Source organism: Acartia tonsa, chromosome 14 (genome assembly GCF_053477335.1).
Source record: "Acartia tonsa isolate MP-2025a chromosome 14, ASM5347733v1, whole genome shotgun sequence".
Lineage (NCBI taxonomy): Eukaryota > Metazoa > Arthropoda > Copepoda > Calanoida > Acartiidae > Acartia > Acartia tonsa.
The window spans coordinates 6,468,167-6,612,345 of NC_137273.1; the positions used below are offsets into that span (position 1 = coordinate 6,468,167).

The window sequence follows — 144,179 nt, forward strand, 5'->3', positions numbered from 1 at the left end:
TAGAATTAGAATAGCCTTGATCCACCCTAGGACCTATCTGAAGGTTCCCTAAAATTGATTTAGTCGTTACCGCTAAATCTTAAGCTACAGACAAAAAAAATGTCACTACTTTGTACGATAGGATAATTGTTTATCATTATACATATCAATTTTAATTTTGTTAATATTCAATGATGCTTCGGCTTTCCTTTTTCATCCCGAAATAAAATTTTACTATTTTTAAAATCATTTTAAACTTTGAAACATAAAGTTTTTTTAGAAAAAAAAAGCATTTTAGAAAAGTAACAGGATGTCTGTCTGTTTGTGTGTTTGTACCAAAGAATCTCGCTAACTGCTAAACCGATCGGGTTCTCCTTAACAGGGTAGCTTCTCATAGGTCCTTGGAAGGTTTATAACTATTTTGGGGGAAGGTACCACCACCCTCCCAATAGAAATCGCCCCTAGAAGAAAATTACCCCTCCCCCCCAAATTTTTATTTTTAAAATTTTTTTTTTACAAAAAATAAAAATAAAAAAAAGATTCCCTCCCCCCTAAATTTTTTTTTACTTTTTCTTTTAAATTTTAGAATAATAAATTATGTTATCAAATTCGACTTTCCTCTCTTTAAGTGCCCCTAGAGGCCTCTAGAGGGCGTAGCCGCTAGTATCTCATAAAGAGATAGAGAGAGGAAGAAAAAAAAGGTGAAACTAAGAGAAAAATAGACATTTAAGGAGAGAGGGGAAAAAAAGAAAGTTATAGAAAAGAAAAAGAAAAAAACTGAATAAAAAAAAAACATAAAAGGGTTGTTATGTTAATAAAACAGTTTAATTATTATGTTTATAATTATTGTCAAAACTAGTTCTAACGTTATATAATTATAACTGTGTAATAGTATGATTGCTACTTGACCTTGCCTGCAACTCTGATGTCATTATATTCAGAATATAAGGCTAGAGGACCATGCCTACCCTGTTGAATTGAACATAATGTTGACCTACAAATATAATTGGTTTTTGTCAACTCAATGACATCCAGGGGCGTCCAAGCTTTTTATTTTTGGGGAGGTAAAATTTTTTTAAGGGGGGGGGGTAATTCGGTTTTTTTTTTGGGGGGGGGGGTAAAATGGCGCGCGAAGCGCGCCGCAAATTTTTTTTACCCTCCCTGAAATCTGTTGGCAGGGGTAAAATTTATTTACCCCCCCCAAAATTTACCAAATTTTTTTTGTTAGAGATTTTCTATTTGTTTGTGGGGGGTAAATACCCCCTCCTAAATGGTTGGGGGTGCCTATGGCACCCCCAGGGTAGGGGTAAATTTTAAATGGGGGGGGGGGGGTTAAAATGAAAAAAATTTTGGAGGCACCCCCAAATTCGTTTGGGGGGGGGGGGGTAATCGCCCCATTACCCCCCCCCCCCCCTTGGACATCCTATTATAAAAAGTAGTAAGCTTTTTTTTGTTTGTAGGGAAGGATCTCGCTAATCGCTGAACTGATGTGGTCGTCCTTTATATGGAAGCTTCTTATAGGTCCCTAGATAGTTTTAGGCTATTACATTTTTATAGAGTCCGGGTTTTAGGCTAGTTTTATGCCCTCTAAATTCCTTCCAATATATAAAAAGGATAAAATGCAATCCATGTTAAAATGATTCTGTCATTCAATTATTTCATGTCGACTCTATATGACATTGTTAAAATTGGCCACAGCTGACATATGTATGATCAGATGACATCATTAACAATATTTACCTATGTCGACTACAAGACAATTAGTAAAGTTAGTAATGGCTGACATATTTAATAGAAACCAGTAAAATGAAAGCTATTCAAAAATGCCTCTAGGGGGCACTTGAGTTGTGGGCTAGGATGGGGGGGGGGGGGGGGAGGGGATTAACGCTCACTATTTCAAATTTTAGTTTTTAAAAGAAATATTTAAAATAAGTTACTGGTAGGTTATTTTTTCTAGGGGATACTTTTCTTGGGAGGGAGCCCTCTCAAGAAATAGTTGTAGATATTCCCAGGACCTCTTGAAACATTGTAAAGGAGAACTATATCAGTTCAGCGGTTACCAAAATCCTTCAGTACACACACACAGACAGACAGACTCACAGATACTTTTAGACATCCTCTTAATTTTATATGAGGATAATCTGTAATATATAATAGCAGCACAAAGTTTAGCAGGTTGAAGTGTATCATTTGTCAATCATTCTGCTTTACAAGGAGGAGTTGGCTTTTATTGGCTTAAGCACAATATTGTTGAGCATATAACAAGGACTAAACGTTCTATAAAAGCGAACCTTTCAAATGATAGGCTAACCTCATTGTAAGAGAGAGAGATAGAAAGAGAGCGATTGTGTGTCAAAGAGAAAGAGAGAAAGAGAGAAAGAGAAAGAGTGAAAGAGAAAGAGAGAGAGAGAGAGAGAGAGAGAGAGAGAGAGAGAGAGAGAGAGAGAGAGAGAGAGAGAGAGAAAGAGAGATTGAGAGAGAGAAAGAGAGAAAGGGAGACAGAGAGAGATAGTTCATCAAATATAGGTTTAAAAATTTTAACAGACATAATTATTTATTAAGTCCAAGGCATTTACGCCGCTGCCTTCATAAATTTGTCACATGACTGACATTGCAGCAGTAGTTACCAGTATAAACTTCTCTAGTATGATTGATAATCCCCCTACACCTCCCTAATCATAGCACAGATCATATACGCTTATGCCATGGGTTTTCCCAAAGCTTAAGCACAACCACTGATAACAGTAACCTTTCACTAGCTTCGATTTCCGCTCATGTTTTTATATGAACCACAGGGATCTAAAGGGATAAGACGATGGCCGATAAATTGATTACAACAGCGGGTTGTAAAAAGAAAATTAAGAAGAAAATTTTTGGTATTACATTGCAGAGCAGATACAATGATTGTTTAAAATTTCAATAGACAAGGGAGATAGGTTATTACCCTTACTTACTTAGAGTAGAGAGTAGGAATGTGACGTATAGACAAATTTTACTTATAGAGTAGTTGCTACAATAAGATTATGGAAATCTGTAATAGTTATTTATCGCATCGTATTGTAGACAGCTTTTCACGGATATTGAAATGAAAAAAAATAAGATTTAAACAGGTGCGTTAGCCCCAACGAGCCTTTTACTATGTATTTTTATTTTACTATTCTTGCTATTTTGTCTACAACACGATATTTATTTATTTCTCGCATCGTATTATAAACGGCTTTCCGCGGATATAGAAAGTACAATTAGCCGGCGCCTTCGGCACCTCGGGGCTAAAAAAACTAGTTTTAATCTTATGATTGTACATTTCTATATTCGTAGAAAGCTGGATATAATACGATGCTAGACATAGTTTTTTCGTATGGATGAGAACCGGTTCCTATCCACCGGATTCGAATGAATACGCGAATAGTTATTTCTCGTATCGTATTATAAACGGCTTTCCGCGGATATAGAATGTACAATTATAAGATTAAAACTAGTTTTTTTAGCCCCGAGGTGCTGGATATAATACGATGCTAGACATAGTTTTTTCGTATTGCTGAGAACCGGTTCCTGTCCACCGGATTCGAATGAATACGAGAAAATAAATTACTAAGTAAAACCACGAAACCTATCCGATACATTTTCGTATACTTTAAATTACATCTTGAAATATTTTATCTTATTTTTAAGATATTTACTTCACGTAGTATTTTATTTGACAATATACTTTTTCGCCTTTTTAAAATTTTAAATTAAACGTAATTTGAGATTATTTAATACTTAAAATTTAAAGTTAGGTAAATTTTAGATAATTCAACAAAGTAGGAAAGTTTAAAGAAATATGATTTAAGAACTTATGACATTAGTTATTTATCGCACCGTATTATGGACAGATTTCCACGTATATTAAAATAAGAAAAGATTAGGATTAAAACCAGTTTTGTTGTTTCTGAGGGACTGAAGGCCCAGGTTAACAAATCTGTTATTAATTCCATGATTTTAATTTATAATAATTGTGGATTATTATCTGTAATACGATGCCATACATGATTTCTAAGTATGGCTGAGAACTGGTTCTAATTCAGCGGATATAAAAAGGTAACGAAGCTATATTTTACCATGTAGTTTTTAATTATGCCAACTTTGAATTGTTCTGTTTATATAGATATCTAAAAATAGCTAAATAATAGATGTCTTATTTTACTACATTGTACTGATTATTTTATTCAATGTATCTTTTATTCAGGGTTCGGAAGCCGCGCATAAGCCTCAGTTTTAAACCTGGTTGTGAGCAGAAAAAAAATTTCAGAAAGAAGGATTGTCTGCTAAAGAGCAGTTTTATACATCCAGCTGAATTTTATAAAAATGAAGATTTCACTGAGGATTACACGCGGCTTACGCGCGGCTTCCGAACCCTGCTTTTATTCATTATTTTGTGGGCCAAAATTAATAATTTCACAAAAGCGAAGTTTAAAATAAAAAGTAAAATAGAGAGTGTTTTTCCTTCAAGTTCCTTGCGAGCATAAAACCTTCACCTTTGTTTTTAAACTAAATCTAAAATATGAATAGTATTGGTTGAAAGGTTTAGGCAATGTAGGTTTCCAAACGTTCAACATTTAATTAAAGTGTTTACGCTAACGATTGAGAATACTTGTTTAGAAACGTTGGGTCCCAATAAAACCTCCAACAAATAACCACTTTTCAAAGTTTAAAAACGACTAGACAATTCTTTCTTGCCTAAAAATGCTACAGACCTAGCTATCTCTCCTGTACTGACTCGTTTTGACGTACAGACTTACTGACGTACAGACCTCAATTGTAGAAAAAAATTTCGCTTCTTTAATAACTCCAGAGAAAAATGTACTAACAATTATAGAAATTTTCAATTACACTTATATAAACTTAAATATTTGATATTTTAATGATACTTAATAGTCAAATTTTTCTAATTCTTATTTCATTAAAATTGATAGATATCTTATGTATGGTTTTATTAAAACTAGCGGCTACGCCCTACGCCCCTAGAGGGTCTTGAGAATTATAGCGGTTGAAATATCATCAAGTAGGAGCAATAAAATCCTGAAAATGCTTGAAAAGTTTGAAACCCTCTACTGTACAATACATAAATGTTGCTAAATGACCCAAACAGTTATGAAAAGAATTTTTAGAATTAGTAACTCAACAACAGTTTCAACTTAAATCTTTTTTTCTACCTCATATGACCGATAGATGGACCTTAAAATGTAGTACTTTTTTATTTTAGAGGGAGTTTGACTTACAAACAGATTCTCTCTTTCAGGGAAGCTTTATATTGATTTGTTTCCACTCAACCCTCCAAAAAGATATTACAAACAACCCACCCTCCAACTAACAATAATTTCCCTTCTTGTCGAATGAAAAAGACACTTACAATTTACTGTATTAGAGTGTACTGTTCTTTACCACATTGCTGATGCTTCTGATGTACAAAATTGTTCTGGTTACTTAGTTTAATACTTAACATGCCTAAATGTCTGCACTTGGGAATTCAATATTTATTAAATAGTTACAAGGATGAAATGGATAGGTTAAAGGAACATAAATTCCATTTCCCCAAGATTCAAAGATACAAATTTTTCACTTGGGTGCTTTTAAGAATTTGATATTGATGATTTTGCCTTTATGTATCAACTTAAAAACTTAAAATATCGAAAAAGAGTAAAAAGACACATTTATAATAATAACTGAAATTCGCGCCTTTAGCTTATTTGTAAATTTACTTGCTTGTCGAAATAAGAACAGTTCTACCTCCTAATTTTATAAACTAAAAAAAATTTTTCCATGAGATATTTATTCCTTTTAGAATTTCATCTATCTATAATACAAAGTAGAACGATGTCTGTCTTCGTAGCATGATTGACAGACAAACGAACAAGTATTTTTTTATGTTTGAATAACCGTCTATCTTGAATTGTAGCCGAGAAATTCACCTTTCCATTAGCCGTTTCTAACGAACGAACAGACAAATGGACAGACAGAAATTATTGTAGAGTAGCTTCAATTCTAAAAAAAGACGGCACAGGCAAACGAAAAAAGAATGTATCTCATTCGATGTTGAACCGTGTAGCAATAAAATTGTCAATTTAATGTTTTGCCTTTTTTCTCTACATGCTTACTACTTTGAAATATGTACACAGCAGTATGGATAAATATTCTGAAAACAAGGACGATAATGTCTATTAATAGCGGAGCTGTTGAAACTTAAATTTTGTTTATATTGAGATGGAGAGTGAGTGAGTGAGTGAGTGAGTGAGAGAGAGAGAGAGAGAGAGAGAGAGAGAGAGAGAGAGAGAGAGAGAGAGAGAGAGAGAGAGAGAGAGAGAGAGAGAGAGAGAGAGAGAGAGAGAGAGAGAGAAGGATAGGAGGAAAGTAAGAGAGAGTGATATAAAGAGAGAGAGAGAGAAAAAAAGAGAACAAAATAAAAAGCAGCATTACAGCACAGGGGCGTCCAAGCTTTTTTATTTGGGAGGGGTAAAATTTTTTTAAGAGGGGGGTAATTTGTGTTTGGGGGGGGGGGGGGGGTAAAATGGAGCGCGAAGCCCAAAATTTTTACCCCTGGTGTAAAATTTGCTCGGGGGGCGGGGGGGTAATTACCCCTCCTGAAATCGGTTGGCTGGGGTAATTTTTTTTACCACCCCCTCAATTTTTAGGGAGGGGGGTAATTTGATAATTAAAAAGGTACCTACCTAATAATGAAATACTATTAAATACATTGTAGTAAAAAATGCGCGCAAAGCGCGCAAAATTTTTTTTGTGATAGGGACTTTTTATTTTGGTAGGGGTATTTACCCCCCCCCCCCCCCCCAATTAACCCCTTCTAAATGGTTGGGGGTGCCTCCAAGGTAAGGGTAAATTTTACATGGGGGGGTAATCACCCCTTCCCCCTCCCTTGGACGTCCTTGTTACAGCATGACAGACAGACATAATCAAACTCTATACAGTAGCTTTGCCGACAAGGACTAAGGGGACTAAATTCTAAAGGTCCCCAAAGTTTCATAAACAAGTACTCTCACTTGTTAGGTCAAAACATTGGGAACTTTTAAAAATAGCGATTAGCATTGTTCATACTTATCCACCAATAATCATCATCTACAAACTTTATCGTCAATTTTCTTATCCCTAAAGATTCCTGATGTTTTCTTGAATACATATTCCTGTGTCAATACTTTTAAATATATTACATTTTAGCTTCTGTTTGCTACTTCAGTTTTAAGAGCTCAGCTGCTCAAAAACCTCTGAGTATTTTTTTTCTTGGCTGCTATTAAAGATAATGGGTTAGAAGTTTTGGATCCTGGAAAGAAAACGAAGTAGCTGGTTTCATCGCACTTTCACAGTAGCTTTTTTACTATTTCTAGCTCCTGCGGGGGGCTCTAACCCTGCGGGGCAGTAATTATTATTTTTCTAACCTAGCCTAGAAGAAAATAATCTAAAAGCAGCTTTCAAAATACGAAGAAACCGGCTACTTCGTTTTCTTTCCATGGTCCGAAGTTTTTATAAGAATTCCTTTTACCACTTACCATCAAGACTGACCATCAGTACGTATGCGATGCTTTTAAAGATAATAACCTTTATGCATGTTACTCGGCTGCTAAAGAAGATAATTTTTGTGACTTTTTTGCCTGTTGAGAATCTATACGTTTTGTCCGTCTGTCCATTAATTTGTTAATGAGGAGACTTATTTTTTGTGCCTGGCTAATTCATTACTATCTTTGTTCAGTAGATTAGCAATGTTATAAGTTTGGCTTGGCATAATGTCTAATTTGTCTATCTCTCTTTCTATCTTTCTATTTCTTTCAAATTTACTTATAAAATGGTATTGCAGTACTTGATAGCAAATTTTTGCAAAGAAAATCATACATAGAACACTATAGATAAAAAGATATGTAGCTTATTCTATTCAGACTTCTAGGTAGCTCATACCAAAAATTAGCAAGAGATAAACATATAACATTGTTTAACACTTGTATTGTTTTTTTTGTTTAACATTGTACAAAATTAGTTAAAATCTAAAGGGATAAGTCATTAGCCGATAAATTTATTTGCATCCACAATGTTAATACACAAATTTACCTCTTCTGTAGATTACAATTAGTGGTTAATACGTTTCGACACTCAACTTGATAAACCAACCAATCAAAATCCATTAAAAGTCCTCAAAGTTGGAAAGCCAACGAATAAGAAAACTTTATTATAAAACTAATAAATAGCCCATTGTCCCCTCTCTCTCTTTGTATATTAATACATTTTTTTCTGAAATATTTATTTTCTTTTAACCTTCGTATTCGTATTCTATCGTATTCTTTGACAAATTTTGATGATTTGATAATTTACTTTTGCTGGATAGAAATAAAAATGGCATTGTACATTTTTTTCTTCTCTATATAAATCCGCAAATAAGAATGATGATAAATGTTGGGTGTAAAATGTTTGTACAATTTTTGGTTGTAATATTTAAGACATTTATCTGCTGATTATATGATGATTCTTAGCTTTTTTCTTGCGGTATGGGACATCCTCTCTCGAAAAGACACTCCATCCCAAAAAGTACATAAGAAAAATCAATGTACTGACCATATTTTGACATTATTTGATGGAATGTACAAATCCTTAAAGACTAGCATTGGACATTACTTCTGCTTTGATCAAATTAAGAATACAGACTGGTATTGTTCAATGTTCATTTCTTCATAGAAAGTATAATGTTATTATATAATCAAAATGTTCAAAACTTTAAAGCTAAGTATGAGTCACATTAAAATATGTTATTCTAAATCTTAAATGTACAAATATAAAAATACTATTGTTGATCATGCTGAAAATTGAGATTTAGGCTTTTTAAAGCTTCCTTTTTAAAATGATGTTTAAAACTTTAAAGCTAAGTATGAGTCACATTAAAATATGTTATTCTGAATCTAAAATGTACAAATATAAAAATACTATTGTTGATCATGCTAAAAATAAAAAGGATTATAACATTATCCAATCACAAAGTTAAGTCTAAGTCAAATTATACTTTGTTTTAAATATAAAATGTACAAAAGTACAAACACAAGAGTTGGTCATGCTAAAATAGAAAGGATTATGTCATTATCCAATCAAAAGCAATTTTTATATCACAATATCACTCGATATGCAAAAAAAGACCAGGGAGGGAGGGGACATTGGGCTGTTTATTACACTAGTCTCCAAAGTATTATGATAACGTTTCTTGTTTGTTGGATTGACAACTTTAGGGACTTTTGTTGAATTTCGATTGGTTCATTAAGTTCAGTGTCCAAATGTTTCAATCCCTAATTATAGTCTACAGAAGGAGAAATTTTGTATATCATCATTTGGTATGTATATCAATTTATCGGCCTTTGTCTTATCCCTTTAGATCCCTGAAAAAAGACCCTGCTAAACCCAAAAATATTGCTTCGACATACAATTATAATGTCGACCATATTGTTTCTATGTTCAAAAAAGACATTGGTAGACCTCTGGAAACTTTAGGTCGACTTATAGAAGCTTTAGGTTGAGCAATTCTATGCATTAATAAGGTGTTGTTGTTTGTCCATTACTATCTAGCTAACCACTGGATCGGTTAAGCTCTCCAATTAAAGGAAGCTTGACCTTAAAAAGTCCTGGGATGTTTTTATGCTATTATATTATAAAATGTCGGCTTTATGATGGTTTTTGGTGCCTCTTTCCTATCCCCTCAAATCCAGAGCCCCCCTAGATACTATGGACGCCGCCGCTAGTTTTTTTTGTTGAGTAAACATTTTTCTATTCCTTGAAGTCTGTCCCGACATTTTCCAATTATAATTGTATATTGCTAAACTCTTGTATTGAAAACAGAGGCGTCCACAGGAGTGGTGCTAGGGGTGCATAAGATGATTGTAGGATTGCAAAGGATCAGCTGTAACTAACAACTGAATTAATTTGAAAAAACATTTGTAAAGATTTTGTGATTTTGTGGTGCAACACATCGTAGAAAAGACGAACTTTTGTTCATTATTCCGCTCTACCGCTATACCTTTTTTTTGGATGGGTACAAATCCGTTTTAGTCGTCACCAACATTTTAAAAATTATATATGCGTGTTTTATTCTTAAAATTTCATACCCATAACTCCATAGGTTTAAAATTAAAGGTCGAATAGCTAATTAATTATTACATTTTTATAGCTTACTCATTAGGTACAATTTACAAATTTAACATAGTTTGCAAATTTTCTAGCGTGATTCGCACAGTCCCTTGCAAATGTAAACTTACGCCCCTGATTGAAAATCCAATTTCTTACGAAACTGTGTCTCTATATGAATGCAAATTTTTTAAATTTAAATATTCATTACTACTGCAATGATGTGAGGATACCTAGTCTATCAAATAGATCAAGGCTCTATAATAAGTTTTAACAAAAATTATCATGCGATGTCATTCAAGCAATCTCTTGTTTAGTAAGTCCGGAGTTCTTTCTATTGTATATTTTAGGAGCGTAGCTTCTATATGATTCACTAACGGCTACGCCCCCTAGAGGCCTCTAGGGGCACTTGAGGAGGAGAGAGTCGAATTTAATAACCCAATTTCTTATTTTAGATTTTAAAAGAAAAAGTAAAAAAAATTTTTTGGGGGGCGAAAATTTTTTTTTTTTTTGAGGGGGTTGCCCCATTTTAAATTTTAGTCCCACCCCCCAAGAAAATAGTTATAAACCTTCCCGGGACCTATGAGAAGCTACCCTGTTAAGGAGAACCTGATCGGTTCAGCGGATAGCGAGATCCTTCGGTACAGACACACAGACACACATATACACAGATACACACACAGACAAACAAACATCCTGTTACTTTAGTATAAGGATTATAGGACAATATTTACTTCTGAGTATTGCTTTAATATATGAATATCCTTATGTTTTTAATGTACTGGTTACAAAATAAAATTGTACAGCAAATCATCAAAGATCTTTTTATACCAAACTCAAGGATCTTAAGGGATAAGACTTTGGATGACAAATTTATGTACAATGTTCCAATGATGATAAACAAAACAAACCCTTCTGAAGATTTAGATTATTGGTTTAAAAGTTAAAAGGCTACTAGTTTGAACCAACCAATCAAGATGTACCCAAAGTTTTCCGTCATTGACATGTTTATAAATTTTGGGTACCAGTATGTACATTGTACTGACAAAATTTTTTAGACTTCAGCTACAAAGCTTTGAAGATGTTGGTTCTTGTGCATTTGTATTTAGGTTTGTATTTTTATACAGAAAAAATATAAATTAGACTGGAAATTGCAAATCAAAGTTAAAAGTGTTTATTGCCTCTCATTTTCCTTTCCTCAGTGCACACAAACACCAGGGAGGGAGGGGACATTGGCCTGTTTATTACACTAGTCCCCAAAGTTTTAGGATAACGTTTTGTTTTTCTTTGGCTTAATCACTTTGGGAACTTTTATTGAATTATAATTGGTTGGTTCATTAAGTTGAGAGTCCAAACGTTTCAACCACTAATTGTAATCTAGAGAAGGGGTTATTTTGTGTATCATCATTGCGGATGTACATCAACTTACGGGCCATTGTCTTCTCCCTTTAGATCCCTGATTGCACACACTATGTTAATCTGTTTTTGCAATGTTGCAATAATTTTGCACATTGATCTTGTAAGCAAAGGTAGAAGCAAATTTTTGCTCTAAAACTGTATAAACAATTTGAAGTGCAATTGATGTATAATTTAGACTTGATTGAAGTAAGAAAGAGTCCAATAGAAAAGATCATAATTGTCAAATAAGTGTGTTGTAATTGTGTCAACATAAGTATATAGTTTAATATTATTAGACTGTAGATCAGTTGAAATCATGTCAGTCATGACAACTTTTTGGAAAGTTGCAGAGCTTTAGATCATATATGTATTTTTTCTACCTTAAAGTTTAATTTAAGACCAAAGAAGTATGAGAAATTGATACTTTGATCCGGTTCTTGGCCAAACTGAAAAATAATGTATCATATCATATTATAGACAGTTTTCCACAAATAATAAAATTAAAATCATACGTTTTGCCCTCTAGGGCTAACAAAACTGGAAATGAATAAAATATTGTTGTTTGAAAGCAACACTTCAACACAAAGCCTTCCTTTTTTATTTGCTTGTTCGTTTTTACTTTTACTTAAGAATGCAAATTTGCTTAATTAATTCCAATCACTTGGTTTCATTAGGAAACAAAAAGGTACTGATTTTAGTTTTCAAGTATGGATTCGAAACTGACTCTCAGCCCCATTGAAAAATCATGTAAAGTATCGTACTACAAACATTTTTTATGAACATTACAAAAAAAATCATAAAATTTAAACCAGTTTTGTTATTCCGGGCCTTTGATCTAATAATTTTTCATTTTAATATACACGGAAAGCTGTCAATAATACGATTAAATGCGAAATGACTATTATACAAGACAGGAATAAGTCAATGGACAGTAAATTGATGTAGACCCTAAATGATAATAAACAAAATTAACCCTCTGTATCAGTGTATATAAAAATCATTTGTTGTTAACGTTTGATGATGCTAAATTCGACCAACTAATTATGATTTAATTAAAGTACTCAAGCCATTTTTAAGCCATTATTGAAAAAAAATATGTTTATAAAACTTTGGGTACCAGCATAATTTACAGTACCTTCCCTCCCTTTTAAATGCTGACTATAAAAATTCTTTAATTTCATAAATGATAAATTAATTGATAAATGAAGAAATGACATTTTCCTGACAATTAGGGAAATCAAAAATCAAAAGAATTGAAAGGAAATAAGAAAAGAGTGGCGTTATGTTGCAGGGACCTAAAGGGATAAGACATTGGCCTATAAATTGATGTATATCCCCAAGATAATGCACAAAATTACCCCTTCTATAGATTACCATTATTGGTTGAAACGTTAGGACTCTTAACAAAATGAACCAATTAATCATCGAAATTCAATAAAAGTCCCCAAGGTTATTAAGACAAAAAATAACGTTATTATAAGACTTTTGGATTTATTGTGATAAAAAGTCCAATGTCCCCTACCTCCCTGGGTATGGTGTGTGGTTGGTTTCCATGAAAAAGGGGTCCAAACTCACCCAACTGAGAAAAAATTCTTGACGACACTTTGAAAATAATTGAAGCTCAACATCTTCAATATGATTTTGATTAAAGGCAAAGCCACAGAGCGGAGCTATCTAGCTGTGCATCAAAAACACTACAGATGCCATAGAGTAACTTGAATAAGATAAATTTTTAAGAATATTGAACATTTATTAAAGGAATATTTTTCATCAATATTTCAAAATGTTATTATTGTTTCGAATTTTCTGTTTTACGGTTTCTTTGTAAGATTTAATTTTGAAGATTTAATTTCAATAAATATTTAATTTAGTGGTGTGCCCTGACATTTGCAGGGGGTCAAATCTTGGTCAAAACTAGGAAAGGTAAACCTTCCGAGTTTATCTTTATTCGAGGATGGTTTCAAGGAATATTTTGACTTTATAATATTAACACAAATATTCTTAATTTACATAAGGTTTATTTAAAAAATAAAATAACCATAAGGAATCAAAGGATGAAATAATTTCTACTCTTTTAAAATTCCTCAATGGAAAAATATAAGAGAAGATTCTCAACTTAACTATAGATGATGTCGCATAATCATTGCACACAAATAAAAACTACATCTTGTCCACAACAATGCAAGGATTGGTGGACAATGGTCGATTTCCTTTTTGAAAGTTTTCATCCCAAAGTTAAGATAATAGAAAGATGTTCTATTTTGATAAAACTTGGATTTTGGTTTACTTAAATCATAAACTATTATCAAGAATCATTATGATAAATAAAAACCAAATAATTTCATTCATTAATAGCAAGCCGCAGAAATTGTAGGTATCTTAAGGGATAAGAAAATTACAGCCATTCAAAATTTAAAATAGCAGAGATTTTGTTGTAAAATATTAAAGATTATGTTGCCGGATATCCGGCCACACCGGATATCCGACCCAACCTTAGTATGGGCCATATTATTTTTCAAAAAACAATTACAGCACTTTACTAAAAGAATTTAGCTTGTATAATTGATTACTATAACCCATGAAAATGAAAACAAACTGCCTTTTCGCCCCAAAATGTGTACATTTCTCAATTCTAGTCGTTTTGTTCTTACACCACATAACTATTGGTCCTAATAAAGGATTGTTCATCTAACCCTTTTATATCTATTGACTTATTATTTAATAATTTGAATTTTTCATAATCTATGAAAAAGCTAAAATGCTAATTAAACTAAAATTCGGCTAAGCCACCCAAATGTTATTCGACTGATTATGAATCTATACCAACAAAAAAGGCAACCGTTGAAGTTGTTTTAAACAAGGATAATTAGGTAACGAGTAGCGAAGAAATATTTTAAAAAGAATATTTAATTGTTATACAATAATAAGATTTTTACTGGTGTAAAATGGTTCATACTAAGGGCGTGTGGAAGGGGTGTGTATATGAATGTTGAGTTTACACATAAAGGGCTTGTAGCCTCTCCCCAACTATCAAATTCTCAGAGGGGTATATGTAGACAGCACCAACTTAATGTTTTTTTTACGTAGTCGAGCCTAGCGAAGAGATTGTGTCTGGCAATGATTGACATACGAACAAGCAGACATTAATTATAGAGTATTTCCACTACTAAAAAGGTATAACAACCATCCTCCTAGGAGTTAGTAATGTGAAGGGGAGGAAAAGAAGGAATTTTAAAATTAAAATTGTTTCAAATTTATCGATTAAAATCATATTTCCGCCGGAAAATAAAAATTGTGAATTTTAACTACACATTTTCGCTTGGATTAAGACTTGTATAATGAAAAAAAAATATCTTATTCTATTAAGTTTTTTGTTTGTTTGTCCATTGAGATCTCGTTAACCAGTTGTGTTTATTAATGTAGAAAAGCTTTACATGGTCCCTGAAGGTTTTAGGCTGCTTTATTTTCCAGTAAGACTGTAAAGCATTGTTCCTTAATATCGAAAGTTTATACTTAGAATAAATTTAGAAAATCTAAACAAATTTTTTGTTGTTGTTAGTTTGTTTTGAATTTTTTAAACTAGTGGCCACGTCGCTTGCATCTAGAGGCTCTGTACTTTGAGTAGGATAGAGGGAGCAGAGAAATAGCCTAAGACCATCCCAAGACTCGAATTTTGATTTAAAATAATAGCCTTAAACCACCCCAGAAGCTAAGTGAAGCTTCCCTAAAATTGAGAACTAAATTGATTCATTGGTTAGAGTAGCATTAATCTTTAATATTATTCCGTGTTGAATATTAATTGTTTATTAGAATCTTTGACTTTATTCTTAGTTATGGTTTTGGAGGAAGGGAGAGAGAGAGAGGGAGATGTAAAAAATGATAAGGAAGGAAAGAGGAAAAAGGTGAAAAGCAGTAAATTAAAAGTTTGTTTTAGACCCAATTAAAAAGAGTTACCCCCACAGCCCTTCATATATAAACAAGGATGACAACATCCATAAAAGCGAAGCGCTGAAACGGTAGGACAAACGGACATGAACACTTATATAGTGTCAGAACTGAATAATCAGAATATATAAGTATAAGAGTCGAAGCATAATTGTAAGTGAATTTGTTGAAAAACTGCTTTATACAGGATAATGTTTATGGACATACTTACATTTTTAGGACTTGATTATAGAGTTGCTTTGCTTATAACATTATACTTTGTTGTCCCAGGAATCAGTATACCAAAAATCAGATCAATCGGATTATTAGATCACATAAAATTTGTTGTTAAAAAAGTAAAAAAACAACATGTTTAAAATGGACCTACGGACATTTTGGTAATGATTATAGAGTTGCTACGCTTTCTAAATCGTACCTAACTACTAAAGGAATTACCATGCAAAATTTGAAATCGATAGGACAATTCTAACATGCCTAAATTAACGAAAAGAGCTATCCGTTACGGACGGACGTACGGACCGACCCTAATTATAGAAAAGCTTCGCTTTTAAAAAAAACAAGGGCCATTTTGTCTATAACTAGCGCACTTAAACAAACAAATTGCCAAATCTTTTCATTATAGTGTCTGTATGTCTGTCTGTAACGCAAATTTTTCTCGCTGTTTCAATTACATTCTTTCTTTTCTTCACTCTCTCTCTCTCTCTCTCTCTCTCTCTCTCTCTCTCTCTCTCTGTCTCTCTCTGTCTCTCTGTCTCTCTCTGTCTCTCTTTCTCTTTCTCTCTCTCACCCACTTTCTCTAGATGCCCTAATTGTTAACCTATCATTTAATAAACTCTCCTTCTATTGAATGTATTCGTTCTTGTTTTATTTCAATTTGTCATAAATGTCTTCAATAGTACTATCTAATTCAATTCTTATAAGTGCGTTTTTAAATAACATTATCTTAAAAAATAAGCAAATTGGCCTCAAGGGGAAACAAATAGATTTTTCTACGTTGTCTTGCGCATGAAATTTATCTACCAAACTTCTTGATAAATTACTATATTAAGATTTTTAAAAATATTTTTTCTTATAACAGAAGGACAGACAGACAGATATAAAGACGGACAGATGTACAGACAGACAGATATAAAGACGGACAGATTTACAGACAGACAGATGTACAGTCAGACAGATAAACAGAAAAATTAAAGAAACAACTGGACAGAAGACGAACATACTGATTAACTGAAAGGCAAACAGGCTGACGAACAGACAGGCAAACAGGCTGACGAACTGACAGAGAGACAGGCAGAAATTCAGACAGAGAACTTGAAGAGAACCACGGGACGAAAGGACAGAATGACAAACAGCCAAACGGACATACAGACAAAAAGACAAACAAAGTAAAATTTTGAGAGCTCGACGGGCCATCCTAACGTTTAATAAAAATATTGCCAATACAATTAATTTCCCATTTATCATTTTTAATTGTTATTGCATGAAAGAATTGTCCTATTTAGTTGAAAATCTAATGATAATAAATCATTTGGATTCGATTATTACCATTCAAGTATATCACCCTAATTTTGTTAGAGGCGAAGCTACTCTATCAAATGTTTGAACTGTTTGTTTGTTGGTTACTGTGTTCTAAGGCAAAAGACTTAAATACCAATATTACAAGCATAGCTACCTTTAAGTAATAGTCTGATCATCCAAAATATTATTTCTCAATGTTTATTGATCTGCATTTTTAGAGATGTTATTATCCTTGTTGAAAAAAATTTAACATCTTTCAAAAAACATGGTTTTTGTAGGTAGCATCCAGGAATGCAGAGATAAGACAATGACAAAAAAAATTCAATTTAGGTAATCAGTAAAAAAAAATTTATTCTTGCGTTTGGTTAAACAAAAGATTTTAAATGCTTGTCCCACTTTTAAGAAATATGGTTTTCTATACCAAAAAGAGTTATTAAATATTTGAAGTCTGTAGTCAATACACAGTTTGAGACCATAATTTTTACTTGTTTTACAATTCCCTGTGTCAATAGTAGCGTGTCTGAAGTCAATACACAGTTTGACACCTTTTTTTACTTGTTTTACCACTCCCTGTGTCCCTGGTTGCGTGTCTGACGTCAATACACAGTTTGACACCTTTTTTTACTTGTTTTACCACTCCCTGTGTCCCTGGTAGCGTGTCTGAAGTCAATAAACAGTTTGACACCTTTTTTACTTGTTTTACCACTCCCTGTGTCCCTGGTAGCGTGTCTGAAGTCAATACTTAGTTTGACACCTTTTTTTTTACTGTTTTACCCCTTCCTGTGTCCATGGTAGCGTGTCTGAAGTCAATACTCAGTTTGACATATTTTTTTGTTTGTTTTACCACTCCCTAGGTCCATGGTAGCATTTGTGAAGTCAATACATAGTTTGACACCTTTTTTTACTTGTTTTACCACTCCCTGTGTCCCTGGTAGCATGTCTGAAGTCAACACACAGTTTGACACCTTTTTTACTTGTTTTACCACTCCCTGTGTCCCTGGTAGCGTGTCTGAAGTCAATACACAGTTTGACACCTTTTTTTACTTGTTTTACCACTCACTGTGTCCCTGGTAGCATGTCTGAAGTCAATACACAGTTTGACACCTTTTTTTACTTGTTATACCCCTCCCTGTGTCCCTGGTATCATGTCTGAAGTCAATACACAGTTTGACACCTTTTTTTTACTTGTTTTACAGCCCTGCTAGACAAACCACAAGTATTTGGCATACAAGACCGTTGGCTTTAAAAAATAAACGGGGATAATAACACCCATAAAAGCGTAGATTAATCTTCAAACAGTCAAAAAACCCAACCATTGAAATAACTTTTAATAATGATAAGGGCTTTATGCTATTTAAAAAGAGTAAGTTTATCATAATTGTGCATTTATTTATCATTATTCAAAATAAAACGACAAAGACAACGCTCTTCATTGTTCTGATTCAAAATTTTCAAAACTTAATTTTAGAGCTGCTTCACTTATAACATAGTGCCTAAAAATTTGTGTTAAATAGCATGTAATTTGTAAAGCTGCATGTTCTAGAAAAGAAAATAGATTTTCTTGAAGTGCAATATCACTTTGTCATTAAAGTAACAAAAAATAGAGGGGGCACGAGCTTTTTGGGGACCCTATGCCGACTTTAAATTTTGTCTTTAAATATATGAGCCAATAACGTCGAAATTATCACCACAGCCAAGTCGTTACAAAAGAAAAGAATGCAATTTGATTGCAAACAAAAAATGTCCCCACGACTTGGGCCATGTAGTTGTCTTTGTTATACATACATCTATACTTATACATTTATTACTTTGTCTGATATGTTTGATATTTTGAAATATATCAAAAATATATTTTCTAAATTTCTAAGAAGATATGTTCCAAGTATAAAATTTTGTAGTTTTAGAAGCGTAGCTCTTCTATAGATAGTGTCGGTCCGTACGCCATTACGATGGAGGAAGTTAAGGAAATTGACTAAATATTTGTCGTTTATTGGTAGCTTTGTAAAAGTTCACTAGCGGATAAGTCCCTAGATAGCTCGACCCCCCATCCAAAAAATTATAAATTTTTATTTTAAAAGAAAAAGTGAAAATAGAAAAAGAATTAGAATGGAGGTTGTTTTTTGTTTTTTTTTTCGTGGGAGTTTGGTGGAACACTCTCCCAAAATGGCTATAAACCTTCACAATACCTTTGAGAAGATATATTGTAAAGGAAAACCATATCGGTTTAGCTAGATCTCTATGATAGAGAGAGAGAGACATACACACAGGCGTCACCGACACCCTGTTACTTTTATATATGGATTATTGTCTTTTCTTTCATATATATATAGATCAATCTCAACTTTTTAAAGCTGCGCTAATTTTAGACATACTTGTCCTTGTTTCGTATAAAATGGAAATGTCAACAAAATTGAGACTTGAAAAAATGACATGTAAACGCAATCTTCCCTAATCACGGAATTCACAATTTCTCATACAAATGTTTTACCCCCTCCTACAACATATCTACAATACAAAATAGAATGAATTCTGTCCGTCCGTCTGTCTGTCTGTCTTTCCGTTTGTCCCTTAAGATCTCGGTAATCACTGAACCGATCGGATTCTACTTTTTAGGGAATATACCTACTGGTCTTTCGGTGGGACTCCCCCAACCCCCCAAAAAACAGAAATCCCCCAAAAAAATTTTACGAATTTTTACGAATTTTACGATTTTTAACCAATTTTTACAACCTTACATGATGATTCCTGTAACAATTAGGTATTATTTGAAGAAACCAATTTAAACTATTCTTTGATTTTGAAATTGAATACATGAATCCTAGGACGATTAGAAATATTGTTTAAAGCGTAACATCTCTATAATTTCATAACATAGTATATCTATATTTTAAGCTATTGACGACAGACTAACATCCAATTTGGCCTGAAAACTTTGGTTACTTAAATAGTTAGTTCATTCTAGCAATGTTCAAATCTTTCAACCGATATTTTTGATCTATAGAAGGAATCATTTTATTTATCATAATTAGTATTATTCTGCATTGTCTTATCCCTTAAGATCCATTATTTACAGTGATTTTTTAAAGAGGAGGAGGAGGGGGGGGGGGTGAGAATGAATAGGCCCAAACTAAACTAAAAGGGAAACTACGCTGTAATTTCATATTTTGTTTCTAGTTATTATTATTTATCATTATTGACAATTTCAAATATTATTTTAATGACATTTAAAATGCTAATGGTTGTCAGAAAAAAAGTAACACGCACGAATTGTGCGTATTTTTATCAAGTGGTTGGTTTAATCCAGGAAGGAAGGGGACATTAGGCTGTTTATTACACTAGTTCCCAACGTTTTATGATAACGTTTTATTATTTTGTGGCTAAACAAGTTAGGGGAATTAGCTTTAGTACGTCTCCATGTAGGTCTTTTCCATTTTTGGATATGAAATGAAAATATTGTATATTCATTATCAAATTTATATTTGAGGGGTGAGGAAGGGCGCAGATAAATTGCTTAAACTAAGTACATACCAAGTCTTATACATTTAAAAGAAATAGCCTATAACCGTACTGGGACCTATGTAAAGCTTCCCTCAACTAAAGACTTAAACTAAATTGTTATTTATATTTCTGTATCTTACTAGATTGTTAAGAAATAAAGAAGTAAAATATTTTTTCATTGCTTGGTTCACTAGAGTTCGTAGAATTAGATTTTAATTTTGCTATTATTATCATGCTATTTTGATAATAATATAGATAGATAGATAGATAGATTAGATAGATAGATAGATAGATAGATATATAAATAGATAGATAGATATATAGATAGATAGATAAATAGATAGATAGATAGATAGATAGATAGATAGATAGATAGATAGATAGATAGATAGATAGATAGATAGATAGATAGATAGATAGATAGATAGATAGATAGATAGATAGATAGATAGATAGATAGATAGATAGATAGATAGATAGATAGATAGATAGATAGATAGATAGATAGATAGATAGATAGATAGATAGATATAAAGATAGATATGTAAGTGATCCTTTTAATTCTAAGCACTCTAAGAAGGAACATACAAAGTTTTCAAAAAGTTAGTTACAACAAAAATTCACCAAACCTCTCTATAATATAAATTGATAAATATAAATTAATCATGAAAATGTATTACTAAAAGATTAAATAAATATATCATTATTTGTTTATAATTTTATAAATTTGTATTTGTATTTTTTATTTTTTATCATTCAAAAAGTAATAATATTTTAATTGTTTAATTAAATTATATAAAATTTTTGTCAACAACTGAAAAAGTCAATTTGATATTTTCTATGGTTTAATATTGGAATGAATATCTGAAAAATTTAAAAATCATATTCATGTTAATTTTTAAAAAATGATTTTTTAGCAAATATGAAAGATAGGCATCTGATTTTTGTGTTTAATTTCCCGTAACAATAGCGAATATTTAAGCATTTCTAAGTTTTCTTTGGCTGCTTTTTAGCAGCTTTTGTTTTTGACGTTTAAAACTATGCCTTCATTAATAATTACCAAGCATATTTTACCATAAATGATGTATCTTAATAAGCAAACCTAATTTCTAAAATGAAATACTGTTGACACTAAAGCTACAGAAAAATTGACAATATTGATGCTACTTATAACCAGCAACAATGTTCGAAAAAGAGAAAGAATTTTTAATTTAGTTTATGATTTTTAACACAAAAGAGAAAAATAGATAGAGAATGAGAGAATAGATTGATGAAAAAAGTTTGATTGAGATAGAAAGTTATTGTTTTTCTGTCTTTCCAGATATCTATAGAAATGTAGGTACATTTCAGCATCTTATAACATCAATAGGCAATAGAACAAGATTAAGATCCAACATATAAAGATTGGGGGGAAGAATTAACAATATTGGGGGGAGGAATGCTGCAATGTTTATTTATATTTATATTTGTATATGTATTTATTTGTGTGTGAAGAAACAGAGAGAATAAAATTGATGGCGGCCCTTACACACACACACACACACACACACACACACACAGACTGAGAAATACAACAACCACACAATGTTTCCCGTTATCAAGATGGCACTATTCTTCCCCCCTAATCTCCTCTCCTTATCATTTCACCCCCCATCAAAATATACCTTCCACTTAAGAGTTTGATTGAAGAGGCTGGGGTGATATCTTTGGGGGGTAGGTAGAAAATTGAGTGGGTTAGAATATGTATTTTCCGAAGTAAGGAAGGACTTTTTTTATTTAGTAGTGTATATATATATGGAATAGGTTCTCAGTACAGTATAGTAGTGGCGAAAAAAAAGAACGAGAGAGACGATTTTGGAGGGGAATTTGTACACGTCTCCCAATTTCGGGGGGGAGGAAATGATTGGAGCGGTGTATTGTAAACTAAAATCATCATATATACACAGAAACTCTTCTATATGAGAAAATCTTTACTTAGTAAGTATAGTCAAGAACTAACCGAGAGACATTGGGCCGCGTAAACCACCTCTGCACCGTGAAACATTTAGAAAAATAGACCTTAGTCTATGGTGGCTGTTTTGTTAACCATATTTTGAGCCCAAGTTTAATCTGTCATTGGGTTGTTAGTTAATACAGGCCCTAGTGATTTTATATAATTTGGACTTGGAATTCAATGCTATATATCTGCAAAAGTGATAAATAGATTGCAGAAGAAGAAAAAACATTGAAGAAAAATCTGCAAAGATTTGGGAGTGCAAAAAAATGTGCCAAATTTGTGAGTGACAGATTTTAATCAATTTTTTTTCTGTCTTTTGTCATTGATAGAGACAGATTTTCATTGGACATACATTGTAGAACATGACTGAATAAGATTTAAATACAGAATCATGTAGAATTAGCATTTTTTAATCAAAAAATTGAAAAGTAATGACAAAAAGCTTGGAATCTTTTTTTTCTATGTTCTTCAATTTCATTTTCAAAAACTTGTCCCTTAACATATTACTGCAAATTAAAAAATGAAAACATATTCAATATTAATTAATTTAACTATCAAAAGTTATTAATTTTAAAATTGGCTAATAAATAAGAAACCTAATATCATTTAAAAAGAATATTGGCTTTGAAGTAAAATTCTTAATGTTTTTTGGGCAAATTTAAGGGATAAAATATTATGCAGTATTAGATTAAAAGATTAATTAGGACCCAAAGACCAATGACTAATTAGAAAGTAATAAATAACCCCCATGATTAAAACCTGTAATTAATTAGATCCTGGTGCCAATTTTGAATGAGAAGAAACCTGTTTGTGAGATAGTTAAATGTTTATAATAAAAAATCTGTACATGCACATGTATATGTTTTGTGTTTGATGTATGACCGCGTAGACTCTAACCCAAGTCATACACACACACACTCACACACACACACTCCCACACACACATATCAAAGCTCTTTAGTAAGAAATAAAGACATACATATATACAAACCAAGCATATTTAATTAAATAATACCTAGTGATAAAGTTATTGCAATCAAAGTGAATTAAAAACAATTTTAGTAAATAAACTTTAAAGTTATAAAATTGTTTTATGATGTTTAAAATATACTGAAGATTGTCAAAAAAATAAAGGTAATTTTTTAAATTTTTATTAATTGAATATTATTTCATATTAACAATGTTAATTATCAAATATTTGATAATTCTAAGTGTTCATATTTTTTATTGTTAGTTTTTTGAAAGATTATTTGATTTTATAATAATTTTAATTAGCGTAGCAACTCTGCAACAAAAGTATGTCCGTGCGTTCCATGTGCACGATAAAGTAACTGTGTCTTTTTTGTTTATTTGCGGATTTTAAACATTAAGAAGCCTTGATTATACCCAATCAAAGTGTTATGGAAGGAAAATGCAATATTTAATGATTGATCATTTTTATAATCTTTCATTTTATTTTTTTTTTAAATTTTTAATTAATCCTTTAATAATTTAAAGTGATAAGCTTTTTTAAATTGCTGGTCCCAATGGGTTTTTCTGTTTAAGTAACCTTTTAAAATGTTTTGGTGGTGGTTTTAAGCTTTTCCATGACTCCTTCCGCGTTCAATACAGTCAAAGAGTGAACCATTTTTTTGCTATTCAACTTTTTAACCAACAAGCAAAATAATTACAATATTTAATTTTTAAATTTATTTCGCTTGTTGGTTATACCTTAATACTGGTTGCTTTTATATTGCAGATTCTCTTTCTATAATAGGAAAATCACTACTCCTCGAAAATTTATTTTAGGCACCTCTAAAATTACTCCCTCCCGAGTCCTCAACCTACACCCCCTAACAATTGTTTCATTTTTTTCTTTTGCTTCTATTGCAAAAATATTGGCTACATTTGCATAAAATTGATTCGTACAGGGTGGTAAAAAGTGCACTGGTTCCAAAAGTCAGTATGGGTATTTTTTTTATTATTAAAGCAAATAATATTTTATGCTAAAGCTAAAAGGGTATTTTGGTATGAAAAAATGATTTAAACACCCATTTCATTGAAAAAACAAACAAATTAGAACTTAAATAAAAGGATTAATATAGCAATTTGAATGATATTTCTTAACAAATACTATTATAATATTACTAGTTGATTCGCCCTAGTCTATAGGCGATGCGAGGGTTGGGGAGGTTGGAAAAATAGTCTACAACCAACCCAAGATATTTTGAAAGCTCAACTGAAAAGTATAACCAATTCAGACCAAAAGTTTCCGAGATCTTTAGCTTCAGACAAAACACCTGATTTTAAATTATTTATTCTAGACACCCTGTAAAATATAGAAAGATACCTAAAATAGCCACTAGGAGATAGAAAGATAGAAACTCTTGCATAAAATTGTTGAGCTACATGCAAATTCGTTCAGACACGTCGTAATTTTCAATTCAAACTTTTGCAGCCACGGTTACCAGGAATAGGTCATCATCTCATAATAATATATGCATCCTAATATATAAAGTTATAAGGTTTTTTTTTATCTGTAGCTTAAGATTTTCATAACTTCTGAACTTAAGTTTTCCATTTTACCTCCCTATACCATCAAACACAGAGTCCCTAAATGTTATTGGATATTAGTCATTTAGCTTCATATCTTTATTTTTTTTGTAACAGATTTTAAAAAATCGGATCTACTGCAGTTCACGGTAAAATATTGCTGGTAACGAATATTGCTAAAAATTTATAAATTTTAAAGGCTGCTAGCTGCCAAACGGCTGAACGTACAGATCATATCCGCACACCATTTTAAGCGGCATAAGAAGGCCTACAAATAATCTGGAATAGCCAAGATCCAATGATGCACAGGGAAAGCTTCACTGAAGAAAAACCGCGTAAAATAGGTCTTTTTCGCGCATTTCTCTGCACTGCGAGATAATTATGCATTATTGATTTATGGCTATTACAGATTATTGGTAGGCCTTCTTATGCCGCTTAAAACAGTGTGCAAGCATGATCTGTAAGTTCAGCCGTTTGGCAGCTAGCAGCCTTTAAAATTCATAAATTGTTAGCAATATTCGTTACCAGCAATATTTTACCGTGAACTGCAGTAGATCCAAAAAATCAAAAGAAATATATCTTGTATCGTAAAAAATATGCCTTTTGGGAACTTTTTTAGCCCTTTCTGAATCTAATTGTTTAAAATTGCAATTGATTTTTTTTCGATGGTTCTATAGTGATAGATTTATATAAATATTACAGTACTATAACAAAACTATAAGGCTGAAATTATAATGCAATAACTGGTTTTAAGTTTTATTAGGAATCTTTTTATACTTCTGTTCTTATTGAATTTGAATAGTGTAGATTTTGGCGCTTTTTAAAGAAAACTTTTGTTGTATTTTTTTCTAGATTTTTTTCCACTTTCAAATACAATATCAGTTGATAAAATACAAAGGTCAGGAAGTTATTAGTAGACCTTGAGGGAGTGGACAATCGAGATAAATTTAGCTTCTCCCAAGCATTGATTCCGTAGTTATTTAAATTGTGCCTAGTTGTCACTTAAATCACCATCTCAAAACCATATTAATAGGTTGATCCTAGCATGCCACAATTTCATTATAACCGAGTTACCATTCAACGGATTGCCATATAATCTTTGAATTCAATAGATCAATTCTAACATACCTAAATCTTCAATCACTGCTATATATTAAGCCCTACCAAAGATCGAACGTTTGTACTTATCCTAAATGTAAAAGAGATTCGCTATTAGAAATATTCTTGGGAAGCTTTTTTGTTCATTTTCTTTCTTTGTGGTTTTTATTTACACTTAGCGGGGAGATTCATTCTAGAAAAAATTGTGGAAGATCCTACTGCTACTATGTTAGACGCTTGATATGAATATAATGTGTTTAAGGAATGTCTTGACCCATAAACAGACGAAAACATGTATGTTTTGCTGTTTTTTTTACAATTATTGTTCATATAAAAAAAAAAGTTGTTATAACTGACTTAATAACGACATAATGACGTTAAATTTATAATTATATCGACATTATGACCAACATCAGACATTAATACTTAAACCTTATATCTACCATAATATGTTAATCTAATAAAGATATTTTGACTACAGTCATATGTTGATCAGTGTTGAAAATACAGCCTTGAAACTGTTAAGTGACGACAAAATCATATTTACTGTATAATATTTTACTGTTTATACTTTATATATCAATAGTTGGACGATTGTATGGCTGCCCAACGTTAAAGCACACTTATCATTTGTATCTTGAGTATACCTATCCGTGTTTCTGGTATTTAAACTAATTGTAATTGGATATCTGTGGTATGTCTTCGATTGGATAGACAGAAAGATAGATAATAAAAAGGGTTTTACTTAGATTGATAGATAGATAGAAAAAGGGTTCATTTGGTTTTAAAATGTGGTCTAGAAATAGTCTATATAAAATAGGATTCTCTTAGGAAGGGAGGGGACATTGGAATATGATAAACCAAAATTTGCAATAACACAATCTCTCATTATTTGTTGGAGTCTTTTGGAACTTTTAATAAACTTTGCACAAACCTCTAGTGTCCAATCTTTTCCACCAATGATTCTAATTTACAGAAGGGGTGATTTTGTTTATGATTGTCTGTGAATTAGCTAATCTTTGCTAAATATGAAAAAAATCAACATTTGATAATGAAGATTCCCTTTACTTTATTTTGGTCAAAATTTAGACAAAAATAGATAAAGTCCCCAGAGGAAGGGATAAAGGGACAAGAAAAGACATATTACAACCAAACTTAATATTCTAAAAAAATATTTTTAGTTTTTCAAATTTTACGGTCAATATTTCAATGAATCTGTTTTATTCTACCTTATAGTTTTGAAAAAGTATAATCGACATTTAATAAATTAGATAAATCATATCTTTTATCTTAAGTGATATGTCAATGAATTATAAATTAATCTATCTACACCCTCAATTATGATGACAAAATTACCCCTTTAATAGATTAAAATTATTTGTTGTAAAGTTTGAACACTTCTAGTTTGTTAAACTCAATTAAAATTTTACCAAAGTTTAAAGCCAACGAATGGGGAATCGTGTTAATAAATTTCATAATTTCATATTCTTTGATTCCTGGAATTGACTAGTATCTTTATAGATGTCCATTGCAACAAAATAAACCCTTTTGATCTTATAATAAATTCATATACATTTTCTTTTTAACCCTTTACAGAAGACTCGAATTAAAAGGCATCATTTTAGACCAAGCAAGGACGTTCAAGCTTTATTTTGAGGGGGGTCAACACCCATTTATCCCCCCCCCTTCCTTCCCCCTCCAGACGTCTATGGATAACAAGAACAATCATATCCTTAAGTAGTGTATAAATGTAAAAAAAAGAACAATAAAGTAAAGTTATACACTAGAGTAAATATGAATACATTTTCTGCCATAGTTTATAGTGCTAACTTTTAATTTTAGCACTCAAATTTAAAAATATCTATTCTAAGATTTTTGGAATACTGAAAAATATTTAAACAGTAGTAGTGATACTATAAAATGGTCGTCTAAAAAGGGCTAAAACCCTTTTTCTTCTTTCCTTGATTGAGTGTGTGTGTGTGTGGACTGAAAACGGATTAAATGGGATTTTAGATATTTTTTTTGCAGACTTTAATCAAAGATCCGATAAATTGAGTTTTTTTACATCAAAAAGTGTCCAAATTTTAGGGATTATTGGAGAGAAAGAGTTAATCATATGGGGGATAAAAGAGAGAGAGAGAGGGGGGGAGAGAGAGAGAGGGCGAAAGAGAGGAAGAGAAAGATAATTTTGTAAAAAGATAATCTTTACCAAATAATTTATATTTTAAAAGGATAAAATAAATTTTCTTTAAATTGATCAAATAAATAAAAATCGATTATCTTATAAAAAAAGTAAACTTTTTTGACACATGTAAAGTTGTATTTTTTTGTCTATCTCACCACTAAACCCATCCATAATACCTCCTAGGATTATTAATAAATTATATTGAAATTAGAATCTTTTAATTGTTTTAAGCTATTTTTCTGACCCTCATTTAAAATATATATTCCTTAGAGTTTAGGGGTGAGCCAATGGTTTAACTAAAAAGATCAGTTTATTCTGTTATATTATGAAAAACAAATAGAATCATCAATAAAAACATTAAATATTGAATTGGATGAGTTAAAATGAAATACAATACATTATAATTTGAAACAACTCTATTAATATTACAAAGGTGTCCGATCAAATACGCATATACATTAAAGTAGAGCGCCCCTTGCATCTAGGAGCTCTGTATTCGAGAGAGTGTGGGTGTACCCTATAGAAACATTAAGATAAAATAGCCTTAAACCATCATGGGACCTATATGAAGCTTTTCTAACATGGAAAGGTCATGTTGATAGTGAGATTTAAAACTTACTACTTCATATAAAAACCTTACTACTTTTATAATAAGATAGAAGGTGTATTGTAAAGATACATAGCAGCAAATTGGAAGGAGTGTGTTTAATCATAAAAGTAAGGTTAGTGCCGTTGTAAAACTATTTTGTTCTGCAGATAATTTGATACATGTGCAGAAGAGAATGTACACCCTCTATTACTTCTCATATAATAATCATTGATGTATAGATAATACAAATAGTTATGGATTAGATTCTTTTTATACAGCCAACTGTAAATTACACTGGTACCCAAAGTTTTAGTAAATGATCTTTCAATGGTTTAAAAACTTTAAGAACTTTTATTAAAACTTGATTAGATATTAAAACCTATATTGGCCAAACTTTTCCAGCAATTATTTTGGAGATAATATCTTGCCAAAGGTATAATTTACATACAAATAAGATTATATTAAAACATTGTTCGGTTGTATGAAAAGGACTTTGTAGCCTAAAGTTTTTCTGAAATCAATCTATTTGATCCGATTTATCTATAACATATGTTTTTAAAATATACAGGGAAAGTTAAAACAAGGATGATAACATCCATAAAAGCAAAGCTCAACAAATCTAAATATGTGTAGCAACGGATTAATAGAAGTCCTAAAAAACCTCATTAATCTATCTTAAAATTGGAAAATTACATTCGAGGAATCAATATTCCACAGGAAAATTATATCATGTATAAAATTGTTTTTGAAAAAGTAAATTTATCATCATGTTACTTTCTAGTAATGATAATAGAGTTGCTACGCTTTCCAAAATGCACTTTACTCTTACAGGAATCAGCTAAGTTTCAAATCGATAGAGCAATTAAAGCACCTCACATAAAATTTAAAGAGGAGGGGGGATGGATCATTTAGTAAATTGTTTTATAAAACATGAAAGCAAACATGTTTTATTTGTTTTAGTTAATAATAGATAATAATTTACAATTCCTTAATCTATATTTAAAAATCAATTAAACAAATAAGTAGATGGATTAAGAAGCGAGGCTACTATTCATTATTAAGGTATGTACGTCCGTCCGTCATTAAAAAGGACTGTAATAAAGCTGTAATTAATAAAAACAAAAATAAGTCAAAATTGTATAAATTATTCTCCTGGATTATGGGTTTTAGTGATTTATTTACAATATATATGAAAAGCACATTTGTTGTGAATTTTTACTCATGTTTGAATTAAAATTGTTAAAAATAATGTAAAAGTTAAAAATCGCTAAACCTTTGTGCAAAAAAAATATTTTTTAAAGCTAGAAGTCATAAATCTAAAATGAAATTTTTTGCTTAAAGATCTATAAACAGCTAATTTAATTGTAACATAAATTTGTTTTTACACTAATAGTTTTCAAATGTTAGGGCTGTTTAAAAATTGCTTATGATCACTATAATTTTATAAAATAATTGGATGATTTTTTTCTCCAAAAAATATTGGAGCTTTTTGAAACACAAGAATAAGTTGAAAGTTTAAAACTATTTTCATCCAATTTTGACATTGGACTCTAATTTATACTGGTACCCAAAGTTTTATAAACGTGTTCTCTCTATCGTTGAAATAAAACACTTTGGAAACTTTTATTAAATCTTGTTTTGGTATTATAGTCCTTCAAATTTCCACCAATAACTATAAGGTACTATTGGTTATCATAATTTAAGGAGTCAGTTTATCGTCCATTGTCTTATCCCTTAAATTAATTTTTTTATCCATCTATCTTTAGGTCATTCATAAATCAGTTTAATTTTAAGAAAACAAGGATGACAACATCATTAAAAGCTATCCCTAAAATCAGATGCTAGGACAAATTAACATGAACACTTGTAGAGTGCCATAACTTAATAAGTAGATATTAAACTAGAAGTATAAACAAAATTGTATATAATTATAATGTGAAAATGCTAAAATACAGGATGTTGGTTAAGATTTTCTGGTAACGATCATAGAGTTTCTACGCTTTTAAATCGTACATAAATAGAATCGTCATGAAATCAAAAGGACAATTCAAACATGCCCAAATTTTCTTTAAGAGCCATCCTTTACGGACGTAAGGACGACCGACCCTAATTATAGAACAGATTCGCATTTAAAAACCGCACATGTTAACTTGTAAGTTATAACCCCTTTAAGATAAAAAGGGCAAAAAACAACAAGATGAATATAAAATAAATAATTGAAATCATCATGTCTCAAAGGAAAGCGACATAAGCATAAAGTGTGGCTCAGAAATAACAGCAATATTCAAAAATCAACAAAATTTTATATTTAACAAAACAAAAGCAATTTTGTCTGATATATACATCGAAAATTTATCCAATAAAATAAGACATAAAGACTAGTAACCTATATTTTATATTATTATAGTAGTTTTCTTAGATGTATAATAATAACATCAGTAATTTTAAAATTGTTTTAATGTTAGTGGATTTTGTTTAAAATTTTGGAAGATTTTAAAATATTTTAGTTTTCGTTTGTCCCTTAGAAGGTTTGTCGGCATACAATAACATCGAAGTTATTACAGATTTTGTACTTAGGATAACTGTTTTTATTTTTAGTCTTGCTATTTTCAAGCCACATATTAAAGTTTTTGCCTTGTTTTTGGCCTAGCAATTATTGCAAAGACATATTTTTCTTATTTTCTACTTCAGTTGGGCAAATCAATTTATTTTTCCTTTCTTAAAATGGTGTTTTATATAAATTGGAAGAGTTTACGTGAGCCCCGCGGTCTTTGTGCATTATACTGTGACTATGCTAGTAGAATAACTACTAAGGGCCTAAGGGGGAATGAGGGTTTAGAAAAATAGCATAAAACTATCCTAAGATTTAAATTAGGAAATAATATAGCCTTAACCCATTATTCGACCTAATGAAGCTTTTCTAATTGGAGAATTCAATTGGACAGACACAAAAAAACTTTACTATTTCATATTAGTGTATTCTATTTTTCTTCATGTTCGAACTTGGCCTCTTCGGCCACCAGTCGTTTGACCGTCAGGGGCCGAGAAAGTATCTTTCTTATTATTCCGAATAAATGCCTCTTTCCATTCGGACTTTTAAAAGAAAGATGAATGAAAAGGATTCGATCTACTTTTTATCTTTTTATTTACAAAGATTTATTTTTCAGAAAATCTAAAAAATCCTCCCTTTCTAAACATATGTTATTTTATGTTTCTTTTATTGTTTAAAATTAAATTTTTACTATTTGTTGTGATTCTAAATTATTTTGATGAACAACTTTAAATATTTAAAATATATATTTTGCATTTTGCACTTTATGAAGTCATAGAGATGCTGTGCTCTAAATATTTTTTAGTTTAGGCAAGCTTCACATAGAACCCAGGATGGTTTAAGACTATTTTCTGCCAAAAAAGCCCCTATATAAGCTTAGGGTGCAGCCCATAGTAGTAATTAAAAACACCTTATTCTCGAAATACAAGGGGAGGTGGGATCTAAGGCAAATGTAGTAATCAGGGAGGGAAGGGACACTGGACTGTGAATTACACTGGTACCCAAAGTTTTATATTCATGTTTGCACACTTCTACTATTAAGAGAATCTAATTACTTAGTTTAAATAATACCAATCTATAGAATATGTTTATCATCATTAAACATATCCCACATTGTCTCATCCCCTAAAATCCCTGCGTTGTAATTAAGATTCAGTGATCCAAAAAGTAAAAGTCAATATTAATTTTGATATTTTTTCCCTAATTCGTCGCACGACACATTACGCCATTTAATTACTGTCCAAAGACATGTTATTCTAGTAGTGTACCTAGAAAAAAAATATTTAGAAAAGTTGAAAAACATGACTGAAAAACTTAAGTGATAAGATAATGGACGATAAATTGATTTACAATACAACCTCAAAAGATGATAAACAAAATTAACCCTTCTGTGCAATAAAATCATTGTTTAAATTTTGTACTTTGTAGTTTTAACCAACAATTCAAGAAAGGTATCCAAAGTTTCATGTATGGCGATTTTTTTATTTTTGACCGTTTTTTCTGCTTTAGCGTGACCACACTATAGTTCCAATAAATCGGTCATGGACCAATTAGCTTGAAGGTGGATTGACAGATTCTTTAATTGATGGTTCTCTATGTTTAATTAGTCGTTGCATCACCAGAGCTGAAGGGATAGGTCAATTGAGAAGAAGCAGGAAAATATCTAATATTCTAGGAGACATAGGTGGGATATCGTACGATATTCCCTATTCTCCAAATCATGAAAAACTAAATTTCCACTTTTGAGCACTAATACCCTGTATAACCTAATCATAATTTGATAAAAGCCCAAACGATTTTTTTTGTTTAATAGCAAGCTGTAAGTCACAGGAGGGTAAAAAGTTTTATAACAATAACAAGTTTTCAATTAAGAAGGGACCCATTACACAATTTTCTTTTTTAATAATCATCTAATTCTACCCTTTAACTAGATCCTTTTTCTTTCTATGATCAAATATTCCTTAGTCCTTGATTGCAAGCACTTTATAGTAGTTTGTAATACAAGGCGTTAATAAATAATTGTCAAATTAGAAATCTTTACTAAAAAGCAACAGCTATAGATAGATAGATAAAATGGAGAAATGGAAAAAATAGAGAATGCGAGAGAGAAGGAAAAGGGAAAAAATGAAATATAGCTTGAAGCAATCATTTACCAGTCCATAAAACGACTGACAGACAAACAAACATCCTAGTACTTTGCAGTCTGTATTGATATGTTTTCCAAAACAAATTAATGTTATTTTGATTTAAATATGATGACTAGAAGGAAAATCTTCAAAGAAAAGCTGCGCGCTTTGGAGTCTTCTGGGTTTCAGCCAGGGTTTCGGATCCGCATTGATTTTATGCGGATCCGGATCCGGATCCGGATCCTCAAAATTTGGTCAGTGCGGATCCGGATCCGGATCCGGATGCGGATCCGGATCCTACTGGATCCGGATCCGGATCTTTGACAATAAAAATAAAATCACCAAATTTTTCAAAAAAATTTTATTCTTTAATTCGAAGTCAAAAATACTTTTAATTTTCAAGTCTGAACCTAAACCTTAAAGATTGGCTCTCATCAAGAGAATGTCTGAGATTTTATATAAATTTAGGTAGATTTTTCCATTTTTTCCGCATTTTTTGGAGTCTAAGGATCCGGATCCGGATCCGCATTTTTTTGCGGATCCGGATCCGGATCCTTGGACTCAAAAATATGCGGATCCTTGCGGATCCGGATCCGGATCCAGATCCGGATCCAAAACCCTGGTTTCAGCGTAAAATTTTTTTCTTTCTATGATATAAACTACGATTATGTCCTTAGGTAGCGCAGTAACAATAAATTGACACAATCTTAAAGCCTACCGTTAAAAAAATTAAGATGAATAAGAACAGTAGACTTTAATACAGGATTCTTCTGACAAATTAGATTTTTTTGTTGTAAATGTACCGGTTTATACGCGAGTGCATGCTGTAATTATCATGAATATTGAAAACAATACATCATTTTAGAATTACTACTTTTGACTGGTTGAAAAGTTAGGATCTTTCATTATCTGTAGCTCCAAATTGACTAGCTCTATGAAAATGAAATTATCCAAATCAAAGAATATTTCGCATTAGTGTTGAATTTAGTCTTTAGTAAATAGCATAAATCTTAGTCTAAAGATAACATTTGGTTTCCATAGATTAATTATAAATAGTTTTTTTAATTTTGTATCCCATAATATAAAGTAGTAAGGTTTTTTTGGTCAGTAACTTAGGATTTCGATAACCACTGAACCGATTGAGTTAAAGGATTGCTGCTGCCATGTCATATAAAGCGTCATACTAGAGATTCCTTTTGTTGCAATGTCTGACAGGTGATATCAATAGTTAGAGCATGGGGGAATGTCTTGACTTATAAACAGAAAAAGGCTTAATTAGAACCTTCTTGCAAACCTCAGAAAATTGAAAAGTAAGCCAATATTGACATAAAAACAACCCTTTACTTTTACATATTCTAAACCTATTCAAATTTTTAGTCTTTGAAAGCAGAAAGATGGAGAGATAAATTTTGATTTTGCATAATCACAAATCATACTGACTCTCTCTCTCTCTCCCTCTCTCTCTCTCTCCCTCTCTCTCTCCCTCCCTCCCTCCCTCCCTTTGACTCTTTCTAGCCCTTTCCTTCTCCCTCCCTCCAAACTTGAAATACTTTTCTGTAAATTATATTTAATCAAATGTTTTATCAATTTCCAACGTCCCCTGAGGGTTAATATGCAAAGGAGAGGGGTGTTCCTTCACTTTCGCATATTTATAACATTTGCATTGTGTTTCATATTCGCAAAAGGACACATAAAAGTCAACTAATGATGAGTAAAAACAATTGGGAAATGTGCATTTTGTGCTGTTATAATAATTAGCAATTTTAAAAATATAATAATGTGAAACATTTGCGGAAGTGAATGCACAACGCCCAGAAGGGCGTCTGAGAGAACGAAAAAAGAAATATGAAATGGAGAAAAATGGGGAAAGTCAGGGTAACAGAGATAGGTAAATAGAAACTAAAATTTGAGCAGATAATTAAGGGATAAGACAATGGGAAACAAATTTTTTTACACCTCCAATTATGGCAAACAAAACAATCCCTTCTATTATTTAAATTATTGGCCAAACAGTTTTGACACAATGAATACTTTACCGACTGGGTTACCTATTTTAGGTAAGTTTTACATTGGTCAGGTGATGGTTTTAGGCTATTTCATTTTCAAATTTAAGTCTTAGTACAGAGAGTAAGGAAGTAGCCACTAGTCCCTAATTTTTGAAAACCAAAGTGTGAATAAATTTTTAATATTTATCCTTATATTTCTGATAAATGGGGGTGACTATTAAAAATTGCCATTAGATGTAAATAAAAGATCCTTTGATTTTACAAATTTTTAATCTAATTTTTGAGGGAAATCAACGGGGTGTGTATTCACTCTCGCAAACGTATCACATTATAAAATCTTCAAAACCGAAAATTATTCTATTTTTTTCTTCCATTTTTCTTAATTCTCAACATTAAAAATCCTCTCTTGATAAGTGGATGAGTGAATATTATGAAAGAAAAATTGTCGTCAATTTAGCTTGCTATTTTCCCTTTTATTAAATGGTCAGTTCGCTTAATACAGTAGGAGGAGAGGGTATGGTGTATAGGGGTGGAAGGGGTAAATCGTCATTTTAGCCTGCTTCGTGGTTTACTTTATTAGATAACGTGAAAATCAGGTGTAAGATCCAAGTATTAATATATTTATTCCAGCTATTGTGTCTTTTACGATACACTTTGCACATGTGATACTGAGCGGAAGTGGATGAACACCAAATCAAAGAGATTGAATAAAATGTCTTTGAATTAACCATATATCAAAATTAATGAGTTTGCTAATAAAATAGTAGGTTGACTATAAGTGTGTCTGTAAAAAACAGGTTTTAGGACTAACTGAATTTTGCTTTAAAAGAAATTTTAGAAAATTTGATGGATAAAAAAGTATAAAAAAAAGTAGAGAGACAGGAAAGACTTCAAGATGTTTTAAAACACACAATAAAGAAAAAATATCGTTTTAAGTTAAAGACTGAAACTAAATTGTGGTTTAAAACTAACTAATACTGAAAGTTGGAACTCGATTTCTCGCCCCATCCCCTTTTCTCTCGAGTGGCCCTAGAGGCATCTAGGGGCGTAGCCCTATAGTAGTATATAAAAGAGTAGTAAGGACAGAATAGTAGTAGTGTGCAATAAATTTCGCAAATTATTACATAGTAATTTGGATTAAGACACTCCATCAAATATAATATTTAGAGTTGTTTAACCATGAAAGTGTAGAAAACTAAAAATTGCTGTTTATGTCGGATTGTTGTAAACTTTCGGTTCTGGTGATATGTAAATTTGAATACATATGTATGCGAAAGTGAACCCACACCATTTGTTACGAATATGAAAAGGTTTAATTTCCTCACAAGATAAGCTTTTCAAATACACTGGATGGGAGAGAGAATAAGTTTCTGAAAAATTGCTAGGAAGAAATTATATATTTAATGCACGTTCCTACGACCGTACGTCCGTCCTTTACGCGTTACATGTTGGACTTTTATTTTTGCATATTATCTTCACAATGTGTTTCATATTTCAAAAAATAGATAATTAATTTTTGATATTTGATTGGCTTTTTCACTTTTTTTAAAGTATACAAATCCTATTCTCTATAAAATTTGATATTATTGTAAAGAAAATATAAATAAATCTTTTTTTAAAAAGTAGATTTTTTCAGCTACATTGTATTTTATTTAAAAATACTTTTTTTCAGTGATAATTTTGTCCTTAAGTTTTCATATGTTTGTTTCTTACGTTTTTGATACAGTTTGAGTAGCTGCACTATCTAAAAAATATGATATTATTGATTAAAATTGCTGTTCTAGATTTGCATGTTTTATTAAAAACAGATACACGATATTAATCATTTAAAATTGAAAACATTAGTAAATTCTCAATTTGAGATATTCCATATATTAATTTCCATTAGAGTAGAATAGGATTTTGTATATTGTTAAAGGGCCAGGTAGCTAATCTTATATAAATTTGAAACTTCAATGAAACACAAACGGGTGTTTGATCCCTTGATATGCATAATGTATCCAAAATAAAATTATCAAAGGGAAAAAATGATGTCAGAAAAAATGCACTAAAACCTTAATAAAAAGGCCCCTCCCTTTACATATATGTATATGTTAATCTATATAGTAATACTGGTGTTTTCCTTTATAGTGCCTTGCGAGCATAGACCCCCTCTTCCAATTGTCGTTAAAACACAATTTGAAATCTACAAAATAGGTTATGTAATTGGGAATATATATCAATTTATCCTCCATTTGTCTTATCCCTTAAGATCCCTGAGACTATCCCTTTAATACTCATAGAAATTTGATTAAATAAAAGTGAACGAGGGCTCTAAAAATCAATATTTGCCTTTAACACTATTAAAAATACACCTAAAAACACATTATTGAAAACACACCCAATCTCGGTAACTCCCAAAAGTTATACATTAAAAGTTTAAATAAAGGAATCGATATTTGTTTAAAAATTTTGTGCAATAGAAAGCAAAAATAGACTGCGTAGTTACTTTCATATGTCCTCTTTGAATTCAGAAATCTTAAGTGATAGGACAATGAATAAAAATTAATGAACACCCCTAATTATGATAAATCAATTTACCCCTTCTGTAGATTAAAATCATTGGTGGAATCGTTAGCACACTGCTACTTTGTATCAATCAATCAATATTTAACAAAATTTAAATTGTTCAATATTTATGTAATAACAGTACAAGAATTTTACTTCTTTAACTTTCTTTAAATTCGTGAAGTTTTTCGAACGAATTTGTCTTAATGTTTTTTGTTTGATTATTGTAAAAAGGTGTTAGATTATTGATCCATCATTATTCATTAGAAAATAAATATAAATTACTTTTAATTTTTATTAAAAGTGAAGCTTTTCTATATTTAGGCTATGTACTTTAAGTCCGTTTAAGTAGTTCTGACCTTAAATTTAGACATTTTAAAACATTGCATGAGTATTCATTTAGTAATTAGGTATAATCTTAATATATTATCACCTCTGCAGTAACTGAGATGATTACTTGAGTTCTTTGTACCTCTTTAAGATTTGATTTTAAAAGGATGACTCTAATTACGATTATAAAAAAACGGCTGTTCAATGACCAATGTATTACTATTCATCTCTAACTTCACCTGTTTGAAAAAAGCAGCCGTAGGTATATTATGTAATATTTGAAATTTTTAAATTAGTTTTATCAATAAACTTTATAAAGTATTTATATTAATCATTTAGTACTTATTATAACAATAGAAAAATAATGTATACTAACAATAAAATAAATAATGAAAAGTTATTAAAGCAATACATACATAATTCTTGCTGTAATAAATCATTTTTAGTACTTTGATAGAGTAACTACTCTTCTTCCCCACTTCTTCCATTTTTCAACCTTAGTCCTACACCAGCTTGTAACAAATGCTTTATAGTTTAACTAGCGAATTCGCCCCTAGCCTCTAGGTGCTTTGGCCCATAAGGTAGTTTTAAAAAAAATAAAAAATAAAAAAAATTCTGGTGCTCCGAACCATACTCTCCCCCCCAAAAATTTTTTTGGAGAGGGGGGGGAATTTCATTTTTGGGGGGTTGGGGGTGTCCCACACTCCAAGAAAATAGCTTAAAACCACCACAGGACCAATAGGTATATACCCTGAAGAGTAGATTCCGATCGATTCAGTGGTTACCGAGATCTTAAGGGACAAACGGACGGACAGACATCAAGCTACTTTGTATTATAGATAAACACATTCTCTCATTCGTTGACTGAAAAACTTTTGGTATTTTATTAAATATCAATTCAAACTTTTATTGTCCATATCTACAGAAAGGGGTAACTAAGTTTGTCATAATTAGGGGTGTACTGTACAGTAAATATAACTATAGTATATTGTTCCTTAAGATTTCTTGTGTTTCAGAAATTTATGAAAAATCTAGAAATATGAAAGTATAGTTATATATAAAATATTTATATTATATATATAGATTTCTAATAATGACAATTAATTAATTCTAAATGACAGGCTTACCATGTAATAGGAGAGTGATAGGTAATCTTAAGAAAAAATAGTCCACTGGACTCTATGTCTTTTTTTATTCCAAGCTTCAATTATTAAGCCATTGGTTTTAAGATATATGTTCCAGTAATAAAAAAATCATAATATCATGCCTTGAAAATGACTGCATTGTTGCATATATTGAATGTAATTACAATGTAGTTTTTTAACATAATTGTCTCTTTACCATTCTTGTGACTATCTTGCATAAAGAAAGGTGCTTTTTCAAGGTGTACTTAAAATTCGCGCTCAATTTTGGCGCTTCTTTAGTAAGCTATTTATCAGTCCTTTTAATATACCCTTCAACCCTTTTGAAGTGCAAGCAAGCCCTATGGTACGCCCTAAAGTTAAGTTAACCTGACCTGAAAATAGCAATAAAAACAAAAATTTTCAAACTTGAATAATTATGCACGCTATTTTTGCGGGTAGCCATTTTTAAGTGTTGCTCCACTCTTTAATATACATTGGACATTCTTCAATAGTTTTGTCGATAATTATCATTAATTATTATGAAATAATTATAATTAATAGTTATAGCCAACACTCTCTCTCTCTCTTTCTCTCTCTTTACACCTTTCTCTTTACCTTCTTATTAATTAGAGTGTTTCAAAAATGATTATTTTTTTTCTTACAAAAGTAACAGGATGTCATTGTCTATCTGTATGTGTGTTTGTACCAAAATATCTCGCTAAATGCTTGACCGATGTGGTTCTCTTTTACAGTGAAGTTGTATTGATGAGTTTTATCTGTTTATGCAGGATTTTAATGGACAAGACAATGAACTCTAAATAGATAAACACCCACAATTATGATAAACAAAATAAACCTCACTGTAGTTAAAAATTAAATTCTCGAAATTTTCCAAATTGGACAAAGGACACCTCTCTAATCTCTTAACCAAATTTCATGACCTAACCCAAGGTTCAAAATTGAAGATTTCTGAAACCCCCTAACCCCACTCCAAAATGACACCTACCTATCAATCAATTAAATATGAAAAAAGGGAACAAAACTGGCTGATAATAATAATAACTCTTCCTTTTATATTGAGTGTGTGTGTATGTGGGGTGTGTGTGAGTGTGTGTATGTGTGTGTGTGTGTATGTGTGTGTTTGTGTATGTGTGTGTGTGTCGCCTTTTCATGCCGATATTGGTTATGTCAAAATAATGGCAGGCTTTATTATTCATGGGACAGTCATTTATGAAGTTATAGACTAAACTATGCCCCTATATAGGTCTCTAGGGGCAATTGAGTGGTAAGAGGGTGTGTAATGGGGATGGGAGTTGACCCTACGTTTTCCATTTTGGTTTAAAAAAAACAGTAAAATTATAGTTGCAGAGTAAAAACTTTTCAACCATAATTTTAATCTAAAGAAGGGGCAATTTTCTTTATCATCATTTGGGATGTACAACAATTTATCCATAATTTTTAACAACTACATTTTTTACTAAAACGAGTGTCTTTTTAAAGTAACATTATTAGAATAGATTCCAATATAGCATAATTGTTAGCAAGATAATTAATTATTACTACATTATGTTAAAGTTAATAATAGCGTAGTTACTCTGTATTTAATAACAAGGGTCGGTTCGTTCGTCAATTCGTTAAAGTAAGTTACCTAAACAAATCTCGTGAATTATTAATAGGAATGATTGATAAAAATTTTAATTTTTCTTTGGGAGGGGGAAGGGTGACATTGAACTTAAAAAATTATCATAAATAAATTTTTAAAAATTTTTATTCTATGGCTTTTAAATTTTTAATCAATCTCAATGTTCAAACTTTTAAAGCAATAATTTTAATGTGTACATCATGTAACATTTAGTTAATCATCATGAATAAGGATTTGTTTTTGATAATGTTTTTCTATTTTTCAGGTATGTTAGAATTGAAGTTTTCGGATTGGATTGTTTCCATATTTTAAGCTTTTTAAGTTTTTTGTGCGCAAGCAAGAGCAAAGTTTAAAAGTTTTAGTACGCCGTTTATTTGACCAGCAGACATGTTACCTAAAATACATATCCCTACAAAAAATAATTGGATGTGTGTGTTTGTATTGAAAGATCTCATTAACTGCTAAACCCATAAGGCTTTTCTTTCCAGTGTAGCGTCTTATAGGTCCTGAGAATGTTTAATACTTCGGGAGTATAACATTTACACCCTCTCTCCCCCCCCCCAAAAAAAAAGGATGCTTGTAAATTAAAGATATGGCAGAGAACACATGAATTATGACAAAGATTTCTTTGATAACTCACAATGCATTGATTGAGATAAGCCCTTTGCAGGGGCGTTCTAAAGAAGCTATGCCATGGGGGGGTTATTCCCCCATCCCCATTCTTATTTTTGAATATACTAATTAGACAGACTATATTGAAAATTATATTTTCTTTAATTTTTACATTATTATCCTATTGGCTTGATTTAAAAATGGCGATTCCTGGGAATATAAGGCACCATTTAATAAACAAAGAATCTCTACAACCAACTATAAAACTTATTGATTTATGTAGCATTGCTTTTATGGATGTTGTCATCCTTGTTTGTCCACTAGGATTTAACCCCACGAAAAATCATCCAAATATGCCCTTAAAACCATGATATGTATGTGTATGAATGTTGCAATGACTTATAGCCCCTAATCTATGCTGAACAAAGACCTAAATTATAATACATTTCTCTTATTCATATTCTTTTTTTTTCTCTATTTCTTTTTCATATATCCTTTTTAGTTTTATTGATATATATTTTTATCTTACCTATTTCATCTTTCTCTCTGTCTTACTCTCTCTCTCTCTCTCTCTCTCTCTCTCTCTCTCTCTCTCTCTCTCTCTCTCTCTCTCTCTCTCTCTCTTTTTCTCTCTCTCTGTCTCTCTAACTCTCTCTCTATCTTTATTTATATCTCTCTCTTTCTCTCAATCTAATATAAATCTTTTTATTTTTGTATGTCTATTTTATCTATCTTTTTTATACCTTTTCTTTCTCTATCTCTCTTTCTCTCTCTCTACTCCATATCGTTTCCCCCTTTGAAATCTATTTGAAACTTCCTGTTTACTTATGCCGTGCAATTTAGAATGTAATCATCCTTGTTTAATTCAAATACCCACTCTGCAAAGGATCACGAATCCCATTTAAAAATTGGCTCTTTATCATTGATATATGATGCGGGTTCTAGCACCGTTTTATGACGATTTTATAACGTCACAGTAGAAGTTTAGACATAAACTGCGCTTTTTTATCAAAGTGTTACACTGTTTTAGAACTCCAATCTGATGTTTTGGGCTATACAAGGAAGGGCTTATACAAAAATGGAAAACTGTTACAAAATATTTTGGATCGAAGTTTTCGTCATCAATGTGTTTCTTTTGATATTGTAGATCAATTTCTCTTTTATAACAAAAAGTGACTAATGGACAGACAGCCATAAGAATATAGGGTAGCTTTGCACCTAAAAAGCGATGGAGAGAAAAAAGGATTGAGAAAGGCAATTTTAGGGATTTTAATGAAGATTACGGCAAAGTGTTTTACAAAAACAGCCAATAAAACATGACAGCAAAAAAGGTTTCAGTATTAATGCTTAGAATTAGACTTAAAGTCTGTATATATGTCCCATTTCAACGCACTGTCGACATAGAATGCATGTTAACCTAAAGCCATCTTATTTTATATGAAAATATGTTGTTTTGTTTGAACACCTCAAGGGATGTCACGTATATTTGCAATAATTCACGCTAATCGGCACACATACACACACACACACACACACACACACACATACATACACACTCACTCACGTACACACACACCCTATTACTTAAAATCGGGACCTACTTGTTCTTAAAGGAATTGTAAATGAAATTTCAATTTTAATACAATAGAAATGTCCTGTTAACTTTTGACAATTTAGTAGTGATTTCTTGGAAAATAATTCACAATGATTTAAGCGTCACAAATGTATAAATCTAATTTTTGCTTTGATTTATCTGTTTTAAAAATTGGAAGCGTAGTAGCTTTTTATAAGCTAAAGTTTGTTTGTCGCTTGTCTGATTTGTTTAGCTTCAAATGCCAGAAATGGTTCTGTTAATTTTGTGAAAGTTTCCTTATTGTTAAATGTGTGTAAAACAAGATTTTAATTAAGTTATAGGTAATTTGTTACGCTTTGTTAACTTTTTTTTTCATTGCAGTAGAATTATTTTCAGGTGTAAAAATATAAGTAAGTAATGTAAATCTCGTTTGTTTGCTTAAAAACTTTGGGTACTTTTTAAAAATCTTTAATTGTTTATACAAACTAGGAGTGTCCAAACTTTTCCACTGATAATTTTAAACTACATAGGGGGGTAATTTTGTTTATCATTATTTTGGGAAATGCATATACCTTTTTATACTTTTCTACTTATCCCTGGATTAAACACTCATTATAGATTATAGATTTTATTCAATATTATAGCCCATTTCTGAACGTATATTAATACAGTAATATTACATAAAATTACTAGGTTTAAATTACTGTAATCTACTGTGTTATTGTGGCTTTTAGTAAATTTAGAACCCCCTTTTTATTTTATTTTAACATCCAGATAGGAACGGAAGTTACGCCCTTAATTCCAAAATAAATAGGTCGCTACTTGTTAAACGAGGCCTTTTCAAATACCATTTTAATAGAAGCAAAGCTAGTTTACCATTTGGGCTTGTCCGTTCTTTTGTTACTTCGTCCGATTTAACTATGTAACTATCATTTTAGGATCGAATTGTTAGTTAGGGGGTAGAAAAATAGTCTAAAACTACCCCCAAGACAAAGATTTAAAAATTAGATACCCTAAAAACATCACAGGACCTATAAGAAGATTCATTAAAATAGAGAACTGAATCGGTTCAGTAGTTAGCGAGTTCTTAACGAACAAATAACAAATCTTACTACTTTATATACTTGTTGAATTGTTAGCTTATATAAAGCTATTTTACTAGGGACCTATTATTAAAAGTAGATAAAAATTTGTGAACGTTTTTAGGGAGTTTCTATTTTTCCATACATAAGTTGATTTGTTAATACTAAATAATTACCAATTATTTATATATTAAGAAAATTTATTTTAGTATAGGAAAACTTTCTAAAAACAATTTAAACCTTTTTTGCTATTATTTTGTTTAGTGATCCAAATTTTCAATTTAAAAAAAACATTCGGGCATAAAAAATCTTTAAACTAATTGTATCAAAAATTGTCTTTTGTGTAATTTTCCGGATCATCTAGGCCTTTTCATTAGAGCAATAAGGCAACAAGGATGACAACATCCAACAAAAAGTAGAAAAATCAACATGTTTAAAATGGACGTACGGACATTCTGGTAATGATTATAGAGTTGCTACGCTTTCTAAATCGTACCCAACTACTACAGGAATCATCATGCAAAGTTTGAAATCGATAGGACAATTCTAACATGCCTAAATTAACGAATAAAAGCTATCTATCTCGGACGGACGGACGTACGGACGGACGGACGGACCAACCCTAATTATAGAAAAGCTTCGCTTTTAAAAATGAACAGGCCGACATATAAGAGTTATAGAGTAGCTGCACTACTTAAAATAAATACAGTAGCCGATAAGTGTAATAAGGACAACGCCTGTTATTATTATATTCTAATACACCTTCATATACATATATTATTTATAGGATATTTTTATACAATATTTATTTATAGATTATTTAATTTTTATTAGAAAAAGTTATTTTAGAGAGAGAGAAAGGAAGTTAGATAGATAGATAGGTAGGTAGGTACATGGATGGATAGACAGATAAACAGAGAGACAGCTAGTTTAATGTATTTATAAAAAAAAATTTAAGATGGATAAAAAAAGTGGATAGATGGATAGATGAATGACTACTAAATGGATAGATGGATGGATGAATAAATACATAGATTAATGGTTGATTAGATAGATCAATGTATGGATGGATGGATAGACAGATAAATAGATAGATTTATTTTTAAAAATGTAGATACATAGATAGTAGAAAAAATATAAATTGCTGAGAAAAATGTAGTTAGAAGTGGGAAAATTATTAGTCTTCCCTAATGGGATGTGCTTAAAATTGACACCCTCAGCCCAATTCACTTTAAAACAAGGATGATAACAGCCATGAGTAGCGCAGTAATAACATTTTACTAAATCTATATTCAACATGATACTCTAGTTGATAAACTAATATACATTACTGAACAGAAAATCTTACATCTTAATTGCATGGTTTAGAATTAGATTATATTTTAAAATGTCTTGAAATGTATTTCAAAGTACTCTGACATCGGACACAGCCTAATTATAGAGTAGCTTCGTTACTTAAAAAGCCTTTTGATTGAAAATATTTGATGGCAAATCATTTTTCAAGCTGAAGACTACAATTTTAAACCTATTGAGGCTTTTTTTAGCCACAAATCTTTTTTTGTAATTTTTCTTCTTTTGTGAATTGATTTTTTAAATAGACAGGTATCAATATTTTAATATTAGAGTTATTAAATATTTCTTTTTATCTACCTTTTAAAACTTTTTGTTTTTTTTGGGGAGATTAATTTTTAAAATAGCCTTAAACCTGCATTAGACCAATACTGATATTCCCTAAAATTGTAAAACATTCAGTACATCCTTATTGGTTGAAAAGTTTAACACTGCTTTGCCAGTTAGAAACCAATCAATTAAAATTCAATTAAAGTGCCCAAAGTTCTTAAGCCAACAAATAAGATAATGTGTTTCTAAAACTTTCAAATCTATTATTGTAGTTTATTGTTCTATTTTCTCCCTCCCACGAGATCCTATAAAGATTTTAAACAACGAACAAATAATTGAAAAATATTAATAATATATTAATTGAAATAAAAAAACCACTATTTTTTCCCAAAGAAATGAAAAAATGATATAGAATTTTAAAATTTAATTGAACAGTAGAAATTTAAAATATTTCAATACGATAATTACCTTCTAACCCCCCCTCCCCCCCTCAAATAATAAAGCAAGGATATCTATTTCATAAGAAGCACAGCTATTTCAAGTAAACAATATTTTGGGTTATTTTCTGTGAAACACAAGTAAAGTCAAATCTTTTAAAACAAATAATGGACATGAAATGTGCGTGTGCTGGTTTGCACTGCATTTGTTTGCTCTTGTGTATTGATAGATGTACATGATAAAATTAAAAAGTAAGGTATAGGTATTTTGGGCTGTTAGTGTTTGTCCGTAGTTTAAGAGTAGCTTCGCTACTAATAAAACATGTAATTTAGAAATCATTTTGAAACACTAAAGACTTGGAATAATGATAGGGATAAATTTTCATTTTCTAGTTTTTTTAATGCTTAATATCACGACTTGGCTGTTAGACTATACAGCTTCTATTTTATCAAAAATAATGTGAATATCATTATGAGAATAGCGTTAAAAATAGATTAGGACGTTGATTACATGTTACTTAATAACCAACCATATCTTCTTGTAAAAAAAGTCTAAAGAAAGAGGTAAAACATAAATGTGCGATTCTGCCTTTGCTATCTACAGTTTTATGTATATGTATTAATCTAATAATCTGTATAAAAGTGGCTGAGAAAACAATACAGGATAAAAATTCTCTTCATTTTGATATTTTTGGGCTTAATTTTCCAATCCAACCAACTTATCTCATGGAGGTAGGGGACATTGGACTGTAAATTTTAATACTTGGACCCAAACTTTTATAAGCATTTTTTCTTAACCGTAGCTTTAAAAACGTTGGGTACAATTATACATTTATTAATTGGTCAAAATTTTAAATAATTTACAGAGGGGTAATTTTGTTTATCATCATTTTCTTCCCTTTCTCCTGCTATAGAAAGATAATAAATAGGATCGTAATGAAAAATTACTTTGGTATCAACTAATCTATATCAAAATATAATATAGTCCGTGTTAGACTTAGATACCGGTATTATATTGATATGCATTAAACAGGTTTCCTATAGTTATCAGAGAGGAAATTGACATTAGACCGTAAATTATACTGGTACCCAAAGTTAAGAAACATGGTCTCTCATTCGTTGCCAAAACATTGTGGACTGTTATTTGTGTGGTTGTAACTAGCAATGTTCTAACCTTTCAACCAATAATTTTAATATATTGAATTGGTGTACACTCGTTTATCCTCCATTGTCTTATCCCTTAAGATCCCTGAGCTAATTGTTGTCAACACTAGCCTAAAGCTTAGCAGGGTATGTATATAAATATAATCATAGCATATGGTCGATATTTTTTAACAGAAAAACTTTCGGTCATCTATTTCCTAACTTGGCATTTTTTGATAGCGTAGCTAATCTATTAAGTGTTAGTCCATACGTCTTTTATTCCCATTAAGTAAAAGTTATTACTGCGATAATTATGGACATAATTAATCTTAAATCATTTATTAAAAATCGACCATTGAAAACAATTTATTTAATTTTTTACTCGATCGAATTTAAAAGACTAGGTAGATTAGTGTATAAAAAGACTGTTTGGACATTAATCTTAACTTGGTGTTGTTTGTGTGTGTGTGTGTTTTAGTATGTGTGTGCGTTCTCCCATTCATAGGCTTAAAACTTATTTTATTTTCATTAAATTTTAATTAGTTTGTTTAAACCAACATTGCTCAAACTTTTCAATTTAACGTTTCAATCTACAGAAGGGGTATTTTGTTTATCATCATTGGAAATGTACTTAAATTTATCGTCTATTGTCTTATCCATTTGAAGATATGTCAGTTAAATTTGAAACGAATATCTAATTCTTTCTTTCTGTCTTAGCTTTTCATTTATTTCTTATTACATAGAGGTAAAGTGGTTCTTAGTTCAAATTTTACTAATATCACAATTCATTCATAGGCCCTTTTATGTCAGATCTTTGGTGTTATTATGCTGTTTTTAAGTATTTTAGGTCCGACCTTTAAAGAAAGCACAAAAAGTTTGAAGCCTTTTCGACATTCTTGGATTATTTTTGCCTGTTTTTCGGCTTTATTTAGAAATATATACTTGGATCAGGTTCGTTTAATCATGATAAAAAAGAATAATTATGTTCAAAGTATTTATTTTTTTAGTTATTGTCAGTAAATCACTGTATATGTTATTTGAAATTTTTCAAAAGGATTGGCTTTTCAGCTGTCATTATTATTCTTATATGAGATAAAATATTGCAAAAAAATTATGAAATACCAAACGGAATTTGAAAGTGCCCAAAGGCATGTTTGAAAAATTTTTGGGGGGTTTTCTGTTATATTACGTTGCGTCTGACTGCCTACACTTGGGACAAAGGATATGCAATCAAAAGGAAAACTTTGCAAAAAAATTATGTCATAGAAATAGCGCTACGTCGGTAGTATGTCAGCTATGACCACTTTTAATTGAGGGATAAGACAAAGGACGATAAAATGACGTATATACCCAATTAGGATAATCAAAATTTTACCTTCTGTACATTTGAACAAACCAATCAAGATTGAATAAAAGGGCCCTAAGTTTAAAAGGCATCGAATGAGATAAAGAGTTTGTTAAATTTTGGGTAACAGTAAAATTTACATTCCCAATAGCCCATCTCTCCTCCCGCCCTTTGTCCGTTTTGCTTTACAGAAAGCCTGTCCCCGTCTTAATTTCCAACTATCTACAGGGGGGCGGAAACTAAATGGTTTTTGCGGCCCCCAAAAATTTGATCCCATTGATTGACACCCTTCAAACATTTTGCCAAGGGGTCGCTGAACCTTTACACAGACTTACACACTTAAAAATCTACACAAATTTACACAGACTACACAGAAATTTACACACACAAACAAGATTTACACACACTTACACAGACTTTAACAAACAATTATACACGGATTTGAAAATGAAAATACTACACACAAAATTTAACAAAGACTCAGATTTACAAAGAATTTACATTTTTTGGACAAATTTATTGTTTTCTTATTGGTGTAAAAGTTTGGACACTACTGGTTTATACAACACAATCAAGATTTAAAAATATCCCCGCAAAGATTGAGAGACTTTGGGTACTATTATAGTTTATAGTCCAATGTAAATTTCCTTTCTTGTTAAAATAATTTTCTAAGCATTACGGACTATTCATTTGAGACTTGTATAGAATCTTCGCACCCGTAAAAATAATGTATATATTTGTTTCATAATTAACCTATGTACATTGCACGTATGAATAAGGAACCTTAGGATTGGATCTTTATTGATTATAGAAACCTGAACATAATATAATGGAACAACATCATTTCTATTAAAAATTTAAAGTTTCAAAGATACGTATTTTTAGTGGTTAGATTTTAAGATTATGATTCTGCCATAAGTATTGTGCCTCTCAAAATGAACTGCAGCTTTTTAAGATCAGTTTTTTTTTACTCCAACATGACCCAGTCTTGTGGATCTCTATTATGTACATATGTAAATATGTGTGAAAAAGACCAAAAAAAAATTTATTACATGTGCATGCTTGTTTACCTATTAAATGCATTTTTAGAGATATAGGGATAGAAAGTATAAAAAATTGTTAGCCCAGCTACTTGATAATTGAAACATATCCATATGTCCAAAAATTTGATACAAAGTAGCAAAGCATCTAAGATTTACTTAAACCTTATTAACACTTCTAACTTTTCATAGTTTTGAGAAATGCTTGTTTTAAAGCCAATACATTTACTTTACTCTTAGTCATACGACCGATATAGCAGCGAAGAAATTCTTGTGAACCAAAAAATGCATATTTTTCTATATCTATATGTCTGAATTAAATTACCAAAAAATGCATTTTGGGGAAACCCCCCTTAAAATTACCACCACCCTTTTTTCTCACACTCAACCACCGCCCCCCCCCCCCCATCAACACCCTCTACCTCCATTTGATGTACGTGTCGTATGTTGTTAGCGAAAAATATATGCATCACTACGAGCGTGGTATTCTCAAAATATATTTAGCTGATTTTCTATTCATTAAATTGATACTATTAATTTCAAACTCTCTGCAGGAATTCCTGAAATGATTAGGTATAAAATGTAAAGTCCTTACGTCATTCATATCAAATATTTTTCCTTATAAACCTATAGTTTTTCTATTATTGAAGTGAAAAAGAGCTATCAATTAGAATTTTTTATGTTCTTTTATTAATTGATATTTGCTTTTATGGATGTTGTCATCCTTGTTTACATATGACTGGTTTTTCGATTATTGAATTGATCAATTAGAATTTTTTATTTTCTTTTATTAGACTTTTATGGATGTTTTCATCCTTGTTTTCATTTGAACATTTTTTGTAGCCACTTTTGCGCATATATGTTATATACAAATGACATTAAGAGGGTTTGGAATATTCAAAAGCAGCGCGAAAATAGGAGGGGGGGGGGGGTAAAACCTATGTATGTTAAAACTTAAAAAGGCTTAATATATGAAACATGGATTCATATTAAGAGAAAAGATATAAATATTTTAATACTCAAAATATGGCCTGAAACCTGCCGTGGACAAATTGAATTAATGCTTAACCGTTTACGGGATCTTACTGGACTTGATATATATAAATTATAAACCATACATACATTCCGTTACTTAATTTTATTTGATGATAGTTCGTGTAGCTGCACTTTTTGATATGTTTAAAAGGGTTGAAAAAAGGCTTTCCAGGGATTTTTGTAATAATCAACTCAACATTTTTTAAAACTTAATCTAACTTAACTTAATAATATACTAATTTTCTCTCTGTGACAAAAAGGATTAAATGAAGTCATGGAGGGAAAGGCCAAAGGCAGATTTTTTTAATCCACATTCCACATATTTTTTATCAATTATAAGCTAAAATTTCACACTTTAGAGTTTGAGAAAAAATTAATTTCTCATTCGTTGGCTTAACCCTCATTCCTGCAGGGCTGGGAACTAAAGGTTTTTGCTTCTAACCTAACAACACATTTTTCAAAAGGGTTTCATCAAATCATAGATACAGAGATAGATAAATGGATGATAAATTAATTTTCTCACAATCCTGCCATTGAAAACTGGTAAATATATATTGTGTAATTGAAGTTAAGAAGAAAAAAATTATCTTACATTAATCTATCACGGCATTTTTTCTGAACTGAATATATCGTTATACCTTATGATTAGCAAAAATTGTCTTTGTTCATAAGAAGGCATAAGACAATTGACTGTTAATTGATGTACATATACCCCAAATTATTGTAAACAAGTGGAATTAGTTGAAAAATTACCAACCATTAAATTAACACTTTTCACTCTGTAAATTGTTTTATTAGTCTGTTCGTCCGTAAGTCCATGGAGTTAGAAGCTTTCCTTAATGTTAGTTTACTTTTCTATATTACACAAAATATATTTAGTTTGTTATTGCTGTGCCACTGATGAATACAATTATCCCTGTTATAAATATTATTTCACCCCTGTTTTTGAAAAACTGATTAATTTGTGTTGTCAAAACAGTTTTCACCGCTCTATCTGTTCAACTCTCTTAATTAAAATCTTCACATATCTTAAACTGTATACACAGGGATATTAAGGGATAAGACAATGGATGATAAATTGATACGCTTCCCTGCTTATGATAAACAAATTATTATAAATAACCCCTGTTATAAACTAAAATTAGTGGTTGAAAAGTTGGGTTATTTTTGTTTTCATTAAAGTACCCAAAGTTTTTTTTATCTAATGAATAAGATAAAGAGGTTATAAAACTTTAGGTACCAGTGTAATTAACAGTCCAATGTCCCCCCCCCCCTCCCTGACTCTATTTAACAAGGATAAATATGTTCACAAGTAGCGTAGCATAAAATACTGATAATCAGTCTAGAGATAGAAATACAACTATTTATAAAAAGAAAGTTAACTTATAGTTATAGCTTATTTATTTTGATTTTATAAACATACAAAAGATGTAGATTATTATTTTTTTACTAATTAAATATGTTTTTTTTCTAGGTATGTTTTAAAAGATAAAAGATATCGAGAAACAAAATAAGAATTGTAGTCGATATGTTGAATCAATGATTTAGTACTTAAAAATCATATCAGGCCAACTTTAAACATTAACAAATATAAAAAAATTCTCATTTGAAATACTTGTAAATAAGTTAACCCAAAAACTATATTTTGTATGAAAGGAATCAGCGGTGTTTACAGGGTTTTGACATGAGGGGTAATAGAAAGGTAAAAAACAGGCTTTCCTAATTTGAAGCCCCCATACACCCCTTTTCGAACCTTAAATGAAAAAAGTTCAATTTATTTTCAGTTGTCCTTTCCTTGCAGTCTTAGTAAATAATGCAAAGTTTTGTATAGCATCCGTATGGCCCATTAAATTCTATGAATTTTCATTTTATCTTTCTTTCCTTTGTCCCAAGGTTCTAAGGGCTAGGGAATCTAGAAGAAAAACAAAATTTAGTAACAAACCTTTTCTACAAATAAAAATTGTCTGTTTGTCTTTTCTGCAACGATCACATATCAATTCTACCCGTTTCTTCCCTCCCTTTATTAATAACTAGCGGTTGGGCCCTTGGCATCTAGGGGCTCTGTCCTTAAAGAGAAAGAAGCAACCAGAAAAATGGACTAAAGCCATCCCAAGACTTTAGTTCCCAAATCAAACAGAATAAAAACATTCTGAGACATATGTGAAGCTTCCTAAAAAAGAAGTCAATCGGTCTTAAGAGATCTTAATGTACAGACAAAAATGACCTTACTACTTTATGCATAAGGTTTTAGAATAGATAAAAGACATTTTTGAAAAAATATTTTTTTTTCATCTAATGCCTTATCCCTTTTGCTATATATATAAAACATAAAAAGGTACATTTATTACAAATCATTTTAAACATTTTTTCTTTCATTTTTATAGCCTAAAAAAAGAAAAATATATTTTGTAAGTTGTTTAATCATAGAAAAGCTTCGATCCTGCGATGGGTAGATGACATTACATTACATGATTTCATAAATTAAGGGGGGAATATAAATTCAACTCCCCCACACGCCCTTCCCCCCTGTTATGTTGAGGGAGGGTTTGAGTATGCGAGATTTTATGATATCTATCAAAATTGTAGATGTTTAAACAGATAGAAAAATACTAAATTAAATTCTTTTTCTGAATATCTAGAAGCAGCAAATGTGATAAACAAAATTACCCTTGCTGTAGATTAAATTTATTGGTGGAAAAGTTAAAACACTGCTAGTTGTTACTTCCCAATCAGTATTTGATAAAAATAGAAGTTATTATGCCAATGGATTAAAAAGTATTTATAATAACTTGAGTTTGGAGATCAATATTATTTTTAAGTCAAATTACCTCTAAATTCCCAATAGATGTACATTGTACATTGATTTAGAAAAATAACATACAGTATTTTTCTATACCTTTAAAACATCTATTTTTATGGGGAGTGAGGTAGGGGGAAAAAGACAAAATTGGTTCCTAAGTCTCCTAAATTGCTAAGTATAACGGAAATACTTAGGTTTAGCTTTTAAAGATTGTACTGTTATTGTGTGGTGTTTTAGTAGTTTTAGAAACAGCTTATATGATGAACTTAGATCATAAAAATGTCATTATAGCTTTTATTTACCCTTATATACATTATACATGAGATATCACATAGAGTGTTCGTTCAATTCCTTGCAACATTAAATAATATCATATCATCAGAACCGCATATTGTTACAACAGCACAAACTGCAAACTCCCTTTTGCTTAATTTTCATAATTTTATCCCTTGTTTATCTTTGCTAATATGTATTTGCGAGAAAATAAAACATTATGCGGATGTTAAAAAAATGCGGGAGTGATGGCACACTATTACAAACACAGAATGTCTATTCATTTGAATAACAAGGATGTAAACATTCATGAAAGCGAAGCTTAACAAACCATAAATAGTTGCTGGCTAACGACTATTGAAGAAAACTTGTATTTTAGAACAAAATAGGCTTCGTTTACTACATTGAGCCTAATCATTTTAGTAATCATCATTTAAAAAATCAAATTAAAAAAATAGAAAGCAATAAAAAATATCTTAAACAGACAAACTTTTTAGAAGTTATTATAGAATTGTTTTATTTGAGTATTAAATGCTTTGCCAAAGTTTAAATAACACATTATCTATTACTTTAATAGAGTTTAAAAAAACTGTATTTAATATTTTGGTAAACAATTTTTTTGCTATTTTTATTATTGGTATTTTTTAAGATTGACTATAATTCTTAGTAACCACTGAACCAGTTAAGTTCTCCCTTTTAGAATAGATTCTAAATGATTAAGGTTATTTTAGTTCCTTCTAGGTGGAGTATTGTTTGAACTACTTTTTGAATTCTATGTATCTATCCTTAAATCCCTGTTTATTTTTCTGCATAGTAAAATTATTGATTTTGCATAAAAGTGGTAGTTTGCGTTTTTCTTATGTATATTAAGTTTTTTCTTTCTAGGATAGCGAAGCTACTCTAAATGCTTTTGTTAGTTCGTCGTCTTTTGGTACTTACGTCAGTTGTGTATTTTACAGTATAATGCTGTCTGAATTAAATTACTCAAAATTTAATGTAGAGTAAATTCGCTTCTAAAAGAGCTGTTAATAAATGAATGGTACAAACTAGAAGTGTCCAAACTTTTCCACCAATAAATTTAATCTACAGAATGGATAATGTAAAAAGAGGTATTTCAATTTATTGCCCTTCGCCTTATCCCTTAAAATACCTGGGTTTATTAAGTGTAAAATAAGATATTTAAAAAGTGTCAGACGCAAAAATGTTAAATAGAAATAGGAAAACAACTTAACTACATTTTTTTTCAAAAAGCTTCGCAACAAGTAAATAATATTACTTGTTTATATTATGTATGTATATTAAATTTCATTTTGTACTTATTTATGAACTCTATCTTAAACTATAAGGGAATATAGTTTTCTTTAAAGCAAAGCTTTTCTACGATTAGGGTCCTCTTTACGAACGTAACGGATAACTCTAGTCGTTAGTTTTGTTATGTTAGAATTTATCCGTTGATTTCAACATTGCATGATGCTTTCTGTAACAATGAGGTAAACCATTTCCATAATGATAAGGCACTATTGCAAAGCGTAGAATCTCTATAAATAATTTTGAAAATTTGCAACATTGAAATTTTAAAGGGGGTTGTCGAAACCCTCTTCGTACGCTTATGTTTTTAACAAAACAAATATAATAATAAAAATCTTCTAAAGTTTTACAGAATTTTTATATAACACACATACCATGTTTTACAAAAAATGTTAATTAAAACATAATAACCATAAAAAACTCAATGCATACGTGTTAAAAAATAAGCATTCTACACTAAGAAATATTTTCCGGAATTTTAATTTAGGGAGTAGATTTGAAATCTGCATCAAATTTTAAGGATTTTTTATAAAATTCGTTTTTTGTAAAATTCTTTATCTAAAAGCGGAAATACATTTTAAGTTAATTAATTTTGACCAATAGGATAGGTGGATTTTAAACTACCTGCGCTCTAATTGGTTGAATGATGTACGACATCCAATCAGAGCGCAGATTTTTTAAATCCACCAATCACAGATGCCAAAATTAATTAACTTAATTTGTATTTCCGCTTTTAGATAAAGAATTATACAAAAAACGAATTTAATAAAAAATCCTTAAAATTTGATGCAGATTTCAAATCTACTTCTACATTACAATTCCGGAAAACTTATATCTCTTATTTTACACAGGGGTCTTAGGGATAAGACAATTGGCGATAAATAGATAATTACACCTTTGTAGTTTGAAATTGGTTGAAAGGTTTAGGTATTGCTAGTTTGTTTCAACCAATCAAGATTCATCTAAAGGTTTTAAGAAGAGGTTTGTAAAATTTTGGCTGCCAGTTTTATTTGCAGTCCAATTTCCCCGCCCTCTCTGACTTTACCCTGTTAGAACTGACAGAACTATGATGTAATATTGCAAGTTATATCGACAAAAGTGTTGGCAGCGGTACCACTACCTTTTTCTATTCAAAACATTATAATGCCGTTTTGACTCCATTATTATGTTGATATAACAATAACTGTAAAGTTTAACACGTGTGCAAGGTGGAAATTAAAGCCTAAATGAATGAGAAAGGTTAATATACGTTTGAAAACTTTATTAAGAAATATTTTTTGCATGCTTTTTAGCGAAAATAAACAAGGATGTCAAAAACATGGGAGGGATGGTTCACCAGCAATAAAATTAAAGGATAAAGTTTCTCATGGAGAAAGGATAGTGGACTCTAATTGACACTAGTACCCAAAGTTTTATAAACATGCTCTCTAATATGTTGTCCTAAATTTTTTTACTTTAATTAAATCTTGATTGTTGCTTCAAACAAGCTACTTTCGTCCATTGTTAAGTAAGTACGTTAGTTGAAAAAAACCTAACTGTAGGACAGCTGCGCTGCTAACAAGCTGTGCGTTAGTGACTATTTATGTGAAAAAATGTCAGCCTTCTCATTTTTATTTTTTGCACTTTCATTTCCTCCAATGACAGGAATAATTTATATAAATTTAATTTGCTCTTGGTTGTCCACACTAGAGACGTTTGAAAATGTTCAAAAGATGTTTTCCCTCAAAGTGTTTGTCAAGTATTTAAAGCCTATATCTTACTCCTGAGGTGGTCCCAACCTTGCGGGGCTTCTCAAAGCGCAATATAACCTAATCTGATGTAAAACTGACTAATCAAAAACTAAATAATATAAAAATTCAAGGGGTTATTTTGCTCAACAAGGCGCTTACAGTGAAAAACAAGACAATAAAAATAAGATAATGTAGACTTGATTCATAAGAGGGGAAATACTTTGGCCATAAAGAGATAAAAAATACAAACCTCCAACATTAATAGTACTTCAAGATAAGGTTCTGCAATAAAAGAGTTGGTTGTCTGCCGGTTGTTTTTCTTCTGTAGAAAATATGTTCCTTACAATGTGTTTTTCATTTCCCTTAAAAAGTTTAATTAAGATTTTAGATTAAAACAATGCAAATTCTAATATTTTTAAAGGCAAAGCTTTTCTATAATTAACGCTTGTTTTATATTATTATATTAATGGTTAGATGCCTAAGAAGCTTTACTCAAATAAAACATATTTTTTTAATTTGTTAGTTAGTGTTAGGCAGATTTAAGAAGTCCTACATGGTTAGGGCTTATGTTCCTACAAACAATAACTGGGAAGTGAAGGAGGTAGGCATGGAAAATTGGTGTATCCAAAATAATTTTTTTTCCCAATTGCTTCAATTTCATTTCATCCAAAATTAAACCACAATTAATTTTTGTTGTTGATATTTTGGGTAAGGTTAAGTTAAGTAAGGATTTGACTGTAAATTAAACGTAGAAAAAATTTTATACACACTTTTTCTACGTTTAAATTCCTCTCATTTATCTAACATTAAAACTACCTGGAACTTTTTAAAAAATCATGATTGGTTGGTACAGTAAAGCCGGATACAAACTTTTCAAGCCAATAAACTACAAGAAGGTTATTTTATTATCACATCAATTTATCATCCATTGTCTTATCACTTAAGATCCCTGGTTATAATACAAACTTTTGATATTATTAATAGATTGATTAATTAGTGATCCACTATTTAAAAACGCCATATGGCGATTGTTAGTTTTTTCATCAATTTTATAAGGTGTGTGTTCACTTTCGCAAAGTGTTTCAAAATTTCAAAAAGACATTATAGCAAATAAAGAGAAGAGCGATATTTCTTAATGGGAATATAAGAGAAAAGGGCAATTCATGCAGTTTTAATAATATGCGGTTCTAATGATTTGATAATATTATACATGTGCGGATATGAAGGCGCACTACTTTTTATGATACATATTTCTTTTTCTCAAAACTTTAATTAATGTTTAATTTATTTTTTAAGGTTAAACAACTTTACTAAAGTATACAAGCTTCGCCCCAATTATAGGATAAATAAAAAAAGTAGTAAGGTTTTTTGTTTGATTCGTAAAATCTCGCCAATTCCTGAACTGTTTTTCAGATGTCGCAGATGTTAAGGACGCAGTCGCTAGTTTATAATTATGGACTATTTTAACCAGAGAGGGAGGAGACATTGGGATAAACTAGCCTCAAAGTTTTATAATAACGTCTTCTTATTTTTTGGCTTAATTTAATTTGACTATTGAATTTTAAATGGTTGGTTCATTAAGCCAATGATCTTTCCCTTAAGATTCCTGCTTTTTAGCTAAATTAATATTTTGATAAGTTATGTCTATGAAGAAACGTGTCTGTGTTGGTGAAAAAATGATTTAAAATCGATGCACAAATATATGGGCAATACGTCAAAATGGAAATACAAAAGGATTTAAGTATGATTTATTGCCATTTCTTTACATATACACTTAATACTTACTACATATTTGAAATTTTAATAGCGAAGCTAGGTACTATATAAGTTAAATTGTATGTCCGTCTGTCTGTAAAGCTGCTTTTGTAATAGATATATATATAGAGGAGGAGGGACAAGACAATAATTGATAAATTGATGTACATACAATTTGATAATTATTAAATGCAAAATTTACCCTTATTTAGATTAAGATTATTGGTGAAAAGTCTTGCACACAACCCATTCAAGATCTAATTGAAGTCCCTTAAGTTTTTGTATGTCAACTAATAAGAGATCATTTTTAAAAACTTTGGGGACCAGAAAATTTACAATCCAATGTCCCCTCCCTCCCTGAAATCTCCCCTTTACCCTGTAATTAATACGTTATAAGGGCAAAAATATTTTCTGTATAGACAGAAAAAAGGTTAGAAACACAAATTTCTCTTAAAATTGATTGACATAGCAAAAGAGGATTAGGATAGTGTTTTCTAAAATTGCTTAATATTTCCTTGGACATGTTTTAAGCTTTCTTTTAAATATGGAAACCGCAGTAAAAAATGTGAAACTTCTTATGGGTCCTGGGAAGGTTTGTAAATATTTAACGGGAGGGTACCTAAACCCTCCCAATTAAAATCGATCTAAGAAAAAATACTTTTTCTTTTTAAAACTAAAATTAGTGGTTTGACTACTCCCTTTCCCTTCTCTTATGCATCTATGGACGAATGCGCCAGTCGACAAGATAATGCAATTTTAAAACGTCAGCTAAGAAAGTTTTTTTTTCAGAATAAATCTCCTTGTCCTTGATTGACATATGATTATTCTAAAGCTGTATATTCTTTGCTACAAAAAGTATATCTTCCCTCACGAATACGAGGGATAGGGTGATATAATATTTGATTAACTATCCTCGGAAAGCTGTCTATAATTCGATACGTTAACTTTGTTGGGCCAGAAATTTAGTTTTTCAAAGATAATTAACCATTATTTATCCATGATTCCGTGGTCTATTTCCAACAAACATGTAATTAAAATCGATACAAGTTAGGACAAAAAATTTGACAGGGAAAGCAGGCCTGCAGGGATTGGACAAGGGAAGAAAAAATGATTTACCAACCCTTATCGATAAATTAAAAAATATAAAAAAAATTCTGAAATCATTTTTTGGTAAGATTGAGAGGGTGATTAATTTATCTCCCATTGATAAATCCTTATATTCCTGAAATTAAAAAGGCAGAGAGGATGGGAAAAGGGACATATTTTGGAAGAGGGTTCTTTTAGCATAGTATCGTAATATTTGAAAGAAGTATTTCAATAATTATACGTCTATATATATTAAATAGTTCTAAATGTTGTTTATATTTTTCAGGTAAGCTTTAAATGGGACATGATTACCTGGATGGACTAAGAAACATTTCATTAATACGTAATTTCAAATTTTTAATCTTTATAAAAAAATCTGTATGGCCCCAAGAACCTCTGAAACAAAGTTTATCTTTGTCTTGCCTTCACATTGGAATATCTTAGCTAATTTTCATTAGATTTTTAATTTTGCAACTAAAACAGTCGTTCTATGCAGTATTGAACGTACATATGACAAGTAGTAGGATGTATTTTTATGTCTATCTAAAATGACACATTGTCTCTCAAAGCCAGTAAACTCTTCTTGAAACCTATATCTACCAAATCATAGAAATATATGTACGTTATTTGAACAAAATTTTGCAAACTTTGAATGAAAAAAAGGCATAAAAAGTGGAATAAATTATTGACTTAATCTTTCCATCAGCTCGTTACACACCCAACACATTGGGATAATTGTGGCAAAATTTTTGCAAAATGTTTGACTAATATTAGACAAATTCATCAAATGGCAATATTGTTTTTATATAAAATAATATAATTTATGACAGGCCATAATAAAACAATCAAGGCTTTTCGAAATAAAAAATGGATAGAAAAAAGTATCAATTTTGTTCATTTTTATATTTTTAACCACTTGTGCTTTCCCCTGGTCTTATGTATGAAGTAAAGAAAAACTGCACAAAAATTGCACTAAAAGGAGTAAAAAAGTCAGGGAGAAATGTATAAGTTGCTATGCATTTTTTAAAAGATTAAAAGACTAAAAGTTTTAAACTTTTCAACCGATTTAAATTATTTAGATTCTCGTTAAATTCTAGTTAAATACTCTTCAAAACTATTCAATTGTTTTTTGTCTTCATTCAAAGGAACTGATAGCTTTGTATGTTTTTTTTTATAAAAAAACTGATATTGTTAAATATTTTTTCCCTTATTTCTGGTATAAAATTGCAAACTATGCACTAAGAAGTAAAAGGAAAGAAAATATATCCTACTTTTTGTATGGGTTGGGTAGGTGATAGCCTTTAAAAATTTTAATCAATAAGAAATCAATGTAGAGCATTCAGTATAAGTTATTAGATGATGGCACATCTAAAATTGTTATTAAAAAATAGAACACTCCTTATTTGAAGCAACTAATCAATATTCTTTAAAAACTATTTTTGTATGAGATCAAATAAGAGAGCGTGGTAATAAAACTTGGGTACCAGTATAACTTTCAGTCCACTGAACCGTTAATGACATAATTTATAGACAGCTTCGCTACAAACACACAGACGACATGTAATATGAGCCATCAAACAAATAATATGTAGAAATATAGGAATTTCGTTACATAGAGTGACAAAAATTTGTTTTTAATGATAGGTATATCTTGAGAAATTATGTAATTTTGTTTATAAAAAAAGTTAATCAATATCAATATTTTTTACAAAAAAATGAAAAATGTATTAGCTGTAAGTGTAAAAAATGTATGTATATATACCAGAAATTCAACTTTAAGGTTTTAGTCGATCTAAACATTATTTTCTATTTTTATCAAATAAATATAGAATTGCTCATATACAAAAAGTTGATTTCAAATCAAGAAAAAGAAAGAAAGAGAAAGAGAGAAAAGGGGTTGAGACTTTAATATTTAACCCTCTAAGCCAAAAACTTCATGTACAAAAAATTATACACTAAGAAATAAAGACAAAAATCAGTTAATTGCTTTCCTCTAAAAATTCCTCTTTATTTTTAATTTTATTTCATAGGACTTTTTTGAATATATCTCTGTGTTCTTTATGGTTGTAACCCCTTCATTTAAAACCCATTCCACTTTTTTCTTTTATATATACATTGTAGTATCATGTATTAGAATGTATCAAAAACCCAAACTAAATATCTTCCCCCCCCAAAGCCACTTCAAAATTTCTCCCCCCGGCCCAACAACAAGATGAAAGCGCCTAATAACCCCCCAAACCACTTCCTCTAATTTACAACTCGCGGATTTTTGTGTGTCTGGTGGTCGCTTCGCGCGTCTGGACCAATCACAGGCGAGTATTGGAAACCCATAAGCCAGTCATCGACCAATCACCGCCCAGACATTGACCTGGTTGCGATAGATAGATACTTGGGGGGTTGAGGGAGATTTTCTAAATGAAAAGGAGAGTTAAAATGCTCATTCTAAAAGTCTTTTTTACCCCCTCAATCTCGCCCCAAAGCTGCTTAGCTCATGGAAAAAAGGCATTGTATTACTTTGAAGAGGTAGAAGGGGTATTAATTTGTTTGCAAGGGGGGAGGGGTTCAATAATTTGTGGAAGGTTCACTTTTTTATCAGGGGATGTACTTAAGTTACAAACTCTTAAGATTTTAAGCCCTGATAAAAAGGTAGAAATCAAAAATATTCTTTTAAATTGTAGTTGACCCCCCCCCCCCCATTCCTTCCATCAATAATAAAAATTTTACTTAGATTTAAGAATGACAAATATTTCACTACACGTTAATTGAAAATAAAAGTGTTTTTTTTGGGGGGGGGGGGGGGACAACTTGAGTCACCTAATCTCAATAGGAAACTGTGAAAATTTGTGTTTCTCAGACCATAAAGATCAGCCGCGAATATATTTGCTTGCAAGTCGCTCTACCCCCCCCCCCCCCCTCAATAAAGCAAGCATCGCGCAATATAAAAATTTATAAAATTATGGGCTAATACTTTTTATGCTACTTAAGATAAAATAGACAAATAAAATAGAAATATGTGACGTATCTTCTACCATTTATAGTTATAGACACTGTATTTAAGGTTTAAAAAGAGGCTAGAAAAATAGCCTAAACTCATCAAAAAAAACTTCTAACTTTGGGTGCTTACTGCTTTGTGAAGCTGTTCTAAAATGGATACCGAGATCTCAACGTACATAAACCTTACTTTTATATGAAAGAAAGGGCTAGAATGTCTGTCTGTCTGTTTCAACGATGTTTAGATTTGTGTATGTTATATATGTAGTACAGAAAACTTTACAAAGTTGTAATGGCTTTCATTTTTTAGCTAAAACCAAAGAGATGGATTTATTTTCTGCAAAACAATTATAAAAGAGAACATAGCCAATAAATAGTTTGTCAACACATTCTCTCATTCGCTGGCTTAAAAAAAATTGAGAACCTTCATGTTGCTTGATAATTGGTTAGTTGGTTCTTCAATCTATCAGTGTCCAAACTTTAATGCAACTAGTTTTTTGTTTACTGAAGGTGTAATGGGGTAAAGTGGTGGTTCTTTTTTTAGCCAGCAACAAGTTTCCCTTTCTTAGAGTTCCTGATAATCTGGTGTAATATTCGAGTAATAATAAATCCATTGATTGGGGATGTATTTATAAGCTATTTGATTTTAAGATTATATTTCCCAATTCTTGGTATGAAACTTGTCTCAAACTAATCATAGAACAACATCCACCAAACAAAGTGGAGGTATCTACCAATTTTTGACACGTTTAAAATCTAACAACGTCAAAATTTATAGATAGTTCAGCAGTAAAGGAAGGGAGGGGAAATTGGTCTGTAAATTATATTGGTCCCTAAAGTTTTATAAACACGTTCTCTCATTCTTTGATTACCTTTCGGAACAACCGTCAAACAATTAAAGGTACATACAAAGTTTTTGATACACTTAATATAACAAGGACACTATGAAAGCTAATTTAATTAATTTACTGAAAAAAAAGCTTTGTAATTGACAGACAGACGGACGAATTAATTATTGAGCACATGTAAAATGGTAGTTAGTGGGGAATCTTTAAAATAATTAAGAATACCTGGAATTTAATTTCCCCCAGAGCAATACAGACAGACTGAAGGTTCAAATGAATTATAGAGAAGATGCTTATTGGTCAATGGCCAGTAGAATCTTTGCAACAAAATTAAACAATTCATTTTTAAAATTCGTCAAGAAACAAAGAAGATTTAATTCCTTAAACCTGCTTAATTGGTTCAAAATTATAGTAGATTACTTCGCTGAAATTGTCCAAAAAAATCGACAGCAACCCTTTCTTCCCCCCTTCCCTGTTAACCCACACATGTCTAGAAAACTCATTAAAGAGTATTTATAGGTTTAGTTTATGATACAAAGTTATAGAAATAAAAAGCCTGAAAATATAGCAATATCTTTTTTGACGCTTTAAGGCCTTTTTACCACCCCTCTTTTTTATTTGTAATCGATGACAACTTTTTGTGATGTAATATATTCGACATAGATAATAGTCTTGTCAATGATATGATTTTATTTATTTCATATCGATAATATGTCAGCTATCACCATTTTAGTTGATGCCAAATATCCGCCCTAAAAGCTGACGTTATAACTACATACATTTTTTTCTCAGTCATAATTGAAATAATTTATGTCGTTTATACTGCATGGTAAAAAAAGTGGTCATGGCTGGCATTTCGATTTTCAAAAGAAATTAAAGAAATTTGTATCGGGTCAATAACAATCAAAACGGACATTGTGACATAAATCAAACAATAAATTAAGTTTGTCGATAAGGCAATTAAAGTCAACCAAATATTAAGCCAATATAAAAATGAAAGGTGTTTAATTTACGGTTTTATTGCTTATGGTTGTAAATATTAAGTAAATTTTTTTTCTTCAAGTTTTGAAACCGACTAAGTTCTTTAGGTATATAAAGGACTGCTCACATTGGCCCTAGGATGGTTTTAGGCCATTTTATTATTGAATTTATATTTCATTGGTTTGGTAATTTTTTTAACTCCTTCCTCCCCTGTAATGTACGCTCTTAGCCTTCAATGACATCTCTGAAACGGTTCTCTCAATATGAAACTTCCTTGAAAAGAATACAGACAAACATATTAAGATTAAATTCTCATAAAGATTTGATACATAGTAGTATTTTATATTTATTATTTCCTAATATATTAAGATAAAAAAACACATCCTATATTCCCTCCCACCCCACCATACATCCCCCCCTGAAGCTACAGATTTCCTATCCAATTGACCTCGATTTCCCTTGGATTTTTGTGCGGGGTAGGGTATTCCCCCCCCCCCCGTACCCCCACGCTTGTAAATCTTGAGATTGTAACTTGATTGATGCCATGATGTTTTTATTCAGGTGTATATTCACTTCCGCGCATGTGTCATCACATTATCAAATCATCAGAACCGCAAATTTATAATAACATCACAAAATGTCCCTTTACTCTGTGATTTTCTCGGGGAGAAATTGGATATTGGCAAAAAATATTATTACTCATAGTTCTAAAAACACGTTCTTCAATTCGCTGGGTTTGAGACTTTAAAATCTTGATTGGTTGGCACAGACAAGTTATTTCCAAGCTTATTTACAAATGATTTTAATCTACTAAATGTATAATTTTGTTTATCATAATTAGGAGTGTACTTACATCAATTTATCTTCCATTGGCTAATACCTTAAGATCCCTTATAATTCTTTACATTAAACACCCTCTTTTTGTCTTTTTAAGAATGTAAAAATATGCGGAAGTGAACCCACACCTATTTATTTCTAGTCAGGAAATAATGTATTACAAAATATCCAAGCTTAAACATTCAATATTTATAGCAAAATATATAAAAAAGGAAAATATTATATTTTGAAAAAAAGATTTTTATCAAGTTATAAAAGCAGGAAGTCTCTATATCTGTATAGACCAAAAATGACTGAGCCGCTGGACCGTTTGGGTTCTTCTTTGCAGAAAATTCTTTAAATAGGTCCTGGGCAGATTAAATGAAAATTTTCTAAATATATGGATATAAAAAGACAATTGAACTCTTAAAATTATTGATATATCAAAAAGGACATATTCTAGCAATTGTAAAGTAGTCTGAATTGAAAATAATTAAAATTGCCAAATTAATTATTTAAATGAAATGATTATAAATTTCAAATGTATATTAGTTGAAGAAATAAACTCCTCTATTATCAAACAGAGTTAATATATCTAGAGTGTTTAAAATACCAAATTTTAGAAATCCATTACATTAAAAATTTTTCTAGTTTTGTTTATTCAAACAATTATACCCATAAGAAGAACAGCAATAAAAGAATTAGCTTTGTCATTTTAAAAGTTTTCACATTAAAAAAACTGGAAAACCTTTGGTGTGACCTTTAGCTTTAATAAATATTTTATACATGGAGATTAAAACTAGTTAAAAAAATTGGTTCAAAAGTCTAAAATTATTTAATCTAATATTCGAATGTTCTTGGAGGCCCCTAGGGGATTCCAATTTACTGGACGACCATTACTAATTTCCCCAAAGGTTACGGGTTATCCAACATTACAGTCAGTCAGTGGCGTGCACAGGAATTTTAAAATCTTTATTATAATCTTGCAAATGTTTAGGATTTTATTATAAAGGAGCGTTCTAAATAGTTTTAAAATAATTTTTTGATTTTTTAGATTTATTTTTGAATTAAAATCATTTAGAAAACACCTATTTGTTTAAACTCCACCTCCCTTTTGTATCTTCCCCTGTCTATTATAACCTATCCTAGCTATTAGATTTAGTACACAAAATAATGTAAGGGGGGGGGGGATAAAATGAAGGACAGAGTAGCTACTCTGTATGGGAAAGGGATGGGGGATAAATCCCCCAATGGTCAATATCCTGAAAATTTATCCGGGCGATTTCATGTGTTTATCAAGATGTTAAGAATTTACAGTTCAAAGTTTATAAAGTTTAATTGTTGTTTTGACTTGCGCAAAGCGTTTGATTGTATGTTGACTTGTCTAGCATTGTGACATGCTATCATCATTTATTTGACCTCAGAATAGCATTCGAACAACAATACTTGATGGACATGCTAAAAAGTAAACTGGTTTATTTTAAAATTTGCTTGATGTTCACAGTAATGGGCCAAGATATTTCCCCTACTTATTTCTTCCATATCTTTATCTAGTATAATGCTGATATAATACTTTATGTAAATAAATCGTTTATAACATAAACAACGGAAGTTTAGCTACTTTGAAACCAAATTGAGGGATAAAGTTGTTTTTGTTCAAATTCAGGACAAATTTTCTAAATTTAATTTTGGAGAACAGAGTTGCCAAAGATTTAAGAAAAATCATACAAAGTAGATATATATATTTTATCTGTATAAAACAATTTACAAAAAAATTGGTGCTTTTACACAAAGTGCCTGTTAAGTACTGATATCTCCCCACCCCTCCTTATAATTTCAATTACTTTCGATAATAAGGGAATTGGAGGGGAGTTTTTCAGTGCTCAACACGTGAAATCATTTACGTAATCGTCTTTGATTTCAAATATTTTTGGAAAAGCGTAAATTTGGAATTAACATTGGTTTTTTACATTTAAATACTGTAGATTGAAACACAACACACATAGGGTATAATTATCAGAAGGCTCCATCACAATTATACGGATTTTTCTTGTTTTTTTTTTAGAAAACTTATCTTTCTCTCTGGTAAAATGTGCCAATTTTACCCTTGATTTATTTCTGAACAAGTTGGAACCTTGGTTCGTTCGGGGATAAACAGAGAGACAATTGATAATAAATTGAAGTACACCTCCGGTTTGGACAATACTAATCTATTTCAAAAAGTTTATAATCCAAAGAATGGGTGAACTTGATTTATTAATTTTCCCTAAACTTTAAAATTTAGCTTTTTGTAAATTGTTATTATGAACTGGAAGAAGAAACAGTTGTAGATTAATTTGACTGTCAGTGCCTTTTCTCTAAATGTTTAGACGATTTTTAGTTGAAAATATTTTCCTTAGTCAAAACTAACATAATTAATTTTTAAACCAACAAACAATTCATTTGTTTTGATAATGATCAACTTTGTATTCTTTCTAACTTTTTAGTTTTTAACCTTAAATTAAAAAAATGTAAAAAATATATAAATTGATTTTTGCCGTTTTTGTCAATGAAATGTAGTAACTCCTTTTAGAGTAAAAAGTAAATCACTGAAACAAAAATATCATAAAGGTATAGCCAAATAACTCATTTTTAAAACCATTACAGTATATGTACTAAGCTTTATTCACTATCTTTTTTTTTAAAGTGTCTTATAAAAAGAAAATTTGAAAGAATAGTAATGTTAGGCAAAACTTTCAAAATGTAAAATTGAAAGACACTTTGAGAAAAAGACAAATTAAAAAGCTATAGTTTGACAAAAATGACATATTTTAAAGGTATTCTTTTTTATTGGTATGGCTATAAAATGGCCCTAATAAAAGGGTCTAATAATTATAGGTTGCTATACCTAACTTTTTATTTTAAAAAATTGGACGATTTTTTAAGGATAGAACCGTACTTTAGACATGCATGTTTACAATTTTAGAAATAATTTATTTTTTCAATGTGGATATCTCTGATCAATCAACTAGTTGTAGAGTTGCTAAATATTATTCCTTATTGTCATATGAATCACATTTCAAACATGTATTCACTTAGACAATAATATCATAAGAATAAAGAAGTTTAATAAGGACTTATACTCAATGACTTTCGGGCGTAATCAAAGAGTTCCTACGCTTTCTGAATTATTCCTTATTGTTACAGGATCACTTACTAATTGATTGAAGTCTATTGGGGTGATTCTAACATGTTTAAGTAAACAATCATAAAAGTTTGTTATTGGGCGTTTTAGGTTAAAAAAATCGGCTAAAAATAGAGGGGGAGGGGGAACATATCGGTACAGCCTATAGATCAAAAGTGACATCCTATAATAACATTTTGTTTTGATATAAACAATCTTCAAAAACAAGGACGACAACATTAGATATGACCAAGATTAAGTCGTAAAAAGTTGTATTTTGTTTGTGTTTGTGTGTGTGATTAAATGTTTTCTTTTTGAAGTCTGTAATTTGAGATTTTGAGATAGACAGCTAATAAAATTAGAGTCCAAAGTTTTAAAAAAACATTACACTTTCTCTCATTCGTTGCCTTGAAAACGTTTGGTGCTTTTATTGAAATTTGGATTGTTTGGTTTATAAATCACATTTTTTAAGCTTTTCAACCAGTAGTTATTAGAGATAAAATCAAATTTTTCGACCATTGTCTCATCCCTACAGATCCCCTATCTAAACCCATATAGTCGACTTTTACCATTAAAAGAGCATTTAAAAACGTAGACACATTAATTATTAATATTAATTATATATTAATATATATAATAATATATAAATATATTAAGTAATATAATTAATGATAATATTCTATAAGGAAATAGTATATGTGCTTGCTACTTAAGATCTCCGAAGGGCTTTTTATTTTGAAAGTAAAAATCTACAAAATATAATTTTGACCTCACCCTTCTATATTTTCTTCCATCTATTTATTTATTTATCCTTTAACTCAAAATGACTTACAAACATAAAATTGTCAGGAATTAATAGGTTAATAAAAGTTTTTAAAAAAAAATGTTACTTCATAAAAAGGAGGGAAATGCGAAAGAAAACCCTTAAAAAAGAGATGGATAATCCCTTATTTCTATGACGTCACATGGCTGATAATTGAGACACTTTGTAAAGTTACCTACCTCAATCATTGGCTCAAAAACTTATGATATATTTATTTGATCTTGACTGTTTTGTTGAAACCCTTTAATCAATAATTTTAATATGCAGAAGGGGTAATTTTGTTTATCATCATTGGGGATGTAAATACTTTAATTCCTGTGAGAATGTATATCCGTTTATTTGTGTATAAATGTGAGGAATATAAAATAATCAAAACAAAACATCACTATCATAGCTAAAGATAATTATTCTAAAAAAATGGTTATACTGTTTTTTTAACAACAAAATAATCTTAATGTAATGATAAATGTTCTCTTCATCATAATAAACAAAATTACCCTTTTATAAATTAAATTAATGATGGAAAAGTTTGAATACTGGAATTTTTTTACAACCAATTGAGAGTTGGTAAAAGTACCCAAAGTTTTTATACCAATGAATGAGAGAACGTGCTTTTAAAACTTTGGATACAACTAACCATTATAATTTTAAATTCAACTATCTTTCGATTTTCTTGCTTTTAAAATAATCTTAAAATTTAGTTTTTAGGCATAAATTTCTTTCCTTGAATCCATCTCATAACAAATTTGAAAAGATTTTGCCCGCAGATACTTTGTCGCTCTCTCTCCCCTTCCTCTCTCTCTCTCTTCCCCCCCCTCTCTCTCTCTATCTCTCTCTCTCTCTCTCTCTCTCTCTCACTTTATCTCTCTCTCTATCCATCTTTCTCTATCGCTGTCTTTCTATTTATGAAATGTTTTTCTTAGCGACAAAAAAGAACGAAAATAAACAAGAAATCAAACATTTAATATTTAACCCTCAAACTAACCTCAAATGTTAATAAACAGAGACACTTATGTCCGAATATAGCGCAGTAATATAACAACCTTTTAAATTTGATTTTGGCAGGTAATGTCAATAAAATTTACTCTGAAATTGATTTAAATGAAATTTGTCATATAAAGTATTAAGTTTATCTTTGTTTGCCCGTTGAGATCTCACTAACGACTGAATTGAAGAGTGTTATAAAAAGCTTTATTTATGTCCAGGAAAGGTTTTGGGCTATTCGATTTTAAGACTTGGTGTGATTTTATGCTACTTTACTGCCTTCTTCCAAGATTCTAGAGGCTCAGCCGCTAGTTTAAACAGATAAAAAATATTTTAAATATTTAAAACTTCTTTTTTTATAAAGGTTTTGATTGAAATACAATTGAAAAAATTCGTATAAAACTCTGTTAAACCCTTTTCATAATATTTTAGTGTGCTCTAAATTCCACAGACTATCCAATAGTATTGATATAAAATCGTAGTTGAAATAGTATCCTACTGTTACAGGAATCCTCATACCAAGTTTTGAATAGATAGCTCAATTCTAACCTGACTAAATTAACAATAGTTAGGGACGAACGGACTAAACCAAAATGAAAATTGCTATTCTTATGATTTGATAATATTACACATGTACGGAATTGAATGCACATCTCTTTTGATAATAAAATATATGAAAGGGATTTAAGATTATTAGAAAGATTAGAATAGGTATAAATATCATTTAACGATCATAATCATTTTTATAATAATTTTAAAACTTAAATATTTACAGGGTTAAATATAGTACTATATCTAAAAGTACAACATCTAAAGCCATTTGCTAATCAATCCTCTTATATATGTTCTTTTTGACTGTAGTATCTAGATTTCTTTTACGACTAAGTCTTAAGTCTTAGGATTGTTTTTGCTATCTTTCTGTATTCCTACCCTTCGAATACTTAACACCCTAAGGGCTCAGCCATTAGTAATTAAATAAAGTAGTAAGGTTTTTTTCTGTCCGTTAAGAATTGACCGATGTGCCGATTGAGTTCTCCCGTTTTGGAAGCTTCTTTTAGGTTAAATGTAAGTTTTAGTTTTACAAAAATTAAGTCTTGGGATGGTTTATTGCTATTTTAACAGCATTCTCATCCCTTAGAGGACACATTTGCTAGTTTTTGAGAAAATATTAACCCCTGTATTCGAATATAAAAAGTACATACACATATATAAGTCATATAAATCTGGCTTATTATTCAATGGAATTCCATCCATTAGTAAAATTATTTATTTTAATGATGTTAACAATTTTAGAAACATATTTCTTTCTAACTTTAGCATAAAAGCCAGAAAAGGCTTTAGTAAGGTAATTTTGTTTACTATCATCGAGGTTGTAAATATTAACAATTTTTTTCTCTATTTCAGATAAGTTATTGGTGAACTATGAAATGCAACGAAACAGTAGCGGAAATACAACACAATTTTTCTCAAAAAAATGGTAAGTTTTTTTGTTTGGCTTATATGATATGGGAACCTAAAATTGATAATCTATCTATCTATCTATCTATCTATCTATCTATCTATCTATCTATCTATCTATCTATCTATCTATCTATCTATCTATCTATCTATCTATCTATCTATCTATCTATCTATCTATCTATCTATCTATCTATCTATCTATCTATCTATGTTTAGGCTATCTATCAGGGAAACTTGAAACATATGAAGAAGATTTCTCAGAATCTTTAACGACAAAGGTCAGTAAAAATTTATTTAAGAGTAAGAATAATAATAGAAAATCACAAAACCTTGAAATATCAATTAAAATGTCGTTTGCAGCATGACTGCCAGACTGACGGACCTAGTAAGTTGTATACATAATGTTCTTTTGTAAGTTGTATTTTTACCAAAAAACAGCAATTTTTCTTAAATAGCAGCCGATAAAATCACATTTACACCATAGCGTTCCGGACGAACAGACAAAGTTAATTATATAGTAGCTTTATCAAACGGCTTTCGATTTTCTGGAAATCTTACTACTTTATATTTCTAGATGGTACCAAGAACCTTAACCCCGCCGCCAGGCTTGACAGCGTACAAAAGTGACTCTAACGGTAACAGCATAGCCGCCGCCGTTACAAACGGCGACAATAACGGCATTGAAGAGGAAGATAATGACATAATGGAGACCAATGGCAACGATGATGATAATTTGGTGGAGGATAACGGCAGTAATGATGGCGATAACGGCGGTGAAAACGGCGAACAAAAGGAGCAATTCCAAAATGGAGAGGTAAGAATATTTTTTAAAATACTGCATCCCTATTTTCAACGATTTTTGATAAATCTATTAAATTTCAAATCAAATTTAGCCCGAGACAAATTTTATATTCATTTATCATTTGGCTTTTATTAATCTTTTATTTGTAATATGCAGCTACTATTCAAGCTAGTCTGTCTGTTTGTCTGTTGGGTGGGCAGAGAGGTGATGTAATAAAACGCGTCATACTACAGGTGTCAAACTATGTATACAGGAAGAAAATGAAAGAAAATGCCTTGACCTGTAAACAAATTTAACGTTTACCCTTGAATGGGACTTCCAAACAAAGGTTATGCAATCAAAGGGTTGTTGTTTTTTATTAGAAGTGCAACTAGTCTGTAAATAGTGCAAAAGTAGAATCTTTCTTGATTTAAAAAAAATTTTATTTTAGATTTTTTTGTTTATTTACAATAATTGCCAAAAAAAAACAATTAAAGACCCAATTATTCAGATTATAGATATTATTGTTCTTGTTAAAATGTAATTGAAACATATTTCAACAAATTTATTACAGTTTAGAAAAATAAAACAGGATCAAATTCGTTTTAGGGTATAAATATCTAGTATAAAATGTATTTGGTTTAAATCTCTCAAACTTTGAAAAAAGAACGTATTTGATGTTTATGTTAGGTTAGGTTAAGTTAAGTTATGGTTCTAACCCATAGAGCACCGAATCGACACATATGAAGCATACTTTACGCGTTAAAATCGGTCGAAAAATATTTAATATTAAAAGAATCTTGAAGCTTAACAATTGACGATTTATTGAAATCCAACCCAGATGATGATAATAGTTATTTCTCGCATCGTATTATAAACGGCTTTCCGTACAATGTACAATTATAAGATTAAAACCGGTTTATAGCCCCGAGGTGCCGAAGGCATCGGCTAAAAAAACTGGTTTTAATCTTATGATTGTACATTTTTATATTCGTAGAAAGCTGGATATAATACGATGCTAGACATAGTTTTTTCGTATGGATGAGAACCGGTTCCTATTCACCCGATTCGAATAAAAACGAGAAAAGGAATTACTCCTTCTGAAGATGAAAATCATTTGTAGAAATTGTTTGGAACCAATTAATTAAAATTCAATGAAGCATCCAAAGTTTTTAAGCCAACAAATTAGTTAACTCGGTTATAAAACTTTGGGCACAAGCATTTACACGTTCTACTAAACTGCACGTGATCCCTGAATCAAAGAAAATATGGCTTCAATCATCAGATTATAATCATTTATGAGCAATGTTGTTAAAAATGAAAGGGGTAACAAGGATGACAACAAACATCAATAGCAAAGCCTAAAACAAATCAACAAGCGGTCAAAATTTACTTACATAATGAATGTTCATTAGTAAATGGATTCTTTCAACAAAAGAAAAGACTTTATCTTAAATAGCCACCAAATAAAATTGTATATTTTCCACAGATGTATAATTTTCATTCAGCCCTCTATCTTGAATAGAAACTGAGAAAAACATGAATGAAAGGACATTTGAAATTAAGAAGTAGCTTCGCTTTTATAAAAAGGACAATTCATTATAAAACACAAAAAAAAACATTATTTTTTGTACATTTTATCAGTGTTTTACTAATATAAGTGACTCTCATAATATGTAAGTTTATACTAAAAACTAATTTTTTTATGGTTAATTGTTTTAAAATGCCAGTAAGTCTGACCCTAGGTTTTTTTCTCCGCTACCCTTTACATAAAACCCAAAAATCCTCAAGTTTTTCACCGAATTTGTCTATTTGAATTCAAGGAAAAATTAGCCATAGCAGTTTTTTTCTAGGACTTTTTCTGACTCACCGTAACTTCACATCTTTCTATAATTTTATTGAGCTTTTACCCCTTTTAAAAACCCTTTTTATTTTTTTTCTCCTTTTTATGGTGTACATATGACTTGCCTTCTATTTACTTAAGCTAATATTACGTTCTACAATTATTTACTATATATTTAAATATTTCAAGAAAAAAAAAAAACATTTATTTTTTTCTTCATATCGGTAGAACATGAAAAAAAACTAATCGCCCTTATATATAAAGTTTAGATTCGAAAAATGAATAGCCTAAAACCTTCCCGGGACCGATATGAAGCTTCCTTAAAAGGAATAACCAATTGGATCAGTAGTTATTGAATACTTAAGCTACAGACAAAAACCTTGATATTTTTATATGATTTCAGTTTCAGGCCACTTTTTAAGCTAAATTATAGTCTTTAATCCATCTCGAATACTAATCCCCTTGATGCTAGGAGAGAAGCCAAAATTAAATTTCAGAATGAATAACTTCTATAGAACATTCAAGTCCACTCAAAGTCCAGACTGATTTATTTTAAAACATGTGTAATTAATCAAAATTTTACAAGGTTCAAAGAAATTTAAACAATAAAAAAGGACTAAATCATAAAAAAAGCTTTTTTTCAGTAGCACAGCTGCTATATATATTAGGACGGTCCGTAAGTCGTTTGTCCTACCTGAACATTATTTATCAATAACTAATAAAACCTTTTTGTTATTAATAAAAATGTTAAAAATTAAATAACACAATAAAAAATTCTTTTATTGTGTTATTGCTACTTTTTATGGTTTCACTTTTTCTAACTTCATGGTTATTTCACAATAAACAATCCTTTTCAGTTTAAATTGATTCATAGAATTTTAAGTTTAGATATTTTATTTAAATGGATTATTTTAAATTAGCAACGCTGTAAGAGTGAAGCCAGCTAAAAATGTGGAACAAAGTGTTTTTTAAAACGATTAAACGTTTAAAAATTTGTATTTTATATTTGTTTAATAATCCCTTTTTTATTTGATAATTTTATAGATTTTGGGATTAACCCTTGTAGATTTTAACAAAATTTAAGATCAGACTTCTAAATAATATTGAATATTAAAAGAGTTTTTTTTATTATGGATTTAAAGCGATGAGACAATGACCGATAAAATTATGTACATCCCTAAGGATGATGCACAAAATTACCCCTTGAAATTAGAGGCTGGTTTAGACACTCACTCAAAGTTTTTAAGCCAACGAATATGAACAGCCCATTGTCCCTTCTCTCTATAATATTTCCTAATGTACGTTTGTCTGATGGTCTTGTATGTAAAGTTTTTAATGGACGTTGCCACCCTTGTTATAAATAAATTTTCTCTAACTCCATTTCGCAAAGTATAAAGAGAAATTATAAAAATGTTGCTCGCACCATTTTCTTCTATGCCCTTTTAACCACTAATAAACACGAACATTTTTATGAAAAATGAATGGGGGATTTTCATAAAAAAAATTATATCCGGGTTCAGCGGGTTTTGTGGGAAATGTCAATCTCAAAAAATCTTTATGGGGAGGGGGGGGGGGGAGTTCGTTAAACTATATAATTACAAATAAGAAAATTTCCACTCTGTCTTTTTTAAATCCACGATGAAAAAGTTTGAAAATTTTCGTAAGCTTTTATGCATTAAAATGTCTTGTCATCTAAAGATGACATTTTAGAGCTCTTTTATGCTCGTTCTAACTCTCTCCTTTTTTCTCCTCTTTTTTCTAACACTACTCCCATTTTTTACTCCTTTCTCTTGGCACCTCCATTTTTCTCTTTTAGTAGAGAAGCTACTCTATAAATTGATATTATTGGGTTGGTTGGTATGTCTGTAATGATTCCTTTGTCTTATAGCAATCTTTCTTTAGCTTTTGTGCAATTACTAGACGTGTATACGTAAAAATAATTCTTTATATGATGCTGAAAGTCTGAAAGTGAAAAAAAACTTTTGGACATACTCGTACTTTTCTTTCGCCATTTCTTTACTTTTTCACACTTAGGCAATTTAATTTTGAGTAATACCAAGGGTACTAAGATAGGACAGTTAGAAAAACTAAATGTATTTGTTTTCCACTAAGTAAAGCCCACTCTTCCTATTTATTACATAATAATTCTCAATTTATTCTAATTTTTAACCTGTAATCATTGATATCTTATTTAACAGGGAGAGATTGGACATTGGACTGTAAATTACACTGGTACCCAAAGTTTTATGAAAAAATATTATTCGTTAATTGTTTGGTTCCAAGCTATCAGTATCTATTTTTTCTTTTATTTCCATCATTTTCTATCAATTTCCATCTTAGGATAAATTGTCTTATCCCTTTAGATCCCTGATAATTAATCACTACACCTATTTTATTTCTCCAGGTGAGCACCTTGTCCAGCCAGGTATCCAAGCTCCAGGAGACTCTGTCCTCCCTCCAGCAGGAGACTGAGCAGACCATCAACAAACTCAGACAAGAACTGGCAGATAAGGTGAGTTTCAAGTAGATAGGACCATTCTATTATAGCTTTATTGTCTATTAACCTTAGATCTTAATAGATGTACTTGTGAATTTACTGTGTCATATTGTTTCAGGAACCATACCTCTAGTTTAATGTTGTTCTCAACTATGGTCTTTAACACACTAACATAACTCATAGAAACCAATATCTACCAATTAACGCTATTTTGAAAACTTTATCTTACAATATATAAATAAAACGCAATAATGTACAGGTTCCATTTAAAGAAATATGTATATTCTTTAGTTTTGGGAGTTTCAAATAATAGATTAAGATATATTGAAAATTTATAAATCTTTTTGAAAAACATCATATTTTATTAAGAATTATTCTCTTATTTTTCTTTTCCTGTTCAGAAACAGTAAAATATTCTAAAAACAAAGATGATAACTTCCATAAGTAGTTAGGCTCATGAATAAAAAAAAACTATTAGAGGTCCCCAAAGTTGTATAACCACATTTTCTAATCTAATGGGTTTGAAAGTTTTATCAAATCTTAAGTAGGATGTATGAACCATCAGTGTCCGAACTATCCAACCAATAATCTTATTACAGAAGGGGTAATTTTGTTTAAAATGGTGTTATTAAAAAAATTTATCTATCATTGTCTTATCTCTTTAGATCCCTGGGAAGAATATCTATTTTATATTTTGCTACATATCTTCAGATATTGTTGTTTATAGTGTTCTTACAAAAATACAGATCAATAATTTTAGGTCGTATTATGATTTAATTCTGCTTCTAATCAGTCATCATAAGGTATAAGACAATGGACTATAAATTTATGTTCATTCCCTTTAATGATAAATAAAATTACCCCTTGTGTAGATCTAAAAAATGTTGAAAGTTTGAACAATGATAGTTTTAACCAACCAAGCAAGATTAAATAAAGGTTTCGTTTAAAAAGTTTTTAAGCCAACAAATAAGAATACAAATTTCTGAAGCTTTGGGTACCAGTATAATGTATAGTCCTATGTTTCCTATCTCCTTGCTAATAGTAGTTATCTTACAGCTTTGACATGCTTTTATTAGCTGTAATGTTAGATATTAATTGGCTGTTATGTAAATACACTTTGCTTCAAGTTGTTTAATAATTCCCTATTGTCTGTGATCCATCAATAAAAGCTCCGCAAAAACTCAGCCAATCAATAAATTTTGAGACTGCAGTATTGGGAGGCCACTTTCTTAAAAACTTCAAAACATTTTGGTAAACGTTATTGCTGTTTTTAACTGAACAAAAGATTGTAGTATTAATGTTATTAATAGAATAGCTTTATATTTTTTATGAAGATTAAAAAAATATTACAAATGTTAATTTTTTTTGTATTTTTTCTTAATATTCAGATATAACCACTTTTATTAAATAGCATAATTTTGACATAAACCAATAAAGTCATATAGGCACTAGATAGTTAAATACCAAGACATTTATGAGATCTTATTTGAAACATTTCAAGACTAAATATAAATCTCCCAGTACAAAACCATCTTAATTAAGACTTTTAGACAAAGGACGTGCTATGCAAGGATATTTTGTCTGCTGAATGTTATATGCCAAATAAAAATCAAGAAAACGGCCTCCAAAAGAAAAGTTTTCTTCTTTCGTCCAAAAGTTGTTTATCAAAATCATAATTATTTCAAGGATAGAGGGATACGACAAAAGAATGGTCTTCATTCAATTAATATCCTCAAATCCGTTATTAATAACAAAGCAACTGCATAACTGAGGTTTGAACGTCCTTACGCCTGTAAGACTTCTCCATAAAATATTATGGCCATTCAAGAGCATATTTTTAATAAATTTTAAGGAAAAACATTTTATTTTCCAATGGCACATCCCTGTTGTTTGTGGTAAGTTTGTTTAGGTCAATAATTGTATTACTAAAATATAAACTCAATAATCATGGACACAATATAAACAAGTCGGCACAATTCAGGGAGTTACAGGGATAAGACATTTAATTACAACCCCAATAATGATAAACAAAATTACTCCTTATGTAAATTAACATTTATCGTTAAACAGTTTAAACACAGTCCTATCAAAATGTAACCAATGATAGAACGTGTTTATAAAACTTTGGGTACCAATATAATTTACATTCCAATTGTCCGCTCCCTGCCTGTAAATAGTAAAACCACAAAGTATTGTATGGGGTGTTTAATTTAACACAACAGCACAAGTAAGTTTTATTAACAAGAACAATTATGTGTTTTGATAGCAATGTAAACGAAGCAAATTTGAAGATTTAAAGATTTAGTAGAACAATTAAAGGGGCGAAGGAAAGGAAAATGGTACATTTCCTCATGAATCTAGTGGGTAACCACCCCCCCCCCCTCCTCTTTATTTTCAACCTTAAGAAATGTGTCTTAAATACTTTTACTTGTTGTGAATTTTTAATTGAATGAAATTACTGATTTGTATATTAAGATCATGAAACAGATAGGCAGACGGATAATTTGTAGAGTATCTTTGTTGCTTACAAATAAGTTTCATTAAAAACCTAAATTTATTTTCTTGATTGATCGAATTTTAATGATATCTGTAATCTGTATAATGATAGTCGTCTGATAGATATAATAAAGATAGAGAAAAAGTAAGAAAGGGAGAGATAAAGAGAAAGAGAAAGGAAAAAGTGATAGGGAAACAGAAAAGGAGAGAGATAGAGAGAGAGAGATATAAGAAAAACAAAAAAAAAGAGACTTGATTTATAAAAATATAAAAAAATAAGACATGCATTAGGTAAAAAAATGTGTTCTTAAATTACACCTTATATTAAAGTATTGGTAGTTTATTATTTCTTCGCTATTTATGGACATAATCGTTTTTGTTTTTAGAATATTTGTGACCATTCCTTGATTATAAATAAGTTTTGTAGTCTATAATTATAGTAAATATTAAAACAAAAAGTTATTGGATTTCTTCAGAGTATACAAATGCTACATACATAGTAGACGGAAATTTAACCACTGAAATAAAAGTTAATTCTATTGACAAGAGATCAAATTTGTCCAGAGAAACTTTGAAATTGGGTAAAAAGCCTTAAATAGTATATTTTAGGCTATTTCGATAAAAGAAGTGGAGGAATAAACCCTCAAGAAAATATTTTCATATGTTTTTCTTTAAATTTTGTCAAAAGTGCAACAATCTACATTTCAATTAGTTGTCTTGCTTAAAAGTTTATTAGGTAATAATTTTGTCAAATTCACAATAATCAAATTTTAGTTGGTTGTATAATTGTCCGAATCTTGATAGCATAAAACATTGTTTTCTATCTTTATTATGAGAATAGTAATTAAACATTATTAACTAGGAAAAAGGTTAGCAAATGAATCATTTCTCGATGTCTTTTCTTGCTATCAAACAATCGATCTTATTAGGCTATCTATCTATTTAGCAAATAAATTATTGTGCATTGACGCGAGTAAAGGATAACAAGTGTTTGATTTGTCATTTGTAATGTAAAAGAAATAAATTTATCTATTTATTTTTTATACATCTATCTATCTATTTTCTATCTATCTATCTATCTATCCATCTATCCATCTATCCATCTATCCATCTATCCATCTATCCATCTATCCATCTATCCATCTATCCATCTATCCATCTATCCATCTATCCATCTATCCATCTATCCATCTATCCATCTATCCATCTATCCATCTATCCATCTATCCATCTATCCATCTATCCATCTATCCATCTATCCATCTATCCATCTATCCATCTATCCATCTATCCATCTATCCATCTATCCATCTATCCATTTATCCATCTATCCATCTATCCATCTATCAATCTATCCATCTATCCATCTATCTATTTATCTGTATATCTATCTAGACAAGCATAGTGGAAAGCCTGCAGCACCAGATCCGTATGAAGATGATCCTAAACCTTGCGGGGGCTAAACCTAACAATGTTCTTCAGGCTATTGCAGATTTACAAGGTAGGTGTTTAATAAATATTTTTAGGAATAAAATAAAATGATAGAGAGAGAGAGAGAGACAGAGGGATAGAGAGATAGATAGATAGTTAGTGAGATACCGAGAAATATAGAGAAAGAGAAAATAAGGAGGGAGAAAAAAGATTATATATTTAGATAGATAGATTGATAATTAAAGAGAGAGGGCGAGTGAAATAAATGGATATATCAAGCGAAAGAAAAAGATAGATAAAAGTATACATTTGGATTATAAAATCATATTTATCCCGTCTTAAAAGTTTTTATCAATTAAATTAATAAAGAAGACGTTGAAAGAACTTCTATTGACATTTTTAAAGCACTCACTGTTATAGGGATATTTCATCTAAAGAAAACTAATATTGCTTGTCGATGGCATATTTTTGTGTAATACAATTCATTTTTGGATCTTGAAACAGAACTTTCTTGCGCATTAAAGTGAGTTGTGCTTTTTGTACATTATTAACCCAAAGCTACATCAGATTATTGTTACATTGGTGTTATTTAATATTTTTATTTGGTTGCTCTATCCGATTAATCCATGACCATTGGTACAATACCAAAATAATTGACAAGTCATAGCTTTTTATTTAATACTTTACACTAAGTGGGATCAACTACGTTATAGGGTAAGAAGATTGTTCAAGAGCTAAACATAATTTACTTTTGGAAGAAAAACTGGACTTGATCTTCCCATAAGTATATATTATATTAATGTTTTATGAAACCTTTTTCTTATCATTTTAACGTTAAGGGTGTGAAATGATCAAAGATGGAGAATTAGATTCAATAAATCAAACAAACCTCAAGTAACAGGATGTTTATGAACCTGTCTGTATTTTGATTTGATCTCGCTAACCGCTCAGGCGATATGGTCTTCCTTTACAATGAAGGTTCTCGGAAGGTTTCTATCTATTTTGGGGGAGGGTACCACAGCCCTCCCATAAGAATTAGCCCTTAAATAAAATAACCCACTCCCCTTCCCCCTTCTATTTTTCATTGTATTTAGAGGGGTCGACTTCGGACTTCCCCTCCACTCCCTATAATTACCTCCCATCCCATGACCTTTAAAAAGCTTTCCTAAGTGGTACACGAGATCTTAACAGACAAACAAACTAACATCACTACTTTACATAATAGAATATTTTTCCATGTTTGAAGTGAAATGACAATAAGTATTGAGATGATTGACTAAATTTTAAACCTTTTTGCTCAATATAAAAACATAGATAAAGTAAATAGAGATAGATATATCTTTCTCTTTCTCTATTAATATTTGATTTTACTCAGTAGTGCAGCTACTTTTAAGTGTCTGTATATTTGAAACTGCAAAATATTTTTATTTTCAATTAAGTTTTTCTAGGTATCTCCGTCCGCACGTCCTTAGCGGATATCTCTTATCGTTATTTTAGTCCAAGGAGTGTTAGTAAATCATTTAATAGAATCCTGTATTTATACATGTTTGCAACAAATTTATATACAATTTTGTTTAAAATTATAAATTAATATTCTGAACATTGTTTGCCCTTCTATCAGATTTTAGAGCTTCACTTTTTGGATGTTGTCATCCATGTCTGTTGTCGACCCATAATGATGCGCTACTTTTGTATAAAATTGTTTTTATCTTTTTATATTAAAAATTACTGCAAGTGACAATTTTCTAAAAATTTTTAAAGTGAAGAAACATTTTAATTGAATGTGTCTGTCTGTCTTTTTGTATCTATAGTACTCTTTGGATCTTTTTATATCTATCCTTTTAGGAATCTTTCTTTATCTTTCCTTGACGACAACTTTTACACCACGTCGTCTTCCTGTGACGTCATAAATGAGAGAGATGAGAGGAGAAGTGGGAAAGAAAATCCCCAAAAAAGAGATGGAGAATATGACGTCACAGGAAGACGACGTGGTGCAAAAGTTAGGTATTTTGGGCTTCTTCACATCTTTATCACTTTTTCTGTCTTTCCTCCTTTCTTTCTCTTTCTCTTATCACTTTTTCTATCTTTCTATATTTCTCTCTTTGTCCCTTCTCTATCTCTCTCTCCCACTCTCTCTTTTATTTAAATTAACTAACACTTTATTTAGCCGAATATTTTAAAAGCGTTGTTTTTATTGGACTTAATCGGCCTTGTTCTACAGTTAAAGCTAAACAAAGATACAATTGTATTTTTAGGATTTCAGTTGCAAGGCAAAAAAAGAAAAGAAAAAACTAATCCTCCTAAGATAAAATTCCACTAATTGAAGAAATTTTATCCACGTATAAAACAGTCTAAGGAATGTCAACTTTATAAAGACGAAAAAGAGTTTTTGCCGAAATATGATACTCTGAAAGTGGGACATTGAGTAAATACTGCTTATAGATAGGCAATTATGCCTAGATCGTTTTTTTTTTAAATTGAAATATTGATATCCTGGGAGAAAGGGGACATTGGACGTTAAATTTAAAGTGTCCCCATAATGTTAAATACGTTTAATGTCCTTTATTCGTTGGCCAAAAACGTTTAAGATCCTTAATTGGATCTTGATTTGGTTGTATCGCGTCATTTAATTTATCATAATTGTCTTATCCCTTAAGGTCCCTAGTCATAGATCTTTGGTATTATTTATTTTGTCTTACTTTGTTTATACTTTGTAAGTGACTATTATGCTATCTCTAAGATATATGGTGTGTATTCGTTTCCGCAATTGTATTGCATGATCAAATTATCAGAACTGCATACTACTAAAATAGCAATAACCTTCCACCTCCCCCTTTTCATATTTCCACAATGAAAAAACTTCTGCTTTGCTATTGCAATTGCTATTGTTTCTATTTGCGAATATGAAACACTATTTTGAGGTTACATTATGCGGAATTGATAACACACACTATCTATACCCTAAGATACGCAGGGAAGAAGTGGACATTTAGACAGTAAATTATACATGCATCCACAGCTTTATAAACACTTTCTCTCATTTGTTAGCTTTTAAACTTTGGGTACTTAGGTAAACTAGCAGTGTTTAAATTTTTCAACCAATAATCTTAAAACAAAAGGGTATTTCTTACCATCATTGGGCATGTACATCAATATAACATACATTGTCTTATCCCTTAAAATCCCTGCTGGTCCTGAAGCCCTGAGTATGCATGAGCAAATACTGGGCATTGACATATCACTAGATTCATAGTCAAGATACCCAAGCAAAATTTTATATACATGGACTACAGAAATGTACATTTTATATTTTAAGTAAAACTATTTTCAATTTATTATATTTTTTCTGTATTTAAAATCAAAGCAAAACAATGCATATTGTCTATAGCAGCTTGGATAAAGCGGCCATTGTATCTACAGTAGAAGCTTTATACGATTAAAGTCACAGCTATCGAGCCTTAAAAATACAACTTATAATATACAAATATTTTCATTTCTAAATATAGATAAAAAAAAACTCAGACGACAAAATTAAAATTGCTAAATAGTTTTCTTAGAATATATTTAACCCTAAGCAGAACTGCACTTTGCACTCAATGTCGATTTAATTGTTTTTGTCTGATGGTTCTTCAGGGAAGGTTATATAACCATTTTGAGAAACTCTTGGAAAAAAACCTACTCTCAAATATTTTTTACCTTTGTTTTCATAAATTGAGAGTGGAGAGTCCATAAAGTTCTCCTAGATGCCTCCAGGGGAGTCACAGCTAGTATTGAATATTTGAATTATAATAATAAATGGCCGCGCATACAAATATTCAAAAATGACATGATGCAAAGTTAATTGGAGCATCAAGGTACATAGTAGTAATCAGATACATTTTAAACTAAAATAAATGCAAACTTTTTTAGTAGCGTAGCTACGATATAATTATGGGTCAGTGCGTAGGTCACTATGTTTGTTCATGTAATTCACTTAGTTTTCCTTGTTTACGTAAGTATTTAAAAAATTTCCTTATGCTTTAAATTGATAAATATTTCAAATGTACAAAAAGTTCTGTAAAAGATGTTAATTTTGACTTTATCTTAATAATTCTTAAAAAATTACTTATATATTATGACTGTACTTTCTCTAAAAACAAATTTTTGTCAGGGTGGCAATGCTGCGCCCCTTGTTGACCGAATTGTTCTTGCTACAACTTTTACTTGATGATGTAATCGTATTCGAGCAAATATTGAAATACTAAAATAAGTTGGAATTTTTTTGTCTGTCCTCTAAAATCTCTCTATACGCTGATCTTATTAAATCATAAATGTCCCATTTTTGAGAAGCTCCATCTTATAGCTCCTGGATGGTTTTAGGCTATTAAAGAAATTTTTTATTAATATCTTAAAATAATTTAAGAATGCTTATCCGATTCAAAAAAGGGTTAGCAGGCACTTTTTACTATAAGTATCAAGAATTTAGGGATATGGTAATAAAAGCTAAATAATATTGCCTAGAGATTTTGCCTTTGTAGGGGAAATAAGGGTTGTAAATTAAATTTAAAAACATATTAATAATATTTTTTATCAATAATATAAATTCTTTTGGATAAAAACTTCGTTTATCCCTGAAAAATAATCCTTTTTTTGTTAAAGAAATTGATTTAAGTTAATCCCTTTTCCTTTCTCACTGAATGTTCACAGAGGGAGAATATTTCTATTAAAATCACTTGGAATTGAACGGTTTTAAGCCATTTTTGCTTTCTTTTCCATTTATGATAGAAAACTCATTATCATTTTCAAGTTACAAATATAGAATATTTTAAAGAGGAATTATTTTATATTATTTTTTTGTTGATACTTTGTCACTTGTCTTGCATTTTTGTTTGTACAACTTCTTAGCTATGAATGCCTTTACTCTAAAAAGATTCTGATTTTGAGCAAATAAATATAAATTGACAACAAATAGAAAGACAGACCAACATAACAGAATGATATAAGACAGACGGACAGACGGACAGACAAACAGATTGACATGAAACAGACAGATTGATAAAGAATAGATGGACAAACAAAGGGACAAACAGACATACAGATAGACATAGAGACAAATGAAAAAACTTTAAGGCAGATAAGCATACAGACATTTATACAAATAAATATAAATAATTAATTCTCAAAAAAAAGAGAAAACCTTTCAGTAAAAAAAACTTTTAAGAGTGATTTTCTTTTCTTATAAGGCATGATCAAGTTACACTTTTGGTAAGGAATTAAGTAGAGGGCAAAAAATCAATTGTATATCTATAATAAGTAAAATATGCTTTTGTGTGCATTACTAAAAGTAGCAAGATGTGTGTGTTGTTCCAGTAAGACATAGTAAATGGTTAAATCTAATTTTGCAGTGGTAGATTTTGGAATCTATGTATAATTTGAAATTTAGTTCAAACTTTTCTCACTAGATGTTTCATAAACAAATGATTCTTTTCAGGCGCACAAGATTCCCCGGATCCCATGATCTCCTGGCGTAAGAACTTGGAGCTAATGGCTGGGGCAGGTGGTCAGGACAAGTTCAGATCTCCGCCTCCGGAGGGTGTGTCACCCGCTAGCTCACCTGCACCGCCCCATGAGGGAGGGATGGGTGGTATGGACAGGGCGTCTTCTACCCCTGATACAGATAGGTTCAGTCCTCACAGAAATTTAGGTATTTTTAGTTCTTAAACTTAATAGGAATAACTTAAATCCAAAAGCACCTCAGTAAAACAAACATTAACATATATTTTACCTTATATAAAAAATAACTGTACTACGATGTAATTGTTTGACGTACAGTAGGGCGGATGACTACTGATATACCCAGGTATAGAGTAGATAAGCTTTGAAAATACATATCTTTAAATTTGCTATGGGTAGCTTGTACAGAATTAAACACCATTCATTTTTAGATTCTATGTCACCAAGCAAAAGTCGGCACCAATCGCCCTCCCCCATCCAGCTGAACCCCTCTGGTGGCCCTCATTTTGGGAACGCCTTCCCGGGTGTGATGCCGCCCCACACAATGAGCCTACCCCACCAACCCCTGATCACCCCGAAATCGTTTGCGTCGACAATTGCGTCATCACCCCTGGGTGGAGGACATAATATTTTTAGTAACAGGTAAGTTTACAATTTTTAGTAGCGAAGCTTCTCTATGATTCATTGTGTCTGTATGTACTTCCATAGGTCTAAAATGATGTCTTTTCTCTAATTTCTCTTATTCAACTTCACTGGAAAATCGTTAAAAAATTTACTGTTCTTAAAGTTTCAAATAAGATCAAAATTATTTTTTTTTTAAATCACCAATCTCGATTTTTTCAGTCATGTTTATATAATGTTTAGAATCCCGAAAGAAGATCCTCTAGAAGAACGACTTCATGAAATGCTACGGTAAGAAGTTTTATAATTTAACATAATATATAGATAACCAACATACATCCGTCTTCTAGCTTCATATATGTCCAGGGAAGGTTGGTTTATAACAATTTTTGGGTAGGGTACCACCGTCCACCATCCTCCAAAAGTGCATCAAGAGGCTTCGAAGGGGCAAAACCGCTTGTAATATATATTAGGTAGATTTCTTTCTTTCGTTGGTATTTGAGAATGAATTTAAAACTGAGTTTATCCTATAGTTTTCTTATAAAATTTTCTATATATTACAAAATATTTACTTTTAAAATGCATTGATGTTTTTGCGTCTTTATTGTGCATTCACTTTCGCACAAGTCTAACATTTTTAAATCATAAGAAACGCATTTTAAGACAATATCACAAACTGCCCCTAACAACTTTGTTTTACTCCTATTAAAAAACAACCTCTCTTAGTTATTTATACTTGTGGCATTGAGAATATATATATAACACATTGAAGATGTGATAAAATATGCGGAAATGCAAGCGCACCCAACCAAATAAACCAATAATATTTATAGGTATTGAAAACCTTCTTATTGACGCCTTTATCAATACCCTGTTCATTCACAATGTCCACATAAAAACGTTTATTTTTATCAAATAGCACAATATGGAATCGATGTTTTTATTATTTAAAAGGAAACTTTACCACACATTCTCATATTCGTTAGCCTGGGAACTTTTATTCAATCTACATTGATTAGTTTAAACTCGCTGAGTTCAAACTTTTTAACAGTACATTTTAATCTCCAGATCCGGTAATTTGATTCATTATCATTGGGGATGTACACAATTTTATCATCTATTGTTCAATCACTTAAAATGATTGGTTTTAATGCAACACTTTCACCTCCCCGACAATAAGCTGACTGGGTTTTAGCTGTATTGATAGCACACCGCCTAATATTGGTATATTTTGGCTGTCAATACTCGTGGCTAACTTGTTTATTGACAGCTTTAGCCATATTGACGTTTGAACATAGTAGCAGGGATACAGGGATAGGACAATGTAAGATAAAATAAAATTAACTCAATTATTACATCATAAAAGAAAACTGTTTTTTATTGTTTTAGGTACAATATGGAAAAATTCGCTGATTCACCCATAGATACGGTAGCCGATTCAAGAAGGTATAGAAATTTTTGTGGTGATTTTAAAAAAATACTACTTATGATATAAAGTAAGGTTTATAGTTTGTAATTAAAGATCTTAGATTTAGTACTCATTTTAGGGAAGCAATAAATGGGTCTATTTCTACTTCACCTTTTGAATACAGAACTACTAAATGAAAATAAAAAGTTTTCAATATATTTTGATTATTTTCAAAACACCCCCAGTCTGATATAATGAATAGTTTTATGCATCAATTAAAGAGGCATTTTTGCTAATACTAACACACACATTTTACTAATTATGTTGGCTGTGCCCTGGAAAGGTCAAATAAAATAAAGAAAGGGTGGAGGGGGGGGGGGGGAATTGTTTAATAATTTTAAAATGATCATTTATGTGGGGGTACGACCCTAAATTTACCCCAACTCGAAATAGCTTAAAACCATCCCGTGACATACAAGGAGCAGATATGAAAAGGAGACCCAATCGGTCAGTAAAACTCATATTACCTACAGACAGACAATTTTCTATGTTATACTATTTAGTAAAGTTATTTGTAATCATTATTTTTGCGATTAACCTTTTCTAACTATACATACATACAGGGTGAGTCAGAAAAAAACTGAGTTTTCCGATTTTCTGATACAACCAGTAGGAATATGAAAAAAACAATTATAGGTTCTTGTTCTCTATAAGAATATACATTAAACTTATAAAAGGTGTTTTTGAATATCTCTGAAAACAACGGCGTTTTTTAGAGCATAAAGATTTCAAAAAGTGTGTGTGATGACTTTTTCGACCAGTATTTTGTACTTTTTAGGTAGATTTATTTATAACAAAAAATGTCTACCATTCTAAAAAGATAAACAAACATATTTTTTAAATATTAAAATTTTTATTCAACATCTTATAAATACAATTTATTTAAATTCAATTATCACATTATAAATCAAACGTTTTGCTGTAGTCTATTGTTAAGATTTAATACCCCATGACCAGAAAACCAGCTCATGACCGGAAATATTTCATCTTGTTACCTAAATTCCTCCCCCCTCGCCCTAAATTTCCTCTATATTTGATGCAAGACTGGATTTAATCTCCAAAATCTCCGCCCCCTTTTGATCAATTATACTTGTGTGTTATAATCCATCATAATAATAGGGTTGGGTTTCTAAAAGGCCTTTTTATTTAAAAAATTCAAACCTTGATAACTTTTTTATCTTAAGAGTTTTTTTTGTCAAATAAAAAGGTTTTTTTTTTCTTTTTACTAGAAGATTCTTTTAACCACATGCATCACAATCAAGAAATATGAAAAAATGACAAATTGCAGTATTCTAAAAATGCTTTTGTGAGGAGCCAAAAAGCATTTCACCTTTAAAACTCATTAAAGTACTTTTCTTAGACCTCTTTCTAAATAAATATTGAAATTTTAAGATTTTTTTATACAAAATAGATGAGTTATTTTAATTTTTCTTGATCACATTTTTCACACAAGGCATTTTTTGACACAATACACCTATCATAGAGTCCGCATTTTTAGAGATAATGAAAAACACCTTTTACAAGTTTGATGTGCTTTTGTACAGAGAACAAGGACATATGATTATTTTTTCTGTATTCCTTCTGGTTATTTCTGAAAATCGAAAAACACAGTTTTTTCTGACTCACCCTGTACATAAGCAAAAAGCTATCATGTGGGGTATTTTATGTACAATCATAGGGGGAAAAACGGGTAGTTACAATTAATGGGGGTTAGGTAAATACAGGGATCCTATGGGATAAAACAATAAATGTACACTCAAAATTATGGCAAACAAAATTACCCCGTCTTCAGATTTTAACATTGCTACTTTTAAACCAACAAATTAAGAGCTAATAACAGACCTTAAGTTTGAAGCCTTTAAAGGAAAGTGTGTGTTACAAAAATTTGGGTACCAGTATATTTTTTGGGGTTACTATCCCCTTTCTCCCTGGGGGGAAAGGTAAATATAAAATCGCATTCCTAAAACTCATATGCTTTCAAAGGGATATTGCTTTACTCTAAAAAAGGGATGGATTGAAAAAAACGAACAACATCTTTATAATTGAAAATAAATGACGGACAGACGTACGGACGGATAGCCCCTGTGCATAAGAACAGCTTAGTTGTCTATTTTATAGTTGGAAATAAGTTTTTTAACCACCTTGAAATCAAAAGATTTGTTTGGAAACATTAAAGGGGAAAAAAGAAAATATTAAAAGCTGTTTTTCACTCACTATGGCAGTTAGGGATAGATATTCTGCAGAATAATTATTCTTAACCTAGATAATAATAGTTATTTTCGCATTAAATTGTAGACAATTTCCGAGGTTAGTAAAATTAAAAATCCAGATATTTCCCTTAAAAACAAAACTTGTACATAAAACATTCTATGCATAGCACTTTTTGTCTTCTTTAAGCAACGGATATGAGGTATAATAATTTAATTGATCTTAAAGTTGAAAGACTTGTTCTTAAATTATCTTAACAAAAATATACTTTTTCCAACTGATTTTTTATTGAATTTTTTGGAGTGTCTATTAAGATTATTTTTCTCAATAACTATTCCTGTCCTGGATCTTTGAGGTCGGTCGATTACAAAAGCATTTTTGGGTGGGCGAAATACGTTGTTAACTTATTAAATATTTTAATACATTCAATAAATGTTCTTAAATACATACAATAAACGTTTTTTGAAATCTTACACAAAAAAATTGTCCAAAAATAGCGAAGCAACAATAATATATTGTTAATAAATTTCTAGATATGACATTTTGTTAGATAGCTCATTTGATTATTTGATTTTAAAGAAATACAAATCATAATAAGAGTTAATTATAGCATTTAGGAGTTAAAGACAGCTTTCCGCGGATATTAGAATGAAAATTTTAAAATCAAATCTAGTGTTGGCCCCTTGGGGCCTAAATATGCTTACATATAGATTTTGCTAAACACTTGATATGTGTTTGATTTTTAAAAGCACCGTTTAAAAGAACCATAAAGCAATGAATCAAGCCTAATCAGCCATATAACCAGGGTTATAGGAACATTCCAAATAAACAAAACCTAGAATTTTATGATTTAAAAATTTTAAATTGCTATGATTTTTAGTTTCCTCATTGAACTGTAAATTATACCGGAATTCATAAACCTTCTCTCAGTAAAGGTCTTAGGAATTATTTCGAAACAGCAGTAATTTTAAGGGATAATTTTGTTTGTCATGATTGAGAGTGTACATAAATGTATCACAAGTGTCCCTTGATATTTCTGGCATCAATCCTTAATAAATTTCCCAACCCATTTGTTTATCCTTATTTCTCTGAGTATATAAGAAAGTTCTCAGATTTAAAAAACATAAATATTAAATATAATGTTCCATTGTTTCCGCAAAAAAAACCTATACAAAAATGACATTTTATACCTGTTACCTGTTAAAAATCTATCAGAACTACATATTTTGCTATTTAAAAGCATATAAATCATATCCTATATATTAAACTTTTGTTTTCTAAATTAAAAAATATCATAATGGTGGTTTAGCTGCCTTTAAATACATAATTTTAAAATTTGATCTTGCAATTTTTGCATATAAAAGAATATAAAAATGAAGTTTCCAATCATTTGTAATATTTGCGGAATAATTCTTTTCGTAATTGATCAAACACCCCCAAAAATATTTGTAAAGATATAAAAATATCCACCCATTAACTACAAGTATTTGAAAAGATGGGTACTATTTATCAATATAATACATGGTAAATTTATTTTATATTCTACCTGTTAATATTTGGGGGATGGGAAAAAATGTTTCTTTAAACTAGGTATTACATGTATAGAGGGGTTATATGACTTTAGATTATACTGGTACTCAAAGTAAAAATCTTTCATGGTCCGTTCAAACTAGCAGCGCTGAAACTTTTCTCCAACATTTCATTCTAGAGTCTGGAAAATATTATTAATTATGATTTATCGTCTATTGTATTATCCCTTAAAATCTCTGTTCATATTAGGTGGAGGACATTTTAACCCTCCAGAATGGCCCCAAAACGTACAAATTATAGGGTTGCTTCGCACCCATAATAAGATTCATAGCAAAACAAAAATGATTTAAGCTTTTGCTGATGTTGAGAAATAATTATCTTGAACTTTAAAGGCTTGTACAAAATTAATGAGTTGCTTTTTCAAACAGTTTCTTCTATTCATTCTAGACTTTTTAGAAATGAGGCTTTCCTAGAATCAGGGATTTTTAGGGATAAGACAACAAGTACCCAAAGTTTTTAAAAGCGAAGCTTTTCTATAATTAGGGTCGGTCCGTTCGTCCGTCCGTCCGTCCGAGATAGATAGCTTTTATTCGTTAATTTAGGCATGTTAGAGTTGTTCTATCGATTTAAAACATTGCATGATGATTCCTGTAGTAGTTAGGTACGATTTAGAAAGCGTAGCAACTCTATATTCATTACCAGAATGTCCGTATGTCCATTTTAAACATGTTGATTTTTCTACTTTTTTAAAAACAAATTTTTATGTGATCTAATTATCCGTTTGATCTGATTTTTGGTATATTGATTCCTGGGACAACAAAGAACAATAGTATAAGCAAAGCAACTCTACAATCAAGTCCTAAAAATGTAAGTATGTCTAAAACATTATCCTGTATCAAGCAGTTTTTCAACAAATTTACTTACAATTTTGATTCGACTCTTTCGATACTTTTATATTCTGATTATTCAGTTCAGACACTAGACAAGTGTTAATGTCCGTTTGTCCTACCGTTTCAGTGCTTCGCTTTTATGGATGTTGTCACCCTTGTTTTTTTTAAAAACGTCTGAGAGAATGCAATCATTAGACTTTTGGTACCAGTATAATTGAAGGACACTTCCAGATAAATACAATATTTTTTGTTTAGGGTTCGTGAATTATTATCAGTGCACAATATTGGTCAGAGACTGTTTGCTAAATATGTTCTTGGTTTATCCCAGGGAACTGTTAGTGAACTTTTATCCAAACCCAAGTCTTGGGATAAACTCACTGAGAAGGGCAGAGACTCTTATAGGTAGGTTATTTAATTTCTATCTATCTATTTATCTAAACCCAAGTCTTGGGATAAACTCACTGAGAAGGGCAGAGACTCATATAGGTAGGTTATTTAATTTCTATCTATCTATTTATCTAAACCCAAGTCTTGGGATAAACTCACTGAGAAGGGCAGAGACTCTTATGGGTAGGTTATTTAATTTCTATCTATCTATTTATCTAAACCCAAGTCTTGGGATAAACTCACTGAGAAGGGCAGAGACTCTTATAGGTAGGTTATTTAATTTCTATCTATCTATTTATCTAAACCCAAGTCTTGGGATAAACTCACTGAGAAGGGCAGAGACTCTTATAGGTAGGTTATTTTAATATCTATCTAATTATATGAGTAGGCTATTTCATATCTATCTATCTATTTACCTGTTTATCTACCAGTCTTATTCTGCGTACTTAATCTATTTATTTATCTATCTATCTATATTCTATATAAATATCTATCTATCTTTATAGAAAGATGCACGCGTGGGTGTGGGATGACCAAGCCATCCTGTTGTTGAAAACTCTCATCCCAAGGAAAGGAGAACTACTCAAGTCTTCAGCCTCAGCTGCTAGACAAGGTAAGAACTTCAACAAGACAGGCAGACAGACTGACATGCAGACTTGTAGAGTTTCTTCACGTGGATAGAAACATCAATTTAAGACAGGTATCTTATTCTTAAGGGATAAGACAATTGCATTCATGTACAAACTCTTACAACACAGTCAGGTTAAAATATCTAACTCAAAGTCAACAAATAGTAGAATGTTTTTTAAAATTTGCCTTATGCTAGGAATACATGTCATAATAGCTCACCAATACAAGAATATTCTTACAAGGTTTGAAAGTGATATGAAGATTCTATCATGCCTTAAAATAGAAAACATTAGTTACTAAATATTTCATTTTTAGACCAAGAAGAAAGAAATGAAGAGAGGTTGAACAAAATTTTAAGCGAGGTCAACAAATCTCCAGATATCCATCAGAAACACTTTCTGGATAATCCAGCCATTAATCCAGGTAAGGATTTAGATAGATAGAGATTTATGTAGATAGATAAATAGTTAGATACTAGATAGATAGACATCAGAAACTTTCTGGACAATCCTACCAATTATCCAGGTAACTAACATAAAATATTTAGATGATAGATTTACTAAATCCAACTAGTATTCCAGAATTCAAATAGATAGATAGGTAGATAGTAGATAAATAAAAGAAGATAGATAATCAAAGTTGGAAACCTATGAGTTTTACTATTTTTGTGGTAATTTATTCTTGTTTTGAACACGATGGAAGAAAATAATTTTATGCAGAGCTAAGTTAGTCGGAAAGATGATTATTTTTAGCCTAACCTAAACAATATATTTTTAGAAGTTTAGCGCAGGGATCTAAGGGATAAGACAATGGCCGAAAATTTATGTACATTCCCAATGATGATACACAAAATTACGTCTTCTATAGATTAAAATTAGTGGTTGAAACGTTTGACACTCAACTTAATCAATCAACCAATCAGAATTCACTAAACTCCCCAAAGTTGTTAAGCCAACGAATAAGAAATCGGTATTACAGGACTTTGGGGACTTGAGTAATAAACATCCCCTTGTCCCCCCTCTCTCTGAGTTAAGATACTCTTTATTAGTTTGTGTCTGTTCTTCTGTATGTAATACTAGGGTTGTCCAATTTTTAATTATAAGACCTTTAACATATTGTAAAGATTTGTAAATTAAATTGAAATTATGCGGATTACCCTAAAACACTCCACTCTGCTCGATTGATGTGTGTTAAACAGGATATCATTTGGGACCGATTTTTTTTGCTAAAGGGATGAAAAAAGTTTCAACCTCCTAACTGAGAAGAACAGTAAAACTAAATATTTTAAACATTAAATGTCAAAAATTTTCTTAGATCTTTCCTTTACTGTGAAAGAAAAATAAGACATGATAGATTAAAGAATTATTTTTTACACCTTTTGTTGAAAATAAGATGAAAATAGATAAAAAAAAAAATAAAGAAATAAAGAATAAATAAATAGACATTCAGTGTTAAGACATTTCCCACAATAATTTAAATTTTAATCTACAGAAGGGATAATTTAGTTTATCAATAATAAAAATAAAATATAATAAAAATAAAAAATAATAAAGTGAGAAAAAGGAAATAAGATAGAGATATGTAGGTGAATAGAAAGATTGAAAGATAGATAGATTGAAAATTAAATAGATAATACAATAGAAGGATAGATTAGAGGCAGACAAATAATTTTTTTCAACCTTTTAATGTTTTGAGATTCATGGGGATTTATGGCACTAAAACTTATAAACAAACATTTAATAGGCACAAAACGCCAGGGATATTGGAATTAGTCAATAGAAGTTAAAAATACTCTTTCCACAATAGATTCAATACCTTATAAATATAAGTAACTATCTATAACTAACTTATCAAATAGAAAAAAATCAAATTTTTCCCATTGTGCAACATTATGTTTACTTTCTAACTAATAATATGGTCAGCTTGATTCATTTATGGGGTCCTAGTGGTCCAATCAGAGGATTGACCATCTAGACTTTTTATATCTATTTTTTCTGTCTTACAAAATGTCACAACAAGATTTTATGGGTAAAAAAGCTATCCTCTGTTCCCTGGAAATATTTGTATGTCATTGTTTTCTAAGTTCAAAACATTTTTAGAAATCTTAGCTTTCCTAACTCTGGCTTTTTGAAATGTACAACTTTTTTTGTCTGTCTATTTGTGTCTGTTTGTTAGGAAGTTGCTGCAAAATGTAAATACTTCGAAATATTGAGATAATTGAAACCCTCAAATAAGCACGAGTCTTTATTCTACTATACACAATTAATTATGGCTTATTATTGATAAAAATGTGGGTCTTTCTCTTTACTACCTTAAAATGGTATAATTTTTCAGCTGAGCAAATCTATTTTAATACTAAATTTTTGATAAAATTTAAATTACCCCCCCCAAAAATTTTACCCCGGGGGTAAATTTAGGGGGGGGTAAACAAATTTTACCCCTGCCAACAGATTTCAGGGGGGGTAATTACCCCCCCCAAAAAAATAAAAAGCTTTGACGCCCCTGATTGGTGGGAAAGTTTTACACTGCTGATTTTTAAAACCCTATAAATATCTGCAGTCTAATATACCTTTCCTCTTAAATTTAATGTAATTCTGATAATGCATATTTTAAGGTCTGCTTCTACCTGGCTTTGGTGGGCACCAAGCTCCAGAAGATATGAAGCAGGCATTGTCACTGTATCAGGCAAGTACAGTTTTTACCAGATTCTTTACCTGGATAACCTCTCTGCAGAAATATCCTAGAATAAAGAGTAGTTAGTTTTTTTGTCTGTCTGTTAAGATCTCGATAACCACGCGAATTCTTGGTATGGTTTATACTATTATCTAATCTCTTACTTCTCTTTAAATATAAAACATAAAGATGCTAATTGTCATACACTATGATATAAATGAAAAATATTAATAGTCAGTAGATTAAAACACCGAAAATCTGTTATGAAAAGCAACAAGGGCAACATTTTTTACATTGGTACATTTAGGCGGAGCTCTCAAGACAGCAGCACCATCAGATGGCCGTCAACAACAAGAGAGACGAACTTGAGGACAAAGGATGGTGAGTTTATTTTAGGTTCAAATGTGTGCTTCATAGCCATTTTAAAGGATATACTTTTTCGTGAAGATTCTGCAGAAATTTGAGCATATTCTCTCTAACTTACTTGGTATGTAATATGTATGTTTGTCTGTAATAATGTCCTTATATTTCTAAAATTTAATATCCTACTTATCCTTGCTTTCAATAAATATATAAATCTTGTTTTTTCTACACTACTTATGAACTTTATGGTTCTTGTAGGTACATAAAATTTTTTTTAGCTGTTCTTAAAAAAAATTGTATGTTTGAAATAATATTATAATTATCAATGGTATTATTATTTGATTTTATTAATTTGTGTGTTTCTAGTTAGTTTGTGAGTGTTTGAATATAATTGGGAAATTCAATATCTAACAATAGATCAAGCAAATTATAGAAACACTATGACCTTACAATGGTCAAAATTTAAAGGTTTTGAAAATGTTTGAAACAGCTTTAGCTAGGCTTTGATGATATTTGATAGGTAACTAGCGGCTGCATCTCAAGTGCTTTGTTTTTAAAAGGGGTAGGAAGGTTACAGAAAAATACTATGACCATCTTTAGACCTAAATTCTAAAATAAAAAGGAAAAAAACATCTCGGGAACTATGTTCAGTTTTCCTGAAATGAAGAAAAAATCATTTTGTTTAGTGATTAGTAATATTTAAAAAAAAACTTGCTTGCTTTATAATATCGTTATATAATAGTACAATAAAGGAAAAGGTGGAAAAATTATAAAGAAAATTAAACATATTCTTTACAGACAAGTACAACCATACAGTCATACCGTTCCATAAAATTTTTGAATATATCAAAATATATATAATAACCCATAGTGAAGTTATGTATTATAAATGTAGACATATTAGTTGAAAACCAGACACATACATTATGATATTCCATAGAACAATGGATTTTAAATAAAGCAAAAATTAAATTAAAATATTGAGTATTAACCAAAGAAAATGTCATATTTAATGATTTACTTACATTACTCGTCCCTAAGTTAATTTTTCCCCAAAATGTTGGTTCAACCTCCCCCCTCCCTCCCAAAAAAATGGGAATTTTTAACCATCATATAATTTTAACTCTACCACCCCTCTTTTGAGTTTTGTGCCCCGCCCCAAAAAACGCATGTACTTCTTTGTATTGAAATTCTGTTTATTCCTGGTTTTAAAACCCTTCAATTTCTCCTATTCTCTTTACATTTGAAAGTAGTTTCTATTATGAATTATAACAGTAATGTTTTTATCACTAACAATCTTAAATTGAAATGTGATTATACTATGGAAAATAGTCTTTAGAATCGGCCTATGTATTTATTCAACAACTAATATGGTCAAAATCAAGGGTAGTTTGGGCAATGGACGCAAAATTAATCTTCCCTAATATTTTTCAAGTTCTTATTTCAGTAAATTATTATTAGTCAAATATTAACATTAATAAAAAATATTATTTAGGGATTCCTCCAAAGAAGAAAAAGAGAATGCAAATCACCAAGACAAAAAATCGCCCAACCCTCCGACCCCCAACCACTTAGAAGACCTCAAATCCTCCCTTCCCCAATTCGCCACTCCACCTCAAATTCGCCCCGCCGGCCTACCGCCGCACAGCGGCGCCGTGGTCAGCCAAATACCGCCAAATTTCCACCCCGGCAACTTTGCAGCTGCGTTAGCGGCCGGCAGTGCCATGGACTCGTCGCCGCTACAAAGGATGGCGTCTATCACCAACAGTCTTGTGTCCCAGCCGCTACCGGCTCCCGGTTTTGGAGGTCAGCGGCCGCTGAAAGCAGTTTTACCGCCGATAACTCAGCATCAGGTAAAGGTGACATACAATTATCATATTTGCATGGTTATGTTTATTTTATTTTTGTTTTAATTTTTTTTATTCAAAAGTATAAAAGATAGGTATTAATAGTCTAAAATATGCTAAAAAGCGTTTAATCTTAACTGATTACTGTCGTTTTAATAAAAATATACGCAGTCTCTATGAAATATTGGTCTATATTCATTTTCCCCCCTGTATTACAGTTTACTGTTTGTTTTAGTTTGACCTGTTCTCTCACCTGAACACGGAGGACGTGGTGCGCCGGACCAAGGAGATCCTCTCCCAGTACTCCATCAGCCAGAGACTATTCGGTGAGGCGGTCCTCGGTCTCTCCCAGGGCAGCGTGTCCGACCTCCTGGCCCGGCCCAAGCCCTGGCACATGCTGACACAAAAGGGTCGGGAGCCCTTTATTAGGATGAAATTGTTTCTAGGTAAGCAGGGGCGTGCACGGTGGCGATATTCTAGTGGGGCGTGAAGCGTGCAGATTTTTTTTCTCAATTTATTTCGATTTTATTTGTATTAAGGGCAAGGGGTGCACGCCTTTGTAGGGGTTGTAGTTAGGCAGGGGCGTGCACATTTACTGGTTTTAAGTGGGAATGGGAGGGGCGGAGGTTGGAGTTAACCTTTAACTCTATTTAGAAGTCTTTTTACTTTTTATCTAAGGATAAACATCAATTTTAGTTTAATGTTTAACAGTATTTAATGTTTTAAAAGATATATGGTTTTACGAGGACTAGGTTAGGTAAAACACAGAATTAATGTTTTAATCCTTTTCAGACGACGATACCGCAATTCACAAGCTTGTGGCGAGCCAGTACAAAATTCTGCCAGACAAGCTACTCAGAACCGGTTCATTTGCTGGCGGTCAAAGTAAGTTATTTTCATGACTCATTAAAGCATGTTAACAGGAATAGGACAATGCAGAAGATATTTTTGTGTTAATTTCTGCCTTTAAGGGAAAAACAGTAATCATTAATTGATAAATTATAAAAAGAGATTCATTTCTTCATTTATGAATAAAAATTATAGAAAATACCGAAAAGAAAAAACAACAGCATTAAATATTTTGAAAAAAAGCATGAAAACACCTCCTTTCTTTATTTTTAATTGCAGCTTTGAATTTGCTTTTCGATCCTATCAATGCCAGTTAGTTTCTTTAAAAACTACCCAAATCTAAATTAATTGTAAATGCTATGGGGCGGGTATATATGCACAATTTTCAAAAAGAGTATTTTGCACAAAAAAATGTGATAAAAAATGAATCATATGTTTTCACTTATATATTGTAAAATATATGATAGTGATGATCTTGTTAGACTGTAAAAAGCTCGCACTAGTCACTGTGAGACTCATTAGAATAGAAGGCTATTTAGTCATACTTTTAAAAAATATGGCATTTTCCCTAAAAGTCCGTTGTTGAGTACATAACCCTCCTCCTCCCCCACCATTTTATTTTTGACATAACCTAAGCTAAAGGTAAGGGAATGGAAAGTTGGTTTTTCGTTTATTTGTTTATAAATTTTGGTTAGGTTTTGTTGTTTTGAATACTAGGTAGCCCTGCAGGACAGATGCCCATAATGGTTTAATGCTCCTAACAGAGGTTAGACATAGGGGAAAACCTAAAATTTAAAAACGATTTCAATGCTTGACAGATAATATAGGAGACAGCCCAAAACCTAATGAAAAATTATTAAAATTTTATGAATAACTCATTTTGTTGAAAAATGAACGCATAGTGAACTTTTGTCTAGTATACATATATTGATTTAGAAGGCAGGCCGCAAAAAGAGTTAATCATAAATTTAATCAGAAAAAAGGGGATATGCACAATTATTCATATAAAGTAGTAAGGTTTTCTATTTGTCCGTTTAAGATCTAGATGGTAAAGTGCATTCATTAGTATCTACTATATCTATTGATTTATTTTCATCAAAAACAATAATCATGATTCCAATTAATCTTTATTTAACCTATTTTTTCTAATGGCTGTTCGAAAAATCAAATAAAACTTTTTTTTCTTATTCCTCAATCCATTTTGACTTTTATATACATTAATAATCACATAAAACACTGAAATCTAAAATTAATTAATTTTAAGGGGCAAATTTAGTAATGACTTTAAAGAAAGCCTTTTCCTTAATTTTTTTTTTAAATAGTCTTAAATCTTCATGCAGACATGCTGATGCATACATTTTATCATTCACTATATTTTTAAAAGGTGATTAAAAGCCTAGAAAGTCACCTATCCCAAATAGACCCTATGGTGTGAAAAAATTGCTACAGAGTTATCCCGCATCTATTTTATATAATAATATCGCCAATTTTCAAAGCAATAAAACATGTGTCAACTTTTTTGCTAAAACAGGGATGACAACATAGATGCGAAATTTTACATAATAAATAAGTCCATAACATTGTTTTAAATTAATAATAAAAAAATTGTTAATTTTATTACATAAATAGGCTAGTATATTAGCATTTTTGCAAGTTTTTTACTTTCATATCTAACTGTTAAGTTCGTGCAGACGGACGGATATGATCTTTTTTATAAGTATCTATGCTTCTAACATGAAACATTTTTTCTAATCTAATAGATTCTTTTATGAAATAAATATACTTGACATACAGAAAGCCAATTTTGTATTATTCATCCCTTGATTTCTAACAATATGAGGGCATCTTGAATTTTTTTATAATGAAACAAAGACATTTATTTGCCATAGGAGTTTTAAACGTTTTTTGTTATCATAAAATAATTAGACATCAAATCAAATGCTCTTATTAAGTCGAAGAAATTAAAATTTAAAAAAAACTTTCTAAAATAAAACCATTTTAATTATCTTTGTCTTTAATTTTAATTTCTCATTTCAGAAAAATAAATTAATTTAGCACGTTTTAAGACCTTTTTTTTCGAACTCTAGTCTAAATAACTACATTTACATTTACAAAAAGATAAAACTATTGTTTAAATTGATATAAATTTTACGTACTGTTTAAATTTAAAGGAATTTAGATACTCACATTTAAATAAAGATTAGATCTTTAAATTTTCTGTCTTAAATCTCTTTTTTTCTACTCTATCTCTCTCTCACTCTCTCTCTCTCTCTCTCTCTCTCTCTCTCTCTCTCTCTCTCTCTCTCTCTCTCTCTCTCTCTCTCTCTCTCTCTCTCTCTCTCTCTCTCTCTCTCTCTCTCTCTCTCTCTCTCTATCTATCTGTCTATCTCTCTCTCTCTCTCACTTTTTTCCACTTTTCTCTATTTTTAGATTTTTTCCACATGTATTGGCTTGTCATTTTTTATCTCTTTCTCTTTTTTTCTGTATGTATATCTCTTCCATATCCATTTTCTCTTTTTCTATTTTTCTGTCTCTTTTATTTATCATTCTTCTGTTTGTGTATTTTTAATTGATCATTTGAATGTTGTCATCCTTGTTTTTCTGATTATATTCCATTGTTTTTATCCCTCTATGTTTGATGTTGTATCTTTATTAGCAATCAAAATTGCGCAGCCTAATCTTTTTTATGATCATTCCATCTTATTTTATACTCAGGATCTTTTCTTTTAGTTTTGTGTGTGTGTATGTGTGTGTGTGTGTGTGTGTGTGTGTATGTGTTTGTGTGTATTTGTATACAGGGTGACCTTAATATATTTCTTTGGTAATTCCAATTTATTAATGGTTTCGCTTATAGCATCTAGGGGCCCTGTATTGGACGAGGAAATGAAGGGTAGAAAAATAGCCTGAAACCATCATAAACATCAATTTTGAAACAGAAAAGCATAAAGCTATGAAATGATTTTATAAAATTGAGAACTTTGTCGGTTCAGTGATAGGTAGAGGGAAGAAAAAAAAGATTTCATCCTCATGTTTGATCTGTTTATGTTTGATTAATCTGTGTTTCTCATAGCTATGTAAAATTAATGTGAATTTTTTTTTCCAAGACACCCTGTAAACGTTTATTTTCTCCTGTTTTGTTGTTTATAGTCATCATTCTAGATAAATGTACAAGTAATCCCTGTTAGAATCAAATACAGTTTGTGCTAACACATCCACTTGTTGTCGGGGAGTTGATGGGGTCGATTCTCGGAAAAATATGCTGTAGCAAATACATTATTATGATAGTATCATTAGAGGTATTCCTTGTCAATTAAACAGGCCTAACTCACAACCTTGCTTGCATTTGATACTGTTTGATACCTAGCTACAAGGGATTATATCAAAATATTTGAGATCCTATACGGGGTTTGATCCACGTAATCCTTTGATAGCACAAATTTTTGGATCATTTGCTCCGAAAATACGGTAATTTTTTCAACCCTTCAATATTTATTTTCATCTTTATTTGATATTTGGAGATGGCTATTTTTTAGGCAATTAACATTTAGAATTATTTTTTATTATAGGTAAGATTGCGGATTTTTATATTTGTATGAATAAAATCCAGATAACATGAATTTTAAGGGATAAGACAATGGATGATGAATTGATATGTAACCCTAGCTATGACAAGAAATGATAATGGTGGAAAAGCTTGTACACTGCTAAATTGTATAAATGAATCAACAGTATATACAAGTATAATTAACAGTTCAAAGTCACTTGCCTCCCTGAATATTACATACACTGAAGTAGATACAAACGAACATAAGATATAAAAAGAAAAGTTTCTCTTTTAAAAGTGTGAAAAATACAAAATTAAAATGTTCCCTATATATTAATGATTATTCATAATACAAAATAGAAAGCTCAGCTATTAAAATATAATTTGCCTTAAAGGGAGAGGATAGATAGATGTTTTTATAAACTGAAGAAAAACACTTCCTCAAATAAATTTTAATTGGTTGTACTAATAACATTATCCTTTTTAATTTTTCAACCAATAATTTTCATCTCCAGAAGGGGCAATTTTGTTTGTCATTAGGGATACATGTCAATTTATCGTTAATTGTCTTATCCTTTAAGATACCCGCAAGAAAAGAGAAGCTTTTTTAAAAATAAGTTAATATATATCAAATTAAAGCTTCAAATTATCTCTCAATCATACCATAATTGTTATTTTGACTAAAAATCTAAAACAATTCTTTGGCTTGAATAAATAAACGTAATAGTTAGACAATAGATTTCAGAATATTTAAATAGATACAGTAGAGTTACATTAATTTCTAATACAATTTAGGGTTGAATGTTTCCATGTACTTTTGAATAAAATGTCCTTAAGGTGCGAAGAATCTATAGAAACCTTTAGAGGCGATTTTTAATGTATTCTTATTTTTATACAAAGGTCCTAAATAGATAAAGGACCTATTTTAGTTATTTTTGCAGGGAGGTGGGTATTCAAACCCCGTATCCAGTATCCATACACTCTTAAGAAATTCTGATATCATTTGATTAATGAATGCTGATAAATACAAAACTTTGATGATTCATTCATTTCCATCCACGCATATTTAAACTCACAGATTAGGATGACAGAAAAAAATCCGCCAGTTTAAACAAATTGGGTATTTAAAGAAATTTGCTATTTAAAATATCTCTTTGTTTGTTTGTCCGTCAAGGTCTAGGAAAACCAAAAAACTATAAAGATGATTAATTTTTAAATTAAAGTCTTGTTATGGTTGTAGGCTATTTTCTGCTTTTTCCTATCCCATCACAAAGATGCTAGGGACAAGGCAAATAGTTTTTAAAAATTATCTTAATCAATATTTGTCATTTCTAATTTAGAAACCTACATATTTTTTGTAATTTTATATTTTTTTGATTTTTTAGAAAATTCAATTATTTTTTTAGTGGGCTTGAACCCAGCCCTGTTACCCGGCGGGGGAGGACCTAACCAGTTCCGAGGTCTGGCGGATCTTTTTCCTCAGTTTCTCAATACCTCAGGTTAGTAAAGTCCCGGTTTGACTCTAACTTTTACTTTCTCAAAATCTATGCCTGTCAAATATTTATTTTTCTTACATATTGTTCCCATTTACATATGCAAATGATTATTGAAATGTGTTAAATGCTTTGTTTAAATCTAAACTTCATTAAATAAATATAAATAAAATTACTAAATTAATCATGTGTGAAATTATATGCCTCTAGCAATATAGTTTTATAGTATTAACGTAATCTCCTTCCATTGACATTTTTTACCTTTTACCATCATTAGTGATAAATATTACAACAATACAATTTTTGTTAGGTGGACGTTTGCCACCCGGCCTAGCCTTACCTGGCATGGACAGTCGGCTGCTGGCGGCCAGTCTTCAACAAGCTGGAGGCCTTCCATCTCCTGGCAGCCTTGCACGCAGTCTGGCTGAATCTGCAGGACTGCCGCATATGGGCGGAGGCGGCCCAGAGGCGGGGATGCCGCATCTCACCCCAAATTTGTATGAAATGGCTGCACTAACTCAAGAATTAGACACTGTGGTAAGTAACAAAATTTAGCCAATCATTTCTTTGTAATGAGTCGAATAATATGAATTTTTCATTATTTTGCCGAGTTTATATTAGCTTTCAGTGCTAAATAATGCGAAGCAGCTTATAGTGTCTATTAAAAAATAACGTTATACAATACAACTGACCTAAGATAGGCCAATATACATTTATATTGACCAACGATAAAATGTATACTTGCCTATCATGTGTCATTTATATTGTATGACGAAATTTCTTATTATCATTGAAAAGTCATACCTACATATTTTTTATTCAGGCCGTCACCAACAAAATAAAAGAAGTCCTGATAACCAACAACCTTGGCCAGAAACTTTTCGGGGAGGCTGTCCTAGGTTTCAGCCAGGGATCAGTCAGTGAGCTTCTAACCAAGCCCAAGCCATGGCACTCACTGAGCATCAAGGGGAGGGAGCCATTTATCCGGATGCAGATGTGGCTGTCGGACCCCACAAGCGTGGAGAAGCTGAATGCGCTGAAGAAGTTGCAGGAAGAGTCAAGGAAGACACAGCGCAAACGACCACATGATGAAATGTCAGGTAGCCTATTAATCAGTTTTATATATAGCTGCTATATAATTACATTTACTGACTGTTCTTCTAAAATAAAAATAAGTAACAGCAATATGAATAGATATTACAGAATAACATTCCATTTACAACATTCCATCTTTCTTGCACCTTGTAATAGTTTGCTGTCAATTTTATAGAATTTTTTTTCAACGCTACTTATGGTCATTATTGTCCTTTTTCAAGTCAAAATAATTGAACAAATTTTTCAAGTTCCTTTCAATAATCCCTTTAGGGATTTTTGCACCAAATTAATGGAATACATGTTTAGGAAATTACTCTGGTAAATCTTCACCAACCTCAGACGTGTACAGCAACCCTGGTGAGGAAGATTCTTTGGAGGGGGTTAAAAAACTGAAAGAAACAGGGGGACTTGATCTTAGCTTTAAACGTGCCAACAGCGGGGAGATTGAAGTAGATTCAGACTGTCAGGAGGACAATGATGAAATTAGTGCCATTGGCATTGGTGGTAATTTAGGCACAGGTAGTAATGGCCATAATAAATCATCCGCGGAAAGTGGACGGTCGCGGCGCAAGCCGCTTGCGCCACAATGGCTTAATCCTACCTGGGATGAGCTAGTTGAGCAGCAGAAAAAGAAAATGGCGGCGTTGGCGCAAAGTGAAGACGACATTAATGAATCAGCTGATGAGCAATCACGTGACTCAGAATCAGCTGTTGGTGCCAGCACAGGCCGTACTATTAATGGTGTGTGTGTGGTGAATGATTACTCCATGTTTGCTAAAGAGGATAAAAGTGATTAATAACATTCTTTTTTTATGTTGTGTCTGTGATTATTTTTGGTACAGAAAACTTTATCATTAAAAAACTATTATGTACCAAAAAATACCTTATGTATACAGTAAAACGGATTAGGCTAAATTACTTACAAAGTCATGATCTTATAAAAGTCTTTCGGGGCAAATGAAAACCAAACCCAAAAATCATTCTGATTTTAAAAGAACCATTCTCAAAAGTGTAAATAAATATGTAAAAAAAAACTGTGAAAGCATCAAATGCAGAAAAAATTACCAGTAAAAAAACCTGTTTGGTCAGAAAAAAGTTACCATAAACAATTATCATAATTACTATTTTAGTCTTGTAAAAAAAAAGTTATCATTCAGTTAATTAAGGTGAAGTTCATTTTTTTTAAGGTATTTTGTCAATATTATAGTTAAAATACATCAAATTACAAAAGTCATAATTTCCATGAAGACAATTTTATTTATAATGTGTGTTATGCTTTTAAAACATAAAAAAAACAATGCATATCTAAATTTTTAGATTTTTTGTAGAACAGTCTGTGCTTTACCTGACTTTAAACAAACTTGTTGTTTAAAGTTAAAATTACATTTCTTTATCAACCAACTCCAACAAAAGTCCACCAATATTATGTGTTATTTGTTTGTTTGTGTGTGTGTGTGTATGTGTGTATGTATGTGTATGTGCTAGGAATGTATTGTAATTAAGTTTATACTGCTATTATCCCAGATATTTAATGACATAACAATACCACATCAAAGACATAAATATCTGCCCCCTTCCCCCTCCAAACAACAATTTTAAGTTCCTAATATAATGGGGGGGGGGGGGAAGATTATTCCCCCGCCCCCTCTTCCTTTCCTAATATGATCTCCTCTAAATCCTTTCTATAATATTGTGAAACAAAGATATCTCAATTGAACCAACAAAGGCACAACCCTCAAATTGACAACCTTTGTTGGCAGAGGAAGGATTTTTGGTAAATGGCTTGTGCTTTAAAACAAATCCTATTAGAATCTTTTTCATCTACAATAAAACAGTTGTTTTAGTAAGATCTTGTAATTCACTTAATAAACTTTTCTGCAAGCCTTTGTCAAGCCTTTAAAAACTTCCCTCTACCCACTCCCCAAACAAAAATAACTTAGGGATGTGTTTTGCAAAATTGGCATAAATGTCAATTTTGCCAGTTGTTCAGTAGTTAGGATTGGCAATGTATTAGTTGAGAACAAAGTTATGTTACCATTAAATCAGACTCTACAACTCAATAAGCAGAACACAGACAGACACATACCCACACTCATACACAAAATTTGACCACAAAATGTATGTATTAACTTTATTTTGTGGGTTCTATTTGTGGGAAGGGGAGTTATGGTTACAGGGGAAGGATGGAGGGTTTAAATATAAGGTTATGTAAAATAGGAAGATTAACTTCTTTATGGCTATGAGTCAATGTAATAAAAGTAATAATAATATTAGTATTTTTATTAAATATGTCATTTCTTTGAAAGTTTTCAAAACTCAATCATAACCACATGTGATGTAAAAACTAGAACAATAATGTCCATATATATACAATGCAAAACAAAAAGGAAAAAAAATACTTACTATTTTGTTCTATATATCCTACATATTTATCTTGAATCTAACAAAAGAATTGAATGATGTATGGTAGAATTGGGTAGAATTGTAGAGATGTAATGCATCTTAGCAAATGGAATGAGACACAATTGAGTCATTAATTTCCCCTTAATTCCCAATACACCAGATATAAATAAGCATTTGTAGATATCTCTTTTTAGGCTTTTAACTTAATAATAAATTTTTTTTAAATGTTTGACCAGAAGTGCATAATTTCTTACAAACCCCTGTTGAGTTTTTTGTCAATTTCTTTTGGGGTAGTTGTCCCAACAACAAAAAATAATAATCCTTGAAAAGTTAAAGCCAATTAAACCAGCAATTTGCAAGATTTTTAGGACATGCATCATAAATACATCCTTCTGTTGAATATCAGAAATTTTCTTAAAGACTTTTTACTCTCTGTTACTACTAAAAAAAGAAAATTGTTAATCCCCCACAGGGAAATGTTGACAAAAAGTTTTAATAGGCAATAAAAAATGTTACTGTCCTAGAGAAGTGCAAATTAGAAACATTCTTCTCTGATCTAAAACTAGATTGAATGCTTTTACAAGTTTTTTTTCCTAAAAATGTCATAAAATTTAAATGATATTAAAATAAATCTTATACCAAAAAGGGGAATTTTGATTTTAAGAACAATATTTTAATAGTAGTTTTTGCAAAAATAGTTGTCAGTCATGGCCTATACCTATTCCTGTTGAATACTAAATCTAAATGAAGTTACTTCCTTTATCCCTCTGAAATTGATGACTTAATTTTGGCAAATATTCAATTTGATAGTTTGCTATAATTGTGAAATGGAATCATGCTCCAATTCAGCCGTGGGTTCAATTCAACAAAATTTTATTTTGAAATTAGTATAAACAATCTTGTTCAATGCTGTTTTCTTTGAAATTTTTCTTCAAGACACAAATGTGGTATGATGGTGAAATTATCAGGTTGAAAAAAGTCGCATTTGAAAGTACATAAAGATTTTTAAAGTTAGTGAATGAGAATGAAAGCTAAAGGATGTAAGAGCAGGTTTAGGAGGCGTAAAAGATTATAGGAGAGCTTGTTACTTGTTGTTTACAAAAAACTTCATCTCAAACTTATTCATTTTTTCTAGTTAGTCTAATTTTTACTAGCTAACATATACCCAGCCCCTTAAATCTATTGTTGGCAATCTGATTATTGCTGATTATTCCAAATAGACCAAACATAAAGAGAGACTACATCAAATTTAGTTCTACATACATTTCAATTATCAAAGTAAAAACAAAGACCATAATATTTACTATTAGGAATGGTTTCAATTAATTTTATCTTTATTGCCATGTTAATCATCATGTAATTGTCAATAGAAAAATAAGCAAGATACAGATAGGCAAATCATTCCCTTGAAAACCTGAACTTGTAGGGTAGCTCTGCTTTAAAAAAAACATATGTATGAGATGTAATCAGAAAATTTGAAGGTAGAAAAAGATGGTTAATAATTAATATCTGTATGAAGTAAAGAAAACTATTGTACATACCAAAACAGAGATAGGAATAATTATTAGAAAAAAAATTATGAAATTAAAAAAAATTACCATTCCCATATAAACAACCCCTTAAATAGTGGATGTAAATATTCATTTATTTCCCGGAGGTGGTCATTTTTAGAAGATTTTTAATTTTGTTTTAAAGATTTTAGAATTTTTATTAATTATTAAAAGAAACTTGATATCAGGGATATAAATGATCATAGCCGGGAAATAAATGAAAATTAAAAACCAAAATTAAACCACATTTTAGCATAAAAAAATGAGTTTTTTGTTTAAATGAGAATGATATTCCTGTCCAGTTTTTTGTTTAGGAATGAATATATCTTACCCGAGGGAATAAATGATGGACCGATAGGTCATCATTTATTCACAATTCCCATATAAACATTAAACAACCCCTTAAATAGTGGATGTAAATATTTATTTATTTCCCGGAGGTAATCATTTATTTCCCGGAGGTAGTCATTTTTAGAAGATTTTTAATTTTTTTTGGAAGATTTTTGAAATTTTATTAATTATTAAAAGAAACTTGATATCAGGGATATAAATGATCATAGCCGGGAAATAAATGAAAATTAAAAACCAAAATTAAACCACATTTTAGCATAAAAAAATGAGTTTTTTGTTTAAATGAGAATGATATTCCTGTCCAGTTTTTTGTTTAGGAATGAATATTTCTTTAACTCTAAAATTAAATTATAAATGAGGTGCAAATTTTTATAGCTTGCTCACTTTGTATATTTGGATAGATTGATTTTTATTTCAGAAAACTTATTTCTGCCCATACATGAGCAAGAAAACATAAAAGTTTATTGTTTTGTTGAATAAATGAAGAGTAGGAGACAAAAATAGGATGTTAAAAGTAACCAAAACTTTGACATAATCCCATACAAAATTTATGAAAAAGTTTGAGCAACACACACAGAAAGAAAGCTAAACAAGTATTCTTCTTTTTTTTTCTTTTTGATTAGTTTCATTTTTTTTACTTAAAGCCAGGGAGAAAGGGATAGGACAATTCATTATAGATTAATCTTTTTGTAAATTTTGACTTTAATAAGAGATTGGTGATTAATTTTTTTATCAAAATTGGTGGTTTGAAAAAAAGTTGGTTGATTAGGAAAAATTTTTTTAACGCAGGTTTCTTTTAAATTTTTTTATGCTTTTTATCATCAGTGTTACAAAATGTTCACATGAAATATATTTCTAGTACATTTTTGTAATATTTTAAAAGAATAACACCCATTTTTAAAATCAAAATTAAAAAAACTATTATTAAAATTTTTAACTACATGTGATTTTATCAATATTAAAAACGATTTTTTTACAACCAATGAATTACTTTCTGATTAATATCTTATGATCAGGGCAAAAAAATGCCCATTTTTCACCCTTATATATAAAAATGTATTAAATATTGTATGATAAAAATAAAAATACTACCAGTGCCACATTATATAACCAATGTCTTTTCTTTATTGTTTTTCATTTAATAATGGACAAATTCAAGTATTTTGATCATAATAGCAGTCAGGCATTTCCCTATTCTACTATTATATTTAAAATACTTATTTTTGCCCTTTTTAATTATAATATATTATTGTTATTTATTTGTTTTTTTAGTTGGGAAGATATCAAGATATCTAATTAATTTAAGATACATTGTTTCACCCGCCCAACTTTGTAGTGTGAATTATATTAGCCAAAAAATAATAACCTTTGCCACAATTCGTCTGCTATTATTCCCGGTGCCAATTTTTGTGTAATTTTAAAGATCTTAATTAGCAAAAAAAGCTTTAATCCCTATTTTTATGTGTGTATTAAATATTTTTGAGGCATAATATTAGTTTTAAAAAATATTGGCTTGTTCTAATAATGTTTTTTAGAACTTTTATGGCTCCAAAAAAAGTAAAGATCTCGTGTAGTAACTTATTTACATTGTAACCACTTTTTATACCTCTAAACCTCCCCCCCCCCCCTCCCCCATTATGATAATGTATGTTGTTTTATTTGTCATTTTTGGTGACAATCTTAGAATCTTTGTGCCAGATAGAAAAAAAGTAAGCAAAGATTTTAGAATTTAGTTGAATTTATTATAGGCACTATCATATATCAAAGTATTTTAAACTTAAAGAAGTAAAATTAAATTTTTGGGGGGTCCAAAAAAATGTTAATATGAAAGCAATTTCTTTTGAAATTTTTGTCTATAAGTAACTTTGACCCCCAAAGACAGAACTTTCAGAGCACATCATACAAATGTATTTCAACTTTAATTTTAAAATACTTTGATTAATAAAAAGATGTATTTATACACTATTGTTATCAATTTTAGATGTAGGTAAAAACATAAAATAATTTTTTTTTTTTCTTATTAATTAAGATTAATTATTAATGTTATTTTGTAATCTAGCTTATAGTCTTTTCTCGCTTTTATGTAGGAAAAAATAAATTTTCATCAAATCTCATAAATTGTTATTAAGTAGCAAAGTTACTCTATAAATCACTTAGTCTAGTCAGTCAGTGAGTCTGTAACGCTATGAGGAAAATGTAAATTTCGGCTCAATACCAGCTGAGTATCCACAAATTCCCCAATAGTAGCTGAGTAACCACGCATATTTCCCAAGAGTAGTTGAATATCCACACTTTTCCCCTATGGTAGTTGAATATCCACAATAGTTTCCTATTGGTATTTTCATTCTATACTTTCATAATGCTGATTCCGATGACAATAAAGGACATTAATGCAAGCAATTCACACCTATCATTTATTTTTAATACAGATTTAGGAACCAAATATTGAAACATCCATAAAAGCGAAGCTCTGAAATGAAAGGACAAACTAACATCAACAGGATAATAATGTATAAGTCTATATAAAATTATTGTAATTATAGTATATTTGTTGCAAATTTTCTTTATATGCTACTGTTTAAGGACATACTGACATACTCACTTGATTATTGTACCTTATCGTAATAAGAATCAGTATTCCATAAATTAAATATTTTTAGATAAATTAAATAAATGAGATAAATTTGTACAAGTTGTACAAAGAAGCCGAAAAATCTCCACCCACCCACTTATTGCACCTTGCACTTTAAAACAAGGATGACAAATTCATTAAAAGCGTAGTTGGGCATACAATAATCAATATGATTTGTTGGTAGTTATGTTCTTAATAAAGTGCTTTACTTACAGGAATCATAACGCCAAGTTTAAAACCGACGGACGGACAGACGCACAGACCCTTATTTTTTAAAATGATCAATCTACAGGGCTAATAATCCAATATTTTTTTTGGATCAAAAATCCCTAAAGCCACGATTTTATAGAGTTGATATAATTTCCTACAAATGTAGAAAAACTTTGCTTTCATTTATTACATTATATGAAAAAAAATGTTAAAAAGGTTATAAACCAACATGTTTAAAATTGACCTACGGACTTTCTATTACAGAGTTGCTACGCTTCCTAAATCGTACCTTTTGTATTAAATCGATAGGACAATTCTAACATGTACAAATTAACAAAAAAAGCTAACCAAAATAATTGTTTTAAAACTTTTTTTCCCCCAATGGTAGTTGAATATCCACACATTTTCCCAATAGTAGCTGAGTATCCAATAATGACCCCAATAGTAGCTGAATATCCACGTGGATACTCAGCTGGAATTGAGCCTAAATTTCAGACATATGTCTATTTGAAATCAATCCAATATATCTTTGACGATGGAAATTTGAAACTCACGGGTCAATATTTCTCAGATATTCCCCCTATTTACGAACTGTCCAAAGTCGTTTATAATAATTAGGGAAAGGGTTGAATTTGGACATGAAACATAAATATTAAAATCTTTTCTAAATTTTTACGATCCTGAAAGTTAATATTTACTGATATTTTCCAATAAATTTTTTCGTTCCGTCAAAATTTGGAAAAATAGCCAATATAGCTGTCTAGAAAGAACACGAAACCTCTACACCTAATATTTTCTCAGTGTTTTTTTTTACTTTTTATACAATTTTTTTTTAAAAATTAAATATTGATGAGTTTTTTATTTTTATAGAATGAATTATAAAAAAAATAATATTGGTTGATTGGTTTTTGCGATATCAGAACTCAGAACCATATCAGTTTTACTTTTAAACAATTCAATAAATATGAAAACTTTAAAAATTAAATATTGATGAGTTTTTTTTATTTTTTTAGAATGAATTATAAAAAAATAATATTGGTTGATTGGTTTTTGCGATATCAGAACCATATCAGTTTTACTTGTAAACAATTCAATAAATATGAAAACTTAGATATAAAATTTGTATAATAGATAAGACTTTTAAATAATTTATTCTCCCCTTTCTTTATTCCAAAAATCTCGATTTTTCTTTCATTGTCATATCCTAGTATTTATTATGTGTATTTGTATTGTCGTGTGAGTATGTGAGAGGGTTGTAAAGTACACCTTAGGAGATAAGACAATGGATGATAATCTTGTTATCCTTGTTTAGATTACATTTAATAGATGCCTATTGATTATAGGACATGTCAAAACATAAATACAAGGATATTTTAATTGGTTGGTTAAATTATTAACTTTTTATCTAACATTGGCTCAAATAAAAGTAAAATTTATTTTTTTAAAGCGAAGCTTTTCTATAATTAGGGTCGGTCGGTCCGTCCCTCCGTACGTCCGTTTAAGATAGATAGCTTTTATTTATTCATTAATTTAGAATTAACCGAACGCTAAGCAAGATAGATAAATTACCACCCCCCCCCCTCTCCCTCACATAGCTGTTAAGACTTAAGATTTTTTGTTTCAGGCTTTCAGCGTATCTACTCTATAATAATCCACCTTCCAAAGTTCCAACACCCTACATTCTCCAACCCTCCACCCTGCTTACTGTCTTCTACATTTCAACTCAACCATATATCAAACTTGCTAATATCATAAAGTGAAAGAAAAGTTAAAAAATAAACCACCAATAACCATTAAATAATGTATTAATCATTCTAACTCAAGTAATATGTACTAATTTATTATTTAACCTAACATACTAACAAAACAATAATCATAACTTTTTTTACTTTAATGAAATAAATAATCTAAATAAATAAATAAACTATGTTGACTTAAATAAAATGAAAATAAATATTTTTATTTTATTTGGATTGGAGTTAGTTTTGTAAATTGTAACGTTTTGTCCTTGTTCTCTAAGGTCTCATATTTCTTGTATCATGAGTTGACCCTTAGCTTTATGCGGTCATAAATGTTCCCCCCCCCCCAAAAAAAAACGCTGAATCGATAATAATTTATTATACTAGTGTAGTCTCACCCCTCCCCTATTTAAGAAATGTTGTCGATATTGATTCACCCCTACCTCGCCCCCCCTAGTTTGAAGGTTGACCGTTACGATACAAATATTGACCCCTCCCCTCCCCCCCCCCCAAGAAATAACAATTCAAAACATATGGAAAATAGGAATTAGCGAAGCTTTTCTATAATTTGTGTTGGTTATAGACGTCAGTTAGTATTACTATTTTATATAATTTATAGACAGAATACTTACTTATAATTTTGATTATACTTATGCATTTATGTTAATGTTCCCCCCCCCCCCCCAAGAAATAACAAAACAAAACATATGGAAAATTCAAAATACTAGGAATTAGCGAAGCTTTTCTATAATTTGTGTTGGTTATAGACGTCAGTATGTTAGTATTTATATAATTTATAGACAGAATACTTACTTATAATTTTGATTATACTTATGCATTTATGTTAATGTTTTGCTTTAATGGATATTGTCATCCTTGTTAAAAATATTTCACACATCCCATTCCCAACACTTCATATTTGAAGATATCTAGAATATTATTAATCTTAATAATTTCTTGGAAACCAACAACAAAGAAAAATAGTAAAAATGGTGGTAAAAATCTAAATTGGTAGGGGGTAATGATTTCCTTGAAATTTCAATTGCTTACGGACCTTTGAAGTGACAACATATACTACAGTACTACAAATTCATATCATCTACATTCTACATTCTCTAGTATTTATTTTGTTGCATTGTTTTACTTTTGCTATCGTTATGGCGGAACAAGGACAGAGAGTCAGAGTTGACCGCAGGCGCAACGTGATGATGGATGACTTGGTTCCTTACTTCCCCCGTACTCTTCCCTGCACAGATCCAGAACCGGCTTTATACCCCGACCTGATGCCTGGCTGGTTCGCCCATTATCAGGTCCTACACAGATATTTTAAAGATATCTGTAACCTGCTTTTCAGGTCGGGGTTTCAGTCGGTTCGTAATATGGAGGCGCTCAGGCTATTTGGTGAAGGAATTGGTATATACCAATTCCTTCACCAAGCCCTTCCATCTTCTCAGCGGACACGCGAAGAAAATGAACTTGTTCTGCAGCAACTTGAAGCCAAATGCAACGGTTACCGTGACGACGTTATCCAGTCGTTAGATGTCTATGACCGTGCCATTAATTTGGATGGCACAGTAGATCTATCATCAGATGAAGACGAATATCCCGATATCTCCGGCGATGTCAATCCATCTTCCGATGATGACGATATTGACGCCATCCTGGAACACGAAGGTGGCGCGAGCGCGAACTCTACCCGTGATGACTCTGTGATCATTATCGATTGATAATTTGATTGATGTTGCGTTGAGTTGAGATCGTATTCCTGTGAATATTTAGATTCCACATAAATAACTTGACAAATAAATACAATACAAATATATGCTATAATAATAAAACTATGAAAAATAATTTTCTTATTTTTATTTAATTTAATTTGTAATTGCGATGCTGCTCTATAATTTGAATTTCTTAATGTCTGTTACTAAGACTTGCGAATGCGATGAGACTTGGTTAATAATTGTATGAATCTATCCTATAATATAAAGAAGTAAGCTCTGTTTGTCTGTAGCTAAGGATCTCGCTAACCACTGAACCTATATGGTTCTCCTTTACAGTACAGCTTCGTATAGGTCCTTAGATGGTTTTAGGCTAGAGAGACGTTTGTTATAGTTATTTGATATAGTTAAAGTTTAGTTAGGTCGTTAATTAATATATGTTTACGAAATACTTATGTTTCTGCCGTGATTATTTGTGTACTTATTTTAACTTTGAAGACATAAATTTAAAATTATCAATAGCTATAGTATTTCTTGCATCGTTAAACGGCACGTCAGGGCTAAAAAAACTGGTTTTAATCTTATGAAATTAAATTAAAGACTTGCGATGAGACTTGGTTAATAATTGTATGAATCTATCCTATAATATAAACTTATAAAGAAGTAAGCTCTGTTTGTCTGTAGCTAAGGATCTCGCTAACCACTGAACCTATATGGTTCTCCTTTACAGTACAGCTTCGTATAGGTCCTTAGATGGTTTTAGGCTATTTTTCTGCCCTTTCATATCCCTTCGAATATAGAGCCTCTAAATGCTAGGGGCGCAGCCGTTTGTATCCAAGGAAGAGAGACGTTTGATATAGTTATTTGATATAGTTAAAGTTTAGTTAGGTCGTTAATATATGTTTACGAAAAATACTTATGTTTCTGCCGTGATTATTTGTGTACTTACTACTTAGGTAGGTTAGGTAAGCGTTCCACGTATTTAAAATTATCAATAGCTATTTCTTGCATCGTTAACGAATAAAAGCTAACTATCTCGGACGAAAAATCAACATGTTTAAAATGGACGTACGGACATTCTGGTAATGATTATAGAGTTGCTACGCTTTCTAAATCGGACGGACCGACCATAAGAATGAATAAAAAAGTGTATTATTTCGAGTTTCTTATCACATTTATTTTTACAATATCACGAATATGAATATGAAATGAATGAAATACAAAATGAAAATGAAACAATGAAATTGAAAAAAAAATTAAATGAAAATGAAAAAATTAAAACTAAAGAAAAGGGGTAGTTTCACGAAATGCATTTGAACTTAATTTAGTGAACCGCATATTTTATCCTGGTTAAATGGGTAAACTACATTTATATGGCATATATTTGAAATGAATTCAATTTTCTACCACGTAGTTTTTAAAATATCAAGACCTGAAAATTGTCTTTTTTGTGATATATGCAATTTAAAAAGACGATTTTCAAGTCTTGACATTTTAAAAACTATGTGGTAGAAAATTGAAATTTTTTCAAATATATGCCATATAAATGTAGTTTAACCATTTAACCAGGATAAAATATGCGGTTCACTAAATTAAGTTTAAATGCATTTCGTGAAACTACCCCTTTAAAAAATCTGCAAATTTACGAAAATTAACAATAATCAATAATAATATATATTACAAAATTAACAATAATCAATTTGAATTCTATTATGAAATAATATTACAAAATTATAAATATTAATTTAAATAGAATTCAAATTGATTATTGTTAATATTGACTGTGGCGTGCGCACCTATTGTCAAATTGAAAATAGGTACGACACGGTCACGACGAGGTTCTTGCTGTGGGGGGGGCTGGGGGGGGGGGTTTGGAATGGGGTCTGGCTGTGGCTGTTGGGGGGGGGGCTGTTGAGGGGGGTCCGGCTGTTGAGGGGGGGCTGCTGTTGAGGGGGGGGCGGCTGTGGTGCTTGATGGGGAGCCGGAGCAACACCAACATTGTTGTTGTTGCCCATCTGGACAACCTGTTGAGCATGACCTTAATAAATTAAATCAAAATTAAAATTAAAATCTCTCAGGAGGGTGGTCGATAGATCGATGTACATCCCCAGTGATTTTCCCTTCTGTAGATTACAATTAGTTCCATAAAAGCCAAAAAAAATACATTTTAATTAAAGAGCCAAAAAAAAAAACATTTTAATTAAAGATCCAGCTTAGATTTTTTGACGCATTTTTTTGGAGCTTCTCTTTTATGCATGTTTTCATCCTTGTTTTATAATAATCATGTAAGCAATTCTGTATGATATTTACTATTAATTTAAATGGTTAATTTTTCAAAATCATAAAATATCTCAACGCAATCAGATTAAATTAATTCCAAAAGGTGAATTTATTATTTCAAAGTAAGGTTACTGGACAAACGCAGGAGTCCCAATTATATATAATACCTTGTCCTCTTGGAACATTACGGCGTCCATGGCCTCGACGATGCCCATCAGGCTGGGGTGCAACAGGAACAGCGGCAGCCACACCTTAATGAATTAAATCTTATTTATTATTTCAAAGTAAGGGGACTGGACAAACGCAGGAGTCCCAAACGTCAGAGTGGACAAACGCAGGAGTGTTAAATTAAAATATTAATTTTAAGTATTTCTGTACAGGTTAGGTTAGGTTAATATGTACAAGATATATAAGACTTGGAATAGGTAATAATAAAAATATGATTATATATAATACCTTGTCCTCTTGGTTGAACAACCGGATCATCTCGTCCATGGCCATCATCAACAGCAACAGGAGGAACAGCCACACCTTAATAAATTAAATCTTATTTATTATTTCAAAGTCCCAAACGTCGGAGTGGACAAACGCAGGAGTCCCAAACGTCGGAGTGGACAAACGCAGGAGTCCCAAACGTCGGAGTGGACAAACGCAGGAGTGTTAAAGTATTACAACAGCCACACCTTAATGAATTAAATCTTATACACTAAATAAATTTATTAACTTAGTCCTATAGTTTATACAAACGGACAGTTTAACTTTAAAGTTTAAACTTTACAGTAATATAATTAAACTAAAGAGTAGCTATACTTAAAACAACGATGACAACATCCATAAAAGCGAAGCACTGAAACGGTAGGACAAACGGACATTAACACTTGTATAGTGTCTGAAGTGAATAATTTAAATATAAAGTATAAGAGTCGAAGCAAAATTGTAAGTAAATTTGTTGGAAAACTGCTTCATACAGGATAATGTTTATGGTTATACTTACATTTCTAGGACTTAATTATAGAGTTGCTTGCTTCGCTTATAATATTATTCTTTGTTGTCCAAGGAATCAATATACCAAAAACCAGATCAAACGGATAATTAGATCACATAAAATTTTGTTGTTATAAAAGTAGAAAAATCAACATGTTTAAAAGGGATTTACGGACATTCTGGTAATGATTATAGAGTTGCTTCGCTTTCTAAATCGTACGTAACTACATCATGCAAAGTTTGAAATCGATAGGACAATTCTAACATGCCTAAATTAACGAATAAAAGCTAACTATCTCGGACGAAAAATCAACATGTTTAAAATGGACGTACGGACATTCTGGTAATGATTATAGAGTTGCTACGCTTTCTAAATCGGACGGACCGACCATAATTATAGAAAAGCTTCGCTTTTAAAAAGGTAAATTAAAAGGTAAAAAGGAGAACCCGATCGGTTCATCGGTTAGCGAGATCCTTTAGTATAAGGATTATTTATTCATTATATTACACTTGAAATAACTAAAAATAAATAGAATTCAATATATATTATACCTGGGTCAAGTCGTTGACGTCGTTCTTGTATTCGCAGGCTCCTTCTGGCTCTGCTGGGTCTAGATTTCATATTCGGATATTTATACTGAAATAAATTATTAAGGTAATAAATAATAATAATTAGTATTTTTCATAATGCAAATGCAGATATAATTCAATTTCAAAACGTTCACAATATAAGTATAAAAACACTGCAAAATCAAATATTAAAAAATAATTAACTTTATAAGTTTATGCGTATATAAAAAATAAAAAATAAATAATAATTACGCATTTAAAAGAAAGAGAAAGGCGTTGAAAAGGAAGAGAAAGCCTGAAGAAAGGCATTAAAATAAAGGAGTTGTATGCAAAAATGTAATTTCATCATTACCTTCAGATAAGCCGCTGAAATTTATTTTGCCTTTTCTCGGCAGTTTTCGGCGGTTGCGCCGCCGTTTCTTCAACTCTTTTTTAGTTGAGTTCCTCTGTTGACATCCGCCTCTCCCCTTAGTATCCAAGTAACTTGAAGTTGGCTGGCCCATCTCTCGTTCGTCGCCAACCTACAATTTAATTTTAAATTACAAATTTGTAAAATGTAAAATGTAAATTATCTTTATAAACCAACCTAATGCCGTAAAATCAATCTTCGATATTTAGTATTTAGAAAATGTTAAGATTTTTAATTTGTTAATACTAATAGCATGAAAAAATTTTATCTTTACATACCCTTTAAAATAAGTGGCATCCGCATTTAGAGCCTAGAGGTCAATATCAAACATATATGGGTGGGGGAAGGGTTTTACATGTAACACCTTTATAGTCCCCCCCCCCCCAAAAAAAAGGGAGGGGCAATGGGCTGTTTATTTTACACTAGTCTCCCCCCCCTCCCCTATTTAAGAAGGGTTGCTATATGAAAAGAAAGGGTTGAAGATTTTGAATATATATATGACACCTTTATTATAACCCCCCCCCCCCAAAAAAAAATACAAAGAATAATCCCTTTATTTATTTAAATTTTCCTTTATAAAAATTTTCCACTAATGGTGGGTGACGGGAGAGAGTTTTTTTAACTTTTAAGAAAGGTTTATATATATGACACCTTTATAAATTATAACCTTATATTATAATGGCCGATAAATTGATGTACACTCCCAATGATGATGCACAAAATTACCCCTTTTGTAAATAACAATTAATAGTTGAAACGTTTTTACACTCAACTTAATGAAGCAACCAAGTCCCAAAATTCCCCAAGTCCCCAAAATTGTTGAGCAAACCAAAAAGAAAACGTTGGTATAAAACTTTGTTTTTAAAAGATATGAAATGATACAGATATTCATCATATCATTATCATCAATCTATTCTATAATTGGCCAAAAAGCCTTCATAAAGTGACAAACGGCAAACTGACAATATTGCTGAAAATCCTTGTTATGTAACTTCCAATATGTAACTTTGAAGCAATTTTGTTTGTCTACATTACCGAATACTTTTTGAATTCTATTCATCTCAAATGTAACTTTTCTTAAAAATAGGTTTCTAAAACTTGAAATATAATTTTTAACTTTTCTTACCAATGAATGATGAAACTTAAGTATAAATTGAAAAACAATTTGAAATATTCAGCCTCTAACGGCTAATTTATTTACTAAAATTTCATCGTATTAAATCCAAATTAAATCTTGTTGTTTCCCCCCCCCCCCCCTCCTCCTAACCATTACGTTATGATGGGTGGAGAAAAAAAGATTACATATAATTATATTCAAATAAGAAGTGTTGAAAAAGGGGGGTGGGGCAGGTTTCAAATAATCTTTAATCTTTTAATCTTTAATCTTTTACGGAGGGTAAATTAAGTGTTAAATTACCCCTTCTGCAGATTAAGCATCAAATCCTCCCCCCTCCTCAAGGGGAAATTAGGAGAATTCTTAGTCTTACATGTCATATAAATATTTTCCAACACATCTCATGATTTCCCTCGTAGTAATTGGATACGGATTACCCCCCCCCCCCCCACACTTTCTTTTATGTGTGTTTATTTTATCCCTTACTATTCCAAAAAATAAAATTATGGGTGGAGTTACTGTTAAGTTGTTAACCCTTTTCTTCCCCCAATCATCCAATGTAAGCGGTAACCTGGCCATTTTCACCACCTTGGATACGGATAACCCCACCCCCCCCACACTTTCTTTTATGTGTGTTTATTTTATCCCTTACTATTCCAAAAAATAAAATTAAGGGTGGAGTGACTGTTAAGTTGTTAACCCTTTTCTTCCCCCAATCATCCAATGTAAGCGGTAACCTGGCCATTTTCACCACCTTAGGCTTAAAGTCATAAAGTCATAATTAATATTAATCTTTTTATTTTAGTTTTAGTTCAGTTACAACATCGTTAGAGAATGGCTGAGCCTGACTCTAATAAAGTTATAGGTGACCGTCAGATTGACGATGATGACAACATGTCCGATGTTTCGGATGTTATTAATATTGACAGTGAGCTTGTCCAAGCTATGCCTGACTCTTCAGTTACGCGTAGTTTCCGTGAACGTAAGATCGACGATGCAAGCATGTCCGATGTTTTGGATGAGGTTGAAGATATGTTGGAGGAAAAGGAGGGTTTGGGGACCCCCACAAAAAAAATAACCCCCATTGATACCATTAGGTAATAATAATATTTTCATTTTATATTTAATAATGTTATAAAAAAACTAAAAGGGGTAGTTTCACGAAGTACATCTACCCATGCTAAAAAAATTATAGAAATGGGATTATGAAAAGAAAACGAAGTAGTGGGTTTCTTCGTATTTTTACAGTAACTTTTTATTTATTAAGCTCAAATGCATTTCGTGAAACTATCGCTTATAAAATTATAAAAATGGGATTATGAAAAGAAAACGAAGTAGTGGGTTCCTCTGTATTTTTACAGTAAATTTTTATCTTAGGGTAGGTTAATGTTAAAAAAATATCCTTACTTACTTTTGGTCAGGTTAGGTTGGGTCGCATTGAGTAATGAGTAATCCATCCCCCGGGGCGAATTCCTTCCATGTTCAGCAACTCTCGGTGCTCTACACACTCTATATTTAATAATGTTATAAAAAAACTAAAAGGGGTATTTTCACGAAGTGCATCTACCCATGCTAAAAAATTATAGAAATGGGATTATGAAAAGAAAACGAAGTAGTGGGTTTCTTCGTATTTTTACAGTAACTTTTTATTTATTAAGCTCAAATGCATTTCGTGAAACTACCCCTTATAAAATTAGTGGGTTTCGTCGTATTTTTACTTTTTATTTACTATTAAGCTCAAATGCATACCCCTAATAAAATTATAATAAATGGGATTATGAAAAGTAGTGGGTTCCTTTGTATTTTTACAGTAACTTTTTATCTTAGGGTAGGTAAATGTTATTTATTTATTTAATTTTCAGTTGCACTCCAGTGTCGGAAATGTTGGAGGAAAAGGAGGGTTTGGGGACCCCCACAAAAAAAATAACCCCCATTGATACCATTAGGTAATAATAATATTTTCATTTTATATTTAATAATGTTATAAAAAAACTAAAAGGGGTAGTTTCACGAAGTGCATCTACCCATGCTAAAAAAATTATAGAAATGGGATTATGAAAAGAAAACGAAGTAGTGGGTTTCTTCGTATTTTTACAGTAACTTTTTATTTATTAAGCTCAAATGCATTTTGTGAAACTACCCCTTATAAAATTAGTGGGTTTCGTCGTATTTTTACTTTTTATTTACTATTAAGCTCAAATGCATACCCCTAATAAAATTATAATAAAGGGGATTATGAAAAGTAGTGGGTTCCTTTGTATTTTTACAGTAACTTTTTATCTTAGGGTAGGTAAATGTTAAAAAAATATCCTTACTTACTTTTGGTCAGGTTAGGTTGGGTCGCATTGAGTAATCCATCCTCCGGGGCGAATTCCTTCCATGTTCAGCAACTCTCGGTGCTCTACACACCAAGAGAGGCCAGTTTTTTTTAGAATATAATCCCAAATTTGGTAAATTTGGTGGGTTCTAAAAAGAACCAGAGAAAATTGTAACAAAACACAAACACTGAAATGCTTTATTTATTTATTTATTTAATTTTCAGTTGCACTCCAGTGGCGTCAAAAATAGCTGATCCACAACGGAAGCGCATTATAACAAAGTTGTGTTCACCTCCAAGGGTGAAGAAAAGAAGAAAAGAGTCTTCTCCCCAATCGAGGTAAAAAAAACAAGTAGCCAAATAATTTTTTTTATTTTGTCCAGAGGGTAAGGGAAAAATAATATTAATTAATAATTAAAATAATAGGCTAATTTTTTAAGGTCAAAACCTGCAAGCCCAGAACCTGAAAAAACAACTTCACCCCCCAAACCTTCTCCCCAATCGAGGTAAAAAAAACAAGTAGCCAAATAATTTTTATATTTTGTCCAGAGGGTAAGGGAAAAATAATATTAATTAATAATTAAAATAATAGGCTATTTTTTTAAGGTCAAAACCTGCAAGCCCAGAACCTGAAAAAACAACTTCACCCCCCAAACCTTCTCCCCAATCGAGGTAAAAAAAACAAGTAGCCAAATAATTTTTTTATTTTGTCCAGAGGGTAAGGGAAAAATAATATTAATTAATTAATTAATTATTTTAAGGTCAAAACCAGCAAGCCCAGAACCAGCTTCACAAACAACACCAGATACATCACCAATCCGCCCACTCAACGTAACGCCGCCATCTCCATCACCTACAAGTACAACAGCCACACCTAAAGCCGCAGCCACACCTACAACACCAGCTGGAGACACACCTTCTTCAGCACAGTCATCCCCAGCTGGAGAAAAGCCAAAAGGGAGAGGTGGCCGTACAAAAGGAGCCAAGAATAAACCCAAGATAAACAGTGACAGTTCGGAACATATGTTCATCAAAGGTAAGCTTAAATTAGTATAATTAATATCAATAACATAGGTAGTAACATTAAAAATTTAATTGACAGGATGTCTGTTTGTCTGTACTTAAATAAAATACATTATATTATATTTATAATTAATAACCATACAATCTCAACCGTAAATACATAAATTTCTAGAATACTAGTTTGTTTTACTTTACCTATATATTAAATTAACTGTTCTATTGATTACCTAGACTGCGTGGATACAGTACAAGGTGACACACACTCGCTCTATGACCGCCTTGATGGGAAGAGGATAACATATAGTAATGGTGATAAGGTACAAACATAAATACTAAAAATACTAATAAAATGTAGAGGGGGGGGGCAAAAGTGACACTTTTTGAAACCAAAACTAAAAGTCAACAAAGGAACACAACTAAAAAAAGAGTTACAGGTGTGAGATTATTAAATAAAATGTTTAATAAAATTAAAATTACTTCAGATTTATGTCTACTTGGTTAAAGTGCTTGAAGATCATGCTTACATGATCCCCAACTACCCTGGAAAGGGTAGTCATAGGACCCCGTGGGGGCGGGGGTGCAAATACTGTCACTTCAATACCTGGGATGACACATACCACCAGAAAGAATGCCCCACAGATCCAAAAGCAAGGAGAGATTTTATACTGCAAGAAACTAACCTTCTTAGGTAATAATATTAAGTTGACATAAAATAACATGATGTATTAACGCAACGTGCCGGAGCCATATAATTTTGATGCGGCTCCGGCTCCGGCTCCGCGGAGCCGTATTTGGAAATACGGCTCCCGGCTCCCGGCCACGGCTCCGGCTCCAGCTCCGGCTCCGGCTCCTACCTTAAAATTAATATATCAATTTTTTTTCATTATTGAATTTGATAAAATAAGATAAATAATATAAAATATTTTGCTTTTATTTGATTAAAGCTATATAAAAGTAGAAGGATGTGTGTCTATTTGTTAAGTAACAATAGTTTTTCAGTTTATTATATGGAAATAGACCGTTGCCAAATTATAATATTACTTTAAAAAATCATTTTTACCTAGTCCGGAGCCGGAGCCGTTTTTAACAAAAAATACAACTCCGGCTCCGGCTCCGGCTCCACCAAAAATGTTGCTGCTCCCGGCTCCCGGCTCCGGCTCCGGCTCCAGAACACTGGTATTAAGTATTCATAAACATTGATTAAAAATATATACTGACGGACAAGGTGAATTATAGAGTAGCTTTGCTAAAAAAAATAATATTAATTGCTTACCTGTTTAGGAGGTTTCGCCATCACTGGATCAATGACCACAGAGATGTTTACCGAGAGTATAGGAAGGGAGTGAACCTGGCCAGCTTTCAGAGGAAGTTTCAACAGGCCCAGGCAGATGCTGAAGTTATCCATGAAGTCAAAATATACACCACTGCCTTAGAAGCGCTGCGCCACATCACAGGAAAACTGGTTAATAATGAAAGTTTCCTTCGCTTTAAGGTAAATGTATGTTTAATATTTTTGATCATATTTGCTGTTATCTAATGTCTCATACCTATATTTTTTTAAACAAAATGAATTGAAAATGATTGCTAAAATCGAAATATATCTTCATGTCAGTTAGAATAGTGTATTTTTTAAAAATAGGTTGAAAAACATACTAACTTTAAAAAATTCGCTTTAAGGATAAGGATGGCAATGCCTTTGACCATCTCATCGCCAAGCAGGTCGGTTTACTTGAGAAAGGCAACAAGCAGGCTGTTCCCACCAGCAAACAGCTTCATAACTGGCTGCAGGGGCAGCACAAGTATTACATGGAATCCTTCAAGAAGATTTTAGAAAATAAAGGTATTAATAACTATTAACTATTAAGTATTATAATTTATAAACTAAAACATTACTAAATAATTTCAAAATCTGAAAGAAATAACAAATACTTAATTTAAATTATCTTTACTTCTGCGGGTGTGTACATTGCCGAAATCGAAGGAAAGGTGCACACCTGTGGAAAAAATGTTAATATTTAATTATTTTAAATAACAAATAATTATAATCAATATTATCTTTGTTTCCGCAGGTTTGCACCTTTCCTTCGACTTCGGCAATGTTCACCACACCGACTTCATTGCAGGTAACCTAAATAAAATAAATAAACTATTATTATTTATTAATGCAATTACAACTGCAGCAGCTACATAACCTGAATTAAATAAAGTAAAGTAAACTATTATGAATAATATAAAAGAATTACTAATTTTTCAGTAACTGCAAACTATACCGATGCAGAAGGTCCCAAAGAGTTGTTGCTCGCCTGTGAACAGGTATAAGTTTAAAATTAATTCTTAGAAATTTAGAATGACCACAAATACCTAAATGATAATTTGATTAATTACTTATGTTTAGATGCCTAAACCTGATGCTTCCGGCCGCAGCATCTACGAATATTTCGAACAACTGTTGAAAAGGTTTGGGCTTGAGCATTATCAACTTCTCAGCTCCACATCCGACTCGGCTGCCAACTGTGTAAAGGTAATGAAAAATTATAAATTATAATTATAAAATCATAACTATTTAATAGTTTTTTCTCGCATCGTATTTTAAATGGCTTTCCGCGGATGTAAAATGTACAATTGTAAGATAAAACCAGTTTTTTTAGATGAATATTTGAATGAATACGAGAATTAATATTCTAAAACAATACCATTAGAAAGTAAATCATTAATTTATTTTTCATTCTTTAGTCCGTCAAGATACTCAATGAAGAGCACGGGAAAACCCCCACAGAGTATACAAGTTACATGAACCATGAGGATGAAGATGAGGAAGTCAGTGATGATGATGATGATAGTAATAAGGAAGACACACCTGAGGCTGATAGTGAAGATGAAATCCCTTTGGATATGGTTATAGATGAGGTTGACAAAGGAGTTGCACAAGCAGAAGATTTAGATGAGGTTGAGGATGGTGTTGTAGAAGCCGAAGGTGAGGGTCAGGATGGAGGTGAAGAAACCCTGGCAGGAACAAGACAAGGCGATGGCGGCATATCAAGTGCGATTTTCTACAGGTCCATCGCCATCAAAGATCCACAACAAAGAGAGGGTAAGTAAAGTTAAATTAAATTCATTCCCAAAAAATTCAATGAATTACATTTAATGATTTACAGGGGTAGTTTCACGAAATGCATTTAACTAAATTATATTAATTTATTAAATTATTTCTTTTCAGCAATCACAAATTTTGGGAAACTAATGGAAGAGAACATCCAGAAAATAATGATATGTGATGAGCAAAAATGTGGACTAATAGTGGGAGGCGTTTGCCTCAACCACCAAGTCGAGTTGGCGTTGAAGGCAGCTGCCAAAGTTGTAAGTAAATTAATTAAATGATTAATAGAACCAACTAAATAACTTATACAGTAACTTAAAAAGTTAAATAATAAATTATACAAAAACGTGAAAATTAACAAATATTATATTTTTTAGAAAGGGAAGAGGTACAACAGAACCATAATTAACCTGGCAAAGCTGGTCAGTAAAATTATGAATAACAAGAAGCTGCGTCGCATTTTGGCAGAGAGTGGACAACGTATGCTTACCAGATACGTGGAGACGAGATGGAGCTCCAGAATGAACATGATCAAGCGGTTCTTGGAGATGTTTGACAACAAACAACTACTTCAGAAGGTGAAAAAATCCGTGCAGGATCAGAAAGGTAAACCCAAAAAAGTTAATTATAATTTAAACAACAATTTAAAACTAACAAAATTACCAACTTAAATTTCTCTCTGTCCCTTAATTAAACAAAAGAGAAAGGTAACAAATAGAAGTTTATTAAAATTTAAACTAAATAAATTATTTCTTCTCTCGTTCCCTTAATTAAAAATTAGAACTGTATATATCAATAGAATTAATTTTTAATTTTTATTTTAGTCAACAAGAAGTTTGACAATCTGTGGCCAACACCTGACCAGGTTCTTGCCCTCAGAGAAGTCCTGCAAGTGTTGGAGTGTGTGGATACCATGCTGACAATTCCCGCCCAAGCCCATGAGGCCACAATCGTCCAGATGTTCACCATGCTGGATACGGTGTTCTTTACCCTACAGACAAGTATGCCTGGCAACTTATTCGCTGGACGTGTATTCCAGTTCCTTCATCAGAGAGTTAACAAGATTGTCCGTAATAATGCAGGCTGGCAAGTCTGCCTCTACCTACACCCCCTGTCACGCAGTCATTTGGAAATGATTGCGAGTGGCACACAAAGCTTTACGGTGACACAGGATGAAGCAAAAACAATCTTACAACAAGCACCCAAAAATTGTAGGTTGTTGGGTGAACGGCTACACCGAATCTCACTGAGAGCCAACCTAAGTCCTGAAGAAAAGGCAGATGAAGAGGCCGACCTGCGTAGTGCTAATGCGGATGCCGACAATGAGGATTCCGAAGCTGACGAGTACGATTCTCCAGCAACTGCACCTCCCACAGGTAAAGATATACAATATTAATTAAAATAGATAATAATAATAACATTAGTTAAATAATTCAATTATCATTTTTATTAATTATATTTATGTATTACAGGCATGATGACACCCCTCCAAAAGATGTTTTGGACCAAACAACAAGAGTTAAAACAAATTCAGGCTCAAGCAGCAGCCAAGAAGAAAAAGAAAGAACAACGTGACAAACAGAAGGATCCCCTGGACGTCATGAAGAAACACCTGAAAGCTGGGCTGAAGGATTGGAATAATATAGATGAATCCAAGTTGCATGCCTTGACATACGGTTACCAACGTGAAGTCGATAAGATAAAGGAGGAAATTGCGAAAGTCAAAAAATCTAAGTCCAAGGATTTCGATGTTGAAGAACACCAGAAACTGTACAAACAAGGAGCAATGACCGCAAGCCACAGGATGCTTACTACCAGGTATGAACATGTTGCAGAGCAGATATGTTATCCCCCTGGACTTGTCAGTTTGATGACCAACTTCAACAACTTACCAGTTTCTAATGCGAGGTGTGAGAGAATTTTCTCACACCTCAAATTAGTTTACTCATCGAGGCGCTATAACCTAGAGAAAGACACCATCCACGCCATCATGTTCTTGAAGATGAACAAGCTAGTCCCCAAGAAGACCCAAGCATTTTGGGATAGACAGGTAAAAGTTACCAAGAAGACAGCAACCAAGGAACTGGAAAAGTGAATGAAATAATTTTTGTAAATATGTTTATCATATTAATTATGTTGGAAAGAAATAAAGTAGAAGTAAAAGTAAAACAAATAATTTAATGAAATAATTTTGTGTTTTTTAAATATCTGTATCATTACCATTATAAAATAAATGTTGTAATAAAACCCAAAAAACTGTTTATTGATATATTTATTTTTTTTGCAGTATTGTTATTTAATTTAACAAGGATGAATAATCAATAAGTAGCGAAGCCAAAAACATTACTCAAATCATACTTGTCTTGTGTCTTTATGCGTGGATGGTCTCTTGCTCGAGGTTCTAGAGTAAATAAGTTGGACATCAAATGAAAGTAAATACTAAATATCCAAAAATAAATTTGAATTTCAATTAAAGGGTGATGGAAAAAAATAAAAATGCGTACTTGCCGCTTCGCTTATATTATTGTACATTCAAACATCAGTAAACCAAAAATCAGACCAATCGGATAATTGGGTCACATAAAAATTTGTTGTTAAAATGTAAAAAAAATACGGACATTAATGTCAGAACTGAATTATCAGAATGCGAATATATAAGAGTCAAAGCAAAATTGTAAGTAAATTTGTTTAAAAACAGCTTGATAATCAGGTTTAATATGAGCATACATTTAAAAACGAGTTTCAACGCAAAAAAACGCGGAGCCGAATCTAGAAATATGGCTGCGGATGTGTGTATATTTGGTAACATATGGTTTTTAAGTTTAATTTAAGGAAATAGACCGTTAAATCATATTATTACTGTAGAAACTCACTTTTAACTAATGTGGAGCCGAGCCGTTCTTTTCGAACACAGGGATTCAATATTTTTAGGTAAGACTAAGACTTATCGATAAAACACACCCGATACTTTGTAATTTTGGAACGATATAAAAAAATAAAAAAAAAACATAATTAAAAACAAAGTATGGAGCTTGCCGAATTATTCACAGTATAAAATCTGTGCGTTTAAAATTGAAATTACCAAAAGGCAAAATAAGAATAATTAAGTTATAACGAACAGACTTTTCACTTTATATTTACAAATTATTACAAAATCCTTACCTTAATATACTCTACTAAATGATTAAGTGTTACCGCCTTCCGAAATAGAAAACATAGCCTATTATTTTGACGTGCATGTACTCTTATGACATTCACGCAAAACAATAGACTACAATAATCCTTTTCGGACGACAGTACAGAATTAGATCTTGTGTTGACACTTGACTTTGTTTCTTTCTTCTTTTTTTTATAACTATATTTTCAATTGCAAATAATATTTATCACTTTATTTTATTGTATTAATATAATTCCATTTGAAGTTTTCACATTGTATATTAAATTTTTTATTATTTTTCACTTTTCTTTGTATCTAACTAACGCGTAGTATAACGTGTCAATACACTCTGAAATTCAAATAAGGACTGAAGAACTATGTGTGTGTGCACCTCATGGAGACACGAGGTAGAAATGTACATGGGTAATTAGAAACTTCAATATAATTTATTTCGTTATATTTACATTTTTTAAAATAAGATTTTTTAATATGTTTTGACCACGGTAAATAATAAAAATTTGTTGGAGGAATTTTTGTGTATATATTTATCCCTGATATAAATTGAACAGCATACACCGGAAACGGATGATATCAAATTACAGGGAATCTATAAATATATTGTTACAAATACAATTACAAACTATTATAAGTTAACTTTAATATATTTCATTATCGTTATATACTTTTTTTACGTAATGCAAAATTATACTTTTTTAATATTAGGAAGAATTTTTATTTTACCCTGTAAAAAAAGCAATGAAAAAAGTAAGACGTCTAAAATGTCGTATTCTTAACAGGTAGACTTTTTGGAGTAAGGAAATTATGTCATCACATTAATTTCATAGAAAGAACCTAAAAGTCTAATATATTTAGTAAATTTTATTTCGGAATTGTTTAACGAACATACTTCATTTAAGATTGCGTGATTTATTTCGAAATAGAAATATAAAACGTAAAAATTTATTATTTTTCAAAATCTTCTATTTATTTACGAAGCACTTCGTACATAAATATTAAGAAATTTGAATATTTAGAAAAATAGAAATAGGAAGGTATTTGTGAACGAACGGAGAGGGGAATAAATATCATATTTTTGAAATAGAATTCTTGCCGACGTTAATTAATATTCCCCAATTTCAATATTTTCATGTCTCTAAATTCCCTTCTAAATTTTCTCGAAATACGATACGTTTAGGGTTTGGAATACTTAATATTTTAAATATCTAGTAGACACATCATTGCTAAATTTCTTGTCTGCTATTAGAGTGAGACAGATCAAATTTTTAGTGAAGATTCAAATGGACTGTACACATCAAGGGAAACTTAAGTTTTGATTTTGGATGCATTCACTCAAACAAATTTTTTATCCACCGAACCCCTTTTCACCTTCGTTCAATCTTTTGAGGACAAAAACAGATTTTTAACCCCTTGCTGAGGTCTCTTATCCTACGGGGCTATTTTAACCCTAAAACTACCAAATTAAATTAATCTTTGAAAAGTTTTTTTTCTAAAAGTTTTTTGATATGATGGAAGCATTACCACGTCTAGAGTTATTAATGGACAAGATAAACATTTGAACAAGATACTTCTACTAAAGGAGACTGAGGGAGGTCTTAAATAGCCTAAAACGACCCATAGACATTCATTAAGCTTCCCTGAAAAGTACAACCGAGTAGGACTAGCTTTTTTCCTATATCTTCAGATATATATGCAGTGCTTATTGGATCGAGGACGCCTATTGGCTTTAACGAATTCCTTATAGAATAAAAAACAAACAAAGAAAGATACCTAAGTAAAACAAACTTTCCCTGTAAACTCTGTGCACTCTACTGGTTTCTAGACATAAGCCAATCTCTTTTTTTTCCAAATAATGATCAACTTATCTTCCATTGACCAACCCCTGTATCCAAGTCGAGAATAGATTGGACGTAATAATCTATACATCTAAACAATCAAATAGATGTACAATATCCATTTGAAGAAAATATTTGGTTGTTCCAACGTTCATGCATTTTTTAGGGATAAAATAGCAAATTCAAAACTAAAACTCAATTTAATTGTTATTGGCATAGAATATCATAACAACATATCTGATTAATTTGCATGAAAACTTAAATAAAAAAGAAATTTTTTATCGTTTTAAAAAATAAAGTTCCTTTTTTAAAATACAAGAACCGTAGTATTTGCATGTATGAGTGTACTGGTCTAAACAGTTGAGTGAGTGTGCGGGAGATGGTGAAGAGCATGATACTAAAATGACATACGGAAATACTCTAATAATAAAGCAGCAATAATACTATTATAGATATATTTTTAGCTTGAATTTAAGAGCACCATAGATTTAGATAGATCTAGCGACAAGGGTTAAAAGAATGAGGGGAAGAGATTTTAAATAATTCTCAGGAATAAAATGAATCATCCTATTATAAAAGTAAGAGGGTGGCTGTCTGTATGTAGCGAAGGATCTCCCTAATTTCTGAACTGATATGGTTCTTCTTAACAGTGAAGCTTCTTATAGGTTTAGGAAAGTTATAACTATTTCTGGGGAGGATACGTTTCAGGAGAAATCCCCCCTAGAAGTAAAAAATATCCTTGCCTCATGTGCCCCTAGAAGCATCTAAGAATGTAGCTACTAGTAATTGTTTTGTTTGTCTAAGTTCACTAAGATCACAAAAACAGCATTTAGGGAAACGTTGTGTTAGTATTGTTTTGTCCCTGGTAGGTTTTAAGAAAGGGTGAGGGGTAATCTAGCCCCCCACCCCTTTAACCCTATATTTAAAAGGTTAGCAGGGCAATAATGTATTATCAAAGATTATCCTCACCCTATATCTAAAAAGAAATATGGATTCCTCAACCATTTACTCCTGAACTGACCCAAATGAAAAAAAAATACAATAAATGTATAAGTATTAACAATTTTGACATTGTCTAAAAGAGGGTTGCTCTATCAATCAGGGAGGGATACTTTATCTCAAGAATAATCTATTGGTCCGTCTAGTCTTAAAAAATGATATTTGCGCGTATTGTATTTGTGTAAATAAAAAAAATATTAGGTATATCTTAAATTATTTTCTCGTATTCATTCGAATCCGGTGGATAGGAACCGGTTCTCATCCATACGAAAAAAACTATGTCTAGCATCGTATTATATCCAGCTTTCTACGAATATAAAAATGTACAATCATAATTATAATTGTACATTCTATATCCGCGGAAAGCCGTTTATAATACGATGAAAGAAATAACTATTCTTTAATTTTCAAGAAATAAAATGCAAACAAGTGATTTTTCAGGCATAAACTTTTATCTGAGAGTGATTTTCTAAAAATGTGAACAACATTTTTTTTAAGGTGATTCATCGCTTTTAATTCTTTTATGCCAATTCTTTGCTTATTCTATGCTATAATAATTATAATGTCTCTGATATTAGTTCTTTCTTCGCAGTGACAAGAGGTTAAAAGGACGTATTTTAGTACTTCTAATCCCAATTATATCAATGCTTTTGTTATTTGTAATTCTGTATCCCTATCCCTCTCCTTGATACCAATCTTGAAATCTGTAAATATTATTAGAGTTTATCTTGACTAGAAATGTCAGCATCAATTTATTCATTCACATTTCTTAAACTCTATGTTCTTGTAAAGTTGCCAGTTCTGGTAGAGCTGCTTCCCAATATTTTAGGTTTGTTTGTTTGTATGTACGTACACTCATTTGAAAGTGATCATTTGTTCACTGTCGGGTAATCAATGGGTTTAAATCTTTACTTAAACTCACGCCATAACTAGAGACCTTCTTAATTGTTCCTACTGCTGCTATGTCAGATGCACGATATTGATAGTTAGAGTATCTAAATAATATTAATAGTTTGGATTTAGCGACAAAGGTTTGTTTGTCCTAAGAACTTTTGGCTGGTTAATTTTATTGATATTTCAGTAGTAATAAAGAAACACCCTGTAACTGTCATATTTATTTCAGTCAATACACAAAGCCTCAACGTCATAGACGGGTTATTTTGTATTTCGAGAAGTTTATATACGCCTTGGACCAGTTAACCTATTTTTTTTATTTTTACTTACTTTTACAGTTCTAGCGGGTGGGCTTCTAGCATATTTTTGAATTTAAAGGGAGGGGGGAACTAAAAAAACTATCATAAAACCATTCCAAGATTTAAATTCAATAATGAAAACCAACCCAGGACCTTTGCGAAGCTTTCATAAATTGGAGAACTTAATCGGTTCATTGTTTATAGAGATTTAATACCAGCATGTAATCATAACTTTAACCTGGTTCGGGCAAATTCATTTAACGAACGAGGCATATAATCGCGCGACAACTGGAACTGACCACCAGTCCATGGCGTCAAGATTTGGATATATATCGATACAATCAATATGACACTTTTTATTTTCAAGATACCCTGTTAGAGCTTAAACCCCTTTTCATCAGGGAGGGAGGAGACATGGAATTGTAAACTATACTGGTACCCAAAGTTTCATAAAGACGCTCCCATAATCGCTGGCTTAGATATATTAGGGACAATTTAATAAAAATCTATTTGTTGTTTCTTATTGTACATCAATGTTTTTAATCTGCAGAAGGTGTAATTATGCTTATCATCATTGGTGGTCTGGTGTGCCTCAATTTATCGTTCATGTCCTATCCCTTGATATACCTGCCTTAAACCCTTTTCATGGACCATACAGACATACAGATATTAGTGGATAGGTAAATAATCGGCAGTTTCCCTCACACTAAAACTGGACCACAAACAAACTTTTTAAACAAAAAACGTAAGATGTTATGATTATTTATTTCATGTAAAATAAAGATTAAAAGAGCCACGCCGCGCTGGTAAAGTACCTCGTAGTAAGTTTTTCAATAGCGAAGCTAATCTATAATTCACTTTATCTGTCCGTCCGTCCGTCAGTCAGTCATTCAGTCAGTCCGTTAGTCAGACCGTAACGCTATGAGTAAAAAATCCCGAATGATGTCATAGTCCATTATTCTAATACTAGCGGCCTCGCTCCCTGCCTCTCCCTGCCCCAAGAGATGGTAAAAAAAGTGTGGAAACCTTCCACAAAGGTTACAAAAAAAATGCAGCCTGCGGCAGCCTGTAGCAGAGCAAAATAAGAAATAAGGGGGGGATTTTTTTTGTTTTTCGGGGGGTTAGGGGTGTCCCACCCTCCAAGAAAATAGCTTAAAACCACCACAGGACCAATAGGTATATACCCTCAAGAGTAGAATCTGATCGGTTCAGTGGTTACCGAGTTCTTAAGCTTCAGACGGACGGACGGACAGACAGACAGACAGATATCGTACTACTTTGTATTATTGATGACGACATTCGCGGACATCCCAAAATAAGGATAATTAGGTTTAAAGGTAGAAACACTACCTCTATCTATCTATCTACAATTGTCACACTTTCTATTTATCTATCTCTTTTCTTTCTCTCCGTTTTACTATCTCTTCTTGTTGAATAAATTCTCTCTTTCTTTCTTTTTTCTCCCATTCTCTCTCTCTTTCTCTCTTTTTCCCTCTTCCCTAAACTGTCTTAATATATCCCAAAAACACTGCAAGCAAAAAGTGAAACATTTAGTTCTTGAATAAATTTTCGATATGCCGTTTTTACCCCAAATCATCTTTTAACGTGTTATCTTTTTATCAATATATTCAAATTTTAAATTTAAATGTTATTTTAAGGTGCAGCCTAATATTTGCTTTTAAGCAGAAATCTTCAGTGATAAGACAATGAACTATAGATTGATGTATACCCCCAATTACGAAAAATAAAATTACTCTTTCTGTGGACTACAAGTTTGGCTATGAAGGTTTGTGTAACCCATTAATGATTTAATAAGAGTCCTAATAATTTTTAAGCCAATTTTAAGATTGTGTGTTTAAAAACTAAAAAATACAACCCCTATCTTTTTTATTTTTTTTTATTTTTGCTCTTATATTGATTTAATACTTTTAGCAAGTACTTTTAGCGGGTAAAATTACATTTATTATCAGTGGAGGATTTTTGGTGAATTATATTCTGTGAATGGTTCATGTCAAAATTATAGCACCCCTCTCCCCTTTACCCCATCAACTCCCCTCCCACTGGATGAACGAACTGACCAACGTGTGATGATCATGTTAGCAACCTAAATTTACAACAATGTTTCCTCTGTAATAATATCCACGTATATTCTGTATCCATTTATACAATTAAAATGGTGGTAATGCGTTGACTTTATTAATGTCGACTATGAAACTTCAAAGAAAAGGGTCATAACTGTCATATCATCGATATGATTACATTATATTAATAAAATAAAAGCAAAACAGATTGACAGAAGCCTAAAATGTAACAAGATTGATTCTTTTATATAAAGTCGTGAGTTTTTTTAGAATTGGAGAGTTAGTCTGTTAACATCTCGATAACCACTGAACCGACAAGGAAGGCTTTACATTTGTCCCAGGATGTTTTTTATGCCATTTTATATTTGAATTTAAGGTTTGGAATAGATTTATGCTATTTTATTATTATTAGAGCTCTTAATTGCTTGGGTTGCAGCTTCTAATGGGAATATATAGAATTGTGCCCTTTAAAGTTTAACAAATCTATTTGCTCTCATTTTCAAATCGAAGGAGGATTTATGGATTTATTTTATAGGTTTCTATGTCAGGGTTAAAAGGATAAGTAATTTGTCCAAAAATAGTCATTAATTTGTCCTGCTTTTCCCTAGGTGAGTCGATTAGTAATATGGCTTCCTGTAGATTTATTTAAATTGTTTGATGCTGCGACTACAAATTGTCTAAATCATTGCAGAATATCAGCTGTTTTTTGACATTCTTGCAGCTGTGGCATTGGCGACAGCTGCATTTTATAAGCAATTTTGCAGGCAGCTGTAACTGTCGAATGTCTAAATAAACTGCAGCTCGTCTGCGGATTACAAACATGGCTAGCGGCTGTAGATTAAGCTTTAATTAGTCCAAAAGACGGCTACAGATCTTAAAAAACTACAGCTATTACTTTAAACAAAAACAGAAGTTTTTCCCCATTTCCCTGAGTTTAAAAACTAGCAAAATATGCACATTAAATTTGAGTATGAAAACATACATTATTTAACATGGATATGTATCAGTTAAAACTGTCTATAAGCAATATGTAGTTCTGTTTTATATCCGTCTGTCCATCCATGTGTAACTACTGTCCATTCTATTGCCTGTACTTCTTTATGCCCGTACATCAGTCAATTAGAATTTCCTTTCTTCTATCTGTACCTCTGTCTGGTTTTGTATCTATTTGACAGTTTGTCCATCCATCTGTCTGTCCGTCTGTCTTTCATTCGCCCGACTTTATTCGTCGTTTTCGTTGATCATATTTCTTTCTTTACTTCTGTCTGTTCGTTTTGTCTGTCTGCCAGTCTATCCGTCTGTCCTACCTTTTTCTGTTCGTCCGTCTCTCCGTTAGTTAGTCCATTATAACATCCCTTCGTTTGTCTGTACATCTGTTTGTTCTTCAGTCTGCCCCTCTGTATGTTCATTTGTCTGTTTGTGTGTATGTTCATCTGTCTTTTCGCCTGTCTGTCCGTAATCCGTATGATAGATAGATAGATAGATAGATAAAAGGAATAAATATATATTTGTTAGGATAGTTTTAATGTTAGTCAATAAATATTCCTAATGATAACATATTAATGTCATACGAGATAAATGGATATTTTTATTAGAATTCTTTCTTAGTGCCGTAGCTACTCCATAACAGTAATGCAGTCATTTAACCTAACCTTGTATAAAGATGTCGGTACGATCTGTACAATTAAGAAAGTATAGTTAAATAACAATTTTATATAAGACCCCCAACCTACCCCCCAAAAATGATTTTCAGGAGACACTCCCCCCCCCCATCTTTATAAGGTTAAAGGGTAAATCAAATATAAAGTACATATAGTAAATATTTCAAACCCTTAATTTATAAAGGTAATCTTTGCCTTTTTTAATGATTTCATCCTTGTTTTTTCACCTTAAATCAGTTAGAATTATCTTATTATATTTTATTTTTCAAAAAGTAGATTTACTTACAAATCCGTTAAATTTACTCAATAGCATAGAAAATAGATTTGATTGCCCGAAGAATTTTCACAATAGACTTATTACACAATAGACTCATAGAAAAATAACGGCGTTATCCTCTTAGAAAATTTTTTTTCATTGTTTTTCAATTTTGTACCCCCCCCCCCCCCCCCCCGACTACCGACGAACAGGTTAGGTTAGGTTAGGTTTTAGGCTAGGGAGCCGAGCGCTGCGGCCAGAGTTCATAGTTTGCTGTCGGGGGGGGGGGGGGGGTACTCAAATTTTCAATATTGAAAAACAAATTTCTAAGAGGATAATACCAAAATAACTCTTTAATTGCACGAGTTGCAACTGTTATATGCCAAAGCATTCCCACAAATCTATCTATTTGTGTCGCACACCTAAAATAACATCAGTAGGAACCATTTGCAACGTATTTATTTATGATGCCGTTGCGCTGTGTGTTACTCCACATTCGTGGGTTAAATTTGCCTTAAAAAAGCAATAAGACCACCCATAAATGTAGAAAATCTTCCCTTTTAAAAATATTAATCTAACAGCTTAGTACCTCTATTGTCATGCCACCTTTGAGGTTTGGCTGTCAGTCAAATGTTTGAATCCTTCCAAAGTAATAGTTTTTGCTACCTAGACCTCATACCATGGCTCAAACAGACGTAAGAAAATTATTTTTTTTTGTTGGATATTAACACTTAGACTTTCATTAAATGTACAACTTTTTTAGATTTAATTTTTAGTCACTTCTGTTTTCATGGACTGTTGATTTTACTGGTAACCACAATTTAAAAAAACTCCATTTTTGTACAATCTTGATTGGTTGGTTCTATTTAGCACTGTCGGGACCAAAAACATTTATTCATATAATATATTTGTATCCAGAAAGAGAGGGGATATATTGTGAATTGTAATTGTACCCAAAGTTTTTAAAATATTTATATTTTCTCTAATTAATTCTCCAGGTACTTCTCTTAGATCTTAATTGGTTGGCTCAAACTTACAGTGTCCAAACTTTCAATCATTAATCTAAATCTACAGAAAGAAAAATTTAGTTTTTCATAATTGGGGATGTAAATTAATTTATTGTCCATTGTGATATCTCTCGAGATCCTATACATGAGAACACTACATATATTCAAGACAGCAACATTATATATTAGATGTCATTGATTTGAAGTCAAGTAGCTAATTTTGAATTAGTTAGCCAGACAGACAGACAAACAGACAGAAAAACAGACAGACAAACAGGCAGACAAACAGACAGACAAACAGACAGACAAACAGACAGACAAACAGACAGACAAACAGACAGACAAACAGACGGACAAACAGACTGAAAAACAGACTGACAAACAAATAGACAGATAAACGGACAGACAAGCAGACAGACAAAAGGACAGACATACAGACAGACAAACAGACAGACCAAAATTGGGTTCTATTAGATGTGAAAATTAGTTAGCATTTTCTGTGACGATCTTTTTTATCGCCTGGGGCGTACCTTGATTGTGAAAGACAGGAGGATTATGTTTTTTTTTTATATAGCGAGGCTACTCTATAAGTGTTATTTATCAGTCCTTCTGTTTGTCTGTCTGTATGTCGGTAATGTTAGAGGGTTGACTTTGGATAGGTTTTGGTCCATTAAAAGCAAATTTTATTTACGCTGGTGTTGGAACATATAAAGAAGTGTTTGTTAACACCAAAAGATCTCTAAAACGGCTGAACTGAATGTGTAAAGCATTTCAAGGAAGGTATCTGTAGGCCCTTACAAGCGAAACTCAAAGCATCCTTTACAATTTAAATTAAGATTGATTTCAATGATTTCTGTTATACGATTTGATTAAATTTTCAACCTATTTTAATATGAAATTCAGGCCACTTTTAGTAACATATTTTAAGTCACTTTTTGCCTCTTTGATTTTCTGTGTGTGTGTGTGTGTCTGTCTGTATTGTGTATGTCTGTCTGTCTGTCTGTCTCTCTGTCTGTCACCTCAAACCCTTTCATTCAAATTGAAAACTGATTCTTTCAAACTAAAAGTTCAGTTTTTAAAGAATATTTTTTAGCCACATTAAGACAGGCAACTTTAAAGGTTTATGTAGTCTAAAAGTCTAATTAATATAGGGTCAATATAATTTAGAAAAAAGTTATATCTTTCTATAACAAACTTACAACTATCTATCATTTTATGACAAAAATTTTGTTTTTAAAGCCCAACTTAAAAAGGTATATTTCATAGTAGGACATGGTATTTGAAAATAAAGAACCAGATCTTTTTGATTTCAAATTTAGATAGATTTTATCTAATTAATATACATTGTAAGATAGATAGATAGATAGATAGACAGATAGACAGACAGACAAGCAAACAGAAAGACAGACAGACAAACAGATAGATAGATAGAAAATGGTCAAAGAACACCATTCATGGTGAAAATCTGCTAAGCAAAAAGTAGATATTTTAAATAATTCCATTTATAGATATAGTGATTTTACAATGTAGCTAGGAAAATAACATATTCAAGTAATGCAATTGATTTCATAGGGATTAAATATAAAAGAGAATTATTTTAAATTCCTTAGAATTAACGTAGAAGAAAACGTTATTATAAAACTTTGAGAACTAGTGAAATAAACCGCCCAATGTCCGCTCCCTTTCTGAGTAATTTTACTATACTATGAGCCTTTATTATAGTATCTTTAAAATAACCTAATGAAAAGATTGTTCATAAAATATTTTTTTGCGATTTGATAGAAACGTCCTGTATATATTCAAACATCTCCTTTTACCAATGATGGACTTAAGATATATAAATATTCATGAACCTTTAAATTTGGGAACACAGACATTTTTATTTTCATTATAACTATGGCGTTATTTTTACATAAAAGTTGCAAGATGTCTGTCTGTCTGCAGTTCTATAGCTAAGGATCCTTAAGACCGAAATGGTTCTCCATTACAGTGAAGCATATTTATGGACCAGAAAAGAATTATACCTATTTTGGGGGAGGTTACCTCTAACCTCCCGAGAGAAACCTACCATTAAAAAAAGGCTAAAACTATCATCACAAGAATTTAAAAATAGAATAGCCTTAAACTATCACAATAAAAACTTAAAGTATAATAAGCTTGAAACCATCCTGACCCGAACAATGAAAACCCTAATCGGTTCCGTGGTTATTGAGATTAGAAAAAAACCTTACTATTTAGTATAATGAGATAGCTGCCTAAAAAAGTCTTCTTTAAATAATGTTTAATTAAAAAAAGCTTTTAATTTTCTTTATTTTATTTTTCATAATTTCAGTCTCTTTCTTTCTGAATCTGTGGTTATCTTTTAGCCACTTTAAGTCTTTCACATATAAATGATTTCAATTTTTTAAATCCCTCATTTCATAAACATTTTTTAGTCCGTTAAGATGAAAAACTCAGTGGGTTCAGTGGTTTGTGAGATTTTGAGAGACAAACATACCTAATACTTCATACAATACTAGCGGCTATCCCTCTAGAGGCCTCTAAGGGTACTTGAGGCAAAGGGGAAAGGGGTTTAACCAATACTTTTAAGTCAAGTTTTGAAAATAAATCATTTTTTGAAGGGGGTATTTTTTTCTATTCGCGATTACCTCGAATGGGTTAAGTGAGGCACCCTTCCCTTAAATAGTTTTAAACCTTCACATAACATATAAGAAGCTTCACTGTAAAGTAGAACCACATCGGTTGTGCGGTTAGCGACATTATTTGCTTTGCAAACAAAGACAGACATCATATTACTTTTATATCAGAATTATATTATTAGTATATACTGTGAGTAAAGATAGGCTACTATAAAATTTTGCTAAATATTTATAATCCTTAGTAGCTCACAAAATATTGTATTAGCAGAAGGGTAGACTTGGGATCATGTCAATTATTTAGTGGCGTAGCTTCTTAATAATTAGGATGTATTTGTAAGACCACCCGTCTTCCCATCTTTTCTTTTTGCCAGCTAAACCTAAAAAAACATATCTTTTCGAATTGTCACCATAAGATTTGTTCGCGTTACCTTATTTCTTGACTTAAAATTTTTGTTTAATTTTATTTGATTATGATTGGGCTGTTGCAAACGAGGTTTTTTTTAATCTAATCAACCAATAATTCAATTGTAGAGAGAGAGAGTAATTTTGTGTATAATCATTGGGAATGTGTGTCAATTTATTGTCTCAATCCTTTCTTATTATAGACAAATATCCACGAAAAAGAAAATAAAAACCATCGGATGCAAAAAGTACCAGAATTTTTAATTATTGTGTTATGTACAAAAG

The 144,179-nt window shown here is 31.1% G+C and overlaps 2 protein-coding genes across 3 annotated transcripts; one reads left to right on the top strand and one right to left on the bottom strand.

Moving 5' to 3' along the window:
- Positions 1-22,248: 22,248 nt before the first annotated feature.
- Positions 22,249-107,538, top strand: LOC145305204 (homeobox protein cut-like). 2 transcript variants are annotated; one of them, XM_080146764.1, is made up of 23 exons: positions 22,249-22,756; positions 23,251-23,611; positions 72,054-72,126; positions 72,327-72,388; positions 72,685-72,924; positions 77,139-77,246; positions 81,123-81,228; positions 86,629-86,841; positions 87,083-87,293; positions 87,516-87,563; positions 88,662-88,718; positions 93,624-93,770; positions 94,262-94,368; positions 94,701-94,808; positions 97,000-97,070; positions 97,366-97,439; positions 98,917-99,280; positions 99,504-99,714; positions 100,061-100,153; positions 105,068-105,160; positions 105,465-105,691; positions 105,978-106,254; positions 106,556-107,538. In XM_080146764.1, exons 3-23 carry the CDS (start codon positions 72,072-72,074, stop codon positions 107,044-107,046), a joined length of 3,363 nt encoding a protein of 1,120 aa, XP_080002890.1. In that variant the 5' UTR covers positions 22,249-22,756; positions 23,251-23,611; positions 72,054-72,071; the 3' UTR covers positions 107,047-107,538. The 2 variants fall into 2 exon arrangements, with proteins under 2 accessions (XP_080002890.1, XP_080002891.1); XM_080146765.1 differs by having other exon boundaries at positions 98,917-99,274.
- Positions 107,539-118,498: 10,960 nt separating this feature from the next.
- LOC145306100 (uncharacterized) lies at positions 118,499-119,753 on the bottom strand. The gene is made up of 3 exons (XM_080148044.1): positions 119,589-119,753; positions 119,300-119,383; positions 118,499-118,890 (listed from the first exon to the last, which is right to left on the bottom strand). Exons 1-3 carry the CDS (start codon positions 119,634-119,636, stop codon positions 118,681-118,683), a joined length of 342 nt encoding a protein of 113 aa, XP_080004170.1. The 5' UTR covers positions 119,637-119,753; the 3' UTR covers positions 118,499-118,680.
- Positions 119,754-144,179: the final 24,426 nt, after the last annotated feature.

What these genes read in the sequence shown, in the direction of transcription:
- LOC145306100 (XM_080148044.1), bottom strand. Translation starts at nt 119,636, where the DNA reads ATGATGGCCATGGACGAGATGATCCGGTTGTTCAACCAAGAGGACAAG. An exon ending in TGTTCAACCAAGAGGACAAG is followed by an intron (nt 119,384 to 119,588) that starts GTATTATATATA and finishes TAATTCATTAAG; the next exon opens with GTGTGGCTGCCGCTGTTCCT. An exon ending in TAATGTTCCAAGAGGACAAG is followed by an intron (nt 118,891 to 119,299) that starts GTATTATATATA and finishes TAATTTATTAAG; the next exon opens with GTCATGCTCAACAGGTTGTC.
- LOC145305204 (XM_080146764.1), top strand. Translation starts at nt 72,072, where the DNA reads ATGAAATGCAACGAAACAGTAGCGGAAATACAACACAATTTTTCTCAA. An exon ending in ACGGTAGCCGATTCAAGAAG is followed by an intron (nt 88,719 to 93,623) that starts GTATAGAAATTT and finishes TTTTTTGTTTAG; the next exon opens with GGTTCGTGAATTATTATCAG. An exon ending in TAACTCAGCATCAGGTAAAG is followed by an intron (nt 99,281 to 99,503) that starts GTGACATACAAT and finishes TGTTTGTTTTAG; the next exon opens with TTTGACCTGTTCTCTCACCT.